The following is a 140,241-nucleotide window of genomic DNA, read 5'->3' on the forward strand; positions in this document are numbered from 1 at the left end:
CATGTTAAATATAATTAGGGGGTTGAATCCCATTGATCTATTAGTTTTCTAGTCTATTTAAGCTTAGATCCTATTATTTATTTAAAGATCGATGCTCGTATGAAATATATTTTAAACTGGCTACCAGGTCATACTGGATTTTCTAAATAGCAGACCCAGACCTAAATAACAAGCTTATGACAGACCACAAGTCAGACTTAAACTTAAGGTTAACATATATTAATATATTTGTAATTTAATTCAAAGTATAAAATATAATATAATATAATAATATTACTAATAAGTAATATTATTCGCATTTACTTAAGTAGACCGGCATGATGATAGGCCTAAGAGACTTTTTTATGACATGTGGTTTCACATTTTTAGCTAAATATACTTCTAAAAAAGCTCAAGCCTTCTCTATTTAATTAAAAAAAATAAGGTTTGACCTGTCGTAAACTAAGTTGTAGCTTTCATGTAGCTAGGATGACCTGACCTATTCCTATCCTTATTTTCCACGACCGCTTAATAATGACTAATCTCCGTCGAGAAACACGTAGGATACATAATGCTTATTCTCTCCTCCCAATAAGTTTTTTTCTCTCCATATTATAAGGTGAGCAAAAGTCTTTGCCCCATAAATTTGATTGGATAAGACAAACATTCCTAATAAAAGTTTCATAGACAAACAATATTAAAAAATTCATTGTGAAAATGATTGTCTTTTTTTAGATACGACAAAATGAAAATAATAATCAAAAACTCACACACATAGGTATAAAAGTCATAGTTTGAATTCCGATCATGGCATCATGATTCATAATCTTAGGCATCAATCTTTGTTGAAAGGAAAATGTAGATACTATCTATAATATTGAACAAAGATTTTGAAACATGAGAATAGTCTAAAAATCTTTGGGGTGACAAAGGTAATAGGACTTGATGAGTTAGAAACATAACAACCATGAAAATCGGAGGCTATGTTAGTAACACACCTCTGTACCTTGAAAGAAGACCGGTTACTTTAGAGTTAATTAACTCACCCTCGGGTTTTGATTCCCATGGCATTAGAAATGAGTTGAAATTTGGATTGTTTATTGTTGTGATGAACTCGGATAATTTCAAACTCTTTATTTAAATTTGCATCTTTTCCATAAACAACCAATTATCAAACTCTCAAGCATTCAAAAACATCTAAGTAAACAATTGGGAAAGTTACGTCCGATACTCACAAATCCAAGCGGATCGATATTTTTATAACGGCCAAAAAGTATTTTTTTTTTAAATGGAGGACCAAAACATTTTTTTTTTAAATATGTGAACTAACCTTTTTAGTAAAATACCACGTTTTTTATTTTCACAAAATTAATATTTTAGTTACAAGTTAAGGATTCACCTTTAAATTTTTTTTTTGAGTTTCACATATATCATATAGCACCCAAATTTTCAACTTACGGTAGTTTTTTGTTAAGTGATTTTTGCAAATACATTTTAACACCGGACATTTGTATACGGTTGATGCACGGCTTGTGACAACCTTCTTTTGTTTTTTTAATAGTCAAAAACAATAAAGGAAGAAAGAGTAAAAGCTTAATGTAAATATAAAGAATTGTTCAAAAATTATCACAAAATGGTTGTACAAATATATTTATCTTTTTAATATTCCTAGCCCTTATAAAATACATTAGGTATATTCTATCAACGTCACAAACAATCTGAACATAAACACACCAACACATTGTAGAATGGTGGAAGGACAGGTACCACACTAACAAGTTCTAAAGTCTTTACCTAGTCACTGTCCGTGCAATGAAATGCATGCATACTATCAATTTGTGTACTTGCCTATCAAAATCGGAAATTCAGTAACTACCTACATTTCGAGTACAACATTGATTAATTAATATGAAAATGTTAAGCTAAACTGTAAATTAATTGATAACGGATTGAGAAAAGTACTCAGCATCAGTTGTTTGCAATGAAAGGTGAAATGTGTATGTATTGGCTGTGATATATGAGAGACACCGCATCTACTTATAAATTGGTTAAATATTTCAAGCACCATATTATTAAGGGTTAATTATGTTTCTAGTCCCTATAAAATAGCGACCTTGTGAGTTTAGTCCTTACTTAATTTTAATAGCATTTTTAGTCCCTAATTTTGTTTTTCTGCACTGAGTATTAGTCCCTACTCAATTTAAATTTGTTTAATTTATGCTTAAACTCTTAAATTTTTGAACAATTTTTTGCAGACATGTTTAGAACATTACTAAAAGTTCCTCTGCAAAAAATTATCGCAAAATTTGATTTCTACATCCAGATTTTATTACTTTTTATCTTTAACTTTTGTCGTTTTAAAAAATTCATATTTAATTCATTTCATGTCAGAAAATTCTAAATTTTAGTAAACGAACCTTTCATAGTGTTCTAATCTTGTCTTAAAAAAATCGTTCAAAAATTTAAGAGTTTAATGATAATTAATCAAACTTTGTTTTAGCAGGGACTAAAATTATAAGTAAATTTTTTTTATAGGGACTAAAAATGCTATTAAAATTAAGTAAGGACTAAATTTACAAGGTCGTTATTTTATAGGGACTAGAAACATAATTAACCCTATTATTAATTAGTTGTAACCAGAATATCATATATCTGCACGTGCAATATTGATTGGTGTTTCTATATGTCTTGCCGGTAAACTAGTGACATGGTTCTAATACAAAATCACGGCACGTAAACTAGAGACGGATTTTAGGGAGGGAACAAAATCTGTCACTAATTACGACGGAATTAGTAATGAAATTTCGTGTTCACCACAAAATTTGAGCTGACATAATTTTAGTTACGGAATAGTTTGAAATTCCGTCACAAAAATTTCTGTCGCAAAATTCCGTCACTAAATTCATCACAAAACTGTTTAATAAATCTTTGTTGCTTTTATCCCGCTCTAAAATAGGGATGACAATTTGACACGTAATTATTAGGTATCCCTGCAGAAAAGGAAAAAAAAAAAAAACCAACAATAGGTAGGATAAAACCCGCAACATAAGTACATGTACAAGCATGGGTAATTAACCACCAAAATGAGCGGGAATGAAAAAAAAATATATCAGAGAAACATAATACTAGCATACAAGCAATTTTTTTTCAAAGAAACAACCAAAAATAATCCACACATGCAACAATCGTATGATATGAAAATTTTATTTTGAAACTAGACTCTAACCCGTGCGATGCACGGGTTTTGTAGAATTTCGTATATAAATATCATATTGATTATACATTCAATACTATGCTATGAAACGACTGCAAAAAGCAACAAAAAATTGCAAAAATTACACCAATTTAAACTATTAATAGGAGAAACAAAGAGGCCGGCAAAATTACAGAAAAAAGTGAAGTTTCTAATTATAAAATTATCATCTAGATCAGTCAAATTATCTACAATTTTAAAGATGCAACTTTAATATCGTATAACGTAGTAAGCGTACACCAAAAAAAAAGAACTACTATCAATAAAGGTACCGCTAATAATAAAAAATAACTGCTATGAGAGAGGAAACTGCTAAGGCGGTTGGGGCTTTAAAAAAAATGTTTTAGTCATGTATTTCAATTTTGGAAGCAACAATATTTCAACAAAAATAGAAGTGGCATAGTGGTTATAGTTGTAAAGTGTAAGCATAGGGTACCTGGTTCGATTCCTTGCAAACTCTTTTTTTGCATAAAAGTTACTCAGATCCACCAAAAAAGGCGGGATTAATTAAGGCAAACTTATCAGAACTGTTTAACATTTATATATATTAAGATTAAGATAAGATATTTTTTACTAACATGCGATGAGAATTCTGCTCGGTGGCAAACAGTTCCGACACAGTAGCAATAGTACAGTAATGCATTGATATATGAACACAATAAAAAGTATGAATTACATGTGTTTATAAAAAAAAACACAATTAAAAAAATAATTGATATAGAAAAGTTTGGCTCAGGTTGCCCCTCACAAATGCCCTGTCTTTGGTTGCAATAATAATAATAATAATATTGTTAACAAATATGTGTGGACAATATGTTGCAAAACAGTCAGAAATTTACCGAGGCTAGCCCCTCGCAAAAACACTGTCAATTTTTGATTTTGCAGCCATTAGATCGGTTAAAAGGTGTATACATTCAATTATGAGATGGACAAGACCCTAACAAAACCTCTCACAAACACACTTTTGGAAGCGCGTGTCAAAAAGTTGTGATTTGTTTTGAATTCTAAAACCATTTCATTTTGCGTGGGGTTTACAAGCGATATTCCTCTAGCAAATTTCGATTTTTTCAAATTTCTTTGTAATGTAAGTTTACATATTAACTTGTTCATACTTCTGCTATCAATAAATCATCCTTTTCCATGAAAACGCAGTAATTCTATGAGAATACTATTCTAATTTTTTTAGAGAATATCCTTGTTGTAAATTTTGAATATATTTCAAAAGTTTCAAATATTTTGTGTTCCATATTTTTAATTGAGAAATATAGAAAAATATTTTAATAGAAAACTATTATCATAAGGTTTGACTTGGTTTTGAGACATGTTTTTAATTCCAATTTTTTGTAACTGTCATTCATTTACATCTCTTGAATATGGGAATAATATTGTTTCTTTCTTAACTATTTTATTTGAGCACTTATTACTAAGTCAATGCATAACGTTTCTTTTAATAGCCATTTAGAAGGAATTATTCTTGCTTGACTTAACAAAGATATGGTGCACATAAAAGGCAATTCACGTATTGTATGAAGTATGGCTTTTATCACTTGGCTTTGAGCTTTATCAAAAACAAGAAACTTGTCCCTCACTTTCTATTGTTTTTTGGGTTACATCTTCCTGAAATTATTTTTCTTGTTAGTTCTGTTTCCTCGATTTTACATCGAGAAGGGTCTGTTAAATCCTGGGGGATTAGCGTATAATTACGCGGAAAATCCTTAAGGACAGTGCGATCAGCACGTCTCAGACTACTTTCACTATTTGTTCATTTTGTAGCTCTCTTATTGAATTCATGAATAGAGATGGTGATTGATTGAGTTGTGTTGGTGATCTAATTCAACAAAAATCCCAAAAAGATAAGTTTATTGATCTCTCTTTTGTTTATGTTTAATTAATTTTTATATTAATATATTAATTATTATTTACAGATATAATTTTATGCCTAAATTTACAACAATCTTAAGGATTTTCTTTTTGGCATAGAATTATTGATATAAAGTATAAATTGTTATAAAATCTATTTTAGATTTGTTTATATTGTTGTCAATGAAAAGTTATTGGCAATGAGATGTTTGTTTACCGTGACCTCTAATATTCTCTCACATAAGTCTGATTATATTTACTCTCAACATCTAATTTCATTTTATTTGTAGAATTGAGAGCTGCCTATTAATTTGTAAATTTTCGGTGGTGGTGAAGCTATGATTTACGGGGAATTGAATGTCAAATAAGTTGCTAAAAATAATATTATGGATGTGTCACCCAGCAAGTTGATGTTTCATAAGAGAAAGAAGACAGTGAACTTCAAATCATCAATTTAGCGTGGCTGGTAAATGAACGAGAGTATAGTGTGATCGATTTCGGTGTAAGTTTTAAACTCGTATCTCCTTGAAATCATCTACAAGGGGTCAGGTACACATTCAAATCGTATGCCTCATAAATCTTGATTTCTGTGTTTTGAAATTGTGAGAGTGTATTGAATATGTTTGAAAAGGGAAGAAAGGAAAATAAATTGTATGACTTTTCAAAATTGTGCTCCGGCTTTCATTAGGCCAACTACATCTGTAATTGAGTTCAATTTTTATAATGACTTTATTTTGATCCCGTTGCATATGATATTCTTAATCATGTTAAAAATTGGTGACTTGCTTGATTGGAAATAAAGTCTTATGTTGATTCAAGATGCATGTCTAAGATTGAAAATTTTGAAGCACCTTTTTTCTTTGAGACTAATCACTTGCATTTCTTAACTTTGATTTTCTAAAAGGTTTCATAGTGTTATATTGTATTATTTTTTGTTCTGATTGATCCATATAGATATATTGATTTATCCTTGCTGAAAATTGCTATGAAGTATTACATGTCGAATATATATTGGCTGTGTACTTGTCTATATTGTGTGCAAGTAATTTTCCTTTGAAAATATTTCATGTGATGTTTGCCATATAGAATGAATCCATTAAGCATGAGTAGGTGAGAAGTGATATAAATTCTATTCATAATGTGTACAGGTTTGATATGCTTGTTAACTGAATATTTTTGTGACCCTGTATTAAAAGATAAGACTTGAATTTTGTGGGTATAAATTAAATTGATGTCCACTTTAATTTTTTGTGAAATATATTTCATTGTGGGGGCATATTTTGTTCATATCGTAAGAATCTGTGTTGTGTATATTAGTACCATGGTTTGAGAATGCTATTGTCTATGCTTAGTGGTCAAGGTGTTTATAAAGTTGTCTCTTTTAATGTAATATGGTACTTGTTAATTCTCTATAAAATTGACTTTGATTGGGTATATGTCATATATGTTTATATTGAGAGCACTCCTTGACATGTGTATGTATGAGTTTAGTGTTTTGAAAATTTTACCTTATACAAGTGAATTGACATGAGATATTGTATTGAGAAAATTATGAAAAATACTGTATGGGTTATCCATTGTATTAGAATAATACAATGATGTTTAATGAAATTTGTTTATGAGAATATATATATATATATATATATATATATATATATATATATATATATATATTTATGAGATTTATTTTCCATTGTAGAACTGTTGTCACTTGAAAATTATTCAAGTAGACCTGTATGATAAATTTATATATAGAGTTATATTTTCTCAATGTGGGGGTTTGTCGCTTAGATTTTATCTAAGTAAACCTGATGAACTATATCAAGAAAGTCAGCTTGACAATATATGAAATATTGTTTAGAGTCGATGAACCATTGCATCAAAATAATGCAATGATGTTAATTGAAACTGAAATCCAATGAGAATAAATTAAAATGTAAACTTACTTTACTTATTGTGGGGATGTTGTCACTTGAAGTCATTCAAGCAGACCTGTATAATAAATCTACAAATAGATTTATATTTATCTACATTGATAGTGATGTCGCTTAATAATAATGTAAGCAGACATGTATATAAATAATTATAGAGATCAAGTTTATTGTTATAGATTTTGATAAATATATGAGACTGATTGACTTAGAGACGTCTTAGTCAATCTTATATGATGAAAGAAAATTGTCTTCATCATTTGTGTATAAAGTAGCTACTAAACAAAGCCCCTTGGGATGAAATAAATTGTGTACATCGAGGGGATTGGGACTTAAGCCACTCGAAATTAATAAGTGATGGGAACCCAGCCTTTGTGATTGGAGATCCCATGAATAAGGTTCATATGGGTAAGAACAAGTCACTTATTAGTTCTGCTAGCACCAAAAATTAGTTAATTAATTTTTGCTCTCGTCCCTTTCCTATGTTGTGTGTGAGATGTGCTAGACACTGCATTACTGAGAGGATAAGCCTATAAAGCTTTTAATGAATTTCATATCCCTTATGGGTGGTGTATGATTTGCAGCATACACTTGATGAAATCACCTATGTGAGTGTCAAGTGGGGCCGCTTGTATGAGATCTTGGCGAAATCTCTGGAGCACTCATGAAATAATCCAGGCACGCGCACGGCCTATTCGCGCACCACAGCGCCAACGACAAGAATTGTGGGGGTGTGATGCGAATGGTATACCGCTAACATACATCAAGTGATTTTGGTTCATATAGCTTGCTACACCAACTTCGCTGTGTGTTAAGTATTATCATTCTAGGGCTGGTTCATATAGCTTGCTACACCAGTTTGATGCATCACATCTAGGATGTTAACCCAAGAAGTCCTTTTTCTAACTTATTTTAAACTTTTGAAATATGTGGGGGATTGTTGTAAATTTTGAATATATTTCAAAAGTTTCAAATATTTTGTGTCCCATATTTTTAATTGAGAAATATAGAAAAATATTTTAATAGAAAACTATTATCATAAGGTTTGACTTGGTTTTGAGACATGTTTTTAATTCCAATTTTTTGTAACTGTCATTCATTTACATCTCTTGAATATGGGAATAATATTGTTTCTTTCTTAACTATTTTATTTGAGCACTTATTACTAAGTCAATGCATAACGTTTCTTTTAATAGCCATTTAGAAGGAATTATTCTTGCTTGACTTAACAAAGATATGGTGCACATAAAAGGCAATTCACGTATTGTATGAAGTATGGCTTTTATCACTTGGCTTTGAGCTTTATCAAAAACAAGAAACTTGTCCCTCACTTTCTATTGTTTTTTGGGTTACATCTTCCTGAAATTATTTTTCTTGTTAGTTCTGTTTCCTCGATTTTACATCGAGAAGGGTCTGTTAAATCCTGGGGGATTAGCGTATAATTACGCGGAAAATCCTTAAGGACAGTGCGATCAGCACGTCTCAGACTACTTTCACTATTTGTTCATTTTGTAGCTCTCTTATTGAATTCATGAATAGAGATGGTGATTGATTGAGTTGTGTTGGTGATCTAATTCAACAAAAATCCCAAAAAGATAAGTTTATTGATCTCTCTTTTGTTTATGTTTAATTAATTTTTATATTAATATATTAATTATTATTTACAGATATAATTTTATGCCTAAATTTACAACAATCCTCTCCCATAGAAAGGGAGACATTGCTAGCGTTCACCTCATTCCATCCGTTTAAAAAAATATTTTCTTATAATAGGGGTGTTCAAAGGATGGGTTAGATCGGGTTGTGTGTATCCCTCACCGGACTTAACATTAGAACGGGCCAATTTTTAGATTCAAACTCAACCCTTAACCGATCAAACCTGATGAGATACAAGATCAATAAACGATACAAATACAATACATATGGTTGGTCCCTAGACAAGTCACCAAGCAATATTACATAAATGTGTTTTTTTGGGTAAAATATTAATCTACAATTAACTCATAATATGAAGAAGTTTGAGTATATCTGGCTTCAATCCATTTTGAACACAAGACAATATTTTGAAATTAAGAGAGGGTATGGGAAATTTGATAGGTGGTGGAAGGATAGAAATGTCTCAAGGATAGAAATGTTACTGACGGTGAAAAAAATAAAGAGGTATGATCAATTCTCTCAATGTTAAACTCTACAACATTTGAAGAATTTGACTTTACTATTGTATGTTGACCGTAAATCGTGCATCATGTAGGGTCCTGCAAAATAGATATGATCATCACAATGAACAACACTCAAGTACTAACTCTTTTCTAGCATAAACTTTTTTGAAACAACATTTTCACAATATCATTCATTCTTTTTTGGAAGGTACAACTTCTTCACAATATCATTCTTCTTTTATGATACGGACGATTAAATAATGCTACAACAATAAAAACTTACTAAAAATTAAATATATCAAATAACCAAAGCTTTTGATATCGGGTTTTTTTAATGAAAAATGTTAATAAATAGTTGTTAGATTAATTTTTTCATCTTAGTCCTAGTTTTGAACCTAGAACCTCAAACTTCTTATCTCTTATTTCAACCAGGTCAGCTTCTGATACCTATTGTTAGAAAAAACAACATAGATCCATCGACACCTCAACATAGAAAGAGGTCAAACTATATGATCAAGAAACGCTTAAAAACACTACAATTATTGACCATAGTGTTTGACCACTTCCGAAGGATTGTTTATATTGATCGATTAGAATATATAAAATGGATTCCTCATATAAATAAATTTTGATAGCAATGTTATTGGAGTTGGAGGCAAGGTCATATAAACAAATCCCTCAAACTAGATTGTGAAATTGAAAGATAGCCCCATCCGAATGTGCATGCATGAATTTGAGAAAACACCAGCCTTTTGGTCCCAAATCTAAGTAGTTGATAAATATATATTTAAATAAGAGGACATGCACGCGTAATACACATTCCATGATAGATATATCATATATAATATGCTTGTCAATTGATTGATTGATGTGGGACTTTATCTAAAACAAAAACAAAGCAATTTTAGGTGTTTGATGTTTATGCTTCAATTATAATTTATGGGTAGTGTGCGTTTATGGAAGATCGAGATACACATAAAAGGTGCATAGATGGCGAGTTTCGCTACTTGCTTGAAACAAAATCACGTAGTGCTTCCAAAAAGGTAAAGGGTGTTTATTGTGAGCTTTTAGACTTTAAAAAGTTTAACCACCAAAAAAACAAAGGGGTGGTTCCTGTTCCTTCTAACTTTCCCAAAGCAGTGCGGCACTTCCAACTAGAACGTGAGCTTTAAAAACAATATTACTCAAAGAAGCTATAAAGTAATACTTCTCACTTCCTTATTACATGACTCATTTTTTGTATTTATAGTCTTTAATATAAGAACATCCGAATCCACAACGGTGATTGTTTCACTTATTTCGCACCAAGATAAATAAACACCTTATTATCGAATGATAATTTTTGGCACTTATAGAAAAGGATGTCTTGGATGTACCATCTCCACTTTTTTGTGTATCAAATTTAATAAATTTTAAAATAAATGAATTTTGTTGAAATGTAATGATATACTCATCCAGTCCTAAATATATATAAGGAAAAAGATTTGTTTTCATGTTCATTAGATAATTGATGTATCTGATTTATATTACTAAATGAAACATCTCAGTTTAGAGTTACAATGAAAAGATGATTTGTTTCATTGAATAACTTATGCGTCTTATTTATATTATTCTAGATATACAAGTTATTTTGTGAACCGATTTTTTTTTCTCTTTCTTATATTTACAACCGGAGGAAGCATATGTGTTGACAGGACCGGTTTAATAATTTTTTAGGTATTAAGTTGGAGAAATTGAGTATTTATTGATATAAACAAATTTAAAAATGAGTGATGTGTATATGTGAGATCTTCTTAAACACCAAAATAAAAATCTTCATTGTTGATGGGCTGTCTTTAAACTTTTACAAGTATGAATGATTTCTGTATAAAAATATCTCAACTGAATTCATTATTGTGAAATACAAATCTGTTTTCTTTATCCTAGCTATTATACTATTTTTTTTAATGATTATCCTATTGTACTATTAAATGTTGGATAACTATATTTTTTTTTTGAGGGAAATGTAGGATAACTATATAAAAGTAACAAACTTTTTGATTTTTCACAAATGTATTTAAAATAAAAAGGACGATGGACAAAATAAATGTTAAAAGTCAATATCATCATGCAATATAAACTAGAAACACGTGTGAAGCCGACTTTGGCACGTGAGTATATGATACTGCAGGGATAATTAGGTTTAGGCAATGATAAAGTGGGACCCATTGTGTACGTGTGAGGGTGGGATACACGTGACATCAGAAACAAAGAGGAAGCAGCGCAATGCATGGAGGGGAGGATGGGGAAAGAAGGTTGGGTTGTCAAATTGTTTATTAGGTTTGCATTTTTCAAAAGAAAAGTAAATTGAGTGTTTGAGTAATGAGTAGCTAGTGAATTGGAGTGTTATAATAAGGCTATAGCTACTTGCATTGCATTTGAAAGAAGACAATTCCTACTTTTTTCTATTTGTGTGTTTAATAATCCTACTTGCAATCCAAGGAACCAAAAAAACAAATGTCGTCTACAATAGTAGTATGTTTTTAAATTTAAAATTCAACCTTCCCATAGAACCATTCTAGGAATTCAAATATGTTTTCTAATTATGAAAGTGGGATTGATTTGTTAATTAACCATTGTTAAGTAAGGTGACCACTTGTGATCTAATTTTGTGGAAGTCACGAATTGGTGTTGGATTCAAGGAAAATGAATAGTTTCCCACAACATGGTGAACACATGTTTAGTGTTGGAGTATTTTTGGTTTGGAATAGAAGTTAGGAAGAGAGAAGTAGGTGAGACAGAGTGTTGGAAGAGAGGAACAAGTGAGAAATAGAATAGGTTTGATGTATTGTTTGGTGGAAGAGAAATAAAAGAGAAAAGATATTATTTTTTAAAAAGTCCTTGAGCAGAAGACAAAAATAAGCATATATAAAAGACTTTTTACTACAAATAAGCAACTCACATTTCAAAATACAAATGACATAAGAGACTTTTTTTTTTACTACTTCCTCCCTCTTTTTCTCACTTTTGGAGAGAAATTAAAGCATAAAGGTATGAGACCCACCACTTAGGCTGTGGCTACGGTACGAGACCATTATAGGTCTCTCACCGTGCAAGACCTCTTAATTTTATTTTTTTTTGTTTCAAATTGCTTAGGAGCCATTGGATTGACTTATTTTAAGTGAACGACAGGGATTAATTTAAAAGTTCTCAAAAGTTGACTGTTAAAATTTGTCTTGTTGATAAACATTGTGGAATTTGGAGTTTCATTTGAAAAGGGTGATTTAGTCAATGAGCCAAAAATACTGTTTAAAAACATAGTGGAATTATGGCATTTGGATATTGTGGAAAACCGTTGAAATAGACAGATTTAAACCATATGTACTGAAAAAATTACTAAGACTGGATTTTAAAAATGTTATTAATAATTGTCGTTATATTTTCTAGCATATATCCGTCTTTCTGCTCTTTTTGTTGCGCTAACGTTTGAAAATTATGGACGGTGTTTTCTGCTTTTTTTATAACGACACCAACAATCTTTATTATAGAAAAAATTGTTTATAGGTATGATTGAGATAATAAAAAAGTAAGTATATATATACTCAATTTCAATGACACCAACATTATAACTAAAAAATATATTCTAATTCGTATTTTTTTATTGACACCAACAACAGTCTTTATTATAAAAAAAAATTGTTTAAAACTACTTTCATTCTATGAGAATCTTTCAAAGACTAACTTCCGTTCTTCGAGATTCTTCCCGAGACTTACATTTTATGAGAATCTTCCAAATACTTGCTTTCATAATCTTCCAAATATTAACTTTCGTTATCCAAGAGTCTTCCAAAGACTTGCCTTCTTTTAATGAGAATATTTGAAATACTAACTTTCGTTCTTCGAGAATCATCCAAAGACTTACTTTCATTCTATGAGAATCTTCCAAAGACTAGCTTGCGTTCTATAATAATCCTATAAAGACCGAGTTACGTTATATGAAAGTCTTCCTAAGAATTAAGATTATGTTATACGAGAATCTTCCAAATACTAATTATCGTTCTATGATAATCTTCTAAATAATAACTATATTTTTATGAGAATCTTTCAAAGACTAACTTGCATGTTATGATAATCTTACTAGGACTAACTTCCGTTCGATTAGGTCACGTGCAATGATGGGAATGATTTTGTTTGATACAGTTTTTCTTTTGGGTAAGATTTAGTGGACGAACAAGTTTACCTCAATATTTATCAGGTTTCTGAAATGATAGTTTGTCAGATCGGCTTATCTTTAAGCTTCTGATCATCGAGATTCGAGTTCCTGGTTCATTCTTAATTCAATTAGGTCTTATCCAACGGTCAGACTCTGATACTATTTGTCATTTGGGTAAGTTTCGGTCGACGGACAAACATACTTCGTTGTTGACAAGGTTTTTGAAGGGATAGTTTCTCATATCGACTTATCTATGAGATTCCGATCGGTGAAATTCAAGTTTTTGGTTCATTCTAAGTTCAATTAGGTCATATCCAACGGCGGGAATGATTTCGTTTGATACTGTTTGTCGTTTAGGTGAGTTTCAGTCAACGGACAAACATACTTCGATGTTGACTATGTTTCTGAAGTGATAGTTTATCAGATGGACTTATCTCTAAGATTCTGATCAGTGAAGTTTGAGTTCCTGGTTCATTCTAAGTTCAATTAGGTCATATCTAACGGTCAAAATGATTTTGTTTGATATCATTTTTCGTTTGGGAACGTGTGAGTCGACGACTAATGATTATGATTTTTCATTTGAGCTCTAACTTTTCAGTTTTTCATTTTTCAGTGATAATCTTATTAAGACTAACTTTCATTCTATGATAATCTTTTTAAGAACTAAGATTCTTACATATGATAATCTTACTAAAACTAACTTCCGTTCTATGAGAATCTACTTAAGAATTAAAATTCTTATTTATGATAATCTTATATATGATGTATTAATGTTCAATGACAAATCGAATTGTTCACTGACAAATAAAACTTGGACGAATGTTCAATGACTAATCTAATTGTTCACTGACAAATCAAACTCGCAACTATTAACCTAACAGTCATAAATCAAATCAAAATCAAACTTTCGTTATTTGAGAATCTTCTAAACAATAACTTTCGTTTTTATAAATCTTTTAAAGACTATCTTTCGTTTTTTGAGAATCTTCTAAAGACTAACTTTCGATCTTTTAAAATCTTCTAAAGACTAACTTCCGTTCTTTTAGAATCTTCTAAAGACTAACAAACTTTTAGAATCTTCTGTTATTCATTTTCCTATATCGACGCCGGTTTGTATTAAAAAAACAAACAACTTCTAGTAATCTTTATGACACTCTTTCCGTTTCTTTCGAAGCGTCGTTTGACTATGGGTTTAGTGTTCCTATTTAACTGTCGTTTTGGTATTTTAAGTGTAAGATTTGTCACTTGTACCATTTCTCAATTACTCTTATCTTTTTCAATAAAACTAATTAATGACATCTATTTGAAAAACTAAAGTATGTTATTTTTAAGCAATTTTTTTTCTTTCAAACAAAGTTTGTTTTTTGTTATCTTCAATATTCAAATCTATGTCATTGTCACACGGTGTGAATCTAGTACTAGAGAAAAGTTAAATTTTTCTTAACTTTTGATTAATGTGAAGTTGAGATAATTTTTATTTTGCTTTACAATTATTAAAAAATATGTGTACAATATTTAGATTATTGATAATTGTTTGTCATGGGAGAGAGAGAGAGAGAGATAAAGTGTGTTAAAAATATAAGAATTTGTTGAAGAAAAAGAGAGTGACTAACAATTGTTTGTTATAAGATAAAGATAACACATTATATTTATTAGACAAAGAAAGTGTGTACAAAAAAATAGAAATTTATTGACGGATTAACAAGAGGGTATAATAGAAAGAAAAAAAGTGCAAACATTCATTTCCATCATTTGGTGTTAGTATTCCAAAACAACACTTAAAAAAAGAACGAATGGAGTAATATGTATTAAACTAAAAATTAATTTATTTTTATCCAAATATAGTTAATATATTAATATAAATAGTTGGAAATAATTAACATCTTCAACAAGCCAAGAAAAAGAGGATAGGTGCAAAATATGAACTACCTAAATTGACCTTTACTTGAATACGTGAATATAATTGTTATAGTAAATTAACCTACAGTTTCAATTTAAAAACAGCAACGCCAAAAAAAAAAAAAAAAGAGGGTTATAATACATCATGTACCGTAGGAGACCCATGGTGCTCGCGTACGGGAGACGGAGCCCACCACTTAGGGTGTGTTTAGTTTGGAAGAGAAGTTATGCAGAGAGAAATAGATAAGAGAGAGTATGGAAAAAGAGCAAAAGATGAGTAATAGAGTAGATTTGATGTATTGTTTGATATAAGAGAAAGATGAAAGAGATAGAGAAGAAAGACGAGTTGATTATTTTTAAAAGTACTAAAATACCCCTGATTAATTTTTTTTGTCATATCCAATTTAATTTTGTCATTTAATTGATTAATTTTAGATGTTCATATTCTAATTAACTTACTTTATGTCCAAAAAAAAAACTAATTATTTTCTGTAAAAAAAAAAAAAAAAACTAATCAACTTACTCACACAATGAACACCACTTCAATCATCAATCCAATATATCCTTTCCTCCATTCCATATACCTAATTATAAAATCCAGCTTATGCCATTTTTTGACTCGTTTTCGTTTTGTAAAGAAATGCTTTGAGGGCCGTTTTCATTATAAATTATTGTTGCAAATGAACCGCAATGACCCACAATTTTTAAAGCTTGTCATGGTTGTTTTCTCCATGGAGACAGACCCTCCAAGACACCGATATTGCTTGAGATGAGAAACTTGGGGTGAAAGGCATGGGGTAGCACTTTGGTGCCATTAATGGCACTGTGCCATTAAATCTGGGTCATTAATGGCATCAAGATAGATGTGTTGTGTGGCCCAGATGCAATGACAATGTGTTTGTGTGGCCCAAATTTAATGGCACGGTGCCATTAATGGCACCAAAGTGCTACCCTTTTCATGGTGTGAATAACATAGTAAAATCGTTTCTCTTGCCACTTTCTTCGCAAACCAGCGAAGAAGTAAAAAGGTGGTGGGGTCCATGCTTTTTTGTTCTCTCGCCCCTATTTCTCTTATGCTCCAAATAATAGAAAGACCCAACTTCTATCCTAATTCTCTCCTACCAAACACACAATATTATTTTCTCTTCTCAATTTCTCTTTTTTTTCCATACAAGAGAAATCTTTAACTTCTCCTCTCTCTCCTCTTTTTCTCTCAAACCAAACCGAGACATAAAAAGAGATTTCAAAGGCGGTGAATGTGGTTTAGTGAGGGGTTTTGAATTTTGATGATGGTGAGACAAACTCACAAATGGGGAAAAGATATAGGCGAGATTTGGTGTACATATGTGTAGATTTTATTTTATTTTTTTAACAAATCAATACTGTTAATTAAATTCAATAGATGTTATTATTCTTTAAAATGGCAAAAAAAATCCTTGAGTTAAAAGACAAAAAATAAGCAACTCGTATTTAAAAATACCAATGACATATGAGACTTTTAACCACTTCTCTCATTGTTCTCACTTCAGAAGAGAAAGAACAAAAAGGTGTGGGAAATTGATATGCATAACCCTAACAAATAAGTCTTGCAGCAGTAACTTGGAATGTGATTTTCTTTATCTTTGAGACCTTCTCAAAGACACTTCCTTAGACTCATTTGGTTCAAAACTTTGCGAGTTGCTCTATTCAATGGGTGTGTGGTAGCAAGCGCTTTCTAGTTCACATGTAAGATTTTTAGTTCAAGTGATAACTCTGAATTATGAACAATATTACTTGATCAAATCCATGAATCATACACATAATGAGAAATAAAGGTTAAATCCAAATCAACATTGTAAATACAGTGATGCTTTCATAATATATAAAAGTGGGATTCACATAACTCCTCGATCTAGGTCTAATGCGATACATGAAGCAATCAAATATTTTCATGAAATGAAATCAATTTCTTACTTTGATAAAACAATTTGAATCATATTCATGCTATCATACAAGGACAACCACAAAACTTGACCTTCAAAAATAATATATGAGAAAATTGATTCTTTTTCATGCAAGTGATCTTTATTTCTCATGAACCTTAGAATTTTCACGTTATACACATTTGAAACTAAACAAAAACTCAAACCATGTTTCAAATCAAAACATATTCTAAAACTGTAAAAGTTATTGTTTATGGCGTGCTTTCCCTTTCTCTACAATTTTTTGTTCCCATTCCATCGTAGAACATCATATTGTCTAAAGTTCATGCTTAATTTTATTTGTGAGGGTCTTCCACGCACTAACTTGAAAAAGTAGGTCTAAATGGTACAACATGTTAAATGTCAAAATTAATCTTGGAAATTTATGCATATTTCTCTTAGTGAATTAAAATTTGCTCAATGATTTCAAGATAGATAAAATCTGCAAAAGTACACCGATCAAGAGCTCACTTAAAATTTTGCAAGACACACTTCTAGCATACTATGCGTTGGAACAAAATGTGTTTAACATTACCACCTTTAAGTTATGATGATAACAAGGTAATAAAATGTCAACTGGATATGCTAATATTTGTTCAAGTGTGCAGGACCAGAGTCAAAAATTATAAGTCAAGTATAGGTTCTAAAAGAACAAATGAGAACAATGGAATTTACAAAAAGGAAGTTTGTGTTGCAAGATTCAAGACAGAGTCTGAAGACAAAGAGCGTCTAAAGACCATCAGAAGCTGACTACCAGAAGCTGACGTCATCAGAGAGTCTGAAGAGCATCAGAAACTGGAGTTGATCAGAGTCTGAAGACCAAAAGCTGGAGTTAGTTAAAAATTGTTATTCTGAATGCATATGATTGCAGAAGGAATGGAAGTCTGGACCAACGACTATTTCAGAGGAATTAGAAGGCATTAGATGCTTATCCACTGAAGAGCGCAGGAAAAGGATAATAGTACAATTGTATAACCACTACTCCACTCCTCAAGTCTGCAATAGTACAAGATAACAACTGTGTCTACGCTAGTTATTCTCTATTCATGGAATGAATTCGAAATTGTCACTTCATCCGACAATAACCAAATCAAGCAACAGATCATTGGTGATTATCAAGCTTCAACAACGACTTTTGATGTGCTGACAATCAACAACATCTCTTTCACACCTCTATATAAAGGGTTGAAGGCTTGAAGATTGTAAGAGACTCACAACAATTTTACAAGTGCCAAAACTCTGCTGAAATTGTTTTCACATCAAGTTCACTTAGAATTTTTTATCAACTTTTATATCTTAGAAATTCTAGAGTATTAAAGAGTCTGTATCTGATTTGTATTGTGAACACCACTGATTGTATATCAAGTGTTCAACCTCAAACATTTTCTTTGTAATTGTGTTTGTTTAGAAGTCTCTTGCTTTTTTGCTTGAGCATAAGAAGTCTCTTGTGTGTGTGTGCTTGAGAATTGGAAACCTCTTGCTTTTGTGCTTGAGTAGCTTGAAGTCTCTTGCTTTTGTGCTTGAGCAGTTGTAATCAGATATTGATTTTAATTAGTGATCTCTCCTTGGAAGTGCAAGGGGGACAGGACTACTTCCGGATTGTGGAAGGAACCTGTATAATTGCTTTGTGTCTTTCTTTTCTCTCCATCTCTTTACTTTATTCGCTGCATAAGACTTTGAACTCTATTAGACTCTAAACACCGGACTTAGTTTTAAAAAGAAGAAAAAGTTAATACAATTCAACTCACCTCTTGTGTTTTTCTCACCTTTACTATGTTAAGGACATAAAATATAAAATATAAATTGCATAATAAAAGTTCAAGGAATAAAAAATTAGGTTTGCTCCCAATAAGCACTTCTTTAACACTAGCTAGTAACTTGATGCAATACCACTTGCTAGGGTGGCAAATATAACACAAATAACACACTTTTTTTTTCTTTAATTTGTTTGGGAGAAATTTCATGAACTTCTAATATATATATTTCCTTTTACTGTTAAAAAAAATAAAATTAGACACTGGTTAAAAATAATAATTCTACTAAAGGTGTTATGTTATAATTTATTTTTACATTTTTTTTTTTGTATGAATATAATTCAAGTACATTTTTATGTCACAGACTACGGGTTCAACTTTGTTATATAGCTAGTAACTTTCCGTTAAGGTGACCTAAAATGTAAAATGCAAACATTATCCAAAGTGATATGAATGATTAGAAGTTAAAATTAAGAGTTAACACCATTCCAAAGAAGATTATTAATGCATGTTAAAGAAGGCGAAACATAAAAAACACCTGTAAAAATCAAAGGCTTCACCAAAATGGAAAATGAACATGACCATCAAGTGACAGCGCCAAACCTTAAAGCGGTTATGGGTGCTTTTCAGAAACTATGTCTCCCACACAATTAAACCTAACTTGTCTATTTTGCCCATCCAATGGCACGTGCCATCCATCCACTTCCTTTACCCTTCCTCGTTTATCAATTTCTCATTACCCTTCTCTTCTCCTATCTCACTTCACCTATTAATTAAGTCATAAATTAATTTTGTAGAAATTTCAATGACCACATTGACCTTGCTACTTGTCTAACTAAATGTTTCCATATGCAATGATTACCTAGGTTATTATAGTCATTTCAACATAATTAAAAAGATGGGATAGTTTGGATCATTGAGATGACTTTGTACTGGCCTTATCTTTATTTTATTCCGCATAATTTTATGTTGGTTTCCAAAGGACGTATTCAAATGACAATAAAATCCAACACTTCCAATAGCATCATCATGAATATATATTTTACACCACCAAACACCAAATCCAACCCTAATAAAATCTACAGAAAATATTTCTTAACATGAATTAGAATATTCCATTAATATTATCTTGGCTGTCAAGCATACATATGAAATAATATTATTAGAAGAAAAAAAAAACTATATATATGAATATTCTCTTATTTTAGATTCCTTTTTATTTATTTTAGTTTTGTAAATATATGTGCAAGGTTATTATGGTAATTGTAGAATATGAATATTTTGTTATTGGCTTGCAATCTATTACTACCACATATGTTAATTTAGTGTGATAGTGAAGAATTGGAAGAAATGAAAATATAAAAAGGCATTATTGGTGGGAGAAAAATACTAAAGGAGGTGGTGAAGATCAAAGAAGAGGGAGAAGAACAACGACCGCTTCTCTTTCTCTTTCTCTCTCTATCTCTCTCTCTCTCTCTCTCTCTCACTGTGTTTATTTGAGAGAGATATATGAGTCCCCTCCAAATCCACCATTTTTAATTTTTATAATTGTATGCTTTCTTTTTCCATAAGTTGTTTTGCATAGACAATAGTACTAACTGCAAAGAGCAACAAAGAGAAAGAAAAAGGAGGGACAGAGAAAGAAAGAGACCATTGAGAGTGCATATGTGAGTGTGCCTGTATGTGTGAGAGAGAAGGAATTCAAGAAACCATCAATAGCTCAGAAGTGAAAACGATGTTTGAAAACTCTTCATCCTTTCATACTCTTCACATCTATCAGGTACAATATTACATGTGTGTGTATATATATATTACATGACATGATAACTCGAAGCTGAAAATGATGAAAGCAAAATATCATGTATTTTTATTTCCTTATGTTTTCTAATTTTCTTGCATCATTTACATATGATATGATGTTTTATGTTTAATTTTTCAGATCGATCGTTATTATTGATCAATTCAATTCAATTTGAAAGCAAGGAATATTGATAATGGTGAAGATGATGATGATGAGCAAGAAGTTAAGTTGGGAATAGCAACAACACCATCATCACTTCCTTCAACTTTCTCAAATTCATCAAGCATACAAAATTATCATAATTCCTTTAATTCATCAATCTTAGAAAAGTCTCAAAACTCAAACAATTCTATGTCCCAAGATTATCATCACCACCAGCAGCACCAGAACCACCACCAACAAGGAATCTTCGCCTTCTCGAACGGATTCGAGAGATCGAACACTCCAGAAAACAACAATCCACACCAGCAACAACAACAAATTCAAAGAGACAAAGTGAGAATTCAAGACTTCGACTCACAACAACAACCACCACAACCACCGCCGCCACCACTAATAGGCAACATAGAAGAAGAACAAGAAGCTCTACCGGTTTACGAAACAACCGGAATGTTGTCCGAGATGTTCAATTTCCCTCACGGCGCCTCGGCAGCCGAATTATTAGAACAACAACAGCAGCAGCAACAACAACAAATGGCATCAACAAGAACACCACCAACACCACATGGAATAGGCAATTCCAGTGACTGGTACGGAAACAGACAAACGATGTTAACAGATTCAAAAAATCATCATAATAATCGTGACAGTAGCAGCAGCAGCAGCAGCATATTTCATCATCAAAATCATCATCAGATGTCAAACATTAATGCTGAGTCAGCAGCTGCCATGCAGCTTTTTCTCATGAACCCGCAAACCACCAGATCCCCATCACCACCACCACCTCAACCTCATCCTTCATCTACTAATTCTTCCACTCTCCACATGTTACTTCCCAATCCTTCAACTACTAATCTCCAAGGTTATAATTCCGGAGCCGGAGGGTCTTTCGGTCAATTCACATGGGCTCAAGAAGGAGGAGGAGGAGGAGCAACATCAAGTCATCACCAACTCAACAACAACCAACCAGAAATGGCAAGTGTTGTTGAAGGACAAGGTCTTTCGTTGTCGTTATCGTCTTCCTTACAACATCATCATTCAGAGGATTTAAGAATGGGAGATGCTGCTGCTGGTGGTTTTCTATATTACAATCAAGGAGGACCAGGAACTTCTTACAAGAATCTTGGTAGTGTTCATCATCATCATTTACAAGGAGGTGGATTAGGACAGATTAATCATATTCATCAAGGACATGTTGGATTTGGTTCATCTTCTTCTTCTTCGTTAGGTGTTGTTAATGTGTTGAGGAATTCAAAATATGTTAAAGCTGCTCAAGAATTGTTGGAAGAGTTTTGTAGTGTTGGAAGGGGTCAATTCAAGAAGAATAAATTTAGCAGACAATTATCAAACCCTAATTCAAATCAAGGTGGTGGTGGTGGTAGTGTTGGTGGTGGTGGTGCTTCTTCATCTTCATCAAAAGATGTTTCACCTTTGTCACCTGCTGATAGGATTGAGCATCAAAGAAGGAAGGTCAAACTTCTAACCATGCTTGACGAGGCATGTAATCTCTCTCCCTCTCTCTCTCTCTCCTTCTTTCTCTCTCCTACCTTCTCTCATTCATCAAGAGTCAAGGTCTACACATATTATTTTTTTTTTTATCTTAATTATTTAATTTATTTAAAATATTTATAAAACATATAGTACTCTAGTGAGTATCTTGAATTTCAGAAAGGCAAAAGCCGGCTGCTATATAGTAGGGTTCCACAACTTAGGAACAGTTGGTAAGGATTTGAGATCCTTATTTTAATCAAAACTTTTTTTTTAATCCTAAGATTCTATTGGTGAGAAGATTTCATTTTATAGTACTAGCTACCTAGCTAGTAACAATTTCAGTTTTTTTTTTTTTTAAATAAAAAAGTTGAAAAATAAAAGTAGTTTGGTGAAAGGGTTAAAAATGAGACACTATACCATCTAATCTAATCTATATATAAGAGAATACGTCAATCAAGAAGCGACGTTTCCTCTGATTATTATTAAGACTGACCAAACCAAACAGAAAAGAAAGCACTCACTCCCCAATCATATATACTACGTAGCAAAGTTGTTAGAATTGCATTGTCATATCTCAAATCCATAGTACTCATCATTATAGTAATATTGCAATAATATGATAATGATCTTTCTTAATATCTCATTTCACTAACTTAGGAGGTATCGGGAGAAATGTCTTTTCTTTACTTAAATTTTTTTCAATTTAATTTACATAAACACATTCACTTTTTTACTCTCTATATTTATGTGATACATGTTAGTTTCACAATATGCATGGATTAGTTGATAACTATATAAAATAATTAATTAAGTAGGTCGATGGTTGATCAAGCTTTATTACAAACCACACGATGGGAAATGAGTAGTAAATGAGAACGTGCATGCGCCGAATGAATCTATCTTCCACCCGTTACAAACAGCCTTTTTCAACAATGCATCATATCATATACTAATAATTAATACATAACCATATGTTATAATTATTTGTACAGGTGGATAGAAGATACAGTCATTACTGTGAACAAATGCAAATGGTGGTGAACTCATTTGACCTAGTAATGGGATTTGGAGCAGCAGTTCCATACACGGCACTAGCTCAGAAAGCAATGTCACGCCATTTTCGTTGCTTAAAGGATGCAATAACAGCACAGTTGAAACATAGTTGTGAGTTATTAGGAGAGAAAGATGGTGTGGGGACCTCAGGTTTGACCAAAGGAGAAACACCAAGACTTAAACTTCTTGAACAAAGCTTGAGACAGCAGAGAGCGTTTCATCAGATGGGGATGATGGAACAGGAAGCTTGGAGACCACAGAGAGGTTTGCCTGAACGATCTGTCAACATTTTGAGAGCCTGGCTTTTTGAACATTTTCTTCATCCGTACGTTCTTTCTCTCACTCTCATTATTATTCATTCTTATACATACATTGCATAGCAAGTCATATATTTAACAATAAATATTACATAGGATAAAAGAATGGGTTTGAAAAGAACATTTTTTATATCTCTGTGAGAACGTAGCAAGGCAATCGTAATTACGATGTATCAGTTGTACATATTGATTGCAGTAATATGTAATTATTACATCTAATGGTAATATTAAGTTTAGTGATCGATGCAACTCGTGCTTCGATCACAATTTAAAACCCTAGAGTAAGGGGTCTAAATTCTTTGCAGGCTACATCTAGGGGTGTTCGCGGTTCGGTCTGGATCGGTTTTGAGGTAAAAAATCAACCGATCGAAAATAAAAATCACGTGCGGTTCGGTTCGGTTTGGATGATTATGTTAAAAAAAATCCGAACCGATCTGATCCAAATATATGCGGTTTAATTTGGATCGGTTTTTGGATATCCAAAGTGCAATAAGTAATTTTTTTTATTAATATTAATATTACTCAAACATCGTAAAATAATAGGTTTGATACAAAATATGACATAAATTTATTAAAAAAAGTTAACATTACACAATGAAAATGATTGATTATATTTGAAATAGAAGAAGTAGTAATAATATAGATTAAATTAATGCAATATATAAGATTAAATACCAATAATAAATATATTAATGCATTATATAATACTAATAAAATAATAAATAAGTATAAAAATTTACTTTTGCGGTTCGGTTTGGTTCGGTTCGGTTTTGAAAAAGCAATCTGAAATCCGATCCGATCATAGCGGTTTTTCCAAAACAACATCCAAACACATCCAAAAATATTCGGTTTTTTGCGGTTTTCGGTTTTTTTGGATCGGTTTGCGGTTTTATTTTGGATCGGTTTGGATTTGAACACCCCTAGCTACATCGCTATGTAGCAATTCTAGAGCTGATGGTTTGACTTTGATCATTTACAACAAGGATTTCAATGTGAAGCCTTTAAGTTTAAGTGAAAAATTTATATACAGTCATATCCAACAACTCTGCAGAAACAACAACAAAGATTTCAGAGTCAATTAAATTTGAAGTTAAAGTCCAACCGCACCGATTATATTTAGAGATTTGGATCGCCTACCACCGTTACTTAGAAATTTGAGTGCTAAATTTATTTACACTCATATCCAACAGCTCTGCAGCAACAACAATAGAGATTTCAGAGTCAATAAAATTTGAAGTTAAAGTCCAATCGCACCCTTTACATTTAGAGATTTGGATCGTCTACCACCGTTACTTAGAAATTTGAGTGCTATATTTATTTGCACTCATATCCAACAGCTCTGCAACAACTACAATGGAGATTTCAGAGTTAATTAAATTTGAAGTTAAAGTCCAACAACACCCCTTACATTTAGATATTTGGATCGTCTACCACCGTTACTTAGAAATTTGAGTGCTAAATTTATTTACACTCATATTCAACAGCTCTGCAGCAAAAACAATAGAGATTTCAGAGTCAATTAAATTTGAAGTTAAAGTCCAACTGCACCCCTTACATTTAGAAATTTGGATCGCCTACCAATATTATTTAGAGATTTGAGTCCTAAATTTATTTCCACTCATATCCAACGACTCTGCAGCAACTACAACAGAGATTTCAGAGTATATTCAATTTGAAGTTAAAAGTCCAACCACGCCCTTTACACTTAGAAATTTGGATCAGGTACCATTGTTGCACGATGAAGCTATCTTAGAAAATGCATTTCCTACATTTAAATCTAATTAATGGTTATAGCTACTACAGAAGTTTTGAGAACTTGGATGCTCTACAACTACATATGATCCCGCAGTTGCAGAGACCGTTAGATTTAGAGAGAAAAACAAATTTAAGGATTTCTTTTGTAAACTTAACCGTCCCTACAACTATAGTATCATAGGTGAGACGAGATTAGATGATCCAAACAATGAATGTTAGGGTAAGATAACTTGCATGGGTTGATCAACAGCTCATATTATAATAATAATAATAATAATCGTGGTTTGTTAGATTTGAGATAAGAGAAAAAGCCGTTCTTAATGATTGCAAAGATTGTGAATGTGAGGTACTATATCTACATACCGTGACATAATATAACACTCCTTTATTAATTAACTTTAAAGTTGCAATAAAGCATAAGACACCGTACGATAGAAAGATGCCTTGATGAGATCAATACTTGTACAAAAAGAGTAAAGTAACACAGTTTCCGTTAATTAACTAATTAAGAAGAAGAAAAAGGAGTTGCAGAGAGTGGATAAAGCCCCACCCTAAAGAGAGAATCTAAAAGCCATTATTTAAGCAATATACAAGTCTTTACTCTCATTAAATTTCAGACACCCTGGATGTTAATAACTCACTACTATAAAAGCTGTAAAGATGCATGAATAAGTCTTCTTCAATATTCACCTGTTTTAACTGCAATTAATTTAACATTGATAAATAAAGTATAGTAGTTAATTTTTTTCATTGAATATTGAATGATATCATAGATTGTCACGCCAGGGAGACAGACAGAAAGAAATGTTATGATATGATATAAATTGAATGTATAGTAATATTAGAGAAAGGTGAATGTGTGTTTATACGGTTAAGGGAAATGAGTGTGATGTCATTTTCTGGTCTCTTTCCTCAGGTACCCGAGTGATGCAGATAAGCATCTCTTAGCAAGACAGACTGGCCTTTCCAGAAATCAGGTTCGTCCCCTCCACTCTTAGCTTTCCACAATCCACATATATATATATATATATAAGACAATTATTTTTCATATACTTCTTTGTAATTATTTAACTAAATTAATTACATGCACGGACCACATGCATAATGAGATAAAATATATATAAAAGTATGAAAGATATGATTCCGTGTATGAAATTATGAAATGCAAAAGAAGGGACCATTTGAAAGTTTCATTGTTTTTTTTGGGTTTTGTTTTCTCTTGGTTTTTTTTCTTCTCTTTTTAATTCTCTTCCTTTTATACAAAACACAAAAACCAACATCCCCTTTATTTATTATTGTGTTTCTTCCTTTTCTTATCTTCCATTTTTAACTTTTTATTTATTTTGGATTTATCTACTCTTTCATATAACATAGGTCACACATTTGAATTGACACATTTGAATTAACTAAAGTATGTTAAAACTGTAATTTTGTTAACATGACAACACATGGTAATTTTGTAAAACTCACTACCTATCAAAACATACATTAATATACTATCGAGACATGAAGTTTCGATAAACATACGAAATCTTATTCCTTAATCAATCAGTCAACGTCATATTATATTTTTATATTATTTTATTATAAAATTAAACAAATGTTAAACAAATTTTACCCACTAGTATTCAACTAAACTCCAAGATATGTAAGAATTTACCTAAAATTTTAGCTGTTTGGTTACTTTTTCTCCCTCTAGCAAACACTTTCTCTCTCATATCAATTGGCTTCACTTCCCCCCAACTACACAATAGGGACCATAAATAAGGAAAATAAATGATCTTTTCCAGATATTATTGTCTCATCGTGGTAAATTCCTTTCATGTTTATGCCCTCTCTAGTCACCCAATTAATGCAAAATCTTACGTGTTCATGCAACTTCCCTTAATAGAACTAGTATCTTATTTCCCTTTAAGAGTTCACTTTCACATAGCAGTAATCTTTCTGCATTAAAAAAAATCATAGCAGTAATCTTTTCTAACTTAATTATTAATAAAGTCTTCTTTTGTACTACAAAGAAACTGTCAGAGAAATGATAGTATATGGTAGCTGATTATTTTATTCTCAATAAACAGCACTTTTCTTCTTTATCTTCCTAATTGGTGTTTTATATAAGCAGCTACATGTTAAGTTCTTACCCCTTATGTATACGCCTACACCTAGTCAGTGATACGGGGAAAGGACAACACAGTCTAGAATCTATAGGATTCAAGGTCATACAAAACTTTGTCCCTAGCCTAATTTTAAGAAAAAAAACTGCTCATAAATAGTTCATATTTTCATTTTTTTTGTCATGTATGTCACCCCATATATAACATATATTTTGGAGCTTAATCATGGTACTTAATCATGAGTCACAATATTTGTGATGTTTTGAAGAAAATATGATTGGTACATCCTTAATTGTTTTCAGAAAACCTAATTAATATTTTCCAAATTTATAGAACATTTTAGAATATTTATAATGTGAAGATTTTAGATTAATATAATTATACAATATGTACAAGAAATTGAGTATTTTTATGAATACCATATATACAATAGTGAGACAAACAGAATTGAAAGAAAGCAGTCTTTTATGTTTCCTTTTTTTCTTAAAGCAGAAAACAAAATTGAATTATTGAGTGTACTTTTTACGTTTGTTGAAAATTAAATCTGGAGGTCGATGTCAATTGGATAGCTCAAGGTTTGCATGCAAAAATTGTGCCATTATTTTAGAGGTGACAACTGTCATATCATATCCTAAAGTTTCTATAAGTATAAGTATAGTGTATTTAATCATTTGATGTTACCTTATTTTTTAGATTTAATTATTTTTAAGTAAATTTAAATTTTTGTTTTCTTAAATGGGAATATAGGAAAAACTAAGTACAAAGGGATTGTACTTAAGCTCATTACAAAGATATAGTAGAGACAAAAAAGAAGTAACAAAGTGTAGAACGAGGACACAACCAACACAAAACCCAGCTCAAAAAACAATGAATCATCCAAAAATATAAGAGCTCCCTAAAAAACTTGCTCAAAAACCACTTCCAAAGATAGAGCTAAATACTTGTGTCGAGCATTGTCTAATATGTTTTATGAGTGGACCTTCCTATTTTTCGTAAGTTTTAATAAAATTTTATTTTCATTTTCAATTTTTTTATCAAAGATAGTAAAAGTTCATCAATCAATTTTCAGAGGTTTATATTAGAAACACTTATTTGTTCCTATCTTTTTTCATGAGTACCAAAAATCATCTTCTTTTAAATCAATAAATTACCTCAAGAGTGTGAAGCAAGTGCATATTAGTTTTTAGATTTAAATATAATTTTAGTTCTTACAAATTTTATTATAATTTTTTACTTTTAGTCCTAATAATACTTTTGCTTTTGGTCTACAATACATATAAGATAAATCAATTATTCACTAAATATAAAAAAATGACTTATCGTTTATTCAATACATATAAGTACAATGCATAGCAAAGTTAATGTGAGGTAGACTAATGTACAATGCTGCATGCATAAAAAATCAATAGTACATTAAACGTGTGTGATTTAAATTTCAGGTATCAAACTGGTTCATTAATGCTAGGGTTCGTTTGTGGAAACCCATGGTAGAAGATATGTACCAACAAGAACTTAAAGAAGCAGAAGGATCATCAGAAGGAGATCAAGAAGATAAGAATCAAAGCAGTACTAGCAACAATAACAACACAAGTGGTCACATATCTACAACTACAACAACAAATATTATTGCACAAACTCCAACACAACCTTCAACAACAACAACATCTACAACAACAACAACAACACCACAACCTACAAGCAACAACAATCAGCTGATGAGATCCAACAATACTATCAATGCCAATGAAAACGACCCATCACTTACACCATTAATAAATAGACAAGGCTTATCGGAAAACCAAGCAATGTTGTTGCAACAACAACCATCTTCCACCGTTAAAACCACCGTCTCTGAGGTGGCACCACCTATCTCCGATTCAATGGCTATTGATGACACTTGTCGACATGGCAGCTTTGTTTCAGCGGAATATGGGACCACTGGTACCTCTGCTGACATTGGTTCTACACTCATCAGATTTGGGACCAATACTACTGGTGACGTGTCACTCACTTTAGGGCTACGTCACGCCGGAAATTTGCCTGATAAAACATCTTTCTCTCTTACAGACTTTGGAGGCATTTAATTTTTCATTCTAATCTATATATTATTATTATATTATTACTTCACATAATAATCATCATCATAATAATAATACTATATATTTATTTATAGGTGGCTGCTTTATTTATCAAGATTATGATATACTATCAAAAGATAACATTTTTCCTCTTTTGGTTTCTCTAGAGCTTTCATATTCCTCCTTCTATAATATGCATTTTATGGAAGGAAAGGAAGAAGGGAATACGGTTTGAGAAACCGTAGCCTTATGTGCCATCATGATCATCAGCTGGCTAGCTAGGTAGCTCTTGGTGATTTGTATAACTGTATAGTAGGTTGTTTTATGTGGTTCTTTTTTGCCCCATATTTGTACTTAATGAAGGTTTTGTATCTTAATTAATTAATTTGATCATAGCACTTTATCCATTATATTTTGTTATAACCAATATGTATTAATGGGAGTACAAGATTGCAACCCATTACAAAGAACCTAATTATTAGTTAACCACTTTGCAAGCAAAAGAAAGGGTTATCATACTAGGAATTCCCCAAATCAGTCGGCTTTCATCAAAGGTCGATAACGTGTTGATATGGTTGTGCCGGTGAATGAGATCATTGATCTTGTCAAAAGATCTAGGAGAGAGTATCTTGTCTTTAAAGCTGACTATGAAAAGGTGTACGATCGACTATGTAAGCTGGGATTTCCTGGATTATTGATGGTCAAGGTTTGGGTTCTATGATAGATGGAGGGTTTGGATCGGGATGTGTGTTTTAACTAATAATCTTTCGGTCTTAATTAGTCAATGGTATTCCTATTGAGGAGATTAGTATTCAAAGGGGTCTTAAACAAAGAGACCCTCAACGACATTTTCGCTTCCTCCTCATAGTAGAGGGGTTTAGTGGGTTGATTCGGCAAGCTCGGACCTTTAATAGGTTTAGTATATAGTTTCATTATCGATACTTCAGGGCTATATTTGTGTCTCATCTGCAATATGTGGATGATACACTTTTCATCAAGGAGGCGGCGATGGAGAATTAGTGGTCCATTAAGGTTATTATGTGTTGTTTTGAGCTCACTTCTGGTCTTAATGTTAACTTCTTTAAGAGCAGCATATTAGGGGTCGTTCACGACTATTGCGAGACAACTCCTTGTGTTAGGGGGTCACCATAATTAGGTTCTCAATAGCATTCTGGTGCATCTCGTTCATGAAAATTCCAGTTAAGGTTGGAGTCTTTTTTCCAACTTCAGAGACATTTTTGTGGGGTTGGTTGAAAGGAGTGAGGGAAATATCTTGGGGTAAGGTGGTTCGTTGTTTGTAGGGTGGGTTTGGTATGGAGGAAAAAAGGACTTTTAATTTGGCTTTACATAGGAAGTGAAGATGGTGATTTATCACCAAGGACAAGGAGTTGTGAAAGGATCCACACCTTGCTACTCAGGGTATCCCTCTATTTAGCCACATACTTTTGATCTTGGGTGCACGATCCTAAAGGCCAGTATCTGTTCGCTCGTCCTACTTATCCTTAACTTTCGAAATGCCTATTGTAGCTGGGTTGTCAGGGGATAATCTTCAAACTCTCAATAAGGTCTAGAAAATCTTTTATTCTAGTAAGGTTGTTGCCTTTTCTTAGCAACTCTGTTTGGATAAGGTTCTAACTCATCATATATTACTATGTTGTAGGCTTATTTCTGCTATTGTTGGGGATCCTTATGGTTTTGTGCCTATGGTCAAGAGTATGTGTGTCGTATGTTTGTTGTTTTCACCCTTTCTCTATAGATATGATAATGTGTGTTCAAGTAGTGGGGTTTGACATGGTTATATATAACCATGACTACTTCACACTCTTCTCTTTGTTATACCCAACAAAGGTAGGTCTTAGTTTGGCATGCGATGGTATGGGTGATTTAGACGTTCGAAAATGATGTTATCTTTTTGGATGTGGTTCCATGTGTTCAACTTTTGGTGGATGTGATTAGGTTTCTTCTTGGAAATGGTTGTTGGGGAAGGTCAGTGGATACTCTCAAACTTTAAATGTTGGAACTCTTACTTTGTTTGGATAGATAAGCTTCACCGCATCTTTTTGGGGCGACATTCTTGCGGATTTCATCCTATCATTGGGTGTGCATTTTTACTAGTTAGTTGGCTTTCTCCTACTTTTGTTGTTGTTTTTCCGCATGAAATGGTTTTGAGTAGTGAAGACTTTTATGATCATTGCCTCTAATCAAAGAGAATTAACCATCAAGCATCGTCCAATCTGATGGTCTTACTCAGAATTTCACATCCTCTAATCAAGTTCGTTTAATTCTTAGCACTTTAAGATTTTATGGTTGCTCAACATTCTTTGTTGATTTAATTTCTCAACGTTTTTAAACACTCAACACAATTCAAACCCCCCTCTTTCTCTAAACTATTTTTTTTTCTTTTTGTTTGCTTCTACTTTTGTGTGTTATAACTCTTCAATGATATTTTGTGTAATGGTTAAAAAATTCTCTTTGTGTTTCCAATATTTTCAATTGCTATAAGAGTTTGGTCCTTAAAACATTCAAAAAATTTAAGAATTGATCGTTTTGATTTGACTTGGTTTCTCATTAGTTGATTCCAATTTTCAAAAATAAGTTCTTTTAGTACATCTTGTACTTAGGTGTTTCACTGCCGTTGTTAATATATTTCATTTTTATGTCTTCAAAAAAAATAAGTTCTTTGTTTTTGTTTAGAAAACAGGAATGACTAAATCATTCTTTTAAAAGATTTTATTTAATAAAATTCAAAATATTTTCTTAATTCTTTTGTTTTCTGTTATTTGTTTCTACTTTTCCATCAACATTTTTTGTTGGTGTTTTCAAGTCAACTTATATACGCTTTATTATTTTTGAATGAATTTTTAAAAGTATGTATAAAATATTATAAGAATCTCTTTCACGAAAAAAATTTAGAATTTTTTTAAAAAAAAGAATTAAATATAAAGTATTCATGTTTAATTTATTCATAGTTAAAAAAATCTAAAGTTTTGCAAAAGAAATTTATATAATGTATTACACACTAAAAAATTGAACCATACGCTTGACTTAACTTAAAAACAAAAACAAAAAATGTTGACTGAAAACATTTAAAAGACCATTGTTTGAAAGAAAAAATTATAGAAACTAAAACTTAAGTATCATATATTTATAAGGTCAAAAGCCTTATTTAATTCTAAAGAAAATATTATAGGCAAATGTTAGTGATATAAGTTAGTTAATTTCTTCAAAAAAAAAGTTAGTTAATTTCTAGAATTTGAACCTTAGTTTCTCTTTATTAATACTTTTTCGATGTCTGTCATGTTCTCTCTTTTTTTTTTTTTCCTCAAAAAATATTCTCTTTTTTTTTTTTGGTACAAATGTCTTCCAATATTCATTTGTTTGAAAAAGTTAAAAGAATATATTAAAATCAACAAAAGCTCCTCTATTACAAGATGTATCAAAGGAAGCAGCTAAAATGTTTAGATGTTACAATAACACAAACAAACTACTACACAATAGCCGAAAGAAAATAAAAAATCATGTTACAGCCTGAAAGCATAACAAAGGACTCAATATCCAAACCGTGTACTCAAAATCAAAAAGGGCTTAAACGATTTTAGCCACCAATATGCTTGAAGTTTAACCTTTTTCAAAAAAGAGGAAAGTTGTTCTGTCTTATTGTGAAATTGTCTCATATTGCGATCCTTCCAAATAATAAAAAAGAACTGAACACCAAATTATATTAAAAGTCAAATGAGACTTATTGGAAAATCCCCCAAGACCTCCAAACTGAGTAAAATGTTCAATTAACGAACCATGAAGAGACGTAGAAAAACCTAGCCAACCCAATATCAAAAGGCAAAGTTGATTGTAGAAAGCACAAGTAAAAAACAAATGGTCTTGATCCTCCACCGTGCCACAAGTAGCCGTGCACAAGGAATCATTGTAATCCAAATTGTTTCTCCTAAACAGATTCATTTTTGTTGCTAATCTATTCAAGAACAAACGCCAACTAAAAAATATTGCTCGTAAGTGGAATTTGCTTAAGCCACAAAACATGATTAAAACGGTCATCAACATCAATTTTAGAAGTTGTCAAAAGATTATAAACACTTTTGACTATGTATCGATGGAAGAATGAAGCTTCCAAATCCACCTGGCAGTTCAACTTGCAAAACAGCAAGTGACAACTGCTCTACACACTCCCTCATCAACCCTACCTCTCATGCAAACAATCTTCTACGTCACTCCCACGCCTTACCATTTGGTTTCCACCCCAAAACTAGACATCCCCGCAAATGTCAACCAATAAGTCTATAGTTTTTTTTTTAGGGGAAGTCTATAGTTTTATTGGTATCGCCATTGTTATCACCCATTATCGATAATTAATCAGTTTTTGGGATGGACCCAGCCTGCTGAAATTTTAGGTGAAAGAATAAATTGGAACATGAGTTATACACGAATAGCCCACATGGTGGTACCAATTCTATTTTTTTTTTGTCATCTTTTTTGCAAATGCAAATTATAATAAAAAAAAAAAGTGTAGCTGTAAATTGAAATATATAATCTTGTAATCATTTAGCTGAGTTAAAACGCTGCTTGTATGATAGCTCGTCCTTACTTTCTTTTCTTCTTCCAATTGATCATTACTCGATTATAAATAAATAAACTCAATATTCATGTGGTCCAATGTCCATATGCCAACCAATAAATTGTATCAAAAAATCAATATGCCAACCAAAAAATATAATTAATAAAGAATATTACTGTATGATAGCGAAAGTTTACAGTATTTGTTTTATTTAAGTGATGTGACATTTTTTTCTATACTATCCCAAGTTAGGAAGAATAAGGAGAGATAGCCCTAGTTCTCTTAAATTAATTTCGTGTTGATAAAGACAATTTATCCTACATACGACAAAACTGTTCACGAACATAAAGTTTAAATGAATTAACTTTAAAAAAAAAAGTGATTTTTAAGTAAAAAAAAGTTTCAAAAATGTATATGAACAAGACAGTGAAGCATGATTCAATTTTTGAAAAACCAGGCGGGATAAGGTTGGAGTTAAAAGGTCCTACAAAGAGCACATTCATCTAGAGTCAGGCCAGGACCACTAAACATTTATTTAAGTCTCTGGCTAATCAAATTGTGCTTTTTACAGCAAAAAGATAAATAATAATTGGTACATTGAGCTTTTTACACATTATATGGTTCAGTTAAGTACTTTAGCTTTTTTGACAAGAGTTAGGTATTTAGTTATTACGGTTAATGTATAATTTAAGTTTTTCATTCTAATTTTTTTTCCTTATTAGCTCTAAAGAATATTAATTACTGTAATAAAAAATATTAATTAGCGTACCATTTAATTTTTCTACAAAGTTCTCACCAAAAATCACAAACAAGTTTTTATTCAAATAGGGGCGATTTTTTTACCACTGCTACAATTATGGGTAAGCACTTAATTAAACTCTCTAAAATAATTTATCAAATAAATACTTAATTAATTAGTCGGTCCTTGAGCCGGATATTCAATTTTCAAAAATAAATAATAAAAAAGAAACTTAATTAATTAATTTTTTTTTTTTAGACACATGTATTTCTCTAAGATTAATTTTACAGCTTATCCATTTCTATGGCTAGTTAGTGAGGGTCTGAGGAAATATCTTATTTTTGTATCTCATGCATGGCAACATTATTAACAAGAGAAAAAGTGTTCTATAAGGAAGTTTGAATGTTTTCATCATGTGTCCCTTTTCAATGAAATTTCAATTCTGAACGTGTGTCATCAATATTTCATGGTATCAAATTGATTTTCAATTTTCCATTTTAAGCTCAGATTCCTTTTGAAACTGTAGCACACTTTTGTACTAAGAGGAGTAAAACTAGAAAACAAAATTTCACATTCAATAATAAAAAAATCAAAATATTTATATATGAAAGAGACTTGCTTTAAGCCTAAGGTTGAGGACCCCATGTATTTAAATTTCTGCATGCGTGAAAAAACCGGGAATAAATTCTCCCTAAAAATATTTTTGTTCCTATCCCAAATTAATGTCATGCTAAAAACTTTTTAAGATATAAGGGTATCTTTTAGAATTCCCATGAGATAGTATAGTAACTATATACATTTGATTTTTCACACAGAGAGTAATAAAAAGCAGTTTTAATTTCTGCTATGGTAGCTACATGTGTGATGTAGACTTATAATCAATGAAAGAGACTGAAGGAATGTCCCTTGCTTTTTTGTTTTTACTTTTGAAATTGTGTTAGAGACAGATTCGGTTACTAGTAGGGCACATGAAATTAAACCAAGTGTCACTAAAAACAATTTAATTTAATTTAATTTAATTTAATTTAATTTAATTTAATTTAATTTAATTTAATTTAATTTAATTTAATTTAATTTAATTTAATTTAAAATGTTACTATAAGTTACGTGATTGGAATGATGTATAAAATTACAGCAACAGTTACATCGGGGTATAGGACAATATTAATGTTGTACTATATACTATACCTCAATATTCAGATCCCAACCAAGCAAAAGCAAAAAAAAAAATGAGCATCTTTGCCAGAAATATTTCTGCTTTTTTAGTTGTACCTTGAGCTTGTAGATGCCATATTGTACTGTTACTATCACATGAATGGATTATGATATGAACTTATGGTCTAAAATTTCATGTGGTGTTGAACAAGTGAGAGAGATAGAGGGCAAAATTTGATTCCTTGAACCCTTTGAACCTTTGACTGTTGTTAGACGTACCTAGTGCTGACAAGTGATAAAGAAAAGAGAGAGTATATATATGGTTTGCCAATTTCATTGTTTTTCATAGCACAAAAAGAGTAAATTAATAAAATGGCATATTAATGCCATTAATCAAAATAGACCCTTGAACATGGCAGCAAAATTCATCCTCACGGATACGCGCCCAAACCAAATCATATTTGACGGATTTTCTCCGCTTTGACTAGGTTTGAGTAAGTGTTTGCGTTTTTTCAAATTTCAAAACACAGGTACTGGAGGGGAAACGGGAATTTAGATACACACTCCGAACGTATAACAAAACCCTCCCCGAATATATAAAAAAATCAATTTGTAACGCTTTTTATATAAATAGAAACTCAAACCCTAAAATCATTTTATTCACACAGTTAAAGTCTCAGTCTCTCAGATGACACACACTTCTTAGAGTTCTCTCTCTCCTTCCATATCTCACACTCTTAGTCTCTCACTTCTCCATCATCATAGTTATTTGATCGTCATCATCTCTTTGTTGGATAATGCATTATAACATTGCACCCGGGACTAAAAAATACATTTTTTATTAAAAAAAATATTATCCACTATGGGGATGGGGATGAGGTGGGGATACCCGAGCCCGACGAGGATGGGGATGAGATTCGATTTCCCATCCCCGTTGGGTATGGGTAGGGTAACGGGTAAGTATATGAGAGTAGAGTATGGGGACGGGTAAGGTAAAACACGTCCCCACCCCATTGTCATGCATACCCTTCATCTTGTGTTATCATCATCCTCAAAAACAAAAATCTTGTGTTATCATCAACTGTGTTGGCCATGATCCGACCGGAGTACCAGCATATATCGTGAAAAGGCATGATGTCTTGGGTATCTTCGTACGACCTCCAGATAAAATCATTCACCATCAGATCTATGAGGCCTCGGTAGTGTGCAGGATCAGCATGGCCCCTTGTCGGTTTAAATCAGCCAGCATGCGGGTCACAACGATCATACCACTCCACAAGCTCCCACATATAGAGCTTCTTGAAGTTGTACATAGCTCATGCCTACAAATACAAACAAACAATCATATTAACACAAGTATATGAAAACAAATATTTCAACATCATGCATATATAAACACAATAATATCAACACATTTATAATATGCTATAGAAAAGATTAAATTACTACCATAAGTAGAGGCATGTATCTGATATTGTAGCCATTTGTAGGGTATGTAGCCTCTGAAAGCTGGGTGTAGAGATATAATCCCACCCCAGGACCAAGTGCTCACCTTTTATAAATCATGCAGGCCTTCAACCATATCACATTAACGTGTTTGTTGGTCTTGTTGGTGAAAATGATGACACTAACCAAGAACAACAAGAATGCATTAATGTAGTACTCTCTAGTCTTACCGAGCTCCTCCTCCTCATCATCATCATCAGCCGAGTCCTCTAACTGATTGCACCTATCAGGGAGTCTATCATACGGCTTCTTCAGGTTAGAAATACTAATATTCTGACCCCCACTATATGCTCGTCTCCTCCCAAGCTTCCTTCTCTGTTAAACCCAGCTCAGTCTGCATCAGCTCAATACTCAACTCGCAACTACAATCGTTGTAGTGCATGAGCCTCCCTCGGATAGGGATGTGTAGAAGACATGCCACACCATCAAGTGTGATGGTCATCTCCCCAACATACAAATGGAAGTTGTTGGTCTCCTGATATCATCTCTCCAACAAGGCGGTGATGAGTCCACGGCTGATGGTGGAATACCCAGTCTTAAGGAGGGGGAAAAACGGAATCCATCCACCCGTTGCCAGAACCAATTAGCTTCAGGTCCCGAAATTGTCAACTGGTCATGCCTAATCTTCGTCCCGTGCGAGGAAGGGCCAATGCTCCTCCCAAAATTGAAATACAAAAAATAAAACAAACAAAAAATCATTAAAAATATAAACATTTGAATGACTAAAAAAGACATAACAATTTAATCGTTAAAAAAACTAAAATTAAAATTAACGCTTTAATATGACAATTGAATCGTTAAAAACACAATAATTAAAATAAACATAAAAATATTTTACAATATCAATTGAATCGCAAAAAAAAATTAATATAAACACTTTAATATGACAATTGAATCGTTAAAAAACAATAATTTAAATAAACATATAAACATTTTAAAATATCTATTGAACCGTAAAAAAGACAAAAATCAAAATAAACATTTTAAAATATGACAATTGAATTATTAAAAAAAAAGTAATTAAAGACACTAATTAAATAAAATTATACTTATTGTGGTGTCGCTCCAAAGCTTGCAGGCCACATGTCTACCGAAATTCGGTATAAGCGACGGGTCGGTAGAGCCCCCAGGAAAACTCTATGGTCCGACCTCCTGCTGAGCCTCACCCTCCTGACGTTTTGGCTACTCATACTGAGGATGATGCTCCTCAAACTGTTGTGTGGGGTCCACTACCTGAAGCATGCATGTTTGGGACGACGTCCCCCCCCCCCACACATACACACTCCTACTGTCGCGTCTCCTTATAGCAGAAGGGTGCGCAACCTGCCTATTAGGGTTGGGAATAGGCCAGGCCGACCTACAGGGGTCTACGCCCTGGCCTGTTTATGAAAAAGCCTATTTAAGTAAATAGGCCAGACTTAGGTTATCAAAAAAACATACGAAGCCTGATATGCCGATCTATTTATGCATATTATTAAAATTTATTTTTTATTTATATTAAAATATAATTTAAATTAAACATAAAAATCAAGAAAAAAAACTTAAATAAAGGACTTTTTAAATAGCCTTTGAGGCCTTGTAGTGAAATAGGCTTTTAAGCCCTTAGCAATAGACAGGCCTTACGATGAAATAGGCTTTAAGGCCAATTTGGCCTATTTAGAAGTAAACAAAATTGAATATTTAATAATTTTAATACGAAGTAGGCCTGTAAATAGACTTCAAGGTCAGACCAGACTTTTAAATAGGCCAGACCAGGCCAAAAAAATAGGTATATGAAAGGCCATAGGCCAGGCTCAGGCTTGCAAAAAAATTCGTAGGTCAGGCTCAGGCCTATCAAAGACTGGCCTGACCCGACCTATTCCCACCCTTATTGCCTATCTGCCCGTGAACTCCCGGTCACGGTCTCCCTGCCTGCTCTCAGCCTATCCGGTCTCTCAAACATATCTACTCAACATAAAACAATACAAAAAAATCAATGATTTTTCATAGAGATATTGTGTCATTTCTAACTAATCAACTTCAACTATTCACATTGCACTCAAACTATCACATTGTGTCATTTCGTTCTCTAAACTATTACGTTGCACTCAAATTCACTATAATCAACATTAACAATCCAATTTCTAACTAGTTTAATCATTAACATGCAAAGTATCAAACCATTTTTCATTGAGACATTTTATCAAACACCTAGAGTTCAACATTAACATTGTGATTTCATGGTGTCATTTCAATCCATAAACTACCACATTTGAGTCAAACTTACTCTAGTCAACATCTAAACAACAATTTCTAACTTATTTGATCATTAACAATCAAAAAATCTAACATGTAAATTCTACCCTAAAAATCAAAAAATTGTGAAATTTCATCAAAAAAAATCTAACATTTAAACAAAACAAAAAAAGCCAATGCCAAATGAAGGGAGAAAATCTAGCATAATCACTTACTTGATGTTCAGGTAAAATTTGACGATGATTTGCTCAAAGTTGATGAAAATCGCGCTTTTGAGGGGAGAAAATCGCACTTGTTCTTTTAGAAATGAAATGGCGATTGTTGTTCTGTTTTTATAACAGAACGCAACGTGAGTTAACTCACGTTGGTATGTACCGAACGTGACTCAACTCATGTTGGTGCAACGTGACTTAACTCACGTTGGTGCTACTGAACGTGAATTAACTCACGTTGGGGTTATTTTAGGCACTTTGAGGTGAGAAAGAGCAAATGTCTTTGGGAAAAAAAACAGTTTTCTTGTCTTAGTTAGTCTTTTGGGCCTTTGTTGTTATGGGTCCTTTGAGTTGTCGGCCCTTCTTACTTTACTTTTAGTTGCGTTCGTTTTCAAGTTTTATTGAGAGCAATTTTTCTCAATTTTGCTTATGTATTATTCATCATTTCTCTATGACTTGAGTTGAAGATTCTCCATAATGAAATTCAAAACTCTCTTCCTATGGAAATTTAGAGTGTTAATATGATATCATATTTTCATTTTTTGTTGAAAAACTGTCTCCTCTCTCCATATTTTATTTTGTATAATCTCTCCTTATTGGCTAAGTCTATGATGCACAAGGAAGATAAGTCTTGCATCATGTACAAGGTTGTTTCCACCATTTGTAGACTCGTGCATGGTGCAAAAGTAGTTTACTTATGCATGTTAGACAAATCCTTATTTTTTTATATGATTGGCATCGTGTAGAAAAATATGTCTCGTGCAGACTAGTGAGTTGATCCTTCTAACAAAGGGTATCTTGTTTTAGGCAAATCAAGCAACAAATATACGATCTTTGTTCAAGAGATTATTTTGTAGAGGATTTAAGGACATGCTACTATCTTTAAATTAGGATTAGTTAAAAACTAAGAATTCCATTCCACTCCTTTGAAGAGATTATACAAAAAAAAACAAAAACAGAAATTCATCATTGGGTGATGTTTCCACACAGAATCCACAATCAACTCATGCAATTACAAATAACACATTTCAATGCTAAACTTTTTGTCAGCTGCTGGAAAAAGGTTAACACACGTTCTGCTGTCTACTTAATCTCTACAATCCGTTAAACTCAGTTATATAAAATGCAATTCCACTACTTTATTCATTCATCCTTCTTTGACATCGTCGAACTATCTGACACGGTATTACCTTGATTTTCGACATATGGCCTAATGAATGTTCTGCGCCACCAGACCTCAAAAGCTCTTTGAAGATTAGGACAGCTATCTCCAGTTTTCAAGAAACTTCCAACCCAAGAAAGCAAAATACTTTGTTGATCCTCCAAAGGCAAGGTGAGAATCGTCCTTCCAATTCCTTCCTCTACAAGTTTCCTATCAAACGACCTGCATCCGTGTTGTAACCAATTGTAGTCACTCATTAGAGGCTGCAGCCATGTTTGCAACAACAATTGCCGCGTATCTTTCAATGGCAACAACTCCCCTCTACCAATACCGACATATAGTTTTCCGGAAATGCAGCTGACGTGATAACGGGACACAATCGGCAGCTTTGCATGTAAGACAGCTAACTCCTGCTGGTTTGCCCATAATAGCGCAAACTCGTCAGCGGCTTGTTTGTCAACTAAAATATCAAGCAACCACAAAAGGTTATCAGCTTCAAGAGCTATATGCTTTGCTACAGAATCTCTTTCATCGCTTGGTTTATCTGCAAAGGTTGGTTCTGCAGCCTGCTTGAAGAGAGACAGTAATGAATCTAAGCAGCTTCTGCATGATCTATATATCATGTCATTACAGCTGTCGGTGGAACGCGCGTAACTTGGAAGACTATTGTTCTCTCTGAGGAGCTTTAGAACTATCGATTTCATCTCCCGGCGACCTTTTTCCTCGTTGCTCTTGAGAACAAGTTCGATAATGTGGGAAAGTGTGTCTTTTGGGACATTGGAAACGTCAGAAGAAATTCGTTTCAACACAGGGTTGACCCCAATTCCTTCCCCTTGGAGTTGTAGTACAGTTGAGACCACTTTTTCTTCTTCTTCATCTCCAACCCATGGGACAGCCTCCAAATACTCCAAGCATGATTGGACACATGAGCTGAAGCCAAGGAATTCTGCAACCTGAGGGAATATTATATGTTAGGTTTTCAAAAGAATTTTCAATGTTTCTTCGCCAAATGGAAATATTCAAGTCATTCTAATAAACACAAAAGCAAAAATTGCTTATCATAAAAGTCGCCTTAAATCTTTCACAAATCCCTGAATAAAGCAGCACATATATGCTATATACCACATAACGATCAAAGTGTAATATATAGCTAAACAGAATGTACATGCTATTTTTTCAAAAAAACCAAGTTAAAAATCTATTGATGCATCTACTCGTATAAATTCCATTATGTAGTGACAGATTTTTTTTTTTGAATGGCAAATAGATATATATATGAATATTAAATGTAGTGACAAATTAAACTGAGATGGATGCTGTAACATAAACATAATTACATCAAAGATGTAAATGAAGAAATGGGAAAAAGTGTCCTGCAGATTCAGCAGGGTCTCCTTAACTTGGATGATATCTTTGTTCATACTGAAGTTAATGCTTGCTCATCTTTCAAAACTAGATTTCCACTAAGACCTGTGTTTATGTGCCTGATAGTATTCATTATCTCAAAACTTGTCAGATTTCACTTTTCTTTGGAAAGTGTTTCTTTGGTTTTGCTAAGAAGAATGACATTGACAGCGAACACCAATAAATTATGTGAGGTTCTTCCTAGTCTAATGGTACCTCCATTTTTAGGGACACACATACCTTTTCGACAAATGGGCTCAAAACCTATGTTGAATTTCATGAATAGGAAATAAAATAAGACATAGGAGGAAAGATCCAAATAGTAGGACACTGGATTATATATATTGGAGGACATCAAAAGGGTTTATTTCCAATACATCAGAACAAAATGGTCAAAATAATGAGACTGATTAGGAATGAAGGCACTATACTATGTACAACACAAAAATATAAATTGTAGGTTCAGTCATCAGCGCCACCTTTTATAGTTAAAACTTGTAGAGATAGGTTCCAAGTTATTTGATAAATAAAAATACTATGACCTTTTAGGAATAAGAATACAATTTATAGATTATGTTAAGAAGGAAAAAACACATGAAGCGTCATGATTATATCGCGATAGTCACAACAGTTTCAATTCATGGAACACTCTACTCTTCAATGCAAGTGTTGTATCTCTGTGTCATCATTAGTGACATACAAGTGATACAAGCTAGTTATGTATATATTTTTTTAAGAGTAGTCAATTGCGGATTGCGGTGCGTAGCGGCCGACCCCAAAAATGCTATAGCGGGATAGCGCATAGCGCTATGACCGCTATTTGATAACTTTTTTGACAAATTACGTAAATAATACTATAAATTATAAACAAACATATATCTAATATAAAATTAAATATAACATTCAAATCTCATGAAACATTCATAAATCATACAAAACACCCAAATCTTATGAAAGTTTTTACTCATGAATCATTCATAAATCATACAAAACACCCAAATCTTATGAAAGCTTTAAAGTCTCCAACATAGTATCAAAAGTCTTAATCAAAATTCAACATAGTAGTCAATCTCGGATAGCGGTGCGTAGAGGCCAACCTCAAAAGTTGGTTAGCGGGTTAGCGTATAGTGGTATGACAAATAGTGGTCACCGATATTTGATCATTTTTTTAACAAATTACATGAATAATGTTACAAAGTATAAACAAACTTACATATTTCTTAAAAAAAACTTATATTTAATATAAAATTAATTATAACACTCAAATCTCATGAGACATTCATAAATCAAAATGCCAAAAATCAAAAGATAGAGGAACAAATAAAAAATTCATAAAACAAGAGAAACCATAAAACAGAGGAAGAAAAAAAAGAACAGAACAGAGAAACCATACAACAGAGTCAATTTGGTTTTAAAAATCCCCAAAATGCCCTAAAATAAATTTAGAAATTTGGAAACCATACAAAATGTTTTAAAAATAGTGTCAATTTGAAAATTTTCAACTGAAATCAAAATAGCGGCTGAAGTGGCCGTTATCCGCTCCGCTATGCCACTATAGAAGCTGAAGCGGCCGCTATCTCGTTCCACACCGCTACGACAATTAGCGTAGCGGTTCGTCGCCGCTACGCTACGCGCGGCCGCTATAGCGCCGCTATCGGCAGCTATTGACTACACTCATTAACCATAGCTTAAAAAAATATCTAATTCCAATTGAGTAACCAACAAGAGGTTTGTTTTATCATCATCTATATAAGTAATCTATATAAGTAATATTTACATCACAGGTTTACTTTGTATGCAACTCTTTATAGAATAGAGAACATATCATGTAACAAAAAAAATCAAGGCCTCCCAAAAAATATGCATCCATAAATTGCTTTAAAACTAATTATTCTTGAAACAAACAACTATAACACACCAGTTTTCATTTCACTGCAGAAGCTTCCCTTTCATAATCGCAATGTTTCTAATGTTTCTATACTCGATTACAGTAAAAGTGTCACAAATAATACAAAATCGTTCATATTTCCTAAACTCAAACTTCTTATATGATCCATAACAAATGAATATGCAGTTGGTGTGTAAATGCAATGAAAACCAAATCATTAGAAGCAGTGGTAAATAGCAATTTACAAGCCGAAGGACATGTATAATCAAACCATATATCAAGCTGACGGTACCGGAAAGATTTATCATAAGGGAGCATGAAATAACTCAACAGAAAGGAGTATTAAAATTAATGGCAGTTGTATAGAAAATACCTTAAGAATTCGAAGAATGCGAGAAACATTCTGTTTCATAAGCCGCTGTTTCATTTCCTTGCAGTACATCAAACCAACAGTTTCAACATATATTTCAACATCCTCACAATCACCGATTTGAAGACAAGACAGATCTGATTGCTCCGAAATCTTTTTAGAAAAGAAACTACTCTTCTCTGTCAGAACATCCCTATGCACACTCAACTTAACAGAAAACCCTTGCTTCCCTAATAAAACCACCTTCATATCACAAGTTCCAGGTTCACCAAACTCAATGGCCACCTTTCTCGGCATGGTTTCAATTTTCGGTCTAGAAGATACTCTCTCAGCAGCTAAAGATGTTCCGGCTAAAGACCTTTCTACACCAATACTACATTGTTGATCATCAGAAATCACCAATCTAGATGGTGCAGGTGCAGAACCTCTTCTCTCAGTCACCTGCACTGCAACCGGCTTTTTCTGAACACTAGTTTTCGGTTGCGGTTGTGGTGGTGATGAAGAAGGTTTGGTTTTATTCAAAGGATTCTGAGGCTTATGGCTTTTCTGAAACACAACAGGTGAAGGACAACACCAAAACCCTTCAGGGGTAACAGCTATTGGAACATTCCTAATCTTGGCTTGTCCTTGATCCACCCTATTAAGCCTAACATCACCCATGTTTATAAAAATCAATGATTTTTACCAACACAACTAATTTAAGATTGCATCAGTGAGAAAATGATGCTGTTGAAAAACCAGACATAACCAAACAAGTTACAAGTTTCTATGTAACAAACATTAATTGTACTAACTAACTAACTATATAGTCAAGTCAAAGGATAAGAGAATATTTAGCCAAATTTTTTTCCACTATTTCCGGAAGTTGAATTCTTCTTTTGAATTAACTGCTTTTCCTTCATGAAAATCAACACTTGTAATCAATCTCTGAAGCTGAATCTGCTTTTTCCTTCATGAAAACATAAACAATATTAATTTTTATATTATTTCCTCAAAAGGGTCAACAAAGGAATCAAATCTACATCAAAATAACAGAAAAAAAAATATGCAGAAAATTAAACACAACCAACCTCACTTTAAAGTAAAGAATTTTCAAAAGCATAGAGTTAAAACAAAACAACCCTTTAGTTAACTACAGATCAGAAGCATAGAAAAACTAAATACAGAAGATAACAGAACAAAAACACAGAGAAAAATGATTCTTTTCTGAAACTAGCTACTATAACACAAAAAGATTAAAACTTTACCTAAAAATGGTCTGTTCTGAAACCCTTTCAGTGTTGAAAACAATGAGTGAATTATTTTGTTAAATTTGTAAAGTAGAGAAAAGAAAAACAGCACAAGAACCGAAAAAGCAAAAAGAGAATGGATGATGATAGCTCATGAACTGTGTTTTCTACTTTAACAGTTCCATTCCATGCTTTTGATGATTATTTTCACTTTGTGGGTCTCTCAGAAAATTTTTGTTGTATTGAATTGGACCACAGAATTATTTAACACTAGTACATTATTTGTTGTATTCTAGTATTTTCATTTTTGAAATGTTATTGTTTTGTTTTGTTGGGAACAAAAACAAAAGTTTTTTTTTTTTTGTTTGTGTTTTTTTTTTGTAAGATGTTACACAACTCAGCACACATAATAATAGTAGTGACAGTAAGCATGCCTTCAAATTTATTCCATTTTTTGAATATTTTATTTATAGTTCCATAAATGTTTATAAGATTCTTTGTGTCTTAGTTGCTTTAGGAGACCGTCGTTGGATTTTCTAGGCTGGGAGTTATGATCATGTAGAGTAAAGATGAAGAATGTTACTCCTCCGTTTCAAAATACATGTCCAAATCAATCACTTCACATATGTCAATGCACAATTTTGACCGTTAATATCTTTAATTATATAAATGAAAAAATTATAAAAATTTAATATTTTGAAAATATTTGTCGAGACAAATCAAACAACATCTTACATGTTAATATTTGTATTTATAGATTAGTTAAAAAAAGTATGGTCAAAGTAAGTCAAGTGAATAGTGCACACTGCAAAAATTGGACATGTATTTTGAAACGGAGGGAGTACATTGTGCAATGACTAGTACACCCACTTGTTAAGATGGTTCATGTTCTTGTTTGTTCATGCCAAATTTTGAGGTAGATCAGTGAGGTTTTTATCTTGATATTAATTATAGAAATGTGTCATAATCATTATTAAAGTATTTTAGATGCATGACTTTAGGTAATAACATCATATGAATCTCTTTTAGTGTTAATTTATTTTTGGAAAATTTTTGTGTCCATGTGACATGGAAATGATAGATGGTCTAAAGTCCAATCAAAAACTTTTATGTACTCGTCGGAGAACATAAGCGTCGGTCAAAGCAAGTGTGAAGTAGTTTCAATGGTGGTTGTCCTTTATCAACGCAGGGATGTACCTGCAAAGACACTTTATGTTCAAGTTAGTGAGGCCTCAAGGTGTTTTGAAGAGATTTCTCAAAATGAGAATGTGTACCTGATTTAGTGCCCTATTGTTTCTCTTTGCATTAATCTATTGATCTTTTAAGCAATCAATTAAAAAAATATAAATTATTATTCTTGTTTAAATTGACTATAAGATTTTTTTTATTATAAAGATAGAGTTTACAAAATATTTTAACAAAATTTAGATAGATAGTGGCTAAGCAAATTTTTCTGAGGATATATGTAACATGAAGGGAACATTTGTTGATAATAACATACTACCTTCAAAAAAGTTGAGGGGGAAAATTCATGCAAAGAGAAATGAATTGGGGACCATGGAAGTGATGAAGTGGAATGGATGAAGAAATTTTATGTAAATTGAAAGTGAAAAATGTAAGGTGATGTCTTACTCACTTTGCTGCGGCTAATGAATAGTGAATAAAAGTATATATAATGACAATTACCTAGGTTTTTCTTTACTAATTTTTATTTTATTATTTATCTTTTCCATCCTAAGGAGATTTGTTTTGGTAAAAACTCACTTTGGGAATTGAAAATTTAAAGATGAGACAAAAAGTTGAATGGATGAAAATATGATTTTATTTTATTTTTCTGGAGTATTAATTAATTAATTAATAATTTACACTAACATCTAATATGAATTAACTATTTATCCACGTCATACCATAAAAGTGTAGTGTAGTGGGGTGATTTGATAGAATACACAATTGCCATTGGATGACCGTATAAAATTGTTTACACCGTAAATGTGCATCCTATTTCATTTTTGTTTTAAGTGAGTTGGACTCCGTGGACTCACCAGGATCAAGACAGACTTCAAGACTCAAAGTGCACTTACATGGTACTTACACGTGAGGTTGGAGTTGGCGCTAAAAAATTGTTGATTTTGTAGACTCGTGAGGCGGCTAATAAAAATTAGAGGCTTTATTTGCGTCTCATCCTTGTCTTGTTGAACCTTGTTTTAACTCTTAGGTGATTTAGGCAGGTAGAGAGAAGACTTGTAGTTCCTATAGTAAAGAGTATATCAAATAAAGGATAGTAATATCACTATAGAGGGATAAATGAGTTGGATTGAAATATGGTTTATGGCATTATTTGATCCATGTAGTCAACATTATTTAGTGGGATAAGACTTGGTTGTTATAGTAAAGAGACCTGAAAAATTATTCTAAGAAAATGCTAACAAATGCCCTAATGACACCTATTAAAGAAGTAAATATAATAAGGGTCATGTTAACTTGTGCCCTAAGGCCACAAGTTAAGAAACTAAAAATGGAATTAAAAACTAACTTTTGTATTGAAAAGACAAAATTTCAAACTTTTAATATATTGAATGCACAATTTCCAATGAAAAGTTTCTATATTTAGTTTCTAAACTTGTGACCAAAGGGCATAAGTTAACATTTCCCATATAATAATTATGTCTTGAAACTTGTGTAATCAATTTTTTTTGTCAAGTAGCCTAGTGGCTAGATTCACACACATTATGTGTGGAGAAGTGGGGAATCCAGGGTTCGAACCTCGGCCCCTGCACAAATTATCCCTGGTAGCTACCAACTGAGCTACACTTACAGGACTGTGTAATCAATATTTTAAAAGTTACAAAAATATGTTATTTTCAATACTCCCTCTGTCCCATAATAAGTGAACATTTTGTAAAAAAAATATTGTCCCCAAAAAAACTGACTTATTTCACTTTTTAATGTAATATTAAATACTGTCCCAATTCAGCATATTTTGTTTTGCATTTATGATAATAAAGAATGCACTAATACTTGACAAGAACACTTAAAACTATTTTTCTCTCTTATTCACTTATACATTTTTCTTAACATATGTGAAATGAACAAATAGATCACTTAATTTAGGACGGAGGGAGTACAAAACTTCCACTTGTTAGTAAGACCCTTACATTAATCACCAAACATGACTCATTATTGTTTAGTGAAAGTACAAATTATTTTTCTGAAGTGTTTAATGAGAGATAACTAGTGAAACAAAAAACATGATAATTGTCAAACCTTTAAGTTTTAAACTAGTAAATAGCTAGATTAATTAGCTAAAAAAAATTGCCAAAAATGAATTGGTAAACGCAGTCTTTAATTTTGGCCCTTTTAGTAGGCAGAGGTTTCAATCTTTGATTCCTTTCTATGGAGAAAATTAGGCTCAAAGAGAAGATTCCACCTTGTGTGATCCGTAGGTTCGCAAAGCGGAGTGAAAAATTTGTACCAATAACATAGTAAGCTAAAAAAGAATTTAGCTGCAAAAGAAAGTTGATGATTTTATTAATAGAAAATTAAACAAAAACGAGTACAAAAATGTCACATGACAAAGTAAAACATTTCAACTATGTTAACATCTCTTTACCGCCACATATCATTTGTAGCACTCTAGAAATATCAAATGAAAAAAAAAAAAAAAAGATAAAAAAAAAAAAAGTACTTGGGGAATGGGGGCTAGGGACTACACCAAAACCTAAGCCAAGATAACCAAAGGAACTCATCATCCGACTATGTCGGGAAAACCCTGTCTAAGGGGTAAAACTTAATAAGTGAGAAGGAGTGCAGAACAAAGAACAACAAAACAACATGGAAAAGAAAGCCCTTGGAAAAAGATCAACATCAATAAAGTATGAATTTAGTAAATCATTATATACTATAATTTGAAAATCTAAAATTCAAAGCATTACATTTTGCTGAAGTCTAATATAAGCAATTATGTCAGCATACTAGTTGCCCCCTTTAAAAATACAGAAATGTTAAATTGCATGTTTTTTTGTTAACTTCGTACAATTCAACCATTTATTCCTTAAGTGCGAAGAAACAATATTATAACTTTTGAAAGTCATACTAACTAACAAAGAGCGAGCCTCTAACCAAAGTCTACTTCAACTCTTATTATAAGCCATCTCAATAGAATTCATGAGCCTATGGATGGGACTCTACCAAAACACCTCCTGATACAAGGAGCATTAAATGCGTGAACCTGAACAAAGAAATATTTTAAAGTCATTACAAATTTACACACATAAGTGGAGGTGTCAGGTTCGAACTCCGATCATAAGAGTGTTACTTTGTATGATTCACAACAAAGGAATGTTAGAACACACCAACACTGTGTGTGTTTGGAATGGTTGAAATAGGGGAGAGAAGTTGAAGAGAGAGAGGTTGAAGATAAATGTTGAACTTTGTTTGGTTTGAATTGAAATAGAGAGAGCGAGCATGGGACCCATAAATTTTATTCTTCTTCTTAAGGATGCGAATAAAGGAGCTAAGAAGTCCCGTGAGCATAGCTCAATTGGTAGGACAATGCATTATTATATGCAGGGGCCGAGGTTCGAACCCCGGACATCCAGTTATTCACCTTATAAGGTGAATTCTAGCCACTAGTCTACCTGACCAAAAAAAAAAAGAGCTAAGAAAGATTGTATTTTTTTTATTTGTGTATAGACGAAATAGTCATTACAAATTTACACACATAAGTGGAGATGTCAGGTTCGAACCACAATCTCCTAAAAAAAAGTTTTGAACCCCAATCATATACTCCCTCCGTCCCGGAATAACTGACCCATTTTCTTAAAAAAAGTGTCCCAAAATAACTGATTCATTTCAATTTTCAAAACAACTTTCATCATTCCCAATACAATATAACACTAAATAATACTCCCTCCGGTCCTATTTATAAGAAAATTTTCAAAAAAATTTTTGGTCCTATTTATAAGAAAAAGTCACAACTTTTAAGGTACATTTATTGTTTAAAAGACTTTTCTAGCCCTCATTTAATGTTGGTCTTTTCAACATTAGTGGGTATATTTAATACTTCACAAATTTTTATGAGGGCATATTTGTAAAAACATTAAAAAATTTGCAACAACTAATGATTATCTTGGTTTTGATGATTTTTGGTTTCTTTTCTTATATAAAGGACCGGAGGGAGTACTATTTTTATCATTCCCAATACAATATATTCCACTTTCCCCTTTATTTATACATTTTTCTTAATATGTGTGAAAAACAAAATTGTGTCAATTAAATTGGGACGGATGTAGTATTTTTTTTTTTTTCTTTTTCCACCTTTTTTTTTAACAGCAAATATTATTAATAACCGAATCTCTGCACAAGAAGGACAAAGACCAGCAACACAGAAACTACATATCAAAAGGCGCCGTATATAAGTGGAACACCTAAAAGAAAATACAAGCACCATACATCATAAACCCATGTAAAGCCACAACTCCACCAAAGGCTATAATCAACACCAATAAAAACAAACCTCCAAATCTTTTTCCACCTTTGCCCTTGATTATGTGCAACATGCAACGAATAAATTTTCTCATTTTACAGTTGTTGCCTACTTACCTTGCTTGTACTGGTTTTGTTATTGTAAAAATAAGGAGCATTAAACGCATTAAGAATACTTTTGTCTTTCTAAAACATAATAGCATCTCTTTTTCTTATACCAAACAATGCATCAAATATATTATATTTTTCGTCTTTTTCTCTCTTCTCTTACTCTCTCGCCTCTTCATCTCTTCATAACTTTTTCTTACAACCAAACATAGTGTAAATTAGCAGCAAACCTCCAACTAATATTGATAACATCAAATCTTAGTATGTTACTGATTTTTCTGTATAGATAGAGGATTTGATGAAGATTAGATTCAGCAGCTTGAACATTCATGTTAATGTCCTAAAACATATCAGTATTCCGATCTTTAAGATTAGAAGATGGCCTCCAAAATAATGTTAATAAAGAGGCGAGGAGTAAGAGAAGAGAGAAAAAGATGAAAAATATAATATATTTGATGCATTGTTTGGTATAAGAAAAAGAGATGCTATTTTGAACATTCATGTTAATGTCCTAAAACATAGCAGTATTCCGATCTTTAAGATTAGAAGAGGGCCTCCAAAATATTTAAGACGATCTTGCCGATTTAGTTTGGGTCTTCATACTTACACGTATATATTGTTCAACCCTCGTTTACTCACACTCATTTAACTCGGGTAAGATACTATCGTATAATAATTTAGTATGTCTTAGAAAACCGGCAACAGAATTGTCCTTGATAAGTGAAACTTCGGTAGGGTATGACCACATTCTATGTTCCTTTGAGATTTGTATGAAGCAAATACTGCATTTGGCATGTGACTCCAAAACCATTGCCAAAAGTTCCAATTTTGAAAATTCCTCATTAGCAAGACTTTCGGCAACTATCACCAACCAAAAAGTAAAAATGCAACAAACTAAGGACCAGTTTGGATAAGTAAATTGATTAAACACATTCAATATACTATATCACCATAAAATATTATGTTCTTTTAAGAGCCATAAATATTAAATTGAGTTGTGAATACGTCAAATAATAATTTTTATTGGTATATCCAAATACTTATACATGTTTGGCACAACTCTCCCTTAAGAGTTTTAAGGTTGATGCATCTTCAAGCTGGATTCAAACTTAGACATCCTATAAACTGGAAGATATCAAAACCATCATATCCGATCGCTGTTGGGTCAATAAAAAATTTAATTTTTCAATTTTCAATAGTAATCTACACAAAATTGACAAGCAACCTAACTTTGTAAGTTATTTTGCCAAAAACTTTAGGGAGGCAAGATAAGTGGAAGCATTTGATACATTTACGTTCCTGCAACAGATAAACAGATGAGAAGAGAACAAGAATAACAATTTACCCAACCCAAACATCCTTAAATTCAGAAGGGCATTCCCTAATTATTGCATAGATACATGCATTTAGGTGGAGAATAATTAGAGAATAAAACCATAGAAAAGGGAATAAAAGTGGGCTAAGGTTTCCTAAATTATTTTATATCAAAGCGACTTTTATTTTAATCTATAACAAACTGACTGTGAATCTGATCAAGTATGTCGAAGACAGTTGACAAATTATACTTCGATTCACAAAGGTTATCATGCCTCAACGAGATGTTAAATGTGTCTCATCTTTTAGGAGATAATCTAAAATACAACCATTCAATGTTACACATACATAATTTCCTTATTGGACACTTTAAATGTTACACACACAAGCAACTTATTCCGCAATATACTGGACAGTCTAAAAACACTTACAACAACAGAAAAATGTTGAGGTTCTAGTAAAGGCTTCCTCAGCATTTCAAAGATCCACAAAGACAAGGATATCCTTCTACGAGCACAGGCTCATAGTCATAATTATATGTCAATTCTTCATGCAAAGCAATCTGTTAACAAGAAACAAAGTCAAATCTAATCCGTACTGATGTCAACTGTTCACAATCAAGCAGTAACTTGTAACAATAATGGAATTTTTTATTTCTCTAAAATAAGTGATGTGTGCATATAGAGAAGACAATACTCACATCTCGACTTGCGTAAAGACCGATATGTGTATGCTTACAATCCGTGCCCTCTACAATAACTCTGTAATCACAAGATTGGGTGAACAGCTGCAACAACAATAAGAGCAAACCACCAATCATTTAGTTGTAAATAGCGTTTATTTTGTAATTATGTATGATAATTGTATTTAACACATTAATCAGGTCCGTTAAGTTTAAAGTAGTCTATATAAATTTAATTATTAATGTTTGTACTCTTTTATCAGCTTTGAAACAAATTAGAAATATTTTCTACACATTTAATAACTTTTTGGAAATAAAATCTTATGCTTAATCATATTCAGAATATATCAAAACCATCTTATGTTCAAGGAAATAATATCAAAGTCCTAACGATGTTGCCAATTAAAAATGAACAAATTGCACCATGTTAATTTTTTGTCTTATCAAATCTATGCTCACCTGTTATTGATGAACCTAGACACATTGCCATATGTAGTAGAATCAATGACATATCGGGGATGTCCTTCGACCAATCTACTCATATGGTTAGCACGAGCATCAATGTCTAAGAAATAACTGCAATTTTCTTTGCTATATTTGGTATTAAAACAGGCCAAGTCAGTAAAAAGGAAGAAACATCAAGCATACAAAAGAAGAGATTACGTCTTGGAAGAAATGTAAACCTTCTGCGTCTGTTGTGTGCCTCCTGCTGCTCTAAAACTTCACCAATGTACTCACACACAAACGTGCCACGCAAAATAGCTTCGCCAGCCCTTACTCCGAATCCCTGTGAATCAGATAACAAACGTCAACATAAAAAGCTTTTTGAGAGTCATTGTGAATTTATTAAAAGAAGAATAGTTGCCACCTTTCTCTCTGTCATAAAGACCTCCAATTTAACACGAACTCCGTTCTGCAATATTCTGTTTGGACAGGTTTTATTGCATCCGCACTTATCGTTACACTCGAAGACAAAACTACCTTCCTGAAGTTTTGTAGAGAAATTTCCAGCATTGGAAAAAATTAGTTATAGATTAATAATAATACAGAAATAGAAAAGAGAAATGTAAGATGTAAATTCTACTAGGTAATTCTAAAAAAGTAAATAAAATACCTACAAAATGAATATGTTAGGATTTTAGCATATTCTTGATATGGTGTTAACAAACAATGCTTAACATATTCAGAACAGCATGGGTTAGGGATATATTGTAGTTTACAATTAATGGAAATAGTTTACCTCCAATATGATTCGACCATTTACATCGTATGCGAACCTTCCGGCCATTGGTTTCCCAAATATGTCCTTTTCTTCATCAAAAAGGTATACGTGATCACACGTTTCAGGACAGCAAGTAGAATATAAGCAATTACAAGACAGTTGCAGATCCTGCTAACAAAATAGCAGGTTAAATATTGTCGGGAAAAAAACCACAAGGATGAAGTGATTTTTCTTTGAAAACATTCTCTAGCTCCAATTTTTCTTTTTAAATGCCAAAATCTGTATTCTTGTGAGTTCTCAATGATAGAATTTCGTCCGATTTAGCTCCTTAACAAAACACAACTACATAGAAGCTATTTTTGAAAAATAAAAGAAACAAAAAACATTTATTTTCGTATACTAGAAATGAACTGCCGTATCATTACAGTTTGATCATAGAAAAATTAAATCAAAGATATAAATACCTCAGAATCAAGACTACGCAATTGATGAAGAATCGGCTTTGTCACATAGGTAAACATCTCCCAAGGCTTAGGAAGATATACATATCTCTCTTGCTCACAAAGATAATTTAGTACCTGTAGATCTACTACACATATCACAGGAGTTGATTCTGCCGCAAAGCTTAGGTCATTGCATAACACTATAACCTTTCGCGACGACCCTAATTTTTCCTTAACAGCATTCTCATTATCAATACAAGAGTCTTCATTATGATCATTACCAGAAAGCTTGAGCATTTCGCCTGAGATGTTCTTTGCAAAGAAAGGATCAACATCATTGATGACTGACACTGGATTGATCTCCAATGGACTTTCCGGATGTGCCAACACCAAGTCCATGCAAATCAGGTTCTGGGAACCACCGCAATTTTCTTCAGCTTTCCTCTTTAATGTACGACGGTTTGAATTTGAGGTCTGGCCCGTCTCGGCTTTGTGCCAATGTCTCTTACAAAAAGAAAATCCAGGACGGGAACGATACTTACAGCTATTACCAGAACCAGTTGTACCTCCACAAATGGGAGTGCTTACTTTAAGACGTCTTTCTCTTTTGTTTGAGAAATGAGCACAACAGTATATATTGCTACCAATTGTGGTTCTCACACACTGCCTTCCCTTGTCTTTGACATATGCTCGACATTGTCGATCCTTGGTACCAGGTTCTACAAATATTTGAATAGCCATTTCATCCACAGGCCTTGATACTGTTCCACTGCTATACGAGATCATTTCTGTAGATTCTTGCAAGCTAAGTGAATCCCTTTGGTTTTCTATATCAGACTCTTTCATTACAACTGAACTGTCGCTGAGTTCATCATCCATTTTCGATATATCATATTCGCGATTTACAACGCAAATATGTTCTTCATTATGAAGCATTGCCATGATGACTGCTCCAATCTAATTACTGTTATATCAAAAGTCATTCCATGAAAGAAGGAAAAAAAGTAAGCTAATGACATAAAGCATAACTAGCTTGCACAAGGCTTTTATTACTAAATAACACAACAATCAAATCGATTATTTTAACAGAGAAAGAACAAGTTCAGATCAACTATGAATCTTAAATTCATAGTTTTTTGACAAAACATAGTCACAATGTTGTTAACTGCACGGAAAATAACGACCATTTTTTTAATTTCACTACCCCACAACGCTATAGAACCGTTATTTGACAATATTTTGTACTGAATCACATATCGTAAAAAATAGATATCTTCATGCAAAAAAAGATAATATGCATCAACAGCAAACAAAATCATCAAAACAATCTATAGGCATGACTGAATCTTTGTTATCAAAGGGCGTGACTGCACATTAAAAGTTATCCAACTACAGAAACAAATATAGTTTCAGTTAGTTTAAAGTATTCAATATCCAAATTGTAGCAAAGATCTAATAACTGAGATCTCATTTATCTTTATAATATTTTTTTGAGATCTTGTTATTTAACACTGGGCTGGGCAAGTACATCTCACTCCAAAATCCAAATCTAGAGCTTGTTTGTTTTTGCTTTTTTTAAGAAAAAAAGACTTTTTTTTCAAAAACAATCACTTTTAAGAGTATTGCATCTGTTTGTTACAGCTTTTTAAAAAAATTAGAATCTAAAAAAAATCTAAAAACAACTTCAAATAAAAAGCTGTTAAATGTAGCTTCTCAAAAAAAGTGATTTTTATTACGATAAACAAACACAAAATAGATTATTACTTTCATGAAATCTCTAAATTATTGAATGTCAAAATCAATTTTATTTTAATTCGTAACAAACGGGCTCATAATCATCTTTAATTTTTCTCATATATCAGATCTAACCATCTTTGATTATTAGATTTGGTGGATAAGAAAAAATAATCATCATTTTACACCCAAAAAAAAAAAAAACTAATCATCCTTATTTGTTATATATATATATATATATATATATATATATATATATATATATATAAAATCAAATCATCCTTAGGAATTAAATGATTGTAAAAAGCACCATGAATAAGATTCAACCTTGAATCCTTTGCGCATTCAAAACAGCACAAAACCAATACGGATTGAACTCCAGCAGTAGAACAATGATAATCCCTAATCAAGGCACCGATCTGTAAAATTGAACAAAGATCCGATCAAGATTCAGGGATAATTATAAAAAAACAAAATAAAAACTATGTAATTAGAAAAATATAAAATTGACCATCAATCATATCATCGATTTTTTATGCAATCAATTAGAAAAATATAAATTATTATTCTTGTTTAATTTGATTATAAGATTTTTTTATTATAAGGATAAAGTATACAAAATATTGTAAAAAATTTCAGAGAATATATGTAACATGAAGGGAACAGATGTAAATAATAATATTCTACCTTCAAAGAAATTGAGGGGGGAAAATTCATGCAGAGAGAAATGAAATGGGGACCATGGGAGTGATGAAGTGGAGTGGATGGGAAAATTCATGCAGAGAGAAATTCATTGCAGATGTAAATAATAACACATGACGACGACGACGTTGATGATGAGTAGGACGAGGAGAGGGATGATGATAGCGAGTAATTTATATTCTTACTGCAGTAGCATCAGTAAAGGTAATATCCCAATCCTCATGTGCAGTCACTACTTTATGACATTGAACCTGTGGAAAATGAAAATGTATTTGGGTAAGATAATGTATCAAGAAAAAAATACTTAATGTGTCTTCAATATATATTGAAGAAATTATAGATATATGCACCGTCAGTTTAAAGTTGATAACTCACCAATTTATCATACATGTCAGTATGTCACTGATTCAATACCCTAAAATTGTGTTTTGCAATTCCCACTGCCATATGTAGAGCTGCATCTCCTGAAGTGGAGTGGATGGGAAATTTTATGAAAAATGAAAATGAAAAATGTAAAGTGATGTCTCACACACTCTCTGCTGCGGCTAATGAATAGTGAATGAGAGTATATATAATGACAATTACCTAGGGTTTTTTTTTTTTACTAATTTTTATTTTATTATTTATCTTTCCCACCTAAGGATTTTGTTTTGGTAAAAATTCACCAGGGAATTGAAAATTAAAGGATGAGACAAAAATTTGAATCGATGGAAATATGATTTTATTTTCCTATGAGTATTAATTAATTAATAATTTACACTAACATCCAATATGAATTAACTATTTCTCCATGTCATACCATGAAAGTGTAGTGCAGTGAGGTGATTTGAAAGAATACACAATTGCGCGTCCTATTTCATTTTTATTTTTATTTTGAAAAAGAAAAAAGTTTAGTGAGTTGGACTCACCGTTCAAGACAGACCTCACATTGGCAGCGGGAGTTGAACCCACGACCATATGGATGAGTCAATTTCTTACCAACCGAGTCATCCTTCGTTGGCTTTTATGTGCAAAAGCCAACTGAAAAGTGTGGTGGGTCAGAAGAAAACGTTACTACTACTACTACTCCTGAGTCCTGAGTTGTCTTGGTAGCATCGTTTTCATGTGCTAAAGGCAGAAGACCAGGATATCACCATTTACACACTCTATCTTTACCCTTATTTTAGGTGCCAAAGACAAAAAATTGGGTACAATAAAGACATTTTTTGAGTTAAGATGACAACATATAGCAGGTATTGCGCCGGTAATTAATGATAAACTGCCATTTTCTCATGTTATATCATTCGTTTCAATATACTTTTACAAAAAAGATATAGAATGGAAATAAAAGAAAAACTAAGGAAAGAGAGTACTACCTTCATTGGGGAGAGGGAGTATCTTTGATACTAAATGAAAATGAGCCACCATTACCAAAATTTGAAAGGTGAGCGCAACTATTAAATTGTAGAGTAGTGGGTGATTCGAGAAAATACACAATTGTTATTGAATTACAGTATAAAATCATTTTACACTGTCAATGCATATCCTATACTCATAATTTATTATTTTTGTTGAAAAGTGTGGGGTGTGTCAAATACTACTCCAGAGCTGTGTTGGTAGCATCAGTTTTCATGTGCCAAAGGCAGAAGGCCAGGTATCACCTTTTACACACTCTTTCTGTACCTTTATTCCAGGTGCCAACGACCAAAAAAGTTTGGGTACAACAAAGACAATTTTTTTGGTGAAATAAAGACAATTCTTGGTATTGGTATCGTAAGAAACATAGTAAAAGGTGAATTGTTCTCGTCTCAATATGGTTACTTGAAGAAAGAGGTGAATCGGTTTAGAATGAGTGATTCTAAGATCCGTAATGTCCTCCATCTGAGGATAAGAAAAAGAAGATGGATGGTACTCCCCATAAAGCTAGGGTTAGAAGCATCGGGTATGACATGGTTTGTATTAGGCCAGATTTAGCATATGCGGTTAGCATAGTGAGTCGGTTTATGGCAAATGCAGGTCAAGTGCATTGGCAAACTTGCAATTTACAAGAACATTGAAAGGTAAATGATACGGGGGTGCCTATAGCAGAAGGTCCGCACAACACTAATGGACATAATAACAACAAAAGGCCCAATCAGACTGATGAAAAGAGAGTGAGAAGGAAAGCCGAAATGGATGGATAATTTCAATAGTTGAAAACAGGTGTTGACAGCTCTTAGGCCTTATCTATTACAGCTCATTGTACTGTTGCCAGTCCTAGTTTATATATTTTCTTTTCCCTTGAAGCCAAACCCCAAACATTCACGTACCACATTGTCATCATCATCATCCGTATCATGGCTGGACCCATTTGTTCCTTTGCCGAGGATATGGTTAATTTGTTCAGCCCCGATGTTGAGATCGCCCTGAAGATAAGCTACCAATTCTTCACACTTCTTCTTCGCGGGTGCCAGTTCACCGGTTAATTTCTCGTTATCCATTTTGAGTCTCTTGTTCTCAATGGATAAGTCTGATCGGTCCACGGATCCAATCGAAGTGGATCCCGTATCTTCAGCACCAGAGTTCGAATGTGAGTTCCCGCCAACTCCAACAGATCTTACAGCTGCTGGGTACTAGGTCTTCCAACGCTTGAGATCACACATCTTGTATTTATGACAATCAAGCGTCGGAAGACCCGGTCCACAGCAGCTGTAAGATCTGTTGGAGTTGGCAGGAACTCACCTTCGAACTCTGGTGTTGAAGATACGGGATCCACTTCGACTGGATCCGTGGACCGATCAGACTTATCGATTGAGAACAAGAGACTCAAAATGGATAACGAGAAATTAACCGGTGAACTGGCACCCGCGAAGAAGAAGTGCGAAGAATTGCTACCTTATCTTTAGGGCGATCTCAACGTCTGAGCAAATTAATCATATCCTCCACAAAAGAACAAATGGGTCCAGCCCATAGTAGTCAATAGCGGCCAATAGCGCCGCTATAGCGGCCGCGCGGTGCGGTGCCGGAGCGCTACGCAACAGGCCATAGCGTTGCGGTGTGAGATAGCGCTGCTATAGCGGCGCAACGCTGCGTAGCGGTTTTGCGGGCGGGTTGCGGTTTAAAACCGCTATTAAATTTTAAGAGAAAATCACGAAATTGTCTTTGTTTTAAAAAAAACAAGGGTATTTTTGACATTTTCTTCAAAACCTAAAAAGTTCAACTTCTCTCTTCTTTTATTCTTATGCAAAACGGCGTTTAACTGCAAAACACAAAACGCAAAAGGCCTTTTGTTATCCTCTTAGTTTTTTGTTTAACAATCTCAAACTTTGTTGTCCTGTTACTTTTTTGTTCTAGTTTTCTTTGTTATTATTGATTCCAAATTTCATTCTGCTCTCTCTGTTTCTGTTTGTACAAACAATCCTCATATAAAACTCTTTTCTGCTCTCTATGTTTCCATATTTTTGTTGTTTTTGTGGACAACACAGCCATGGCAGCATCAGGTTCTGGTGTACAAAAAGTTATGAAATAGCGGTCATAGCGCTATGCGCTATCCCGCTATAGCATTTTTGGGGTCGGCCGCTACGCGCCGCTATCCGCTATTACCTACTATGGTCCAGCAATGATACGGATGATGATGATGACAATGTGGTACGTGAATGTGGAAAGGGATTGAGACTGTTTGGGGTTTGGCTGAAGGGAGAAGAAAATATCCCTATAAACTAAGACTGGCAACAGTACGAGCTGTCATAGATAAGGCATAAGAGCTGTCAACACCTGTCACGTGATCTCATATTGTAGGAATTCTCCAAGGCTATATAGCCATCAGTTAATGAATGAATAAGGCAACAAATTAAAACCAAAAAACCTTCCCTCTGAATGACAAATTCTCTTATCGGGAAATAGCCTTTAGTCTACTCTAACCCTAATTTCAACTGCTACTGCTATCATCAGTGCTTTAATTAAAATATGTTAAGTATGTGTAAACTCTGTGTGTCTATAATGAGATCACACATCTTGTATTTATAATGACTTTACAAATGCTTATTTAGTAAGCACTAGCCTAGAAAGTTGAATACTCTAGGAGTAATAACATTCAATCTAGGAAGTTGTACAATTAAAGGAATATATCTAAAGATTCTTAATTTTAACAAAGACCTAACAATTGGTACTTTCATTACTTTTTGTCATAGTAAATGGATTTTGAGATTCTTGAATAGATCAATGAAAGACGGTTTGAAATGCACAAGAACAACTTAGGAGGAAGACGTTTTGGCGAGGTATGTGGATGCGGACTATGCAAGCAATTTGGACAGTAGGAAATCTTTATCGGCATTTCTGTTTACATTATTAGGCAAGGCGGTTAGTTCGAAGACAAATCAACAATTTGTGGTGACATTATCTACAACTCAAGCGGAGTACATTGCCCTTGTTAAAGGGGTACAGAAAGCCATATAGTTGAAAAGGGATGATTGGTGAATTAGGAATTGCTCAAGAATGTGTGAAGATACATTTGATAGTCAAAGTGTCATCCACATGGAAAATCATCAAGTGTATCATTAGAGGACAAAGCACGTTGACATTCGTTTGCACTTTATTAGAGACATGATTGAGTCAAAAGAAATTGTGGCTGAAAAAGTTGCTTCAAAAGAGAATCTGGCTGATGTCAATACATGGAACACTAGTTTAGGTCAGTCGAGTCTCTAGAACTCACTAAGGCGAAAAGCGCTTACAAATGTACTTACATATTATCACTCCCCAGCAAGACCCTTATATGAGTTGAATCCTTACCGACTTCACCAACTTTCATTGTGTGCCAAACCAAGATAAAAGTTTTATGTGCTACGACATTTCCCTTCTATATATCTCATCTCAATCTCTCACTCATTCAAACACTTCTTCTCTCCTTAATTCAATCTTCCAAACACTTCTTTTCTCACAATTTCTCAATGGAGCAAACAAACGTACAAGGACAAAAAGAAAGACAAATGGCAAACAAAAAATGAGATATTTTAACAAGATTTCATGGAGATGGAAGATTAAAAAAAAATAGTTAATTGTCCAGTAAAACCTGAAGTGTAATGCATGTATAATACATACATAAATAACATAGGCAAAACATAATTCTAGAGAGAAGACAAACCTCTGCACAAAAGAAAATGCCAGCCCTGAAATTATGATTCCATGACCTGAAAAGCATTTCTTCCACCAATGAAATGGCACTTGCCATTACAGTTCCTTGAACAATTAGCAGACCTATTAGTCCACACAGTTTTAGCCAAAGCCATGACATCTAAAGTAGGTGGAACATGAGGCCAAGAGAAACTTGCACAACCAAGAAATGCATTCACAGCATGGATTGAAAAAATGAACATGACTCCACCGACCAAGGCTTTCAAAAATTCAATTAACTGCAACAAGAATCCAAAATTAGCTTATCTTACTGGTAGAGCAATAAGCACATCAAACTTCCAGCATGTTTTTCCAAAACAAATAATTGCTAAATAAACCATGCCAACTTGACAACACACTTTTTTACCACTGTCAAATAAAAGACAATACAACTTAATTACCATCATGATCATGTAACAAAATTTGGGGCTTTCCATGATTATATCGTGATCTACAATGCAAGTATTGTACTCTGTGTCATTGGTAGTGACATACGGGTAATACAAGCCAGCTATGTATATATTTTTGAAGAGTACACAAGCATTATACCCATTAACTATAGCTTAGAAAAATCTCTAATTCCAATTGAGTATCGAACAAAATATTTGTTTTAACACCATCTATATAAAAGATATTTACCTCACAAGTTTACTTTGTATGCAACTCTTTATAAAATGGAGACAGATCATGTAACAAAAATAACCAAGGCCTCCCAAAAAAATATGCATCTATAAACTGCTTAAAAAGTCATTATTCATATTTCCTAAACTCAAACTTGTATATGCTCCATAACAAATGAATATGCAGTTGTTGGTCACATTTGGTATGTAAATACAATGAAAACCAAATCATTAGAAGCAGTAGTTAATAGCTATCTACAAGCCGAGGTACATGTATAATGAAACCATATATCAAGGTAACGGTGCCAGAAAAATTTATCATAAGGGATCATGAAATAACTCAACAAAAAGGAGTACTAAAATTGATGACAGTTGTATAGAAAATTACCTTGAGAATTTGTAGAATGCGAGAAACCTTGTATTTCATTCGCCGCTGTTTAATTTCCTTGCAGTACATCAAACCAACAGCTTCAACATATATTCCAACGTCCTCACGATCGCTGATTTGAAGACAATACAAATCCGATTGCTTCGAAATCTTTTCAGAAAAGAAACCACTATTCTCTATCAGAACATCCATATGCATACTCAACTTGACAGAAAATCCTTCTTTCCCTAATTAAACCACCTTCATATCACAAGTTCCAGGTTCACCAAACTCGATAGCTAAAGATACTCTCTCAGAAACTAAAGATGTTCCAGCTAAAGACCTTTCTGAACCAATACTACATTGTCATTGTTGATCATCAGAAATCACTAATCTAGATGATGCAGGTGCAGAACCTATCTATCACTCACTTATACAGTGACGTGCCATGACGAAGGTTTGGTTTTGAGCCTTATGACTTTTCTGAAACACCAAAATCTTTCAGGGGTAACAGCTATTGGAACATTCTTAATATTGGTTTGTCCCGCATTTGTTGAAAAGCCAGACATAGCCAAACAAGTTCCAAGTTTCTATATAACATTAATTGAACTAACTAACTAACTAACTATATAGTTGCAAAACATTAATTTCGACAAATTTTGTTCCTTCTTCCGCTGAATCTGTAGTTTCATAAAAATAAAAAAAAAACAATATTAATTTTTCTATAATTTCCTCAAAAGGAATGAAATCAACATCAAAATAACAGAAAAATATGCAGAAATGTAAAGAGTTTTGAAAAGCATAACCAAACAAAGTGTTATGAAACAACCCTTTTCTTAACTACAGATGAGAAGCGTAGAAAAGGTATATATAAGAGATGACAGAACATAAAAACACAGAAAAGATTGAAACTTTACCAGTAAATTGATTTTCTTTCGTTGAGAACAATGAGTGAATTCTTTTGTTTCATTTGTAAAGTAGAATTGAAACACCACAAGACCCGAAAAAGAAGGGAATGGATGATTAAGCTTCATGGCTCTGATTGATAGTTTCCCTTTTTGATCATCAAATCATAATTTTTTGTCATTTTGAAAAAATGTTTATTTTTTGTTTGATAGATAAACTTAACTTAGCTCATCTATGATAAACCCTTCTAGTTTTTTTTTTAATAATGTCATATTTATGATTTTGAATAATGTTGATACATGTGATTGACGAGAATATATGTATGAGAAATATGTTGATCGGTCCTGTGAACTTAGTTCAGTTGATAACGATATTGCATATTATATGTACGGGTCGATGTTCGAATCTTGGACACCCCACTTCTCCACATTTAAAATGTGTGAGCTCCAGCCACTAAACTACTTGACAAAATTGATATATTACATATTTTGTATGATGAGAAATGTTAATAACACTCTTTACTAATTATTTTATTGGGTGGAATCAATATGAATCTCATACTTAGAAAACGAATCCTAAAAGAGTGAGCGTTAGAAAATCTCATATTTTGTAGGGATTCACATTGATTTTATTCAATAAAAGAGTGAGTGTTAGAGAAAATGTTGAAAATAGAAAAGTGAGTGTTAGAGAAAGAGTTGAAAAGAAAGTGTCGGTAACATTTCTCTTTCAATGATATGTAAGTGTGTATTTGCATATATTAAGATGACAATAATATGTTTATGCATCCATGGAGTACGCGGTTCAATATCAACGAGAGAAGTGACCGCATAGTGCAATGTCGATAAGAGAGAAGCATACATCAATAGTTGAAAAGTATAGTACAGCATCAATGAGAGAAGTGTTATATAGTGCAATATCAATGAGAAAAGCATGACCCTATGTGTAGTAGATTATATTCCAGGATCATTTGCATTTGATAATCCATATGGGTTATATCACACAAGTAGAGTCTTCATATGACATGTCATGTATGTTTGGATACTGTATTTTTGTATATATATGTTGTTTTAAGATGTGACCTTTTACTTTATATTTGTTGAAATATTTAGGCTTGCGACCCAGGTTTTCTTTAGAGTCTTAATTTACGCAGGAATCGTAGTGATGTTGAGGACGCGACAAGAAGATGACTTGGCTGACAATCGCAAACATTGGGGTTTGATGCTGTTTGTGGGTCTTTGTACCTTATCATCCCCAGTTGAAGTTCAGAATCAACTTAGAGTTGAGTTGTAGAGTCTCTTTTATTCCTTCTATCCTTTTTGGATTTTTATCACTCTAAATGATACATTTTGTGAGAAATAAATTCTTACATTATTTATTCCCTTGCAACGTGTATGGTTTGTGATCTCATTGTTGGAAAATGGTTTATACAATGAGGCAATGATTGAGATCGTCATTTTTGAAAAATATTTTTGAAATAAAAGATTTACTCTTGTTTAAATTAAGAGGTGATTGTGAATGTTTTATGCAAAGGTTTTTAATTGTTTTAAAAATAACATAAAATGCAATCATGTGTTTAAAAATCGGGATGCTGTAATAAACTTTATGGTCCTCCTCGTCCTCAAACTCTTCTTCCTCATTTTCAAAAAGTATATATAATCACATGTTTCATGACAGCAAGTAGAAGAAGATTCACAATAACATTTCATTGCAGACCCTGCTAGCAAAATGGTAGGTTAAATATTGTCCAGAAAAACAACGATAAGGATAGTGTTTTTTCTTAAAAATATTCTCTAGCTCATTTTTTTTTTATTTATTAAAATGTCAAAATCTGTATGCCTGTGAGTTCTCGATGATAGAATTCCGTCCGATTTAGCTCCTTTATAAAACACCACTATATAGAACTATTTATGAAAAATAAATGAAACAAAAAACATTTATTTTAGTATATACTAGAAATGAACTCCTATATGATTAGAGCTTGATCATAGAAAAATTGAATCAAAAGATAAAGACCTCATAATCAAGTCTAGGCAATCCATAAAGCATCGACTTTGTCACATAGGTAAACATCTCCTAAGGCTTAGGAAGATTTACATATTGATCTTGCTCAAAGAGAGCATCTAGTATTTGTTGATCTACTACACATATCACAGGAGTTGATTCTGTCGCAAAGTTTATGTTCTTACATAACACCATAGCCTTTTGCGACGACCCTAATCTCATATGGTATGAATTGACGACAGAGTGAAACTTATCTTGGTCCAACTTATTGGTTGCAGGATCTGATGTATTTGCAGATTTTTCCTTAAGGTGGTGATTTGAAAGTGATGCCAAGTGAGTGACTGGGTTTTGTACATTGCATCCTCTTGCACAAATGAACTCATCCTGATGCCAATTCCCACAAATTTATTTCTCACTGCAACATTTTGCTGCCTTCAGATAGAGCCTTTCTGGTAGATAAACGAAACAAAACATTTGCAGCCTCTAAGCATTGAGATTCTTCCAATTTATCTGCATGAGGCTGGATGGATATTTCTCCCATTTCAAGCAACTTATTTGCCTGATTTCTATTCTTGAAATTAGCTTTAGCCCTTCTCCTGGTCCTATTTGATGCTTCTTCCAAACCTCTTTCAAATTTAGGATTAGGACGGGTAAGTCTGCCAGATTTTAGTCTCTGAGCATAATAACAAACTCCACTCTTTGCCAAGCGCCTGCTGGCTAGATCGCGCTCCATATGAGCAGCTTGATGATGGCGACCGAGATCAGGTAGTAAATCAAATTTCAAATCACAAAACCTGCAACTAAACTTCCGCGAACCACTTCGATTCTCAGAATTATCATTGTACAAAGAAGCTTCATTTCCCTGCTCAATCATTTTAGGAGAATCATCACCGGTAGACAATGTTAGTTGCTCATGAGTTATCGAAAGCTTAAATTCGGCAGGGTGAACTGACTTAACATGCAACCATAATTCCTCTATATTTCCAAAATGACAACCACAAGGAATACATAGAAAAAGCAAGCAGTGTTCACCAAACTGCCCATAGTGTCTCTTCTGAACATGTGATTCCAATAGTTTTTTGTTAGTGAAGGAATCAAAACAAAAGGCACATGCATAACCTCTGAACAACCACTGTGCTTCCTTTTCATGACTTTCCATCCAATGGTTGCCAAGTGTTTGGTTATCAGAAAATTCTTCAAAGCAGACCTTACACTTAACAGCACTCTCATTATCAATACAAGAGTCTTCGTTATGATCATTACCATAGCTAGGAGAGCCTGTCCACTGATCATTACCGGAAAGCTTGAGCGTTTCGCCAAAGATGTTCTTTGCGAAGAAAGAATCATCATCATTGACGATTGACTCTGGATTGATCTCCAATGGACTTTCCGGATGTACAAACACCAAGTCTTTGCAAATCAGGCTCTGGGAACCACTGCAATTTTGTTCAGCTTTCCTCTTTAATGTACGAGATATTGAATTTGAGGTCTGGCCCATCTCAGCTTTGTGCAGATGTTTCTTACAAAAAGATAATCTGGGAAGGGAACGATTCTTACATCTAGTACCAGCAGCAGTTGTACCTCCACAAAATGGAGTGATTGCTTTAACACGCCTTTCTTTTTTACTTAAGAAATGCACACAACAGTGTATATTGTTACCAATTGCGGTTCTCACGCACTGCCTTCCCTTGTCTTCGATATATGCTTGACATTGTCGACCCTTTTGGTTTTCTATAAGAGTCCCTTCCATTACAGATGAACTGTCACTGAGTTCATCATCAAGTTCTGCAATATCATATTCGCGATTTTCAACGCAAATATGTTCTTCATTAGGTCCGTAAGCTGCTCCTTGATTTGTCTCAGAGCAATCAGTATAAAGAGTTTCCATGCTGACTGCTCCAATCTAATCACTGTTCTATCAAAAGTCATTCCATGATAGAAGAAAAAAAAAAAGTAAGCTAATGTAGTTTTTATTACATTGTAATTAATAAAAGAAGCTGACAATAAAACACAAATGACATAAAGCTTTGGTATAAATAGCTTCATAAATCATAACTAGATTGCACAATGAAACTAGTTATTTTTAGATCAAGATAGTACCTCATACTTCATAGGGCTTTTATTACTAAATAACACAACGATCAAATCGATTATTTAAACATAGAATGAATGAACAAGTTCAAATCAATTATGAAAATTAAATACAGTCACGTTTTTATTTTATTTTATTTTTTTGACAAAACATATTTGCAATGTTGTTAACTGAATGGAAAATAACAACCATTTTTTTAGATTTCGTTACGCCACAACACTATAGAACTGGTATAGCTGTTATTTGACAATATTTTGTAGTGACTATCAAATATTGTAACGCAATAGTTGTCTGAACAAATTCTGCTATGTTATAATGCCTCTATAGCTGGTATTTAACAGAACTGTACAGTTAATGTAAAAATTATGTATCCTCATGCAAAAAAGATAATATGTACGAACAGTATACAAAAACAAATATATGACTGCACATTAAAAGTTATCCAACTGCAGAAACAAATACAGTTTTAGCTTGTTTAAAGTATTTAATATCCCGGTCGTTGCAATGATCTAATAACTGAGATCTCGTCAATCTTTATATAAAAAAAATTAAGATCTTGTTATTTGATGACTAAAACACTGGGCTGGGCAAGTACATCGCACTCCAAAATCCAAATCTAATCATCTGTACTTTTTCTTATATACCAGATCGCACAATCTTTGATTATTAGATTTGGTAGATAAGAAAAAATACTCGTCATTTTATACCCAAAAAAAAACTAATCATCCTTATATGTTATATGTATATAAATAAAATTAAATCAAATCATCCTTAGGAATCAAATGATCATAAAAAGAACCATGAAAAAGATTCAACCTTTAATCTTTTGCACATTCAAAACAGCGCAAAACCCTTACAGATTGTACTCCAGCAGTAGAACAATGATAAACCCTAATCAAGGCCACGATCTGTAAAATTGAACAAAGATCTAATCAAGATTCAAGGATAATTAGAAAAATATCAAATTGGGTATCAATCATATCATTGATTTTTTTTTGCAATCAATTATATCATTGATACATGAAAATTTGTAATAAAATATAGTTATTATTCTTGTTTCATTTGACTATAAGATCATTTTATAAGGATAAACTATACAATATATTGTAACAAAATTTAGATACACATTGACTAAGCAAAATTTTCAGAGAATATATGTAACATGAAGGGGAACAGTTTTAAATAAGTATACTACCTTCAAAAAAAATAATGAGGGGGAAATTTTATGCAGAGAGAAATGAATTGGGGACCATGGAAGGAGTCAAGTGGAGTGGATTGGAAATTTTATTTTATGTAAAATGAAAGAAAATTTAAATGAAAAGTGCTGGCGCTGCGGCTAATGAAAGTGAGTGAAAGTATATATATACAACAATTACCTAGGGTTTTTTTGGAATAATAACCTAGGGTTTCTTTTTGACTAAATTTAATTTTATTATTTATTTTTTCAATCCTAGGGGAGGTTTGTTTTGGAAAGTTGAATGGATGGAAATAAGATTTTTTTTTTTTAGTGTTAATTTAATTGTTATCTTTCAAAAGTTGAATGGATGTGCTCTATCAGTGTAAATTAATAATTTACACTGACATCCAATATGAACTTTCTCTCCACGTCATACCATTAATGTATAGTGTAATGGGGTGATTTGACAGAATACACAATTACTATTGGATGACAATATAAAATTATTTTACACTGTCAATGTGTATCCTATTTCAATTTTTTTTTTTTTAATTCTTTTGAGAAACAAAAAAGTTCAAGTGAGTTGAACTCCTAGGACTCACCAGGGTCAAGACAGTCCTTAAGGCTCAAAGAGCAGTTACATGATACTTGCAGATCACCCATTAAAGATGTTCTCACATTGGAAGCGAGAGTTGAACCCACTACCTTATGGGTGTGTCAATTCCTTACCAACTGAGCCAACCTTCATTAGTTTTTATGTGCCAAAACCAACTGAAAAGTGTGGTGTGTCAGAAGAAAACGTTACTACTACTACTACTCTTGAGTCCTGAGTTGTGTTGGTAGCACCGGTTTTCAAATTGGTCAAAGACAAAAAAAAAAAATGGTCCAATAAGGACAATTTTTTGAGTTAAGATAATAATATATAGCCGGTATTATGCCCGCATTTAATGATAAACTGCCATTTTCTCATATTATATTATTAATTTCAACATACTTTTACAGAAGTGATGTAGAATGGAAATAAAAGAAAAACTAAAGAACTATACTGAGAGTACTACTGTCAATAGCTTCCAAATGAAGCAAAAACCTGAATTGAGGAGAGGGAGTATCTATGATACTAACTGAGAACAAGCCACCATGACCAAGATTTGAAAGGTGGCGCAACTATTAGCTTTTCAATAAATATGATGAACTGAAACGAACTAAGAGGGATCACAAAGAAGTTGAAAGATATAATTCATACAGGGTTGGCCCAAAGCCTGTCAAGGCTTGGCTACATCACAAAATTTTAGGGGTCCAAAAATAAATAGTTTATTCAGGCCCATCATGAGTATAGTGGTTAAGTAATGTTATCGAAAAGAAATTGACAAGAAAGTTGGCTTGGATCAAAAAACACCTTGGGTAGTGAGATCTCATTAGAGGAAGAATCGAAAAGTTCTCTCTCTTGATTCTCTTAGGATCTCTATGTAGGTTTGAGTGACTTGAAAAATGGGTAGAAATTAGGTATTGTGCTTTGAGGGCTTGTGAAGCTAATTTCTTTTAACCTCTTTGTATCACTCATTTCATAGTGGATTGAAGAGCTGCTCTCTCCCAAGACACAGGTCACACTGGATGAACTGAGTAAACAAATATTGGTTTGTTGATCCCTCCATTCTCTTATCTTTGATTTTTGATTATGCTTGTGGTTTTGCTTTGCTTAGTTACTAGGTCTGTTGTTGCTTGAGACTACTTTAGTTTTGGTTGCAACTTTTTTCTAGACTCCTTTTGTTTGCTACTTTAGATTTGGTGGCTACTAATTCTTGCTCCACACATCTACGTTTATTATTGTGATTTGATTTACGAATTCACAACATAAATCATTTTTTTTCTGTTACAAAAATTGATTTCTATCAGTGAGAATAGGAAAACAATGTATGTACCACATTTTATGCAAAATTTGAATCCAAATTTAAATTTGAAACTCTATTATTTAGAAAATAGAAAACTTGAATTCAGATTCCTTCAACTGAATCAGTAATGAAAATCAGTGTTTGGATATCAGTTATCTCAAACTCTCAAAAACCACAAAAGTGTCAATTCTCAATCATCTCCAATTCCGTTCGTTGTTGCGGATTAACTCAGGGAGTGTCAATGTATTTTTACTTATCATCAATCAGAATCATCCTTTGATCGGTAAGATTTATGTTTTGATTATAGTTTCGAAAATAGACTTTTTCATATTCGTATCTTTGTTGTATTCTATCAAATTCTTAAGAGTCGAAACGTTGGGGTTAAATTCTGTCAACACAAATATGTGTGGAAAGTGAATCGTCGATTAAGGTAACAAATGGGTTTAATCAGGAATATAATGGGTGACGGTTTATGCATGTTAAATGAATGTCCCATGATCCTCAGATGGAGCGACTGCAAAGTTGTGTTTAGACTGTTGTGGGAACAACAGATTAGGCTAATTTCAGATGATGTGTTGTTAAATTGGTTATTGTGTTTAAATATGATGTTTATGTGCTATTGAGTGTTAATTGCTGGTGTTTCTATTAAATGTGTTTAATGAGTGTAATTTGTATTAAATATGTTATGTTTGATGTCAAATGAGTTGCTATATTATATGTTCTGTGATGAATGTTTTCTTGTTGTGCTACGTTTTGGGAGGTTTCTGGGGTTCAGAATTCGATTTTAGGCATAGCCAATCAATTTCTGAGGTATAGATTAGAAAATCTGGAAAACGAACTAAGAAGAATCGGTTTTCAGGTTTTAGAAGTCAATTTTTACGATCAACTTTAAGAAGAATCGATTTTGACCTTTAAAAAAAAAACATGTGATGCCATGATTATATCATGATACTCACTACAACTTCAATACATGGAACACTAGTTTGGGTCAGTTGAGTCTCTAGAACTCACGTATGCAGGGAAAGCCCCAAACCGCAAAAAGCGCTTATAAATGTACTTACATATTATCACTCACCAGCAAGACCCTTATATGAGTGGAATCCTCACCAACTAGACCAACTTTCATTGTGCGCCAATCCAAGAAAATACGAGCTACGACAATGCCCTTGTATATATCTCATCTCAATCTCCCACTCTTTCAAACACTTCTTTTCTCTCAATTTTTCAACGGAACAAACAAACGTACAAGGACAAAAAGAAAGAAAGACAGACGGAAAACAAAAAATGAGATATTTTAACAAGATTTTTTGGAGAAGAAAGAATAAAAAAAGCAATTAATTGTCTTGTAAAAGGTGTAATGCATGCATAGTAGATACATAAATAACATAGGCAAAACATAATTCTAGAGAGAAGACAAACCTCTGCAAGAAAGAAAATGCCAGCCCTGGAATTATGATTCCATGACCTGAAAAGCAATTCTTCCACCAATGAAATAGCACTTGCCATTACAGTTCCTTGAACAATTAGCAGACCCACTAGTCCACATAGTTTTACCCAAGCCATAACACCTAAAGAAGGTGGAATATGAGGCCAAGAGAAACTTGCACAACCAAGAAATGCATTCACAGCATGGATTGAAAAAATGAACATGACTCCACCGACCAAGCCTTTCAAAAATTCAATTAACTGCAACAAGGATCCAAAATTAGCTTATCCAACTGGTGGAGAAATATGCACATCAAATTTCCAGCATGTTTTTCAAAACAAATAATTATGCTGCTAAATAAACCATGCCAACTTGACAACACACTTTTTTACCACTATCAAACAAAAGACAATGCAGCTTAATTATCATCATGATCATGTAACAAAATTTGGGGCTTTTGTTGATTATATCATGATCTTCAATGCTAGTGTTGTACTCTGTGTCATCAGTAGTTACATACAAGTAATACAAGCCAGTTATGTATATATTTTTGAAGAGTACACAAGTATTTTACTGATTAACTATAGCTTAAAACAAATCTCTAATTCCAATTGAGTATTGAACAGAACGTTTGTTTTATCACCATCTATATAAATGATATTTACATCACAAGTTTACTTTGTATGCAACTCTTTATAGAATGGAGACAGATCATGTAACAAAAATAATCAAGGCCTCCCAAAAAATATGCATCTATAAATTGCTTTAAAAATAATTATTCTTGAAACAACTATATCTCACCAGTTTTTATTTCACTGCAGAAGCTTCCATTTCATAATCATAATGTTTCTATGCTCGATTACAGTAACAGCATCACAGATAATACAAAATCATTCAGATTTCCTTAACTCAAACTTGTATATGCTCCATAACAAATGAATATGTAGTTGCTAGTGGCATTTGGTATGTAAATGCAATGAAAACCAAATCATTAAAATTAATGACAGTCTTACAGAAAATTACCTTGAGAATCCAAAGAATGCAAGAAACATTCTGTTTCATAAGCCGCAGTTTCATTTCTTTGCAATACATAAAACCAACAGCTTCAACATATATTTCAACATCCTCGCAATCACTGATTTGAAGACAAGACAAATCCGACTGTTCCGAAATCTTTCCAGAAAAAAAACCACTCTTCTCTATCAGAACATCCCTATGCACACTCAACTTGACAGAAAATCCTTCTTTCCCTAATAAAACAACCTTCATAGACTCAATAACCACCTTTCTCGGCATGATTTCAATTTTCGGTCTAAAAGACACTCTCAGCAGCTAAAGATGTTCAGCAAAAAACCATTCTGAACCAATACTACAGCGTCGATCATCAGAACCTCTTCTTTCACTCACTTGCACCGTGACCGGCTTTTTCTTAATACTAATTTTCAGTCGTGCCTGTAGTGGCGATGAAGGATAGCTATCGGAACATTCTTAAGACTAATATCTCCCATATATGTTGAAAAACCAGAAAAAACGAAACAAGTTCCAAGTTTGAATGTAACAGACATTAATTGAAGTAACTATTAGCAAATTTTGTTCCTTTCTTTCGCTGAACCTGCTTTTCCCACAAGTTGAATCACTGTGGTATTTTCATGAAAACATAAAAAATATTAATTTTTATATTATTTCCACAAAAGGGTCAACAAAGGAATGAAATCTACATCAAAATATGCAGAAATTAAACATTAAAGTAAAGAATTTTCACAAAGAGTTATGAAACAACCCTTTAGTTAACTATAGATGAGAAGCATAACAGAATAAGAAGATGAAAACTTTACCATTAAATAGTGTGGTGTGAGCAACCTCTATAGCTCTTCCGAAACCTCGCAGTGTTGAAATTGATTGAAGGGAAACACAGAACATTGAGTGAATTTGGGTCTTTCTATATTAAGAACCCAAAACTATAGTTTGAACTGTTTTTTTTTTTTTTTTTAGAGGGTGTTTATGATTGTTGTTGACCTTTTTTTATTGAAAGAAGGACTGTTGTTTTTTTTTGGGTTACAAAAGAAGGACTGTTGTTGACTAAAAGCAAGAATTAAAAATGGTGATTTAAAATGTTTTAAGACTGAAAATTAAAGAAAATTTGTTGAGACTAATATGATTTTTTTTTTAAGAAGCTAAAAATGATTAATAAGAAAAGTTATAATATTTATATTTATAAAAACATATTTAACTCTTAAATATGTTAAAGAAATGCAGTTTTGATCCTTATGCTTCACAATTGTTTGATTTTGACTCCAAAGTTTCAAATGGTTGAGGTATTCGGTAGTTCAACTAGTTTGAGTTAAAATGTTAAGGTGTTCGAGATCTAGATTCAAGTTTTGGGAATAAGAAAAAAAATCAACACAATGGTTAGCATTTGCCTTTAAAAAAAGAGTAAGTATGTTTTTTATCCTTATAAATATACAAAGTTTTTGTTTTGGTCCCCTTAAAATTTTTGTTTGTCTTTTAGTCTTTCCAAAGTTTCCGTCACTACTTTTGGTCCATACGTTTTAATCAACTCATGTCTAGCTTTCATATTTTTTTAATTATTTTTTTAGAAATGTGCTGAATATAATGACAATCTCTCCTTAAAAAAATTAGAATTATTTAATTAAATATAAACTTTGAAGGACCAAAACTATATTTAAACCCAAAATAAATTCCAATTGCTCGATTTAAACACCTTGAGTTTTAATTGCTCAATTTAAACCTCTAAAGTTTACCCCATTTTGTATCTAATAGCTCCTCGTTGATATTTTGACTATTTTGACCTATAATAAAAAGGACAGTCCCGTACACTAAAGCTTCCCTGTATGTTGGATCTAGAAAGGGGTCACACCATTTTTGTGTATTGTATGCACTTTTTTTTGGGTAATTGTCATTTTGGTCCCTACACGTGTAAGGAGTAGTCATAATAGTCCATCAATATATCAAAATTCCAAAAAAAGTATCTGATTGTGCGCTTTATTAATCAAAATAGTCTCTGACACTAAAATAATTCATCAATACTCGTAATAACTTTTTTCATATAGGGACTGCAATGACAATAAGTAAGTACCTACAAGAACTGATATAATAATAAGTAAATATATTGAAGGACTAATATGATAATATTAACGAAGTATTTTAATGTCAGAGATTATTTTAACTAACGAAGTCCACGATCAATAACTATTTTGAAATTTTGATACATTGACGAACAACTACTCGTTGCATATCAGGGACCAAAATAACCTACCTTTTTCTGACCCATAATATTTTATAAAAATTATAACATACAAGTAATACAAGCCAGTTATGTACTCCTTCAATTTTAAAACGAACGTCGTTTAAAGTTTTTACACACATATTAAAAAATGCATTAATTAAAAGAAAGAAAGTTGTTATTTTACTAAATTATCATAATCAATTATTGTTTTGTTTTTCATTAAAGAAAAAATAATATTTTGAAAGTAGTGTATATAGTATTAATCGAAGGGTACAATTAAAAATTTATTTAAAAAAATATTAAATACACACGGCTAATTTAGGGGTTAAAACAGAGAGTAAACATCAGAGAATTGTAAAACTGGTCAAATATATATAAGCCTAAAAAGAAGAAAAAAAAACAAACACGCGCAATGTTATTTTCCCAGAAACTCCATAGCGATTTTCTGATCTCTCCGTCGATTGTAAGCTTTTTCTGTCATTCTTCTTTTTCCTATTTTCACATTTTCACAATTGCATTTTGCTGGGGACTGCTACGTAGTTCTATTTAATTGCATGGTTATTATGATGATAGGTCATTGCATGTTCAAAAACTATTCTTCGTGGTCCAATTTAGTCCCTTGCAAATGTCGGGGACTAATTTGAGTTTATTTTTTGTACTTTAATGTGCCGCTAGAAAATTGTAAGGGACCGAATTGGTCTTCATTCTTGTAAAAATTTAAAACCTCTTTCAATGTATTGTTTTTAATACCAATTTCCAGTTTTTACACTTATAATTTGATAAAGTTGAAAATCTTATGGTTTACATTTCTACCACCAATAACTGTTTTGCTGTGAGGTTTCTTTACAATTGTATTTCATGTAATTGAAATGCTTTGTTTGTTTTTATTTCTGCCAACTATTTTGAAGTTGGGATGAATGACGGAATGGTTTGCTTTTGTATTTGCCTTATGGTTGCTTTGTGATTAATTTTTGCCCTTGCTTAACATGAGGAAGAAATAAGCATAGTGAAGATGAGGATGTTACGCTTGATGTGTGGTAAGGCTATATGAGATAGGATTAGAAATGAAAATATTAGAGAGTTGGGATAACACCTATAAAGACATTTAGATTATGTAGGTTAGGAGAGTAGATCAAATGGAGGATAGTCCGTTCACTAGATACAGAAGAAGACCTAAAAAAACTATAAGAGACTATTAGGAAAGACTTGGATATTAATGAGTTGGACCAAAATATGGTTTATGATATAACATTAGCCGACCCATTAAAGGCTTGGTTGTTGTTGTTGTTAAAGATATGATACACACGCACACAACCATTTTGGGAGAACTTTAGAACAACTCTTTCATACTCACATTGCGTTCTTACTCTCTCCCTCTCCCTCTCACTCTTTCTCCCTCTATTGTTTTTTAGCAATAAGAAGAGATAATAAAAATGTTGTCTCAAAAGTTGTCACAAAATATTTACACAAATATCATTACTTTTGTTGTTAAGATGAAATTGTTAATTCATTAAGAAGGAAGTGTACCGTACAAGAAGTTCACGAGTTCTATGCTTTGTTGTTCAAGAGTTCTATCATCTTTTTGTATCTATTATATTTAGTGTTACCCTTTTCATTGTTAATGATTCATGTTGTTCAATTTTACTCTTCACTCTAAGCTTATGTTTGGATGTGCAGCACGTTTGTGAAAATCGCGGTTAAAAACCACGACACCACAAAAGCTCTGTTTTTAACTTCTAGAAATCACGGCAACTTTGCAATAAAAAATCATGAATAATTTTAATAAAACAATCATTAATATTATTTTGAACTTTATAAACAACAAAGTAGCAAAAAAATCTAAAAAAAAAACGAAATTTATAACGTAGGAATATCTCTTATTTTCTTGAGGCCTAGAACTTTGACTTACCATTTTAAAAACTACTTGAGATCTAGAGTAGACCCTAGTTTGAACTTTGAATTCTCATTCCAGAGGAGAGCAGAGAATGGCAACATCATCAAGATTATTCAATTTGTGTTCTTTACTAATGTCTACACTTTTTGCATACTCAGCCTCTGTTCAGTTAAATGACCCTGGTACTACTACTTTATATATCTAATCCACTAATTTGTACTATAATCTTTCTGATTTATATCAATTTCTGAAGTATGCTTTTTTTCTTCTTAATTTGCATAGATTGGTATTTTTGGTTTCCACTCTATTCATGTGCCTGCCTCATTAATCTTATTAGCTGCATCATAACAACCAAATTGAACAAACTAATTACTACAATTACTCTATGGATTGGAATATTATTGTGTAGCAAAGTTGTGGTTGAAGATTATGTGTATGAAATAGCAGGGTTTTGGTCACTGGATCTAAGTGAGAGAGTTGTTAGGGAGAAAGTAGGAAGCATACTCGTTGTTATATTTATATTCTTGCAGATGGAAGCTTTTTCTGGTGTTCAAAAGGATATTTCAAACGTAGTAAAATATGGTGAGGTGTTTAAGATGTGGAAACTCTTTCTGTCGAATCTTAATTATGTTAATTAGTTGAATTAATTGAGTACCTCGGATGCAGGGATGCTGGTCTTGGTGGTTTTCAGCTACTTGCTACCTTTTGTCTTTTTTGTGGTCCTTAAAGGTGAAATGAAGTTATAGTTCCAATCGAAAGACCTTTAACTTTTGTTTATTAACTTGGTGCATGTCTGGAACTCTGGATAGACAGTGTGATTGACAAATTCACGATAGCACCATGCTTTTGTTGAAGTCCTAAAGTGTGATTTTTACTAAAATCACCGGTTCGCCATGATTCTGTAAGTATTATCGTTTAATAATTCACTGGTGTGCCTTACGAAACCAGCAACAGAAGTTGTCTTTGATAATTGAAATTATGGTAGGGTATGCTCACTTACTATGTTCCTTCAGATGTGTATGAAACACCGACTACATTTGGAAAGTGACTCCAAAATCAATGTTTGTATTCATTGGATGTGAGCATACCCTACCATAATTTCAATTATCAAGGACTGAATTTTATACACATCAGAAATCAGAAATAGATAAGAAGTTTCGTTGGATGAATTTTATCCCAAAAATTCTGTTTCAGGTTTCAATTTGTTTTTATTTGTATAGTACACTTGGTTTACCAACACTAAAAATAGATAAGAAGTTTTAATTACCTTTTTTATCCCTTAACGTATTTTTAAGGTTCAAGTTGATCCTTTAACTTTACAAAGTATCAATTTGGTCCTTCAGCTTTACTCCCTTAATCCATATCTTCGTCCTAACCTTTAAACTAACTCTCTCTAATTCCATATGTGAGTTTGACATGGTAAGTAAACATTGTAGACTAAGAATATATTGTAAATTTTATAGCACACAAACCAACTTTTTGAATGACCAAAGGGACACTTTAAGATTAGAGGACAAACTTGAACCTCAAAAATAATTTAAGAACATGAAAAGGTAATTAAATCTAAAAACTTCTATAAATGAAAAGTAACATTCAACAATACTCATCAGAAAACTCTCAAGCAACCTAATTCTGTGATTTATTTAACCAAAAAAGTAGAAAGGCAAGATAAACAACTCTTAACATTTCCTAGTTATCACAGAAAGACGTGCATTTAGTTTGAGAAAAATTTGAGAATAAAGTAATTAAAAAGAGCACAAAGCATGATAAGGTTTCCTAAATTATTTTATATCAAAACCATTTTTATTTTAATAGATAAATAACAAACACATCATGCATCTAACCAAGTATACCAAAAACCAAAACCTAAATTATTTTTGGATTCACAAAGGTTTTCTTCCTCATTGAGATGTTCAACAATCAACATGTCTCATCTATTAGGACACATCAAGTCTAAAATAATACCATTCAATGTTACAGAACACATCAAGTCTCCTTATTAGACACTTAAAATGTTAAGCAATTCACTTATTCCCTCCACAGGGCAATCCAGAAATACTATTACAACAACAGAAATAATGTTTAGCTTCTAGTACAAGCGGTTCCTGCACTTCGAAGATCCACACAGACAAGGAGATCCTTCTCCATCCACAAGCTCATAGTGATAATTGTAGGTTAATTCTTCACCCTTAGCAATCTGTTAACAAGAAACAAGGTTAAACCTAATGCATAATAATGTTGACTATACATAATCAAGCACTAATTTGTAACTGCAATGAAATTTTTCATTCGTATAAAATAAGTGATGAGAGCATATAGAGATGTGTACTCACATCTTGACTTGCGTAAAGACCGATATGCGAACGTTTACAATCCATACTCTCTACAAGAACTTGGTAATTCACAAGATTAGGTGAACAGCTGCAATAACAAAAAGAGCACACCATCAATAATTTTGTTTTAAATAGCTTATATTTTGTAAGGGTTTTAAATAAAAGGTTGTTGTTTTTCAACAAAAGGTTGCTACTTTTAGACAAACCCTTTCTACTTTTTCATCAACTTTGAAATACATTAGAAATGTTTTCTATACATTTAATAACTTATTGGAAATGAAATATTATGCTTAGTCATATTCAAAATATTTCAAAACTATAATTTCTCGAAGGAAATAATAGCAAAGTTCTAATCATGTTGCAAAGTAAAAATGAACAAATTGCACCATTCTATTTTTTTGTCTTTTCAAATCTATGCTTACCTGTTATTGATGAACCTTGACACATTGCCATATCTAGTAGAATCAATGACATATCGATCTTGTCTTTCGATCAATCGACTCATATCATTAACACGAGCATCAACGTCAAAGAAATAACTGCAATGTTCTTTTCCATATCTGGTATTGACACAGACCATGTCAGTTAAAATTAAGAAACATCAACCAACTAGATGAAATTATATCTTGAAAGAAATGTAAACCTTTCACGTCTGTTGCGTGCCTCTTGCTCGTCTAAAACCTCTCCAATGTACTCACACACAAATGTGCCGCCCGAAATAGCCTCACCAGCCCTTACACCCCATCCCTGCGAACCAGATAGTTATAGTTATAACATAACAAGCCTTTAGAGTCATTTTTAATTTAGCAAAAGAAGAATAGTGGACACCTTTTTCTCTGTTTTAAAAACTTCCAACTTAACGCGAATTCCATTCTGCAATATTCTGTTTGGACAAGTTTTATCACATTTGCACTCTTCGTTGCACTCATACACAATATAACCTTCCTGTAGTTTTGTAGAGAAATTTCCAGTATAGGAGAAAGATATTCATAAATTAATAATACATATATAAAGAAGGGAAATATGCTACATAATTGAGTCTTAAAAACTAAATAAAATATCCTACACAATGAATATGTTAGGATTTTAGCACATTCTTGATTTATTGTTACCAATCAATGCATATAATATTCGAAAAAATGCAAATTTTGGATATAATGGCAGCTTACAATTAATGGAATATTTTACCTCCAATATGATTCGACCATTGTTATCATATGGAAACTTGTTGCGCATTGATTTCCCGAATATGTCTTTTGCAGTATCATAATCATTATCAAAAAGGTATACATGATCACAAGTTTCACAACAGCAGGTAGAAGATGAGCAATGGCATTTCAATTGCAGACTCTGCTAACAAAACAATTGGTTAAATATTATCGGGAAAAAAACTATAAGGATAAAGTGTATGTTAATGAGTTCTTGAAGAATTTGGCCAATTTAGCTTATTTATTAAACACAATTATAAGTGCAATAAGAAACATTTAGTTTAGTATACTAGACATTTACTCCTATATGATTAGCGTTATCAAATAAAAATGAAGTCAAAATTAAATACCTCATCGTCATGATTTGGCAATCGACCAAACATTGGTTTTGTTACATAAGTAAAGCTCTCCCAAGGTCTATGAAGATTTAAATATTGCTCTTGCTCACAAAGAGAGTCTAGTATTTGTAGATCCATTACACAAATCACAGGAGTTGATTCCATCCCAGAGCTTATGTCATTGCACAATTTTATAGCCTTCTGCGACGATCCTAATCTTGTATATTTTGAATTGATGATGGATTGAGACTCATCTTGCTTCATTTCAATACTTGCAGGATTTGATGCATTTGCATATATTTTCTTTCGGTTTTGTTCATTCAATGCATTACATCCTCTAGGACAAATGAACCCATCTAGATGCCAATTCACAACAATTTCATTCTCACTGCAAAGTTTTGCTGCCTTCAAATAGATCTTTTCTGGAAAATATCCATATTTCTCCTTCAGTGAGGCTTCAAGATTGTCTTTGCAGCATGCAGTGCAAGCGATTGATAAAATATCAAGATCTTTAGGTTGCGGTTGAGTTTGATGAATATCAGAAAACAAAATATTTGCAACTTCTAAGCATTGAGATTCTTCCAATTCAACAATACATGTTGTCTCGTTTACATGTGGTTGTTGCATGGATGTTTCCCTCGTCTCATTTAACTTTCTTGCTTGATTTCTTCTCTTCAAATTAACTCCAGCACTTCTTTTGATCCTATTTGATGCTTCTTTAAAACCTCCTTTGGATTTCGGACGGCCAAGTGTGCCCGTTTTTAGTTTGTGAGCATAATAACGAACTCCCCTCTTTGCCAAACGCCTCCTAGCTAGACCGTGTTCCATATGAGTAGCTTGATGATGACGTCCAAGATCAGGCAGTAAATCAAATTTCAAACCACAAAACCTGCAACTTAACTTCCGCGAACCACTTGGGTTCTCAAAATTATTATTGTCCAAGGAAGCTTCATTTCCTTGCTCAATAGTTATAGGAGGATCATCATTGGTAGGCAAAGTTAGTTCCTTGGAAGCTTTTGCAAGCTTAAATTCGGCAGGGTGAACTGACTTAACATGCAACCATAATTCCTCCATATTTCCAAAATGACTACCACAAGGAATACATAGTAAAAGCAGGCAATTTTCACTAAACGACGCATGGTGTCTATTCTGGACGTGTGATTCCAGTAGTTTCTTGTTAGAGAATGAATCAAAACAAATGGCACAAGCATAACCTCTGAATAACCAACGGGCTTCCTTTATATGATTTTCCATCCAATGATCGCCAAGTGTTTGGTCATTAAAAAATTCTTCAAAGCAGATCTTACACTTATTAGCATTCTCATTATCAAAACATGAGTATTTATCACGATCATTATCATAGTTAGGAGAACCTGTCTGGTGAAGAGTCTCTATTTCATTGTAATCATTACCGGAAAGCATGAGCGTTTCACCTAATATGTTCTTTGCAGAGAAAGAATCATCATCAGAATCATCATCACCAGTGAACGCCATTGGATCGATCTCCAACGAACTTTCTGGATGCACTAACACCAAATCATTGTTGATATGGCTCTTTGAACCACTACAACTTTCTTCAGCCTTCCTCTTCAATGTATGGCCGTTTGAGCTCTTGTTCATCTCAACATTGCGCATATGTTTCTTGCAAAATGGAAAACTGGGAAAGGAATGATGCTTACACTTGGTACCAGCAACAGTTGTACCACAACACATTGGAGTAAGAACTTTAGCACATTTTTCTTTTTTCCTCGAGAAATGCGCACAACAATATATATCATTTCCAATTGCCATTCTCACACATTGCCTTCCCTTGGCTTCAATGTATGCTTGGCATCGTCGATACTCAACATCATCCTTTGTATCAGGTTCTACAGATATTTGAATATCCATTTCATTCGCAAACCTTGATATTGTTCCATTATTAAACATCATCTCAGAATCTACAGGATGAACTGTGACTTTACTCAATGGACTGATCAATTGACTTGGAAGCACAGTTTCCACAGGTACCTCCACAATTCCTTCATGTCTAGAAAATGTATTTGCACGGCGAACATTAAGTTTAGGCCTTTTGCTGCCATCTTGAAGGCTTGCTTGGTGCAAACCATCAATACTAAAAGAATGTTGATGTGTGCTGTTGTTGCTAGAAAAGGAAATAAATGTGGAAAACCATTTCATTACATCATGGTTCCATGTTTTCCACTCAGAATCTAATTTTTGTTGTGTCGGTGCATTGCGGAGAGTGTGGACATCATTCCACAAAATAGAATCAAACAATTCCTGAACAAGAGGATAATAAACGAGTCAACCAAATCGTATTGAACCTTTTCTTTATTATTAGGTATTTTAAAAAAAAGGCTCATGTATTCATTTATGAGTTCAAATAGTGTTTTTTTTTTCTTTGTAAAATTCTTGTAGAGTGCTGATAGATATATCAAGTATACATCATAGTAATGGAAGAATATTCAAAGTATATAGACAAGGTGACCTTATTCAGAGGTTGATCCAGACATCATGCTCTAAAAGGGAGAAAAACACAAAGCATTTAATAATTAAACAAGTTTAACACAATTAATACAAGTAGAACTATTCAATTGCTTTGTTCATTACTAGAGTTAGTCCTCCAAAATCCTTGATCCAAACATAAACCTAAATTTTGTCTTCCAAAATCCTTGATCCAAACATATACTATATGTTTTGGATGAAGATGTGGTGTTTAAACCATTTGTGAAATTGTTATTAGATCAATGTGATGATCCTCAATATTTTAGACTCCCTTCGTGACGGCGTGTCTAAATAGTGGTATCAAAAGGTGTTTGACTTGCATGTGATTGATTCAGAAGTTTTCCTAACAATGCAGTGCTCAAAATGTGTTTCACATTGATGCATGTAGTAGCCAAGACCTAGGGGAAAATGTAACTGCTTCTATTTCACGTCCCACACCAGCTTACCCCCCCTATTCGGCCTCCTACCATTAGTTATTGGTCGCATGACAAAAGAGAGGGGAGACTTAATCGAAGTATGACTTTGGAACTAGGAACTTCGGTTATATGCTTTGACGGTTCGCTAGATGTCCCTACATGTGTGGCATAGCCTTTCTGGGGTAAGGGTAAGCTATAGTGACCTCGCCCATATGGGTCCGTCTTATCCCATAGAGCGGCCACGTAGTTCCTAATTCTCACAACGGTACAAAGTTTTCCAAGCATGAGGCTTGGAGGGGTGAAGTGATTGATTAAAGTGCCATCAAGAAATAGCTAACTTCAGAAATGGCGGTACATAGCCCCCAAGCACGAGGCCTATAGCCGGAGAGCGTAGTGATTGATTAAAGACATTATTGTCGAAGAATCGGGATTTTGCTATGGCATTTGCAAAGGCGTGTTATTATGGTAACGCACAACACCCTAACTAAGTGGTGCTTAGAGTCCATTAGTGATATGGTTTCTCCCTTTAGCCGACGTCATAACTGTTGGCATGACGCTATAACATATTGCAGAAGACGTGTCTTTGTGTGTTTCACACATATCCTTCTATGAAAACGACAGATCACACTGTCTATGATTGATGACTTTTTGAATTAGAGATTCAACGGTTCTTATCTTATCCCTAAAGTTACTTCTTCCAATATGTTCCCAACAATTGGTTCTCAAAGGTTAATTGGATCTGGACCCTTGGATGTCTGTAAAAAAAAATCTTAAGCGAGGTTTCCGACACCCTGATATTTATACCCCTTGTCTGAGAGATCCTTTTATCCCTTGATTATGGTGGAAGCATTATTTATAATCCTTAGCCTTCACCCAAAAACTATAAACGTGTAATCGTCAACGTCAAGTTCTCACCGTTTTCACTTTGTAAACTGCAGGTAACCCCCCTCTTTGTTTTACCTTTATTTTTGTCTCTAGTTTTTAGAATGATTTCGATTATGGAATGTGATAATGAGGGAAATGTAGTTCAACCTACGAAATTGATTGTATCGTAAACTTTAGGAAGCCTGATGGGGGTATCGACTGGAATGTCTTTGATTGAGTGTCGAAGTCTCTATCTCTCTCTCTAACTCGGTCGGGTTCGGTCACCGTTGGTTTGAATTTCTCAACCCGAACCCACCCGTAACAACCCAGTGTAAACCGAATTTAAGACTCGTTGACCCGTGACACATTTACACCCGCATGTTTCACTCATTTCTCCCTTTTTTTTTTTGGTTTGGGTCGGGCCTCAGGTATTTGTCCAACCCTATCCAGGACGGGTGCAGATCCTCTCCATTTTATGAGGAAATGGCCATCTCAATTTCTTTTCACAGAAACAAGACATGTGGCAAATTAAGATATCAAGGGCTCACATATTTTTCTTCACACATATCAATTAAAAAAAACTTTATATAAGGAACAAAAAAAAACTTATTTATTCATCTTCCATAAAAAAAATTATTTCTTCATCTCGCGACCCAACCTAGCCTAAGGTTCAGCAGCCGTCGACACTAAGGTTCTGCTGCCACACCTTCGTCGTCGACACTGTAACCTTCACTGACCAGAATCACCGCTTGGCATTGTTTAACACTTCAAAGCTTAATTTTAATCTCTTAAAATTCTTTTCAGTGTTATAATCTTTCAATTCCCCTTTGTTTTCTTTTCTTTAACACTGAATGGGTTTTTCTTTACCACCTAACATGCGATTCAATTCATTCTTAATATTGTGTGATTGTTAATTGCAAATTTTCTTTTAATTATTGTCCATAGATGATACAGTCGCATAACCTTCTGGTTAATTAATTACTCATAAATCATGACCAATTTAACCAATTTGAATTGGCATGGGTTGACCACCAATGGAAAATAAACAGAATCAATGATGATACCAATCAGATACAACTCAAGAAGAAGAGCCCTCTGACGGTGACACCAAGACAGGACGACACAACGATGACAACTCGAAGACGAGTCGGCACGCATCGACGACAATTTCATAAACAAGACTGGCTGTGTTGAAACGGAATGAGAAGGTGTGGTTGGCCACGACAAGCACAACAAGGCGATGCAGTGGTGTGGAAGGCTGAACTCCGAATGAGAGAGAGGAGACGAGAGGGCAAGGCTTTCTAATTTTTATGTTTTGTTTTGTAATGAATCAGAACCATTGATTTCAACTTGTTGGCCACGACAAGCACAACAAGGTGATGCAGTGGTGTGGAAGGCTGAACTCTGAATGAGAGAGAGCGGAGACGAGAGGACAAGGCTTTCTAATTTATATGTTTTGTTTTGTAATGAATCAGAACCATTGATTTCAACTTATCCACGTGTCCTGTTTTTATTAAAGGGAATTGAGATGGCCATTTCCTCACCAAATGGAGAGGATCTGCACCCATCTAGGACTTCATAGTAGATTCATCAAAATCCTTTATGCTATAGCACTAACGTGTTGCTATGGTTTCTATTTGACAGTACAATATTAAATAGCGGTTATGACTACATTGTAGCATAGCAGAATTTGAACAAAAACCACTTCGTTCTCCAATACACTATTTAGTGCAAAATAGTGTCAAATAGTGGCTATAACATTGTAGCATAGAAAAATTTAAACAAACAGTTGTTTTGATAAAAAAATAAATTGTTATGTGTGAGCCCACAATTGATAGCACAACTTTCATACAAAATAATAACGAATTTAGACATAGAGAAATGTCTCTTCCCTAAGGAGGTTTTGCTCTGAGATTACATGGGTTATCTTCTCTAATACATCTATTTTCAATTCAATAATATAATTGCTTCTTTTCATTGAATTCAGTTTCCTATCAGATGATCATTCAAACATAAATAAAATTCCTTTCTTTCTCAATTCATAAACTAGATGCCAAAATTATAAATTACCTCCTGAAGCTGCTCTATTGTTTCAGCACTGTTTGCACTCTGGCATCTTTCAGCCCAAGACTCAGAGGAATGCAGTTTCCAATTGTCTTTTATATAATGTTGCATTATGCTCTGTAAAAGGAAAACAAATATGTTATATTACTTCAGCCTCCTAATAAGGAAGTTATGAAAATATTAATTGAATGAAACCATGATAATGGTATTTAAACATTTATCAAATGAAAATTGAAAATACTGGTAGTTGTGAAATTTTCAAACTACTACTACATATTCAACTTAAAAAAATGCACAAATTATGCGTTAACTTAATTAGTTGTCGTAAAAGTTGTCAAAATGCAACAAAAATAAGAAATAAAAAATATAAGCTTATAGGAATTGAAATTTACATATTGCAGCCTCTGAACCATTCTTCCAAGATCTGAATAACGTTGACAACGAGAAGCTTCCATAGCAAATTGCTTCCAAACCACCGCATTACGATAATCTTCTATCAAAGCCTATATGTAATGTAAAATTAAAAAAAAAAAAAATCAAAAATATGTAGAGATTACAAAAAATAGGGGTATGGAGAAGAGCAAAATAGCACCACCAAAAGCATACATTAAGATGAAGTTGATCAACCATGTAGAGCATTTCGACAGCGAGCTTTTGCATTATAAACCATCGCGCAATCCCCAAGTCTTGTACCATTTTCAATCCTTCTTGATAAGTTTTATATGGTATAGGTTTTGGAAACTCATCGATTGATTGAACAAGAATCACTTCAACCCATGAATAATTCCCTGTTTCTGGAGAAAAAATTACTAAACATTTGTTCTGCTTATCATTAGTTGGTTTGTCTTTCACAATTGATAAGGGCCAATCAGCCCTTGCACATTTGATGCCTGCATGCCACTCCCCTTTCCACTACAAAAACAAAGATACAAAATTAACATGCATCGCTTTCTTTTTATAAGTTATTTCTATAACAAAAGATAAATAAACATAAAGTAAACAACTAAATTTGTATAGTAAGACATAAATATATATACCTTGAACCATACAGCCACAGGTTCATCCACCTCCAACCATTTAGAAAATGATGGTTCTACTTCTTTTCCGTTGTTTTGTGATGTTTCGCCTTGAAACTTATCCGCGGTGATTTGTTCAAATTTTTTATGGCTAGACGGATTCATTTGGTCTTCGCTAGATGAATCTTCACCAACAATGTCTTGTAACGAATCGTCACTCAGTATGTCTTCTTGACGATTTTCAACACGAAGGAGTTCTTCAAAATGTGTATTTTGAACACAAGAAAACATAACCACGATTAGTCCAATCTAATCACTCTTCCATCAAAGATCATTCCATAAAAAAAATGTAAGATAATGTGGTGTTTATTATATAGTAAATTAATAAAAGACTACAAATACATATAAAATTTCAATAAAAGAGGCTGAAAATAAATACTGCTATAGGACGGGTATGACTGATGTTTGACAATATTTTGTGCTGAATTATGTATGTATGATGAAACATTAGATGTTTATATAAATTATGCTATATATGATTTACGACAATGCACAGTCCAAACAAAAATTAGATATCCTCGTGCACAAAAGGTTATGTATCAGCAAAAAAATTAACAAAACAATCTATATAGCAACATATAACTCATAAACTCAATGTGTTCTAACTTCTACCGAAATTTATTTACTGATAAATGTCAATAATAATTTAGACATCATTTTCTAAAAAATGTACTTATGCTTTCTGAAAAAACAAAATTTTATTACCATGGTTAAACATAATATCATTAAATACATTACCAAATAAACAAAACAAAGAGAGATTTTTTTTTTCAATTATGATAATGGATTTCTCATCTGCCAATTCTAATCGTTAACTTAGCGAGTGTTTGAAAGAAAAAAAATCACGGTATTGCCTCGCAACCAAACCGGATCTACATTAATAAAATGGGGGCGATCACATTAAAAGTTATACGATCGCAGAAACAAATATAATTTCAATCTTATAGCTTAGAATATTTAACCTCTTAATCACTAGATTAATTTAATAATTGAGATTGTGTTAATTAACATAGACAAGAAGATTAGATTAATATTCAGTTTAATAACTAAAACACCGGATAAGTACATCACACTCGAAAACCCAAATCAAATCATAGATTAAATTTGGTATATAAAAAATAATCATCTATTATAAAAAAAATATTTTATATATATGAATCAAAGCTAATCCTACTTAAAAATCAAATGACCTTAAAAAGCATCATGAAATAAAGATTCAACCTTTACTCTTTTTGCATCCACGAGTAGCACGATGTTTAACCCTAATCCATGATCTTCAAAATTGAAACGAAACATGCACAGAATTGCCTCCACGAGATCAATCATAAACCCTAATCCACGATCTGCAAAATCGAACCAAGATCTGAAAAGTTATTGATTTTTTTAATGAAACAGTGTGATTAGATAAATATAAAATTGAGTATCAACATCGATCTTTTATGCAATCAATTATATCATCAATGATACATGAAAATTCCTAATAAATATAAATTGTTCTTCTTCTAGCCAAGTTAGGAAGACTTTGTTAATTTAACTATAAGGATGAATTTGTTCAAAAAAAAAACTATATGGATGAATTTTATGAAAACATCTCAAGTTAAAATAGGTTCACCATCAAAATTGAACCAAAATTGACAACCAAAATATTGTAACGTAATTTAGATAGACATTAGCTAAGCAAAATTTCATGAAAAGTGAGCAGTTGTAAATAATAATAATATACCTTAACAATTTGAGGGGGAAAATTCATGCAGAGAGAAGTGATTTGGAGAACATGTGAGTGATGAGTGTTGTGGATGGATGTTAAATTTTATGTAGAATGAAAAATGTTTGTGTATGTAGGTTTTGAAAATGAAGGATGTGTTCTTTCAAAAAAAAAAAATGAAGGATGTGTTCTCTGCGGCTATTGAATAATAAAAGAAAAGAAACATATATAGTGACCACAATTACCTAGGTATAATAAAGTGCTTCTGAGTTTGGGGAAAAAGTAAGTGAAGACGAAAATATGTGACAAGGCCTTAATTAAATTAATATTTTTTATTCTTTTTTTTTATAAAATGAAATCTAATATTTTACCGATTAAAACACTAAAAAAACGAAATAAAGTAATAAAATAAGGAAAATGTTAACGAGTGCCCGAAGGGCACTCTTTAAAGATTCCTAATTAAGAAACTATTTATTAAAAGTTTACTACTTCAATTTTCGATGCATTAAATGCACAAGTTTCCATACAAACTTACTATCTAAAGTTCTTAAAGAGTGTCCTTAGGGCACTCGTTAACATTTCCCTTATTTTATTACTTTATTTCGTTTTTTAAGTGTTTTAATTGGTAAAATATTAGATTTCATTTTATAAAAAAAAGAATAAAAAAATATTAATTTTCGATTACACACGGGATTGAAAAATAAATCAGAGAAAGGTAAATGATGTGGGAATGGATAGAGATAAGAATTAATAATTAATTCTTCAAAAAAGAAATTATAATTAATTCTTTAAAAAGAAATTGATAATAAATAGAAACATTAATATAGATATTAGTAATTTTGTTCAACAAAGATATATTATATTTAACGTAAAAAATTAATTATTATATTTTAATGAAAATAGAAAAGTACGTTTTTTTATTTTTTTGTGTTGTCGTCACTATTACTCAGAGTTGTGTTGGTAGCAACCATTTTCTGGTGCCAGTAGGGGAGGTATCACCCATTTACACACTCTTCCTGTAGCTGTATAAGTGAAAACAAAATTCTTTTACACAAATTCCGGCTTTCATACTCTTTTTTCTTCTCTTTGTTTATCTTTTACACGTTCACACTTTATATGTGTAATAAAACAGCTCTTTCAAAAATGTCATTCAATTTTTTTCCAACTAAAACGATAATTTTTTTTGTACCAAAAAAAAAAAAAAAACGATAATTTTTGGTGAATTAAAAACACAAATAAATATCATTATTGGTTTTTTTGCAGTAGAGTTTGGGCAATTAATAAATTTGACTACATTGAAACCTTTTTCTCTTTAGGATGACTAGATTGGAACTTGGATATGTATATGTAACTGAAAATGACGTAATATTGAATAGAGAGTTTGGATGGATTAGGTTTTGGTCATTGAGAGTTTGTAATATAACAAAAGGACAGCCATAATTCTGGCCTTATTTTATTGATTGACTTTTTTAAATAAAATGAGTTTTTTACTGTTGCGTCATCCTTATCAAAGAGGGGTGATTTATGGTTAATTTTGACCTAAAATCACCCCTCCAAATTATTTTTTAGTTAAATAAGTGATTTTCACATATTTTCAGTCTTTTTTGTTTGTTTATGTACAACTTGGGTTGGTCTATTAATTGTTTAAACTTGGTACCTTGGAGTATACTCCTCACAAGGTTTCGGTTTAGTTCTCGCTGGTATCAATACTGTTGGTTAAGTCCATGCAAATAGACGATGGAATTAAACACCTCAGATTAATCGGTCTTTAAGTCGGATACCTAGTTTTAAAAATAAAAGGGGGGTGGGGGTGGAGGGGGATAGGGTGGGGGTGGAAGAAAAAAAAATCAAATTTAGTGAAATTACTTATTGTTATACTCCCTCCGGTCCTATTTAAAAGAGAAAATTGACTTTTTAGATACATTGAATAATTTATGTATCTAGTCAAGAATCTAAACCAAATACATAAATTATTTAATGTATCTAAAAAATTAATTGTCTCTTGTAAATAGGACCGGAGGGAGTAACTTTTTCAAGGTTTTTCTAAATATATCTTTATAGAAAATTGTGAAGTATTAAATACACAAATTGATATTAAAATGACAAATGTTTTAAATGAAGGTATGAATAAACTACTCCCTCTGTTTCAAATTATAAGCAAATTTTACTTTTTAGGTTCATTCAATTAATGATGTACGTGGTTCATAATATGGACCACACACATCATTAATTAAATGAACCTAAAAAGTGAATTTTGCTTATAATTAGTAACGGAGGGAGTATTTTTTTTTATGAAAGGGGTCAATAAAGTATAGACTACTTATTTATTTTAAGTAATAATAAATACACCTTAAAAATTGTGTTTTTTTTTTAAATAAATGACGCCAAAACAATATCTAAAAAGTGTTTTTTTTTATATAAATTTACCTCAGCAGGTGAAAGGTGGGATTAGACCTAGTGGGTGTTTGGGGTTTGAACTCCGACCCATGCATATAATATGTAATATCTCTATCAACTGAGCTTAGCTTACGGGAATATCTATATTTATACTTCTATACTATTAATAAAGGGATTGCATAATTGTTTTTGTGTAAACTATTTTCAATATACCGAAATTACCTTTATTAGTTTTACTTTCATCTAAACTCACTATAGGTGAATATAGGGAATTTGAAAACTAAATACCTATATTAGTTAAACTTTTTTTGATACAATTTTTTTTTTTTTATTTTAAAATTAGATGATATAGATACTATAAAATAGAAACAAACTAGTTAAATTAAAATAAACGCTAAAATAATTATATTGCAAAATACAATAAAAACTGCGGATAAATAGACATGTTATTGTCTATCTTTCTGGTAGTCTTGTTATAATAGGAATTATTCAACTATAATGAACAATATTAGTTAGGGTTAATAGGACCCTTGGTCCCTTAATTAATTTCAAGTTTTCATTTTAGTCCCATAATTAATAAAACTCATGTTTTGTTCCCTTAATTTTTCCTCCGTTTGCCAAAAAAAATCCTGGCTGTTAAGTTTAACCTCAAATATGTCTATGGTGAACCAACATTGTAGGTGGTCCACCATATACCTCATTAATTTGTTTAATTTAAACCGTTTGATATTTTTTTTTGAAAATATAACCATTAGATCATGCATGTCCACTGTATCTAATTGTACACCACCACCACCGAAAAAATTTAACTTTCTTCATCTTCTTCCCTCATTCTCTTCATCATCTTCATCACCATGTTCATACCTTCATCAACATAAACCCAGAAAAATAAATAAAAAGAGTAACTTTTTTTTAAACAAAATACATAATCATCAATCAACAACAAGATCTAAGAAATCAATTTTCCCCGAAAATAACAAACCTAACAATCCCTTCATCATTTTGAACTAGTAATGCTGGTCGTGGATGTTTGATGATAAAAGATGAGGATTGAATCTGAAGATTTGGGAAGCTGCAGTGTGTTAGGATGCTACGCTGAAGATATGAAAAGATGGAACGCCAACTAGTACGAACCCATGGACCACTTATCGCCATTGCTTAAGGGGAAGGAATTATGAGCTAGCGTCAATTTTTGGAGTATGAGGAATATAAGGGAATATGCCTAGAGTAGGTAGGATAAGATAAGGACAACTCATAAGGGAAATGACCAAAATGTACAACTTATAGCGGTTAACCTTGTACTATAAAAAGACAATAATATGTTGGTTTCAAGAGTTTAAAAATTTGATAGTGAATTGGAGAGATCAAGTTTTAGCTAGGTTTAGTAGCTTTAGAGTAATCACTCCATCTCATCTTTTCCATAGATGAAGACTAAAGAGTAAGTTGACAACCTACACTCACTTGTTTTTTACTAAAATATCCACCTACCATTATTTAAAACAGTTTTATATGGGAGGGTAGTTTTGTACATTCCCATTATTTTATTTTAAAGCTTATGTTCTGTGTCAAGTGCTCGAGATCATTGCCAAAAAGGAAATAAAAAAGCTGAAATAAAATCTACAAAGCACAAAGTCAAAAGGTTCTTAATGATTTTTTTTTGTCTATGTGGAAGTGTTTATATTAACTCAGATATCATAGTTTATGATTTAAGGTGTATTACAGTGATGAAACATGATTATAATCCATTGGTAAATGTGAAGTCAAGAAAAAGATTGACTTCCCCGAAGGAAGTGCCCTTGGAGAATGTAGTGTATTCTTGATTACCTCCCTCACCTTGGGAGCTGCCACATCTCCTAAATGTCTATGTTGCTGATTAGGAACTTCAATAGAATAATTAAATCAAGCAAAGTGGATATGCATATTTTCTCCTCACCTTTATGCTGTGTTTGGATCCAGAGAAAGATAAAGGAAAGAAAGAAGCAGGACATATTTGAAGGTGAGAAAAACACAAGAAGGGGGGTTGAATTGTGTTTTGAAAAATTCTTCGTTTCTCCTAAAAACTGAACACACTGATCAGAAGCTAAGTGAGACAGCTTCTGAAGTGATGATCAGAATCTAAATGCAGCGGAATAAAACAGAGAGAGAGAGAGAAGAAGAACGACACAAAGCAATTATACTGGTTCCTTCCACAATCCGGAAGTAGTCCAGTCCCCCTTGCACTTCCAAGGAGATTTCACTAAGAGTAATATCTGATTACAATTGCTCAAGCACACAAGCAAGAGACTTCCTTTGCTCAAGCACACAAGCTAGAGACTTCCTTTGCTCAAGAACACAATCAAGAGACTTCCTTCTCAAGCACAACTGCAAGAGACTTCCTAACTAAACAAAATTACACAGAAAATTGTTTAAGGTTGAACACTTGATATACAATCAGAGGTGCTCACAATACAAATCAGATACAGACTCAATGGACTTAAGAATTTCTAAGATATGACTTTGAGACACAGCAATTCTAAGTGAATGCAGAACAATTTCAGCAGAGGTTTGACACTTGTAAAAATGTTATGAGTCTTTCGTTCAGCGTTCTTGCATTGCCAAAACTCTAAGTCTTCACTCCTTTATATAGAGGTGTGAAAGAGACGTTGTGAAATTGCCAGCACACCAAAGAGTCGTTGTTGAAGCTTGATCTTTCACCAATGATCTTTTGCCTGATTTGGTTGTTGTCCTATGAAGAACCAATTTGAAATCCATTCCTTATCCAAATGAACATATATGCAGGCGAGACCGTATTCTGGAGCTGTTTTCTTGTCTTGTAGCGTGGACACAAAACAGAGTAGTGGAGAACGTGGTTGTACAATTCGTACAAAGTACAATGTCAACGCTTTAGTCCAAAATGCAAGCACATGCCTTCAAACACCTTTGAAATGACCGTTGCAATGTTCCACTGATTTTCTGCTGTGTTTTCGAAACCAATAGACAACTTTTGCAATGTAGATTCTTCAATCTTTGAATGTTTTGCAAATCCAGTTGATCTTCAGCTTCTGGTGAAATGGCTTTTAATGAGGCAGCTTCTGATGATGCAGCTTCTGATGAAGCAGCTTCTGCAGCTTCTGATGGTGCAGCTTCTTCAGCTTCTGATGATGTGGCTTCTGGACCTCTTGTCTTCAGAAGCACTATTCTTCAGGAGCAGCTTTTCTTCAGGAGCGCTATTTCTTCAGGAGCAGCTTGACTTCAGGAGCGCTTTGCCTTCAGAATCATCTAAGCTTCATTTTCTTTTGCTCTTTATTTGCTCATTCAGAACCAATTAATGATGTAACTTTTTTAACTGTGGTCCTGTACACTTGAACAAATATTAGCTAGTCCAATTTACAATTTTTAATACCTTGTTATCATCAAAACTTTCTAAGGTTCATTGCTAAACACATTTTGTTCCAACAATATTGTGTGTGGAAAGATTGGCTTTCCACCCTTTGGCAGCACATCAAAAAGGAAGAGGAAAGAAAGTTTGAGGTGAGACCCACGCTCAAAACCTTTCCTCACTGCTTTGGACGGAAACATGAAGAATCCATTCACTTTTTGATAAAAAGTCAAAAATACCCTTGCAATAATTATTAATATTACCATGTTGAACAAGCATCCATAAGAAAAGTTATGTTTCAGAAACATGCTTGGCAAATTTTTCTCTCAGCGTGATATTTTGAACAAAAAAAATCATTAACAAATTTTTTAACAAATATTAGTTAAATTAAAATTTATTAATAAAATATATTTAAATATGTAGATGGCATAATTAATTTAAAATATAAACAGTCATCTAAAACCTTTTAAGGTTATAATTGTCATTTTGCAAATATATATATCTTTCTTTCCTCTCACAATCTATTCACTTTCTTTTATACCAAACAACTAAAAAAATCATCTCACTTTCTTCTATCTATCTTTCCTTTTACGATCAATCCTTTCACTTTCTTTCCTTTTAGTTTCTTCTCCAAACCAAACATAGCCTTAGTATCTGTCTCCAAATTGTCTTCTATGCTTGATTGACCTCCCGTCTATAAAGCACGGATACAGACATCGAATAAGACACAAACACTGATACATCTATTAATTTGAGAAAATCACATAATTCAATATAATTATATGTGTTGGTGTAGTGTCAGTATCAGATACGACACGTGTCCGACACCAGAACACGTCTAATCCAAAGAGTATTCATGCTTCATTCCCTACCGTTGATTGAACTGCTTGGCCATCCTGCATATTATCTAAGTCCTGCTGCTGCTGCATAATTTCATTATGTTGTTGTATATTATCCTATATACTTTGCTGTCATGATTGTTATTTAATAATATTAATGTTGTTATTTTAATGCAAATGACTACTTCCAGTGTCATAATAATGATATCAGGAACCATTTTCTTCAACATTTTAGCATTATTTTAGATGGAATAACAAGATTATTAACATCATTTCAAGTACTTTTTAAATCTCCAACTGTCATATGTGATAGCTTTTGCAAAAAATAATTGGCAACAAATTGCAAAATGACGGCATTCATTTAATATAGTAGAATATACCAGCTTGATACTTGGCATAACCGTTCATTATAAAATTACAAAGTTAGACAGTTTGTACTTTGTATCCTCAAAATTACAAAGTTACTTCTTATAAATTCTCCCACAAGATAATAGTCATTCTGGGCCACATTGGTCAGATATTTTGTATCCTCATGTTGGAGCAATAGTAGCATCTCAAATAATTTGGGACTAGGACTCATCAAATGCGCTGGATGGAAAGGCTTGGTGTGTGGTCTAATGGTGGGCCGGTGAATGGAATATAGAGAAGGTTGTATTGTGTAAAAGTATATGGAGAAGCTGAGACAAAGTTGTATTATGTGACATTAAGGTTTGGTCAAGTTTCTTAAAGCTTGTTTGGTACCTTAGTTTGAACACCTGCTGAAATTTAGGACAAAACAAGTCAAGTCAAGTCAAATGATATAGATAAACTTCAAATGATGTTCTAAACCACTAAAGGATAAACAACTTATGCTTTGAACTTGTAATAGCTGAGGGGGAGGGAGAGAAACTGAAAAGGAAGAGGCGTGTATACCATAACTCTAGTTGTTCATAAGTCCCACATCGGAAATGTGAAATAACTGAGAGAAATTTTTTCTTATAAAATAGTAGGAGTAAGGAAGGCAGATCTTACTCAACACACATAGAAGGAAGGGACCCAGATCAATTGATGAAGATGTCCCTTTAATATCAGTGTTTAAATAGTAGTGTTTATAACTATTCATTTTTCGGGGGGTATTCTCTTGGAAGTTATAAGTGTTGTATTTCTTAGTGCAATTGTCGTTTGTAACTTCCATCAGAATTGCCCCCTCAATAATGATCGGTATATTTTTCTATTTTTTCAGGAAGAGTATTATGGATTCCCATGGATTCCCTAACATACATTTTTTAAATGTATCTAACATAAAGTGGTGAGATTTACATAAATTTTTTTTTGGTAGTGTTTAGGATTTGAATCTTAGGCCTTGTATATATTAGGGAAAATTATAAAAACCTCCCCTAAGGTTTATCTAAATGCAACTAACACCCCCTCTATTTTTATAAACATCAGCAACCTCCCCTGGCGTTAAATCTACTAAACTGCCGTTGCATATTCTTTAATTTCTTTTTAGAATAATTTCCAGAGAAACCACACGAAACCTGTTATGTTCGTGTTCACGGATTCTCGTCATTCTTCCTTTCTCATTGTCTAGTTATCTCTATATTGATGTGTGGTTTCTATCGATTCATCCATTACTATTATTTTATTCAGTCACTATTCCATCTTTCCTTGCAATCTTATGGTTTCGGCGTAATTGTTTCGGTAATTTATGGTTAAACCACTTCTTCTGCTGTGACCGTGTCACTTATTCACAAGAAGGTTTTCTATAACTATGCAAAACATTAGTTTTCTCACATTACAATTAGATAAATAAATTAGATTTTATTCTTAGATAATTATCACTTTTTTTAAAGAAGATAATTATCAATTTTTTTCAAAGTTAAAATTTTGATCCGAATTATTTCTCATGACAAATCATTGTTTATTCCTTTATCTCATATTATGTTAAAGAATAAAGCTCAGAAATGTAGAACAATGGCTTTACTCAAATTCATGTGCTATGATGTTGGAAATGAGGTATGTGACATTTTAACGGACGACTGACGGTGTTAGATTGGAAGGGTGGTGTTTGTCACCCAAAATATAAAGTAGGGGAGGTTTGTGTTATGTAAAAAATTAGAGGGGGTATGAGTGACATTTTAGCAAACTTTAAGGGAGGTCTTTATAATTTTCCCTATATATTATGTATTGTTCTTACCAACTGAGTTAAGCTCGGGGATACAGATACATAAATTTTAGGGTTATTAGATCGTTTGGTCCCTTATTTAATTTCATGTTTTCATTTTGGTCCCACAATTAATAAAAATGGCGTTTTAGTCCCTCACCTTTTCCTCTGTTTGCCAAATAAATCCCAACCGTTAAATTTAACTTCAAATGTCTATGGTGGACCAACCTTAAAAGTGGTCCACCGTAGACCTTATTAATTTTGTTAATTTTAACCATTCAATCTATTTATCATAAAAGGGACCGTTAGATCTTCACTTTTTGTGAAATACCTAAAATACCCCTAATGCCAAATTAAAAATCCCACTTTCTTTTCTCCTCTTCTTCTCCAGCGTGCATCTTCTTCCCTTTCCAGAATCACAAAAAATTCCAGACTTTCCCTTTCCCTTCTCTAAAACTCAAATTGGCAAATTCCAGAAAACACATTCATAAAAAAAAAAAAAAAACTCCCTCTCTTCTCTCTCCGAACAACACACACTGCAACTCCTTTCTCTTTCACTCACCACCATCGCAGCCACTCTCTTTCACTTCATCACCGTCATCGCCGCCGTATTCTATCACAACCACCATCATCGTCGTTAGACAATCACCACCACCGTGCTCCGTTCACCACCGCCGTATTCTCTCTTTCACAACGGTGATGACGATCTCCCGTCTTCCGTTCCAACACTTCGTCACCACCAAGTCGTCTCATCTCGCCACCACCACGTCGTCTCAGATCCGACGAACACTTCGTCTCCTTCGTCTGAGCTATCTAAGATCACGAAAATGAGAACAATTTCGTAACAATCATTCATCGTCCCTTCCAGATTCGTTTTCGTGTCTGTTCATGTGTTGTGCGTTGCTGATTTCTTCTTCTTCCTTCCAGATTCGTGTTATTAAGCTTCTGTTCTTTCATTTCCTTCCAAATGGAGAATGGAAACGAAGCAAATGGATCTGAGTTGTGTTGTTGGTGAGTTTGTGAGCCATTTGAATTTGCGATTTGCACATTGAATTGAGAGAAAGAGGATTAAATTGATTGACCCTAATTTTTTATATGTTTCTAGGGAATCAGGGAATGAAGTGAAGAGGTATGAAAAAAAATGATTTTGGATCTAAAGAGGATTTGAGTTTCTGATGAATGAATGAAAGAAAGAATAAGAAATTGGAATTTTTATGTTTGTTTGGTTTTTTGTTTCTGGAAATTTTTTTGGGGTTGTCATCTTTTATGAGTGTGATGATGAAGGTGATGTTGAATTATGAAGTGAGGGAGGAAGAAGATGAAGAAAGGAAATTAAATTAGGTGTTGTTGGTTTACAGTAAGATAAAATAGACTTGCATAATCTAATGGTTATCTTTTTAAAAAATATCAAACGGTTGAAATTAAAATAATTAATAGGATCTATGGTGGACCACTCTTAAGGTTGATCCACCATAGCATCATTTGAGGTTAAACTTAATATTCGGGATTTATTTGGCAAACGGAGGAAAATGTGAGGGACTAAAACACCATTTTTATTAATTGTGGGACCAAAATGAAAACACGAAATTAAATAAGGGACCAAACGATCTTATAAGCCTAAATTTTATTTAGTAGAATAATGTTTTAACATTTTATATAGGGTCTAAGAACAATACACACTCCTCCTATCTGTAATTGCGTCAATAAAAGTAACTAATATGATTCAAAATGTAAATTTGACACAACAATGTGTTTTTTTGTCTTGCGTTTGTTTCAAGTTATATTCGTAGATTCTTGTGAATAAAATGATAGAAATTTTATTCTGGGTGTAAAATATTATTGGGAAAAGAAAATTTTTCCAAAAAAAATGGTGGGAATAAAGTGTAAACTACCTATTATAATCCCTATTTTTAAGGTTCTTGAGAATATCATAATGTTAATCAAACATCTTTATTCTAAATACATTGGAATAAAATTCACATCTTTATATTTAAAGGAATGTTATTCCTAGGAATAAATTTGACAAACTTGAAACAAACACACCCTTAGTAAAAAAATCTAATACTTTTAGGAGTTTATATTGTCTATTCAAAATTTGTTTTTTTTTTTACAAAAATGAAACGATATTTTTTTGAATAAAAAAACGTAACGATATTTATTAGTATATCAAATGCAACATTTTTATGATGAATCTGTGTACAAACTCATATCGTTAAAATTTGATTGAATGCTTTTAGTACATTTATTTTATGGAAAGTCCTAAATTGAAATTTAAAATATGTGGTTAATTGTTCAAATGGACACTGTAATATACATAAAATTTTCAAAATGATTTTGTAAAAACAAAAACATATATTCTAGCATGTAATTTGATATTCTTCTTGTTTTTGACTCTATCATATATACGAAGTCCATAAAAGTGACTTAGATGTTGATTTTTTTCATGATTTTTTGTGGACACGTTTACGGTGTTAAAATATAGTTTTTCTAGATAAAATCAGTATTTTCCGACAAGAGACAAATTATATAGGAATTTTTAAAGAATCAAACACTTAAAAAACAAAACAATTGAAATCTTGACATAGAAATCAAATTTTGAGAAGATTGTTTACATAGACATCTATAAAAACACATAAAGATGATATAAAAAATTTCAGAACATTTCTTAGACGCCTCTATTTATTTTGATTTTTCAACCAAAATGTGCAAAATTGTAATTTTGTCCTGAGTAAGGATATAGTCACGTCAAATTGTGTTCCCTAATTTTGCAGCAATGGTTAGAACATCATAACAACCTTCACCATACATTTTTTGAGTTTTAAAATGAAGGACGAATTAACTATGAATTGTTTAAGAAATTCTTAATTATGGAGAATGAAAATTTATAATTAAACATTCATTTGTCAGAAAATTCTAGTTTCTTGTTAAAAGCCATAAACATGCTCGCGAATCTAACATCTAGATCATTTTTCTTGACTTCGCGTATATTAGAGGGCCAAAACTAAGAAGAATCTCAAATTACAAAGTTACAATTTGTTATTTTTTTTACAGTCATTTTTTAGACTTCGTGTATATTATAGGGTCAAAATTGATCAATTTAATTCACTACAAAAATGTTTTAAAACAAAATATGACAATTATTCACTTTATTCATCCATCTACAACACCTAAAAGTTAAAAATAACGTTATCGAGTTTAATGTCTTCAACCCCTTTATTGATTATCACTACTTGGACACATCTTTGACCCCCCACCCCCTAAAAATTTACTTTGGAACAGTTGTCTGACACATGTCGTACGAATGTTGCCATAGTGTTGGACGTAGACGTGTATCGTACTTTAGGATACAACTAATGTCAGAGGTGTACGTGCTTCATAGACACATAGTTATAAAATGAGAAATCTAACATATTGAATTTGTACTTAACATGCTTACACTCAATACATTTAGACTCAGCATATTTGAATCAGTCTACAACTGTAGATTGTTTTTCCTCTTAGGAAAATCAAGTGAATTTTTAGTTGCTGCTAGTGATGAACAATTGAAAATGGTGAGGGTGTCTATTAGTTCAGTAAAATCTGATTCAAAATGTAGTAGTTGTCAGAATTATTTGAGAAGTTAGAGATTATAACTTTTTTTAAGGATAAGGACTTAAATTATATCATTACTTAAAATGTGTTCAATACAATTTTGTATATTAATCAAGATTTAAAAACTAACTAATAATGAGGTCGCCTTAACTAATTCATGGACAACCTCATTTATTTATCTTCTAACAAACTTGACACGAGTTTTTATAAAGATGACTAAAAAGAGCTCTACAATGATTAATGATAGCCCCGAATTCAGTTACATCATGCTTGCGGGACAAAAAAAAAAACTAAGTTAGAGATTATAACAGTAAAGGTTTTAATTTGTCACTCAAATTGAAGCAGCTCTTTAGTTATTATCAATTGTCTGCTTCCATTAAAATGTTGAAATGGTGGACAAATGACCAGAGTCGTTAATTTTTTATTTGTTGTAAGGAATTGTTAACACTAATTTTTCTTAGGTAAACTAGCAGAATAATCTACCAACTTATTAGCTAGAAAAAGAATCCTTTGAACCTCCTCTTCCCCATCTCCAACCTTATCCAAATAAAAAAACAGTTTATTTGCCTAAATCCAGAAACTATAAAATATAAGTCTATGATTAAGTACCGTGATTTAGTTAAGGGCCACATTAGTCAAATATTTTGTATCCTCGTGTTGGAGCAATAGCAGGATCTCAAATAATTTGGGACCAAGACTCATCAAATGCGCTGGATGGTAAGGCATTGGTGTATGGTCTAATGGCGAGCCAGTGAATGGAAAGGATTGTATATATAGAAGATTGTATCGTGTAAAAGTATATAGAGAAGCTGAGACAAAGTTGGATTATGTGACATTAAGGTTTGGTCAAGTTTCTTAAAGCTTGTTTGGTACCTTAGTTGGAACACTTGCTGAAATTCGCAAAACATTAGAGAACGGAATTAATTAGAGCACTGATATTGAAATTGTATTAAGTTTCTTTCGAAGATACATCATTTGGTAGTAGAGAAAAACATAGTATAGGAACATTCTAATGATGACTAAGATAAGAAATAGTATATAAACAGTACTATTCCTTTTTGAACATTCTCTCTCAGCTCTTCTATTTTCTTCGACAATATCTCTTTTCACGTCACATGCTAGTGTGGAAAACATTTGTGTCAAACCTAAGCATCGTGCTGCTCTGTCGAACTCTCTTTCTCAATTCCATCGGCAGCCAATGATTAAAAAAAAAATCCAATTTGACGGGTCATTGTTGTCGATAAGGTCAACTACTTTGTATCTCAGCAATTCACTAGAGATTTGAAAATTCCCTTTCGATCAAGTTCTATCTGGACAATGGCTTTGTCGTTTTATATGGGGACAAGTCGACCCTTCCTCCTCCTGCTCAATTCCATCAGCTGCGTCATTTACAGCATACAAGTGCTATTGCTGAAGTGTATTCCTTGCAACTTCAACATTGCTCCAATACTTCCCAGGCGTCAATGAGCATTCTCCTGACTTGCCGGAGGAATTACATTCTCTGCTTGATCTGTAGTTGTCTAACATGTTTGCAACACCTATCAGATTACCTCCGCATCGTTTCCAAGATCACTGTGTTCCAAATAGTTACAAAATATAAAAACCAACATAATGACATGGTACTTAACATGATTAAACTCAAAAGTTTAAGCGAGTCTATAGTTGTAGATCTTTTTTTCCTCTGATGAAGATCATGTGATTCTTTAGTTGCTGCTCAAAAGTTTAACCGAGTCTAATTTGTAATATGCCCAATTGCAGTAATTGCAAAAATTATCTGACTAGTTAGATTTTGTGAATGTAAAGCTTTTGTCACACAAATTGGAGCAGCTGTTGGTTCTTATCCATTGATTCGTTTTGCATTTTCTGTAAAGTTATGATTGGAAGTTGGTAGAGTGGATCATAACCATATTCTGTGAGTGGTTGGTGCTCAGCAAATTTTCTTAGAATTTTTCTGGGTCCTTGGTCCAGGTGCAGTATAAACTAGCAATTTATATAGAATTAAAACTAATAAACCATCACATACATATTGAGAAATGGAATTTAGCTTAGCTTAATATAGGACAAAAAGTCAAGTCAAATGATATAGATAAACAACTTACGCTTTGAACTTGTAATAGCCGAGAGAGAGGGAGAGAAACTAAGAAGGAAGAGGCGTATATAACATAACTTTATTGTTTCATAAGTCCCACATCGAAAATGTGAAATAACCGAGAGGAATCTTTTCTTATAAATAAGAGTGTAGATCTCACTCAACACTCATCGGTTCTTTTCATTGTTTGGGCTGGGCTGTCCATACTGCTCATGTGTGATTTAACTTGTGCTGCGTTAGTTAATTGTGTTGCGTGAGTTAATTCATGCTAGTGTAAAAAAATTATTACACAGTAATTTACACTAATGTGAGTTAACTTCAGCAACATGAGTTAACTCATGCGGTGTGAGTTAATTAATTGTTAGTTTTAAACATTTCAATTTCAAAATTTATGAATTGTTCTGCAAAACAATTTCTATAGTGTACATAATTAATTGTTATCCATTACAACAAAATGATTGAGGATGCATGTGGGCCACGCCATGTGATTTAGACAATCCATTATAAGAAAATGAATGAAAATGCATGCGGGCCACCTCATGTGATTTAGACAGAATGTTAGGACCTATCCACGATATCAAGAGAAAAGAGAAACAAAACAAAGTTCAAAAAGCTTTTGAGCAACTACCTATGATATCAGTAGAAAGAGAAACAAAACAAAGTGCAAAATGCTTTTGAAATGTTTAAAACCAGCGTGAGTTAACTCAAGTAAAGATTTACACTAGCGTGAGTTAACTCACGCAGCGTGAGTTAACTCACGCAGAATTAACACTAGCGTGACTTAACATACGTAAGAGTATTTTCGTCATTTACTTTGGGAATGAGCAAAAACGTTTGGGTAAAGAGCATCTCTCCTCACACAACACGGTCTGAACAATGACTGGTATATATATTTTTTTCTCTCTAATATACATTCTCTTAAAGGGTGAAATCTATGTGGACACTATACTTGAAAAAAGTGGAGATCATAGAGAGTGTTAGAAGAGTGTTTCTAACATTTTATACATAGAAATGACTATATACACACTCCTCTTGTTCAATGTATAATTTCGTCAATAAAAGTAACTAATCTAATTCAAAATGTAAAGTAGATACAACAATGTTTTTTTTTGTCTTATTAAAAATATAATACTTTTAGGAGTTTATATTGTTTATTCAAAATTTGATTTTTTATTTTTACAAAAATGAAATGATATTTTTTTAAGAAAAAATGAAACTATATTTATTAGTTCATCACATGCAACATTGCTATAATGAATATGTGTACAAACTCAGATTGAATGCTTTTAGTACATTTATTTTATGAAAAATTCTAAATTGAGAATTAAAATATGGAGTTAATTGTTCAAATTAACCCTGTAATATACATAAAATTTTCAAAATGATTATGTAAAAATAAAAACATGTATTCTAGCCTATAATTTCTTGTTCTTTCAAAAAAAAAAAAAAGCCTATAATTTCTTGTGAAAAGCCATATTTTAAAGTCATAAACATGCTCGCGAAAAGGCATAAAAAAATGCAACATCTAGAACACTTTTCTCGACTTCGTGTATATTAGAAGGTTATAATATGTGATTTTATTTTTACATAGTCATTTTTCAGACTTTGTGTATATTATACTGTCAAAATTGATCAATTTAACCAACTACAAAAATATTTTTAAACCAAATATGAGAATTATTCAATCATCCACAACAACGAAAAGTAAAAAATGATGCTATCGAGTTTAATGTCTTCAACCCCTTCATTGATTATGACTACTTGGACACATCTTTGACACCCCCCTCCCCATTTTTTTTTTTTTTTGGATTAGTTGTCTGACACGTGTCATATGAATGTTTCCCTACTGTTGGACATAGATGTGTATCCAACTGTAAGACACAATTAATGTCATATGTGTCCGTGCTTCGTAGACACATAGTTATAAAATGAGAAATCTAACATATTGAATTTGTACTTGCCATGCTTACACTCGATACATTTAGACTCAACATATTTGAATCAGTCTATAGTTGTAGATTGTTTTTCCTCTTATGAAAATCTAGTGAGTTTTTAGTTGCTGCTAGTGAAGAACAATTGAAGATGGTGAGGGAGTCTATTAGTTCAGTAAAATCTGATTCAAAGTGTAATAGTTGTCAAAATTATTTGAGAAGTCAGAGATTATAACTTTCTTTTTAAAGGAAAAGGATTTAAATCACATCATTACTTAAAGGAGAATGTGTTCAATACAATTTTGTATGTCAACCAAGATTTAAAAACTAACGGATAATCCTTCAAAAAAAAAAAAAACTGACGGATAATGTTGTCGCCTTATCTAATTCATGGACAACCTCAATTGTTTATCTCCTAACAAACTTGACACTAGAGTTTTTATAAAGATGATTAAAAAGAGCTCTACAATGATCAATGATAGTCCCTTCAGTTACATCATGCTCTTGGGACAAAAAAAAAAACTATCTTAAGTTAGAGATTGTAAACGTAAAGCTTTTAATTTGTCACTCAAATTGAAGCAGCTGTTTAGTTATTATCAATTGTCTGCTTCCGTTAAAATATTGAAATGGTGGACAAATGACCAGAGTCGTTAATTTTTTTATTTGTTAGATGGAATTGTTAAAACTAAATTTTCTTAGGTAAACTAGCAGAATATCTACCAACTTATTAGCTAGAAAAAGAATCCTTTGAATCTCCTCTTCCCCATGATAGACTTTTAGCAAGTGTACTAAAACTATCGAAGTAATAAAATTTATAAGTTCGTATCCACAGGGACTGTGTTAATCTCAATTTAGCAATAAGGTTAATATCTAGGATGTGTAAATTATTTTAGTGCCCGAGGCAGTAGTTTTGATTGCATAAATTAAATAAACAGAAAATAAAGATTGTTTTGGAAAAGATCAGGAGAGAGAGATGAGATCAGGTCTTTTGAATCATCTATGTTCCCCTAATTGGTATACTGCACCTATTCTTATGAATGATTTTCTAGTTCCATGATAGTTAACAAAATAGTCCTAATCAATCCCTTGAGTTAGGACCCTCTTCTCAAACTACAACCCCTAATCCCTTAGGTGGTCTAATAATCTTTGAAGGTTTAAACACGTTAACCTAATATCACTAACAAACGATTATCCATTCCTAGACTAACCATGTTTATTAGAACAATTCAATTAGGTCTAAGTCGAAAGCTATGGTCAGTAGTCATTCATTCTCACGAAATCATGTTTATATGGTTTCAATATATAAAAAGCATTAAGAACAATTGAATTGAATAAAAACTAGATTGTCATTCACAATAAATAGAGTTTCACAGCAACATGGTTCAATTAGAGTTACAAAGAATCATCTCAGACCTAATCTCTAAGAGATTTAGCTACTCATAATTGAGTTTACAAATAGCATAATCAATAGTGGAATTAAAACATACATAAACTGGATTAGAGATGATGAAATTGTCTCCTCTGCAGTCTTCTGGGTGTCAAAATCGCACTTTAGCTCTCCAAAATCGTAACCCTTATGTTTGGAACTAACTTCAGCTTAAATAGCCAAGTCTGGCTGCGCCCAAAATCGCGCTACGGTTGTGAAAATCGTACCACGATTTCACTGCTTCAAAAACATGCATTCTGCCAAGCCAAAATCGCGCTACGGTTGTGAAAATCGCGGTACGATTTCTGGTTTTCCAGCACTTCCAGATTTTCTGCTTTTCACACCCCCAGTCTGTCTAAAATTGCTACAGACTCAATAAAAACATCAGCACAACTGTTTCTTCAAAATCTTCTATTTTTCTGCTTTTTTTGCTGCTTAATCTTGCTTGTGAACTCCAAAATGTGATGAAAATGACACTAAAAATAGCGAATAATTGACTGTCATCACCCCACCTCCAACCTTATCCAAATAAAAAAAACAAAGTTTATTTGCCCAAATCCAGAAATTATAAAATATAAGTCTATGATTAGGTGTGAGTCAATACTAACTTTTGTTATAGCATTGCACTTTGCATTTTTAAATGTGTTGTGCCCAATACTAACTTTTTAACATTTTTTGCAATTTTTGGTTCTTAAATTTTACTACATATTGACCATTTCTTCTTCAACTTCAAGCCAAACTAAGGACGTATTTATTCGATTGTATTGAATCAACATGTGATGGAAATCTAAAAAAAAGAAATACGACTTTTATGTTGAATCCGAAACCCAAATCTCAATTCAGACGTTTTGATGGTCAAATTTGCTAATTATTGAAGCTAGTCTATATAATGAATGTTTTGGATTATTTACTCTTGTAGTAACTATTGTTATTGTGCTAACTTTTCCTTTTGGCCCTCCTTTTATTCAGAACATTCACTAGCCTAACCTAGGAAACATTTATGAATAGGGTTTTCAAGGGTCTTGAGACCTATATTACATTTTGTTGTTTTCGCTTCCTCTCTTTTATATTGAATTTTGTATTTGAAAACCTTCAATAGAATGGTAAAACCTTGATCCCTTCAATAGAATGGTAAAACCTTGATCAATCCACATAAGGATCTCGAGGTTTAAATTCTGTTTAATTAATTTATGTGATTCAATTTCTTTTCCTTTTAATCTTCAGTTCTTTTTATCTTGCAAAATTGTTTTACGTGTTAATGCTTAATCATACAACTTCAACTTTTCTTCTTAATGATCATGAATCAAATATTCAAAATGATTTAAACGCTTGATTTAACAAGTAAAACGAGATGGACCTACTTATGTGGTCTAACTCAAAACTTCAACTCGTGCCATCTAAATTAACAGGTTAAACTAACTAGGTCAGCATGCTTGATCTATATCCACTAGCACCCTAGCAAAATGCACAAAAACGTGTTTTTCGTTGCATCATCCAAAGAGATGGTAGTTTAGATTACTTGTTATTTCAAATAGTATTTTCATTCACCAATATTCTTGGAGAATATCCATAATTGTGATTCATATTTGCTCATGTTTTTGCCTTTGATTGTTGGGATTAAAATCTTTAGTCAATTGAATATACGTGGAATACATTACTTAAAGTTTAAAGCTTGTACGGACCATATTATCCAAAGATCAACAACCGATGAAAATTTGAATTCTCCGAAGATCAACAACCAATGAAAAATTGAATTCAAATGAACCACTCCCAAATACTTTTGTATTGTATCACACATTTAACATGTAATCATCAAGGCATAAGTTATGCCTGAAAATAATTTTTGTGAACGTCCGCTCGTACTTTTATTTGATGTGCCTCAACCAAATTGATCTACAATAAGTAGGACGTGTTGTTTATAATTTTAGGTTTGCATGAATAATCAGCTTCGAGTTGTTGACTTCTTGTTGCTTACACATATCCAAGAGCAATGCCTAATTTTTCCATAAATGCTAATCTTAGAAATGGAGAGCCAAGGAAATAAATAAACAAGTCACGTCATGGTCAAATCTTTTGTTTATTATATTTTTATTACAAAATTATTAATAATACATAAATAATCAAAGTTTGTGAAAATTCCATTTATTAATAATGATATCATGAAACATTTTTTTTAACAGTTTTAGCATTATTTTAGATGGAATAACAAGATTATTAACATCATTTCAAGTACTTTTTAAATCTCCAACTGTCATATGTGATAGCTTTTGCAAAAAATAATTGGCAACAAATTGCAAAATGACGGTATTCATTTAATATAGTACAATATACCAGCTTGATACTTGGCATAACCGTTCATTATAAAATTACAAAGTTAGACAGTTTGTATCCTCACACAAGATAATAGTCACTCTGGGCCACATTAGTCAGATATTTTGTATCCTCGTGTTGGAGCAATAGTAGCATCTCAAATAATTTGGGACCAGGACTCATCAAATGCGCTGGATGGTAAGGCGTTGGTGTATGGTCTAATGGCGGGCCGGTGAATGGAAAGGATCGTATATTGAGAAGCCGAGACAAAGTTGGATTATGTGACATTAAGGGTTGGTCAAGTTTCTTAAAGCTTGTTCGGTACCTTAGTTGGAACACCTGCTGAAATTCGCAAAACATTAGAGAACAGAATTAATTAGAGAACTGGTATTGAAATTGTATGAAGTTTCTTTTGAAAACACATCATTTGGTAGTAGAGACATAGTATAGGTACATTCTGATGATGACTAAGATAAGAAATAGTAAACAATACTATTCCTTTTTGAACATTCTTCCTTCTTAAAGATAACAATACTTGACAATATCTCTTTTCACGTCATATGCTAGTGTGGAAAACATTTGTGTGAAACCTAAGCATCGTGTTGTTCTATCGAACTCTCCTTCTCAATTCCATTGGCAATTTGACGTGTCATTGTTGTCGATAAGGCCGACTACTTTGTATCTCAGCAATTCACTAGGGATTTGAAAATTCCCTTTCGATCAAGTTCTATCTTATACTCCCTCCGTCTCTAAATAATAGTCGTTTAAGGTTTATGCACGGTTAATAAGGAAATGATTAATTGTGTTGATTTTGATGGTAAAATTAGTATCATTTACTAAACCACCCTTATTAATTGTAGTTAGTGGAGTAGTTAAGTTGGATGAAATTCAATAAATAAGGGTATAATAATGGAAAAAAATAATAAATGTTGCATTGGTATTCTAAAGTGACAATTATTTTGAGAAAAAGAAAAATGGGTAAAAAGACAATTATTGTGATACAGAGGGAGTAAATAGGAGTATTTCATAAGTCCCACATTGGAAATGTGAAATAACTGAGAGGAATATTTTCTTATAAATAGGAGTGTAGATCTTACTCAACATGCATTGAAAGAAGCGATCCTTTGAGTTTAGTGTTGATATATCTATTCATTGTTTGTGGTGGTTTCATTGGAAGTTACAAGTGATTGCATTTTTTTTTAGTGCATTAATATCATTGTCACTTGAAATTTTTATTGGAATTACCCCTGAATAATGATCGGTATATAATTTTTCTTTTTCTTTTTTTTTTTATAAAGAGTGTTATGAACGCTCTAACATACATTCTCTACATTTAGGAAAGGTGAAATTTATGTGGACACTACTAGGGGTGGCAAAAATACCCATGCCCACGGGTACCCATGGGTAAAATCCATCACGGGCACGGGGCGGGTAGCTAAACGAGTATCCACGGGTATAATAAACGGGTATTTAACTACCCATTATTATATGGATACGGACACAGATTTGATTGTACCCATACCCACGGGTACCCACACCCGATAATAAATTAAGTAAATTACTTAAATATCCTTATACATCTTATCTTATTACTTAAAGTTGTAACCTTATTGAAGCAAATTTTACCGCCCACCTAAGATTCTTCATTGATAACCTATTTTTATTTATAATTTTTTTAATCCATCTTATTAAGTTCACCGTTTCCACTTCATTCACATCATAAAACATATCCTATGTATTATGTAAGAATCATGAATTTTCTATGGATTATGTATGATTTATGAAATTTTGAGTGGATGATGTATGAATGTTTAAAAGTTGAAGTTTTTTGGTGATTAAAAAAGTTATTATTTGTACCAAAAAATAAATAAATTTAAAAATCCATGGGTACCCATGGATACCTCAACACCCGCGGGTACCCGTATAATGGGTACCCACGAAGGTACCGGGCGGACACGGGTATCATATTTATCCAACGGGGCGGGGACGGGTATCATGTTATCCTTATCCATGGGTACCCATTGACATCCATAGACACTACCCTTTAAAAAGATGGAGGTCAACATAAGTTTCATTCAATAGAATTAGAGTGTTAGAAGAGTGTTAGAGAGGGAAAAAAGTGAAGATTAACATAAGTTTCATTCAATAAAATTAGAGTGTTAGAAGATTTTTTTTTGACACAAAACAAACGACATTCATTCATTCAAATTGATAGAGTATATCGATGCAATACAAATTCGTTAAAAACAAAAATGATGAATCTGTGAACAAACTCACAACATCCATGTTAATAGCATAAAACGACAAAGTACATAAGCCTACAAATATGATTATATTAAAATCTCCGGAATAGCCATGCCTCCGGGTCTGCAACGTTGATGACGCCAAAGTCATTCGTTGGATATGCACTGGATCGAAGCTGAGCTGACAATCTGAATCGAACAAACACCTGAACAAGGGAAAAGACAAACAACGTGGCACAAAGACGACAAACAAAACGGCGTCGCACTAAGACGACGAAATCACAAAAGGCAAAACTAATTCGATGTGGAAATCACTTATTTAAATATAAGGGAAGGAGAAAAACAATTTAGAGGGGTGATTTGGGGTCAAAAATTGACCCTAAATCACCCCTCTTTGGTGGATGAAGGAGAAGAAGTTAGGGTTTCAGCCGACGGCTCACAAAAGAGAGAAGGGGAGAGAGGAACGAGAAAGTTTCCGAAATTTAGAGAGTGTTAGAAGAATGTTTCTAATATTTTATATTTAGGAACAACAATATACACTACATGCACACTCCTCTTGTTTTATCTATAATTTCGTAAGTAAAAGTAACTAATCTGATTCAAAATGTAAATTAAATACAACAATGTTGTTTTTTGTTTTATTAAAAATATAATACTTTTAGGAGTTTATATTGTTTATAACATTCATGTGGTTGAAGGGGAAACTCGCAAATCTTCCTCTCAATTACCATGGTTGGTGGCATAGTCCGTTTACTATCCTAGGCATCGGCTAATTGTTATTTTTCTTGTCGTTGTTTCGGTGCCTGGTTTTGAGCTTTGTAATTGTTGATCCGACTTTGTTTGTACTTTGGTGTTTCTTCCTTAGCACACCTTGTGCTAGGAAGGCCTTTTTGATGTGGTAATATAATTCATTTTAGCCTCTTCAAAAAAAATTGATTCTTTTTTTTACAAAAATGAAATGATATTTTTTTGAATAAAAAAAATGAAACGATGTTTATTAATACATCATATGCAACATTGCTATGATGAATCCATGTACAAATTCATATCGCTAAAAATTGATTGAATGCGTTTAGTACATTTATTTTAGGGTTAAATATGTTTTTGGTTCCTATAAATATGTCAACTTTTTGTTTTAGGCCCTCTAAAAAATTTCTTCAACTTTTAGTCCCTCAAAAAATTTCCATTTTCACTTTTGGTCCCTCTTTTAAAGTAAACTCATATGTATGATTCATATTTTTTTAATAAAATTTTGCAGAAAAATTCATAATATTATAAGAATCTTTCCCAAAAAAAATTAGAATTTTTAACAAAAACATGAATTTGATATGAATTTTTATTTAGACGGTTAAAAATTCATATTTAATTTATGTTTTGTTAAAAAATTCTAATTTTTTTTACAATATTCTACACATTTCTGCACAATTTCATTAAAAAAAAAATACAAAAATTAACTTAAAAATAGGAACCAAAAGTAGTGATTGAAAATTTTATAGGGACTAAAAGTTGAAGGAAAATTTTAGAGGGACTAAAACGAAAAGTTGGTATATTTATAGGGACCAAAAACATATTTAACCCTTTATTTTATGAAAAATTCTAAATTGAGAATTAAAATATGGAGTTGATTGTTCAAATTGACCCTGTAATATACATGAAATTTTCAAAATGATCCTGTAAAAATAAAAACATATATTCTAGCCTATAATCTGAGATTCTTCTTGTTTTTGACCCTATCATATACTCCTTCCGTTTCAAAATGAGTGTCGCTTTAGTCAATTGCACACATGATAGCGATTTTCACAAGTGTACGAAATCGTGCAAGTAGTAATTAAAACGGTAAGACCGAGTATCGAACTTGAGGATTGCGGTATACTATTGAATCAGATTTATGACTTAATTGAACAAAAGATTACGAGGTTTGTTTTATCGCAATAATGAAAATTAAACAAAGTAAATTGGTTCAAACTTAATAAGAGAAACGCGTTGGGGACGAGTTTCACCGGATTATTACCTAAACCTATTAACCTGATTATCACAATTGAATCGACTTATTTAATTTTTACCAAATTCTCTACAATATTCGTGCTCTAATTCCTTAGTGACAGAACCTTTAATTCTAAAATAAAAACCTAATTCCTTAGTGAATTTGCAGATTAGAATTAAGCATGAATAATCAAGAATTCTCAAATAGTTCCAAGGGTTTGCATCTATTCCTAGATTACAAAGGCAAGGATCTCCTATCTCAAGCATTTATAAATTCCACTTCCGTTTCACAATATAAACCGTAAATCAATTTAAAGGTGATCAATCAATAAAAGCATTAAGCATGGAGATAAGAAAAACAATTGAATAAGTTTCATCAAAAGTCATAATCAAATTACATGGCAAAGGTATTCATCTAGGTTTACTCATCCCCAACAATGGAGGGTTTAGTTACACATAGCAATTAAACAAGAGAAAGGGATAAAAGAGATATTACAAGAATAATTCATGAATGATTCTTGATAAATCTCATCCAGTGATGCTCTAGATATCTTATTATGTGTTTCTATGCCTTTTGATCTCCAAAAACGTGAACCCTTATTCAGAAAGCACCTCTTTATATTTATTAGAAGCTAAAAATCGGCCACCGTGCTCCAAAATCGGTGGCTGATTTCGTCAACACGTGTGCCCAAACTGTCCAAATCGGCGGCCGATTTTCAGTCTTTAAAAACTTCAATTTCTTCTCCTTTTGTAGCTTGTAACCCCATGAATTGCAATGAATATGACCCAAAATGATATAAAAATGCCTAAGAAAAACTAAGATGACAGAGTGTCATCACAACCCCAAACTTGCATCGTTACTTGTCCTCAAGGAACCAACTTAAAATGAAAAATGACAGAAAAGTAACACCTACCCCACCAATGATCATGTCAAAAGTTCATCTTCCTTGTTAGCGATATGATGAGCTAACTTGCTTGGTAACACATCCATTCCACAACTTCTCGCAACAATTTTGAATGTAACATGGTTCACTCAGTCGACATGTAGAACTACTATATTACCAAAACTTGAAAACTTTCTAAGCATCAATCAAAGTCAATATTATGTACACACTTTTAAGGACTTTTCAGGTTATAACGGGGCTTAGGTTAGGGGTGGGATCATTTGGAAAGTAGGTTTAAGAAAAACAACGGAGTTAGACATCATCCTACGGATCTAAAACACACCACACACCATAATACCAATTCACAATTAAATCCGGGGACTAGAGAGAACTATTAATAACTTGAACAGCTGATCACTTATCTTCAAGCATTTTTTTTTGAGCCGCAAATTTGACAATTCAGCTTATTTTTATCATGCTTATATTCTTTTTTTTTTGTAGCACAAAGTGATCTCTTTTTTTTTTTTTTTTTCCTTTCTCTAGTACCCCTACCCCAAACTTAGAATGTTGCTAGTTCCAAAAGCAACCCCAAACTTAAACTTTTCAAATATAACACACATAAACATGTCTAACTCCAACAAAATTTTGGGTGCATTCCTAAGGTCTCTAGGCTTGTAATGTGGTTAGTCACCGAAACAAAAGGGTCTAAATCCTAGTGGCTCAACTTGGTTTAAACAAAGGATAATTCAATATAAACAAAGGTGGGCTACAAAGGCTCAAGGTACAAGCAATTTGCCTTAGTGTGTACAATATATGACCAATCAATTACAAAGAAAAATCGCAAATCTCAGAAATAGCATCTACATGGAAACACTCATATTTGTAAAAATTGAAAAATAAATTTAGGCCATAACCTTACAAGCTGAGGTTCTGGAAGTTGTGGCTACCTAAGCATCTTTCCTGCCGTACACTTCCCTCAAAGAATCATGCAAGCAACCAGCTCCTTTGAACTTTTGACAAACCTTTGGTGAAATCTTTTTTACTGAACTAGTAAAATTCAAGAAAAGTAAATTCATTAAAATCAAACAAGTTCAGATGCAATTACAGATAGGGGGATCATATAATCATAATCAAGACACTTCTCAAGTCTGACTCAATACAAATAGAAATAACATAAACAAATAACAAAGCAGGGAAATGGATGAGTTGCCTCCCATCAAGCGCTTTCTTTTACGTCATTAAGCTTGACGCATCAACCACTGTTAAGGTGGCAAATATGATACAAAGAACGCATCATCCTTCTTCTTCCTTTTGTTGGGTAAGAACTCCATGAACTTGAATAATAGATCGTGTTGCTTCCATATCCTTTTCAAGTGGACAACAATGAACAAGGCATAAATGGCATCTAGGACTTCATCAATCTCTTCCTTTTTCCCTGCCTTGTCGCTAAATTTTTTTGGAGGAATGTTTTGTTGAGGAATTTCTGGTTGGACATCTAAATCTCTCCAAAGTTGGGACTTTTGAGTTTCCTTACCAACAAGACCATCCTTAATGTTTATCGATTCCCCCTCATCTTCTTTCTTTCCCACAACGCTGAATTTATCTACAATCTTGAGCTTCTCAAACTCAACCACTTGCTCAAATAACCTTTCACATTGACTCTCAAATCTTTCAATTGAACCTTGATTATTATTCATGAATTCAATCAAAACATTCTTGATGTGAAAATTCCTGTCATATGATTCGTTGGGAAGAATTTGAATAGGTAGCATTTGCTCCCAATTATTTTTTTCCATGAGAAACTCATCTTGTGCTTCTAAAACCAATAGATCTTCATCTTTTGGTGGTGGGACATAAAAATAAAAAGTGTCACTCTTATGCCCTTTTATAAAAAAATCAAATCTATGAGGTAAAAACCGAAGGAGGTCCTTTTCAAATGTATCTCTCATGATATGCCCTTCCAATATACGACATTGTGCAGTTAGAAGACAAGTTTCAGTTTCTTCCGAAAGTTGTAGAAGACGATAATCATCAAATTCTTCCATACTATGCGGTGGTTAGTTATCTCAACGGAGAAGAAAAAAAATCACTAGAACTCGACATAAAACTTAACAAATAAAAATAAAATAAAAACGAAAATTTTATTGCAGAGCAAAAAATTTCAATTAAGCAAAAATAAAATTCAACAGTGATTTAGCAATCCCCGGCAACGACGCCAAAAACTTGATAGCGATTTTCGCAAGTGTACAAAATCGTGCAAGTAGTAATTAAAACGGTAAGACTGAGTATCGAACTCGAGGATTGCGGTATACTATTGAATCAGATTTATGACTTAATTGAACAAAAGATTACGAGGTTTGTTTTATCGCAATAATGAAAATTAAACAAAGTAAATTGGTTCAAACTTAATAAGAGAAAAGCGTTGGGGACGAGTTTCACCGGATTATTACCTAAACCTATTAACCTGATTATCACAATTGAATCGACTTATTTAATTGTTACCAAATTCTCTACAATATTCGTGCCCTAATTCCTTAGTGACAGAACCTTTAATTCTAAAATAAAAACCTAATTCCTTAGTGAATTTGCAGATTAGAATTAAGCATGAACAATCAAGAATTCTCAAATAGTTTCGGGTTTGCATCTATTCCTAGATTACAAAGGCAAGGATCTCTTATCTCAAGCGTTTATAAATTCCACTTCCGTTTCACAATATAAACCGTAAATCAATTTAAAGGTGATCAATCAATAAAAGCATTAAGCATGGAGATAAGAAAAACAATTGAATAAGTTTCATCAAAAGTCATAATCAAATTACATGGCAAAGGTATTCATCTAGGTTTACTCATCCCCAACAATGGAGGGTTTAGTTACACATAGCAATTAAACAAGAGAAAGGGATAAAAGAGATATTACAAGAATAATTCATGAATGATTCTTGATAAATCTCCTTCAGTGATGCTCTAGATCTCTTCTTATGTGTTTCTATGCCTTTTGATCTCCAAAAACGTGAACCCTTATTCAGAAAGCACCTCTTTATATTTATAAGAAGCTAAAAATCGGCCACCGTGCTCCAAAATCGGTGGCCGATTTCGTCAACACGTGTGCCCAAACTGTCCAAATCGGCGGCCGATTTTATCAGATGTTTTTTTTGGCTTAGACTGCAGCAAAAATCGGTGGCCGATTTTACAAATCGGTGGCCGATTTTCAGTCTTTAAAAACTTCAATTTCTTCTCCTTTTGTAGCTTGTAACCCCATGAATTGCAATGAATATGACCCAAGATGATATAAAAATGCCTAAGAAAAACTAAGATGACAGAGTGTCATCAACACAGATTAAGGAATGAAATAAAGTAGTCAAATGTCATAGCAGTTTTACCAAATTATCCTAATCAACTATTGATTTGTTTTTCATTAAAGAAAAAAATAATACCTTGGAAGTAGTGTAACATAGTATTAATTGAAGGGTACAATTGAAAAGGAAAAGTTATTATTGCATTGGAAACTGAAAGTGACATTCATTTTGAAACAATTTTTTTTGGCTAAAACGACACTCATTTTGAAACGGAGGGAGTACATGAAGTCCATAAAAATGACTTAAATGTTGATTTTTTTATGATTTTTTATGGGTGCGTTTATGGTATTAAAATATTGTTTTTCAGATAAAATTAGTATTTTCCGATAAGAGACAAATTATTTATGAATTTTTAAAGAATCAAACACTCAAAATACAAAACATTTGAAATCTTCACCTAAAAATCAAATTTTGAGATGATTGTTTACATAGACATCTAAAAAAACACATAAAAATTATATAAAAAGTTTCAGAACATTTCTAAGACATCTCTATTTATTTTGATTTTTCAACCAAAATGTGCAAAATTGTAATTTTGTCCGGAGTAAGGATAAATTGTGTTCCCTAATTTTGCAGGCATGGTTAAAACATCATAACAACCTTCACCATAAATTTTTTGAGTTTTAAAATGAAGGACAAATTAATTATGAATTGTTTAAGATATTCTTAATTATTATGGAAAACAAAAAATTTATAATTAACCATTCCTTTGTCGGAAAATTCAAATTTCTTGTTAAAAGCCATATTTTAAAGTCATAAACATGCTCGCGAAAAAGCATAAAAGAATGCAACATCTAGACCACTTTTCTTGACTTTGTGCATATTAGAGGGTTATAATTTGTGATTTTAGTTTTGCATATTCATTTTTTAGACTTCGTGTATATTATAGGGTGAAAATTGGTCAATTCAACTCACTACAAAAATATTTTTAAACAAAATATGACAATTATTCAATCATCCACAACACCGAAAAATTAAAAATGATGCTATCGAGTTTAATGTCTTCAACCCCTTCATTGATTATGTCTACTTGGACACATCTTTGACAACCCCCACCCCCAATTTATTGTTTTTATCAGTTGTCAGACATGTGTCGTACGAATGTTGCCCTAGTGTTGGACATACGCGTGTATCATACTGTAGGACACAATTAATATCAGAGGTGTCCGTGCTTCATAGACGCATAGTTATAAAATGGGAAATCTAACATATCGAATTTGTACTTACCATGCTTACACTTGATACATTTAGACTCAATATATTTGAATCAGTCTATAATTGTAGATTGTTTTTCCTCTTATGAAAATCAAGTGAGTTTTTAGTTGCTGCTAGCGATGAACAATTGAAGATGGCGAGGGTCAGTAAAATCTGATTCATAGTGTAATAGTTGTCAAAGTTATTTGAGAAGTTAGAGATTATAACTTTTTTTTTTAAGGAAAAGGACTTAAATTACATCATTAGTGTTCAATACAATTTTGTATGTCAACCAAGATTTAAAAATTAGCTGATAATGTTACTGCCTTAACTAATCATGGACAAATTCATTTGTTTGTCTCTTAACAAACTTGACACTAGAGTTTTTATAAAGATGACTTAAAAGAGCTCTATAATGATCAATGATAGCCCTGATTGACTTACATCATGCTCGTGGGACAAAAAGAACTATCTAAGTTAGAGATTGTAAGTGTAATAAAGCTTTTAATTTGTCACTCAAATTGAAGCAGCTGTTTAGTTATTACTGTATCAATTGTCAGCTTCCGTTGAAATATTGAAATGGGGGACAATGACTAAAGTCGTTAATTTTTTTTTATTTGTTGTATGGAATTGTTAAAACTAAATTTTAGGTAAACTAGCAGAATAGTTTGCCAACTTATTAGCTAGAACTAGAAAAAGAATCCTTTGAACCTCCTCTTCCCCACCTCCAACCTTATCCAAATAAAAAAACAAAGTTTATTTGTCTAAATCCTGAAACTATAAAATATAAGTCTATGAATATGTGTGAAATTTTTATAACATTGCACTTTGCATTTTTAAATGCGTGTTGTGCCAATACTAATTTTTTAGCATTTTTTGCTGTTTTTTTTGGGTCTTAAATGGATTTTAGTGAAATTCTTGTGTAATTTTCAAATTTTACTACATATCGACCATTTCTTCTTCTCCAAGCCATAAATAAGGACGTACTTATCTGATTGTACTGAATCAACATGTGATTGAAATCTAAGAAAAAGAAATACAACTTTTATATTGAATCCGAAACCCAAATCCCAATTCTAGGAAGGAAAAATAAGGACGTTTTAATGGTCAAACTTGCTAATTATTGAAGCTAGTCTATATAATAAAGGCTTTGGGTTATTTACTCTTGTAACTATTGTTATTGTGCTAACCCTTCCTTTTGCTACCTCTCTTTTATATTGAATTTTGTATTTGAAAACCTTCAATGGCATGGTAAAACCTAGATCAATCCACATAAGGATCTCGAGGTTTAAATTATGTTTAATTCATTCATGTGATTCAATTTATTTTCCTTTTAATCTTCAATTCTTTTTATTTCTGCAAAATTGTTTTATGTATTAATGCTTAATCATATCAATTTAAATTTTTCTTCTTAATGATCATGAATCAGATATTCAAAATGATTTAAACACTTGATCTAACATGTTAAACGAGGTGGACCTACTCAAGTGCTCGAACTCGAACTCAAAACTTCAACTCGTGCCATCTAAAACAACGGGTTAAACTAACTGGGCTAGCTGACTTTACTTGTTTTTAACCCATAAAACTGCTCCGCAAGATCTATATCCACTAGCACCCTAGCTAAATGCACAAAAAACGTGTTCTTAGTTGCATCATCCTAAGAGATGGTAGTTTACTTTGGCACTTGTTATTTCAAATAGTATTTTCATTCACCAATATTCTTGGAGAAGATCCATGATTGTGATTCATATTTGCTCATGTTTTTGCCTTTCATCGTTGGGATTAAAATCTTTAGTCCATTGAATATACGTAAAATACATTACTTAGAATTTAAAGCTTGTACATATCATATTCTCCGAAGATTAACAACCGATGAAATTAGTTTCGGAGAATATGGTACGAGACTCCACTAAAAATGACAAATCATATTTCTGATAAAAATTAGTGTTCCACAAAGTTGAAAAGTATTTAAAAAAAAAAAAGTTGAAGAATATTCTGCACTAATAAATGATTAAACAAGAACATGACAAATCCATATAAACACACACTAAAAAACAGTCACACACTGTACCCCCTGTCTCACGTACGTTAAGCTAACGGAGACAATTTGTGTTGCCTACTAGATCGAGACAGTACACTTGTATAATTGATGCTGTGTGCCAGCCAATATGTGGTTCACATTTTGGAACACAACTTTGATTCTGTCACTTATTATGCTCTAATGATTTGAACAAAAAGATGTACCCCTTTTTCTTTGAAATAAAGTTCCCATGAATCAACAGTGCATTCTTATCTCAAGCTCCAATTTTAATTTGCTTCACCATCTTAATATGTTATCACTCAAGATTATTGGAATCCTTCCAAGATTCATTTAAAGTTATAGAAAATTACTCTTCACATTTATAGAATTGTTAATTTCCTTATATCGACGGCAGATAACTGCAACTAACACTTTTAAGATCAGTTGAATCGACTTAAAAAAATGAATAAACTAGTCTTAAAAAGGTCAGCGGCAGATAACTGCCACTGAAAAATGTCGAGCCACTGATATTAAGGAATGATCAATTTTAGAAGCGATAAGAATAATTTTCAAAGTTATATGCATATGAAATAAGTAGAACAAAGACGGATCGCTTAAATAATATATTAGGTTCGAGCCTTACGAGTTTAGTTGGAAGGTGAGCGAGAGTCCATTAAAGATAGTCAATTAGATTCCTGACGGAGATCAGTTATAATTTATAATCTTTCAAAAAAAAAAAAGTTATAATTTATAAACAAAGCCGACAAATACCTCACACAAATAAAATGTTTAAAAAAAAATATAGAAATGGGTGAGTTTAGATCCTTGTCTTATGGATGCTAGTATTTTGTAATCCTCAATTAAAGAGTTTTAAGAGACATTTTCGATGATTACATATATCTAGGAAGCATGTCTGTCAGTTGATTTGAAAATCGATCCCCTCACTTGGTCGAAACCAATACTCCACATAATTTTCTTCGTATATATTGGTATTTTCTGGCTTTGAGTCTTCATTCTGAATTGTAATGGAATTTTGACTATAAGATAAAATAGAAGTTTCATTTGTTTATTTATTGGGACCACACAAATTTCGACTATTCATGCAGTGAAGTTTAAATAACAGATGTGTCCAAAGAAAAAGCCCTGCATTTTTGTTCTTTTGTTTTACTCGGTGCATTGAGAAAATAACTACAATATTTTGTTTAGATAATGTTCAGATGTTAGATTATATACTTTGTCATTTTGCCTACAAGCAATGTCTTATATACATAATCTAATACATTAGGAGAATAGAAAATGTTGTTTAAGCGAATAATGTTCAATTTCAGCACAGTTAATCTCTCATCAAAGAAGGTTACTGGTCTTGGTCTATAACTATAACTATAATCTCTCTTGGTTTTGTTTTTTATGATACCTTTATGCTTTGGTTTGAACAAAGTGAAAACAAGATGAGAAGTTCATCTTTTATATGGGGAAAATGTAAATTATTGGAGGCATGCAAACAAGGCAGCTCGATTGGTCATGAGTTGAGGGGTGTTGAAGAAGCTCTAGGAGTTCAAACAACCTAAAAAACTAACAAACAATCATTTCATAACATATGTCTATTAAAACAATAATTTCTTTATAGAATTGATTTTAAATTAAAGCTAAGTGTATGCGTTTGATTTAATTTTTAGATGGATCAAAATTGATTTTATAGATATATAATTGATTTTATGAAATTTGACTGCTCTTGAGTATAATTGATTTTGTCTCTCAAACTGATTCTTCTTGAATCTAGAAATTAGAGCTTTTTTTTTAGAATTGATTTTTACAATCAAATTTATTGATTATCTCCCTTTTAAATCAATATATTCAAATATAAATCATTTTACATTCAAACATAAATCATTTTACCTTAAATGAACTTATAACCAAAGTCAATTTACTAAAAATCAATTTTTATTAACACTTGAACCAAACATACACTAAAATGTATAGCTTTAGTCTTTAATTTATTGGGGTAATAGTCACTTTGGTCCCTGAACTTGTAATGAGTAGTCAAAATAGTCCTTTAATGTATCAAAACTTCAAAGTAGTCCCTAATTGTGCATTTTGTTAGTCAAAATAGTCCTTAATGTTAAAATATTTCATTAATATTGTCAGATTAGTCCTCCAATATACTTACTTATTGTCATATTAGTCCTTATAAGTACATGTTTATCGTCATTTTAGTCCCTATATAAAAAGAGTTATTGTGAACATTGAGAGGTTATTTTAGTGTCAAGGACTATTTTGACAAACATAATGCACAATCAGGGACTAATTTGAAATTTTGATACAATGAAGGACTTAAATGACTAATCATTACATATTCAGGGACTAAAGTGACTATTACCCCTTAATTTATTATTCAAATCACCTACATATAATATACCCAAAACCTAAATCATTTTTAACTATACAATCACTTTAAACTAAAAATTAATTTAAACAAAACAAAGTTAAATCAAAATTAATTTTCTACACACTTGAATCAAACACACCAATGCCATCATGTGATAATATATATTGTGCATGTGAACATGAACAAAGCTCCGATCCCTTTGTTAAGCAGTTATCTTTCAGCTTTTCCCTAAGCTTTTTCCTTCCTTTTTGGTTCACTTTTTTTCAGTCTCAGCAAATGTACAGAGAAAAAAGGAACTTTCTTAGATCAGTAGTTTCACATAACGACAAAAAGGGATAACTGGCCACCTTACCACACTCCCATCATTTTCTTTTTGTATTTGTTTTGGTAAAGATAAAGTTCAATTGATTAACATATTTTGTATATTTGTGGTAATATGTGACAACCGTTACACTTTGATATTGAAAGACAATATGCTCATCTCCTAATTCAACCAAAAACATTTAGACAAATAGAAACACCACAAAACCTATACTCCTTTATAAAGCAAACAACACCTTTATGCATTAGCTTTTTCACCCCTTTTGAGATAAATACTTGCTTTACTTTCTTTGCAACCAGGTCTATTTTGTTACCTAGTCACTTGTTTCATCGTTATTGGTTAAACCTTAGTGGTCTAGTGGGACTCTATGCAAATAAAATGCCATTTTCATGATAAACATGGATGGATTAGACATGACAAGTGATACTCCAAATTAATGTGAAAGAAATCAAATAATTTTGGTAGTCTTCCATATTGTGTGCAGTGTATGTTTGAATTGTTAATGAGGCTGGCAGAAGTATTGTGATTTACATAAAAACTATACTTTGGATCTTTAAAAAGTTATGGTGTTGTTGTGATTTTGTCGAATTTATCGTCAATTCCGTTAGTGCAGTTCAATTTGTAGGGATACTGTGGCATGCAATGATTAAGGTTTGAACTCGAATTTTTCACTTATTCAACTTAAGGGGTGACCTTCTAACCACTAAACTACTAGATAAAAAAAATTTAACCGTCATCCCAAATATACATATAGGCTAGTGCATTTAAGTGTGGATTAAATATGTTATAATCTCAATAAAATTATTTTATCTTTTAAATTTGATCCCTATAATTATTTGATCATTTGTAGACTTGTAGTCCCTACATCTTATAAGAACGGACGTTTATGTTTTTTTTGTTTACAACATTTATGTTTATAATCTCACTAAAATTATGTACTCCTTCCGTTTTAAAATGAGTGTCGTTTTAGGTGTTTATACACATATTAAGAAATGCAATGATTAAAAGAAAGAGAATGGTTATTTTACCAAATTATCCTTATTAACTATTGGTTAGTTTTAAAAGTAATACTTTGGAAGTAGTGTGCAGAGTATTAATTGGAGGGTACAATTGAAAAGAAAAAGTTATTATTGCATTGGAAACTGAAAGTGACATTCATTTTGAAACAAATTTTTTTGGCTAAAGCGACACTCATTTTGAAACGGAGGGAGTATCTTTTAAATTTAATCTCTATAATTTTTTGATCATTTGTAGTCCCTACATTTTATGAGAATGGACTTTTTTTTTCCCTACATATGGCTAAAGCACCCGTTTTATGAAATGTAAAGACTAAAAACACTCATTTTTATAAAAGACGGAGACTAAAATTGATAAAAAAAAAAAAAAAGTATATGGACTTAAATAAAAGAATAAATTGCTTATAGGAATGAAACAAATATTTTAATATCAATAATAAATTGATACAAGTGATAGGATTTGAACTCTTTAAAGAAGTGGTAAGATATTCCATCTCTAACTATTGTGGATGAAAAAAGTTAAACTAAAAGATGAAAATCCACCATATGTATACTATATGCAAACTTCGTGCAAATAAAATAATGATAAAAAAAACCTCCATATTTCAATTGGATTGCATTGCCATCACAATTGCGGTTACATTTGCTCACAATTTTCTATAATATTAAATAAAATTGGAGCCTTTATAATATATCAAACCGTTATTGAAAGTTGAACTACCATAGACAAAAATCATTTGAAGATAAAAAGGTCACCTGCTACAACACTGTATGACTAATCCAACTTACCTATAAAAATAAATGGCACAATCATATTCAAAATGCACCTCTTCAACCAAAACCAAACTACTATGTAACTATCTCATATAATTTATTTCAATTTTGCGTCCTTTATATGTTTGGTAAAATCAAATACCTTATGATTAAAGATTGATGCAAAATTAGATAAATGGTGGAGCATATGCACCAACTCTCACCGACGAGAGTCAATGTAAATGTCTCTATCTCTAATCTAGTCATCTACAATGTTCACAATAATTTGTTGAGTTTTGGTGGTATATATTCTATTCCCTCCGGTCTCAAATGTAAGAAACTTTTCACTTTTTAGGTTCATTCAATAATTGATGTATGTGATTTATAATATGGACCACATATATCAATTATTGAATGAACCTAAAAAGTGAAAAATTTCTTACATTTGAGACCGGAGGGAGTAACTCTTAAATACTATTATGGATTCTGAGGAGCCAAGTTATAAACATTATTAGTTCTGCATTCAAATGAAAATCAATTAAACCCTCTAATTCTAATGGTTAAACTAAAAATGTATTGGATGGATGCACGTGAGTGAAAACAGCATATGAGGTACACAATGAAACTAAAGGACAAGAAAATTAATTTTTAAATGGATTGAATGAGAAAATGTTAGGAGAGGCACTTGTGTTTAGCCATGCCTTGTCTTTTGTTTAAGCCTAAAAGGGAAACAACTTTTCCATAGTGCATTTCTACACCTATTTATTTACACTTCCTTATCCGAAGAAAATATAAAGTAAGATAGTGCAAATAATAATATTGTTAAAAGATACTGTAAGATTTTTTTTCTTCTAAGTAATCTATTGGATAAAAATTAATCCTTCTTGAATAAACGAAGAAGCTAGAGTTCAAATCCTAACTCTTGCATATCACAATGTCTTTATCAACTGAGATATATTTAAGGGGACATTATAACAATATTTTTATTTAAAGTACAATATTTTTTTCAACCATGTTATATTATAGTTACGAAATTTTCAACGATGTTTAATAGTGATTAATTACTTTCGACAAACTTGTAAGACACGCAAGATGAATTCTCTCCTTTCAACTAAATTATTTTCATACACAAGAGCGAGAGATGAAATCCCTGACAACATGTTTAAGAGGCCCAATTCCCTTATCATTTGAACAAATTCATTGTTGATATAATATTTATTATAACTAACGTCAAGATGGACACTAATGTGGTCATCTTACCGTTTTTCTTTTTCTTTCTGAAGGAATCTTACTGTTTTTCAATTGTGTTTAATTGTATGTTTATTTTATCGTATTTGATTGTAGATTTTTTGGAATATACCACAATTAAATAAAGATTCAACTTATATTATTTTTATTGTAGTGAAATTGTTCATATTATATAATGAGATTTAACTGTTTTTAATTAAATATTTAGATAATATTATACGAAAGATAAAATTGTAATTAAAATAGTTAAAATGAAGAGTATAATTTGAAGATAAAAAGTCAGTTTAAAAAGATGTATCCCCTTTATATATAAAGGTATATATATTAATGAAATTTTAGAAGAGTTTAATTATAAGTAAAGAGTTTTATAATGTCGGCGCATCACAATAAATCATGTGTGATTTGTTTTATTTGAGAGGATCATGTATGTGATTTTTTTTTATCAAATAGTCTGGTGGTTAAAATTTCATCTTTTTAAGGTGAATAAGTGGAGAGTTTGGTTTCGAACATCGACCTTACATATATTATTCAATGTTCATACTAACTGAGTTAAATTTACATAGACAATCATGTGTATGACTTTATTAAGTGATTATGAGACAAGTCAAATATTTTTAATAATTTGATGATTATTATGATTAATTGACGGCATAAAAACAATCCATTTTATCATTCTTCCAATTTTATATTACATTATAAACACTTGTAAGTTGATTTTATATTGCATTATTGTCTAGTGGTTACATTTGTTAGATTTTAAACTCATTATCTTAAAATTACAATACTAAGTTTTTACTATTGAGCTACCATTTCAAGTACTATTTTTATTTGTCTTTCTAAAGTCACAATTAATTTGACAGAAACAAAATTTAAATGAAATACTTATAAAAAAGATATATTCTATTGTACTGAAATAAAACATAGAGTGAGTAATAAATTAGTTGTACTTATACCACTAAGATTATTAATCTAAAAATAGTCTTCTTTGAAGATAGTGAAGTTGGCCACGCCCTTCTTCTTCTCTCAAGTCACCTTGGATCTCTATAACCTTTTTGGTTTATTTTCCACTTTTAGGTGTTTTGACATTTTCCTTACTCTATCACTACCCTCAACAAACCTCAAAAGGTAACCCTTTACAAAAGCCTAGGAACATAGCATAACAATAATCATTGGAGCAGTATTGGTCAAAAAGAACAGTCTCATTGGTCAAAAGCTTCATTCTTTACCTTAATGGGTTTGGTTTGGTTTGTTTTTTTTTGTTGCACAGTGTCATTAGTGGTTCTGTTTAAGTTCTAAGCTGAAATGCAACAAGAGTACAAGACAAGTTTAGTGTTTCTGCTTCATTTCTGAATAAACAAGAATAATAGTTGTTATGTTCTTAGGTAAGTAGTTTTATTCTGGTTTGCTTTGTTTTTTAGTATTTTCAACAATTGTTGTTGTTTGTTATGTTAAATGTAATTAGTTTTCCTTGAAGTAACTTTGATTTTTCATGATGGGTTTTAGGAATGGGACTTGAAGGTTTGATTCCAAGGCATAATCGTTCAAAGAGGTGAATCTCTATTTAATGTGTTTATGTTCTCTTGTTTTTTTCTTCTTCTTCTTCTTCTGGAAACTCGGTATTCGGTCTAATGACCGATTCCATGTCCATTAGCAGAGGCCCAATTGAAGTCGGAGCAAAGCTCTGTATGGACAGAAGTTGGGTCCTTTATGTCTCTTGAGGGGTTGTTTATTTTCTGGAAAATGAAAAATAAAGCTTTCACATTTATGTCAAAATTGTTCTTTTTTTTCCTTTTGGGACTAATTTTCTATATCCATTTGGATTTTGGGGAGAAAGGGGTACATGTTTCAAACTAAAACTAAAGGTTCATTACTCTTGAAAGGGTATCTCAAAATACAGTTTTTATTATATGAATTAATGAATGAATATTATAACTTATCATATATTAATTGTGTTTTACTGTTTTTATGTTATATGGTAGCTTTCCTGATAAGGAAACAGTGAAGAAGGATTGTTCAGATAGCGTTGAGACTTCAGATCAAACAAAGCTGGTATAATAAATCATTCCTCTATTTCATCTAAAAGTTGTCATAACTTTTTTCTAGCTTTTTTAAATTGAGAATTTGAAGGTACAATTCTTATAAATACATTGAATTTAATTTTGATATATTGTCTGTCAGTGTAAAATTTTTTACAGTCAAATAATCACAATTAATTGTATATGTGGTTTTTAAAATAGTTTTAATTAAAGCATGGTGCTTAAATGCCATCATTTTTTCAGTTAAGTTGGTATTATGAACGTGGAAGGAAGCCCAAAATTTTCTGAATGTTTTTTTTATTTTGCAAAATTTAACATGGCATGGATGATTAGAGAAGTGATTTTGTGGCATGTCGAAGGTGTAGTGTCCGGTGTCCCCAACCACCGACACATGTGATTACATAGAATTATTTCCATTTTTTCAAATTATTACTGGTATCTACGTGTAAATGTCTGTGTCAGTGCTTCGTAGAAAACATGCATATGTGGTAATTAATCCCATCTCTTAATGTGGTGATATTGATAGTATAATTTATTATCACGGGGGCAATTGTTTATAAGCAAGATTTTCATGCCTAAAGTATGAATTTGATCTGGTTCCAGGATACAGGTTACCTCACAGAATGCAGTGAAACTAGGAAAAAGCAAACCCCTATGAATAATAATGTTCGACAAACGCTGAAGCAAGAGGTAATGCATCGCAACTGTTAATTACAATATGCAGCCATTTTTTTTGCAGTATGGTTCAATCAGTCATTTTGTTTTAATCATATTATAACACTGTTTTTCAATTATCTATGTCTATTTTGTTGCAGATTCTACAATTAGAGAAAAGACTAGAAGACCAATTTAAGGTCCGATGCACATTAGAAAAAGCACTTGGATACAGACCCATATCTCTTGTTAATCCAAATGACACGACAATACCCCAGGTTGGAATTTCTTCAATGAATTATAACAATCATCTTTTTTTCAGTTATTAAACCACTTTTTCTTTCCAAGTTCACTATCAATAAGATTAGTGAAAAAATGTGTAATTTCTTCGATATCGACAGTTTTAACCAATTATCAACTGGTGTGTGACAAATCCAGAATTAATATACTAAATTGTTTTTTGAAATAACATTGGTTTTCCATGCATAGATGTAGTTTTGGTTTCTGCATTGTATGTGCCGGCAAACATAAAGTTATCGTGCAATCTTAAATGATCATTACACATTGTTTAGGAGTCTGTTATAAGTTTGAAATATTTGGTACAACTTTCTTGTTCATTTTCATGTATTGCTATTTGTCTGATAAGTTTTTTCTTTTTCTCCAGCCAACCACAGAATTAATCAAAGACATTGCAGTTTTAGAGTTAGAAGTTGTATATTTGGAACAATATCTTCTCTCCTTGTACCGTAAAGCATTTGAACAACAACTATCCCCCGCCGTGGCTGCATCTGCATCTACCGTGGAAGAAAGTGAAAAGTCTCCTCCTGTAACAACACCTAGAGCAAGATTCCTTCAAGTTTCTCCACCCGAGGTCTTAACCAAAAAAGGATGTTCAGATGTACAATGTATTGATCATGAGATTCATACACTTCAAAAGGAATGTAATGGATATAAACCTGAGACTCCAGATAAAGAATACATTGTACATCATCCAGAAGAAAAGCATTCAGACTCTAGCGTACATCGATGTCACTCCTCGTTATCCCAATATTCAACATCTACAGCAAAAGTATCTTCTCAAGAAGAAGAGTTGACTGATTCTCTACGCGCCTGTTATTCTCAACCCTTGTCCATGATGGAGGTAAGTCATGCTTCATGGAAAATTCTTATACCTGTTTTAATATGTCGTCTGGCTCCTAATTCATCAGTTCTGTTATGAAGTTTTGTCTATATGAGCATTAATAGCAGAGAATGATAGTACTTTTCTAGGCCTTAATTTGATTAAATTTTGGCTCAACTTGTTTTATACAGTATGCTGAAAGTGTTGATGCTTCAACCAAAGTAATCAGTCTAGCAGAACATCTCGGTACCCGAATATGTGATCATATTCCAGAAACAGCTAATAAGCTTTCTGAGGATATGGTTAAATGTATATCAGCTATATATTACAAACTTGCAGACCCACCTATAACTAATCCGGGCCTTTCATCTCCCAGTACTTCGATAAGTGCCTTTTCTATTGGCGATCAAGGCGACACGTGGAGTCCAGGGTTAAGAAATAACTCCTCTTTTGACGTACAGTTAGATAATCCTTTCAACGTTGAAGGATTCAAGGAGTTTAGTGGGCCATATAGCACCATGGTTGAGGTACCGTGGATTTATAAAGAGAATCAGAAGTTGGCAGATACAGAACAGTTGCTCCAGAATTTCAGGTCACTTATTTGTCAATTAGAAGACGTAGATCCAGGGAAGTTGAAACACGAGGAGAAGTTAGCTTTCTGGATCAACGTACACAATGCTTTAGTGATGCATGTAATTATCATTTCTCAAAACCATGTTACCCTTTAATACATTTCATTTCTCTCACATGATTAATTGGTTTATTTCTTCTTCTAATAGGCTTTTTTGGCTTATGGAATTCCACAAAACAATGTGAAAAGAGTCTTTCTTCTCTTGAAGGTAAAAAGCAATACTAGCATTTTTAGTGAATTTGAGTATGAAACTTAGCCTATCTACTTTAGCTGACTTTCTCAGTGTATTGCTCTTTACAGGCTGCATATAATGTTGGGGGTCATACAGTCAGCGCAGACACAATACAAAATACTATACTAGGGTGCCGAATGTCTCGTCCTGGACAGGTGGAACATACAATCCCAACTCTAACCCTATAAGAATTAACCGCTTGTATCATATTGCGTTTATCATATAAGTCCTTATGTGTAAATTATTTATATGACATAAGATAAAATAAAGTCAAATTGTTTTCTTGAGCTATCTTGAAGAGCTTATGGACATGTCATTAGTTGTTTCAATAAGCTCTCCGAAACAGCATCACAAGTGCTTATGTTTATAGATAAGCTCAAATAAGCTAATCCAAACAAGCCCTTAGTTAAAATTCCTGTTGTGTGACTTATGAGATCTTCTTGTAAGTAACTTTCTTCCTCTTGCAGTGGTTCCGCGTGTTCTTTTCTTCGAAGACAAAATTCAAAGCTGGAGATGGACGACAAGCATATGCAATCAAACATCCTGAGTCTCTTCTTCACTTTGCACTTTGTTCAGGAAACCACTCTGATCCAGCGGTACTTATCTCAGTTCTCGTATATATAATGTGATTTTCATTTGATTATGACATCTCCATTTTTATAATACCTGATGCTATCTTTACATTCAGAACTCAACATTTGTTTGGACAAATACCTTCTGGCACTGTGGGTGATCAAGTTAACAAAACGAACAATAACTGTTTTTTACATGTTTAATGTAAGTGAGTTGTTCATGTTGTACTGAACTTTATGACAGGTACGTGTATATACACCGAAGAGAGTGTTTCAAGAACTAGAAGTTGCAAAGGAAGAGTACATTAGAGCCACGTTTGGGATACGCAAGGACCAGAAAATACTTCTACCCAAGATTGTAGATACATTCTCCAAAGATTCAGGTTTGTCTCATGCTGGTCTTATAGAGATGATCCAACAGTCTCTACCTGAATCCCTGAGAAAGAGTGTTAAGAAATGTCATGCAAAATCCGGGAAGAGCATAGAATGGATTCCACACAACTTCACTTTTCGATATCTGATACCTAAGGAGCTGGTTAAATAATTACTTGGTAGCTTTATGTGAGACCATCTGCAAATGTTTGGTCAATTATTGTGTATTCTTTTGGGATTTGGATTTGGTGCAGTAATTGTGTCACGCAGTTTTCGATCTCAACTGTCCGATCTCAAATTACCAGTTGAGATTGTTTTAATTTTAAACTGATTTTGTTATTGTGAAATCTGAACCATCGGGTCACATATTAACGGCCGAGATCGAAAACTGCGTGTAACTCTGTCTTTTGTCTACTGTAACAGATCCTGGTTTTGTACAAAATTGACAAGGTAGCAGCAACAGATAGATCTAATATTTAAATATGTAGCAGCATTTTGCATCTGTAATATGTCTTGCAATGTTAGTTATTCTAGTATCTATAATTGTAGTAGTCAATCAAATGCCAATTGGATTTCTTTGAACTTCAACACAGATATCAAATTGAGATTCAAATCGCGATTACATAGACCTATTTTTTGATTCATGAATCAAATCTTACAAAATCAGTTTGTTTTTTTTTTGTTTGGAAAATCTTCATAATAGCTGTTTTAAATCATGGCACCAGTAGTTAACACTGGTTTCAATTATCTATCCTAGTGGAGCCATCTCCACGTGTAAATCAATGATAATGTCTTTAGTTTAGACATGAATATGAACAGAACATAATTGTTGCCCCATAGGTGGTGTTTGTACTGTCCAGTGTTGACCAATTCTAACATCTTGTGTATTAAATTTCAGTTATATTTAAAATGATGTTAATATTTAGAGTCTACAAGTAGCTTTACTTGGCTGTGTTTTAGGTGTTTAACGGTCTACATTGATAAATCAAGAAATATTACGGATTTGAATTATATACTGCTGATGCACAATGCAACGGACTGTGGAACTCGTGAATATAACGATTAGCGCAGTCCGCTGCACCATGCAACGGCCGTTGGGAATGCAAAATGAGAGTGGAAGATTCTCGCATAAACTATAGTGGTAGGATTAGTAGACAAAAGACATTTTGGATTTACATGAGACAAGGATTGAATATGTGATCCACACCCTTGTGTGCCTTGCATGTGCACGTGACTTCCAGGTACTATGGTTCATTGGAGTCATTAAGTTAGTGACCAGTGGGTGGAGAGAACCCCACAAAGACACAAATGCATGCCTAAGTTTGTACCTCTCCATGCAAACAGAAAACTTTAATGACATTTATTTTTTGCAGCTTGGTAAGTAAAACAACCATATACGGAATACCACAAAAAACAGATTGGGATAGCAGATATTTCATTGAGTTTGCCCTACCTAAACTATTCTTTTTACTTTTTAGTAAAAAGTTTTTTATGTTTGTCTTATCGCTCCAATAGAATTAGCTTTGTTAATGTAGTGTTCATAAGAGATGTAACTAAAGTTTTTATCAAAGCAAAGGTAGAGGAGTAGCTGTTTTACTTGGTAGTGAAGTGCACGTGGCTGGGTGATCTTAATTAACTGGTTGTTGATAATTTATCCAACATTTTTAAAGGCAATTAGGCTTCATGTGCTTGTTTTTTTTGGCTGTCTTCCCTTCCCAAGGAAAATACGGAGTTATATACGTTAAATGAGCTTGAATCCCATTTCAAAAGTTAGTTCAAAGGAAGAGGATTGAAGATATATACTAAAACATGTTCATACACTCAATGGTTAGAGAACATGGGTAATATAGGACTAGAAACAAACTACAAATAACTTCAACAATATATAGGATAAGTAAAGTCTGGTAAAAACTATTTCATCTAAGAATCGAACCAGGATTTTCTCAAATCATTCGTCGTTTGATTTGATGAGATAACAACTTAAACTCAATCAAGTTAAATTCATTACCTAATTACTATGAAAACTTATTTTACTTTCGAAAATCATTCCACAAAATTTCTTCATATCAAACTTAATTTTAACAAAAATCATTCCACAAAATTATAATTATAATTGACTAACCCTCGTCCAAACATACACTCTAAAATATTAAAAAATAGTAATAATCTAAGATCTAGTTTGTGTGTCAGTGAGTGTGTCTAAGACAGATCAAGATCTGTAAACTAAAGTTATTATTTATTACTAGAAATTATCAATTTGAAAAGTTACACTTGCATGAAAGATCAAACCCAAATCAACCAGATCAATACTAATACTAATAGAAACATAGCAACATTACAATCGCAAGAACAATTTTCAGTAAGGACTCTCTCCAACATAATTCCCAGGTGGATAATAGAAACAAATACTCAAACTAGCATCATCCTTACCACACGTAGTTTGAGCACATCCAAGTTCAACACTCTTCCTCCAAACAACTTGAGTATAAACACCACACCTGTGATTCACAACACACGAATTATCACTATGATTATAAAACTCCTTCTCTTTCACCCACTCTTCAACCACCATGCGCGGCGTCACGGCCGCGCCACGTGCCATAAGCTGGTTGGCACCATATTTTCCGGCTGTTAAGTTGGCAAACTGACACGAAAGTTTGTCACGTTGATACCGGACTAGCTTGCTTGTTGTGTTGGCGAGCTGCTCACTCCATGTTAGTGGCTGTACGCCTACTGATGCTCTTGCTTGGTTGTGTGTTTGTAGAAACTCCCTTGCGGTGGCTGAAAGCGGTGGTGGTGCTGCGGTTGAGGTGGTTGAAATGTGGAAGATGGTTAGAGCTGCTAGCAAAAACGTTAATTGATGATAGTGAACCATTTTTAGTTTGGTTTCAATGTGTAGTTTTGTTGATATGTATATGTGTGTGAGCTTCCTCAAAGTGAGTGCCGTGCATAAATCCCAATATTCATAGAGGAAATAAGGGGAGGTCCACTACATGAATCAAATACCATTATATTTTTCTATAAAAAATCATGCATTTATAGAAGAAGTCTTTTTTTTTTTAACAAAAAAAATAGGAGATAAAATTAATAATGAATTAGTCGCAATTGTTAATGAAATCCACTTTAGATAAGAGATAGTATGACAATTTGTTTATAAATGAAGACAATCCTTACCTCACGAACTAATTTTGTGGGGTTGTGTAAGATTCAGCCACTCTTTCTAAAAGTAATATAATTGTATGTTTTCAACTCTTACACCAAAGAGAGTCCCATGTAATATGGTAATCCAAAAATATTTGTAAAATAGATATTTAAAATAGATTTGTATGCCATTAAAAAAATATATTTGATACATAAATTTAAATATGAACAAATTCTAATATGAATATCATAAGTGGTACACCGTGGATCAATAGTTAAAAAAAAAGTTTAAAACTCTAACCGCAACACAATTTATTAAAACAAAAAATAAATATGTAGCTCTTTGTTTGGTAATAGAAGTTAATTGTCCTTCTTATTTTCATGATTGAGATAACAACTTAATTGATACAAATTAGCTTAAAACAACAAAAATAAAAAGGTAATTCGTATTTGAAATGAGATCAATCAAATCACTATCTTAGCCATCGTGACAAAGAGAGCCATGAGTTTTCATTTTTAAAAATTTGAACAAGTTTATTTTTTTAAAATTACCGTCACCATCATTAGAATTTTATGTAAAAGATGTATTGCATGCATAAGTGAACTTAAAAGTCAACTCATTGATTTTCGAGCTAACTCATATGTAAGTGCATTTATTAACTAATAGGAGATCATGCAAGTAAATGAATTTTTTTGGAAGGATATAGTAAATGAAAATTGTTTATGGCGGGTTAAGATCCTCTCCATTTATAATTTTGTCCATTTGTTGCAATTTGAAGAGAGATAGACACAACAAAAATAATGATAGTGGGATTCACTTAGTGATAGGACCCATCACTTATTTTTTTTTGTCTATCTCTCTCCAAATTACAACAAATAGAGAAAGTTATAAATGGAGAGGATTTTTACCCGTTTATGGCGTGTGAGGTTGAGTTTTTCTAGTCTTAACAATTACCACCTTGTTCCTTCTTAATTGTCATTTTTTATATTTTACACAAACCAAAAATATTTTACACAAACCAAAACAATCAATAAATGTTACTACTTTTAATACAATTGTTTTTACTTTTACTATAATGACCTTATTAATTTAAGAGTAAAATATGTTTTTCGTCCTCATAAAATTAGCGAATTTTGGTTTTCGCCCCTATAAAAAAAATCCACCGTTTTCGTCCCTACTTAATTTTTCAGTTACCGTTTTCGTCCCTCCCGTTAAGTCAACTAACTGTTGACTAACAGAATGCCACTTGGCTGTGCCACGTCACCATTCAGTAAAATAAAATAAAAAAAATCAGATTTTTCTATTTTTTTTTCATTTTCGTTTTTATTAAAAAAATTGTGTTTTTTGATTAAAAAATGTTTGATATAAATTGTGGGTGAAAGCAGAAAACCCTAGATCTGATTTAGAAACCAGTCTTGTTCACTCTCATCTGCAACAACGCACTCTCATCTGCAATATGTGTAGATGTTTTTTTTTTTGGATGTAATCTTATGCTGATGGAAACTAATTAAGATTTGGAGTTATGAATTAGTTGGGATGGTACTTTTTTTGGGATGAAATCTTCTGTTGATGCAAACATATGCAGATCTTGTACTATAAAACTTATGGCATATTTGGTAATCTTATGCTTATGAAATGAAGTTAATTTTCATTCTTACTCAATTTCAATTATGTCAAAAAAGCATATTTTTTGTGCTGTTAATGCTATTAAGCTTTTGATTTCAAGTTTATATGGTAGAAGCCAAATATATATAGTTTCTTCCCATTTACTGATACAATTGCTCAATAAGGTCATGACACAATAACAATGTGTGTTTTTGAATCATTTTGCACATGTTGTACATAACAACATTCATTGAAAATTGCATAGAAAAAAATAGTAAAATCAGATTTTTTTTTTTTTCCAATTGTTTCTTATTAAAAACGAAAAAAAGTAGAAAAATCAGAAATCTTTTCAATTTATGTTTCTTTTATTAAAAACGGAATAAAATAGAAAAATTATTTTTTTTATATTTAATGCTGACGTGGCATGCCTAGGTGGCATACTGTTAGTCAACAGTTAGTTGACTTAACGGGAGGGACGAAAACGGTAACTGAAAAATTAAGTAGGGACGAAAACGGTGGATTTTTTTTATAGGGACGAAAACTAAAATTTGCTAATTTTATGAGGACGAAAAACATATTTTACCCTTAATTTAATATTTCATTTCATATAGTTCTCACTCCGCAATAAATATCTAAGGGTAATATTGGTAAAATAACATTTAATGTTGCATTGAACTTGGAAAGTGACAGTTAAATAGAAACAAAAATTTTCTCTAAAAGTGACAAATAAAAAGGAACGGATGGAGTAACATTACTGTACCAAAAAAAAACAATTAACATTACTTTTTTTATTGAATGAAATTAATGTTACTCTTACACTTTAGAAATAAGTCTCATTTAAAGTGTTGAAATTCATAAATTTCCTTCAAAAAAGCAAGTATTAGAAAATTGTTTATTTTTTTTTTTAAAGAAGTAATAGAAAATTGTTGAGAATAGAGTGTTACCAACATTTTATCGATGCTCCTATAAACCATAAACCAATCAATAGAGTTCGTTGGAGTTGTAAATACACAAGAACATGTATCGGACTACAAAACTAGTAAACACACAAGAACAAAATGCATAAACATAATCACTTACAAAACTCGATGTTATCGGATAGGTCAATCGGTTGAACTGATAACTAGTTAGGCTCTCTCTCAATTGGTTCAATCACAGTTCGTTCTCTGTAGCTCATAACCAGATCATTAATTTGGGTTGACTAGTTCAATTTTTCAATTAA

At 32.4% G+C, this 140,241-nt stretch overlaps 9 protein-coding genes across 24 annotated transcripts; 3 read left to right on the forward strand and 6 right to left on the reverse strand.

Moving 5' to 3' along the window:
- Positions 1 to 20,379: 20,379 nt before the first annotated feature.
- LOC146900903 (BEL1-like homeodomain protein 2) lies at positions 20,380 to 30,160 on the forward strand. Its single transcript, XM_085736079.1, has 5 exons — positions 20,380 to 20,768; positions 20,928 to 22,445; positions 23,432 to 23,817; positions 26,481 to 26,541; positions 29,115 to 30,160. The coding sequence occupies exons 2-5, from the start codon at positions 21,141 to 21,143 to the stop codon at positions 29,757 to 29,759; spliced, it is 2,397 nt and encodes a 798-aa protein (XP_085592205.1). The 5' UTR covers positions 20,380 to 20,768; positions 20,928 to 21,140; the 3' UTR covers positions 29,760 to 30,160.
- A 10,903-nt stretch (positions 30,161 to 41,063) lies between these two features.
- LOC146900904 (BTB/POZ domain protein) lies at positions 41,064 to 46,392 on the reverse strand. 4 transcript variants are annotated; one of them, XM_085736082.1, is made up of 3 exons: positions 46,242 to 46,392; positions 44,998 to 45,933; positions 41,064 to 42,285 (listed from the first exon to the last, which is right to left on the reverse strand). In XM_085736082.1, exons 2-3 carry the CDS (start codon positions 45,652 to 45,654, stop codon positions 41,314 to 41,316), a joined length of 1,629 nt encoding a protein of 542 aa, XP_085592208.1. In that variant the 5' UTR covers positions 45,655 to 45,933; positions 46,242 to 46,392; the 3' UTR covers positions 41,064 to 41,313. The 4 variants fall into 4 exon arrangements, with proteins under 4 accessions (XP_085592208.1, XP_085592206.1, XP_085592207.1 ...); XM_085736080.1 differs by having other exon boundaries at positions 44,998 to 45,943; XM_085736081.1 differs by having other exon boundaries at positions 44,998 to 45,943; positions 46,065 to 46,249.
- Positions 46,393 to 53,366: 6,974 nt separating this feature from the next.
- On the reverse strand, positions 53,367 to 65,142 carry LOC146900905 (uncharacterized). Of its 5 annotated transcripts, XM_085736093.1 has the most exons (13): positions 64,944 to 65,142; positions 64,048 to 64,706; positions 63,011 to 63,278; positions 58,288 to 58,376; positions 57,898 to 58,163; positions 57,538 to 57,629; positions 55,498 to 56,440; positions 55,052 to 55,201; positions 54,680 to 54,796; positions 54,495 to 54,598; positions 54,271 to 54,402; positions 53,830 to 53,916; positions 53,367 to 53,691 (listed from the first exon to the last, which is right to left on the reverse strand). In XM_085736093.1, the coding sequence occupies exons 7-12, from the start codon at positions 56,416 to 56,418 to the stop codon at positions 53,880 to 53,882; spliced, it is 1,461 nt and encodes a 486-aa protein (XP_085592219.1). In that variant the 5' UTR covers positions 56,419 to 56,440; positions 57,538 to 57,629; positions 57,898 to 58,163; positions 58,288 to 58,376; positions 63,011 to 63,278; positions 64,048 to 64,706; positions 64,944 to 65,142; the 3' UTR covers positions 53,367 to 53,691; positions 53,830 to 53,879. The 5 variants fall into 5 exon arrangements, with proteins under 5 accessions (XP_085592219.1, XP_085592220.1, XP_085592223.1 ...); XM_085736094.1 differs by lacking the exon at positions 58,288 to 58,376; XM_085736097.1 differs by lacking the exon at positions 54,271 to 54,402.
- Positions 65,143 to 66,925: 1,783 nt separating this feature from the next.
- On the reverse strand, positions 66,926 to 75,489 carry LOC146900906 (histone-lysine N-methyltransferase SUVR5-like). 7 transcript variants are annotated; one of them, XM_085736088.1, is made up of 5 exons: positions 75,353 to 75,489; positions 74,541 to 75,153; positions 73,511 to 73,777; positions 69,842 to 69,933; positions 66,926 to 68,843 (listed from the first exon to the last, which is right to left on the reverse strand). In XM_085736088.1, the coding sequence occupies exon 5, from the start codon at positions 68,819 to 68,821 to the stop codon at positions 67,346 to 67,348; it is 1,476 nt and encodes a 491-aa protein (XP_085592214.1). In that variant the 5' UTR covers positions 68,822 to 68,843; positions 69,842 to 69,933; positions 73,511 to 73,777; positions 74,541 to 75,153; positions 75,353 to 75,489; the 3' UTR covers positions 66,926 to 67,345. The 7 variants fall into 7 exon arrangements, with proteins under 7 accessions (XP_085592214.1, XP_085592217.1, XP_085592216.1 ...); XM_085736091.1 differs by having other exon boundaries at positions 66,926 to 68,848; XM_085736090.1 differs by having other exon boundaries at positions 73,167 to 73,777.
- Positions 75,490 to 78,611: 3,122 nt separating this feature from the next.
- LOC146900907 (transmembrane family 220 helix protein) lies at positions 78,612 to 87,958 on the forward strand. 2 transcript variants are annotated; one of them, XM_085736099.1, is made up of 4 exons: positions 78,612 to 78,840; positions 78,941 to 79,240; positions 79,325 to 79,559; positions 87,372 to 87,958. In XM_085736099.1, exons 1-3 carry the CDS (start codon positions 78,750 to 78,752, stop codon positions 79,402 to 79,404), a joined length of 471 nt encoding a protein of 156 aa, XP_085592225.1. In that variant the 5' UTR covers positions 78,612 to 78,749; the 3' UTR covers positions 79,405 to 79,559; positions 87,372 to 87,958. The 2 variants fall into 2 exon arrangements, with proteins under 2 accessions (XP_085592225.1, XP_085592224.1); XM_085736098.1 differs by lacking the exon at positions 87,372 to 87,958 and adding an exon at positions 80,702 to 80,914.
- On the reverse strand, positions 80,519 to 91,367 carry LOC146900908 (histone-lysine N-methyltransferase SUVR5-like). Of its 2 annotated transcripts, XM_085736085.1 has the most exons (13): positions 91,186 to 91,367; positions 90,684 to 90,805; positions 89,424 to 89,659; positions 88,993 to 89,298; positions 88,779 to 88,889; positions 88,393 to 88,503; positions 82,550 to 84,817; positions 82,180 to 82,341; positions 81,820 to 81,936; positions 81,635 to 81,738; positions 81,414 to 81,551; positions 80,992 to 81,079; positions 80,519 to 80,855 (listed from the first exon to the last, which is right to left on the reverse strand). In XM_085736085.1, the coding sequence occupies exons 3-13, from the start codon at positions 89,565 to 89,567 to the stop codon at positions 80,748 to 80,750; spliced, it is 3,657 nt and encodes a 1,218-aa protein (XP_085592211.1). In that variant the 5' UTR covers positions 89,568 to 89,659; positions 90,684 to 90,805; positions 91,186 to 91,367; the 3' UTR covers positions 80,519 to 80,747. The 2 variants fall into 2 exon arrangements, with proteins under 2 accessions (XP_085592211.1, XP_085592210.1); XM_085736084.1 differs by lacking the exons at positions 90,684 to 90,805; positions 91,186 to 91,367 and having other exon boundaries at positions 89,424 to 89,827.
- Positions 91,368 to 117,623: 26,256 nt separating this feature from the next.
- Positions 117,624 to 118,406, reverse strand: LOC146900909 (uncharacterized). The gene has a single exon (XM_085731699.1). It carries the CDS (start codon positions 118,404 to 118,406, stop codon positions 117,624 to 117,626), a length of 783 nt encoding a protein of 260 aa, XP_085587825.1.
- Positions 118,407 to 129,607: 11,201 nt separating this feature from the next.
- Positions 129,608 to 134,777, forward strand: LOC146900910 (uncharacterized). The gene is made up of 12 exons (XM_085732121.1): positions 129,608 to 129,780; positions 129,923 to 130,037; positions 130,159 to 130,204; positions 130,635 to 130,704; positions 131,295 to 131,381; positions 131,507 to 131,623; positions 132,010 to 132,486; positions 132,657 to 133,157; positions 133,245 to 133,304; positions 133,397 to 133,483; positions 133,796 to 133,924; positions 134,145 to 134,777. The coding sequence occupies exons 2-12, from the start codon at positions 130,028 to 130,030 to the stop codon at positions 134,442 to 134,444; spliced, it is 1,884 nt and encodes a 627-aa protein (XP_085588247.1). The 5' UTR covers positions 129,608 to 129,780; positions 129,923 to 130,027; the 3' UTR covers positions 134,445 to 134,777.
- Positions 134,778 to 136,487: 1,710 nt separating this feature from the next.
- On the reverse strand, positions 136,488 to 137,249 carry LOC146900911 (STS14 protein-like). Its single transcript, XM_085735695.1, has one exon. The coding sequence runs from the start codon at positions 137,145 to 137,147 to the stop codon at positions 136,629 to 136,631; it is 519 nt and encodes a 172-aa protein (XP_085591821.1). The 5' UTR covers positions 137,148 to 137,249; the 3' UTR covers positions 136,488 to 136,628.
- Between the last annotated feature and the right edge of the window lie 2,992 nt (positions 137,250 to 140,241).

This window comes from Medicago sativa, chromosome 8, assembly GCF_051527215.1.
Source record: "Medicago sativa cultivar Bolivia chromosome 8, Bolivia_mono, whole genome shotgun sequence".
NCBI lineage: Eukaryota > Viridiplantae > Streptophyta > Magnoliopsida > Fabales > Fabaceae > Medicago > Medicago sativa.

Excerpts from the sequence above, each read along its gene's own strand:
- LOC146900903 (XM_085736079.1), top strand. The coding sequence starts at position 21,141 with ATGTCCCAAGATTATCATCACCACCAGCAGCACCAGAACCACCACCAA. Across the intron at positions 23,818-26,480 it reads TTTGAACATTTTCTTCATCC|GTACCCGAGTGATGCAGATA; the intron begins GTACGTTCTTTC and ends CTCTTTCCTCAG. Across the intron at positions 26,542-29,114 it reads CTGGCCTTTCCAGAAATCAG|GTATCAAACTGGTTCATTAA; the intron begins GTTCGTCCCCTC and ends TTTAAATTTCAG.
- LOC146900904 (XM_085736082.1), bottom strand. The coding sequence starts at position 45,654 with ATGGGTGATGTTAGGCTTAATAGGGTGGATCAAGGACAAGCCAAGATT. Across the intron at positions 42,286-44,997 it reads GCATTCTTCGAATTCTTAAG|GTTGCAGAATTCCTTGGCTT; the intron begins GTATTTTCTATA and ends ATATTCCCTCAG.
- LOC146900905 (XM_085736094.1), bottom strand. The coding sequence starts at position 56,418 with ATGGCAATGCTTCATAATGAAGAACATATTTGCGTTGTAAATCGCGAA. Across the intron at positions 54,797-55,051 it reads ATGGTCGAATCATATTGGAG|GAAGGTAGTTTTGTCTTCGA; the intron begins GTAAACTATTTC and ends ACAAAACTTCAG. Across the intron at positions 54,599-54,679 it reads TCTTTATGACAGAGAGAAAG|GGATTCGGAGTAAGGGCTGG; the intron begins GTGGCAACTATT and ends TCTGATTCACAG.
- LOC146900906 (XM_085736088.1), bottom strand. The coding sequence starts at position 68,821 with ATGGAAACTCTTTATACTGATTGCTCTGAGACAAATCAAGGAGCAGCT.
- LOC146900907 (XM_085736099.1), top strand. The coding sequence starts at position 78,750 with ATGGCAACATCATCAAGATTATTCAATTTGTGTTCTTTACTAATGTCT. Across the intron at positions 78,841-78,940 it reads TGTTCAGTTAAATGACCCTG|ATTGGTATTTTTGGTTTCCA; the intron begins GTACTACTACTT and ends TAATTTGCATAG. Across the intron at positions 79,241-79,324 it reads TTCAAACGTAGTAAAATATG|GGATGCTGGTCTTGGTGGTT; the intron begins GTGAGGTGTTTA and ends CCTCGGATGCAG.
- LOC146900908 (XM_085736084.1), bottom strand. The coding sequence starts at position 89,693 with ATGTTTTCTTGTGTTCAAAATACACATTTTGAAGAACTCCTTCGTGTT. Across the intron at positions 88,504-88,778 it reads TGGTTCAGAGGCTGCAATAT|AGCATAATGCAACATTATAT; the intron begins GTAAATTTCAAT and ends TTCCTTTTACAG. Across the intron at positions 81,937-82,179 it reads ATGGTCGAATCATATTGGAG|GAAGGTTATATTGTGTATGA; the intron begins GTAAAATATTCC and ends ACAAAACTACAG.
- LOC146900909 (XM_085731699.1), bottom strand. The coding sequence starts at position 118,406 with ATGGAAGAATTTGATGATTATCGTCTTCTACAACTTTCGGAAGAAACT.
- LOC146900910 (XM_085732121.1), top strand. Across the intron at positions 131,624-132,009 it reads ATGACACGACAATACCCCAG|CCAACCACAGAATTAATCAA; the intron begins GTTGGAATTTCT and ends CTTTTTCTCCAG. Across the intron at positions 133,305-133,396 it reads GAGTCTTTCTTCTCTTGAAG|GCTGCATATAATGTTGGGGG; the intron begins GTAAAAAGCAAT and ends TGCTCTTTACAG.
- LOC146900911 (XM_085735695.1), bottom strand. The coding sequence starts at position 137,147 with ATGGTTCACTATCATCAATTAACGTTTTTGCTAGCAGCTCTAACCATC.